Genomic DNA, 144,179 nt, shown 5'->3' on the forward strand with positions numbered 1-144,179 from the left:
AAGCTTACTTTATTTCATTATTACTTTTGTTTGGATGATGTCATACACTACTGCACTACAAAACCATTTCAAAGACTTTGATCTCATGTTTCTTCTTTGTTATTTCTTTATTGTTGTCAATCTACCCCCCCCAAAAGAGAGAGAGAGAGAGAGAGAGAGAGAGAGAGAGAGAGAGAGAGAGAGAGAGAGAGAGAGAGAGAGAGAGAGAGAGAGAGAGGAAAAACACGCACACACACACACACACACACACACACACACACACACTTACCATTGCCAAACTATTTCTATGCTCACATTGTCTAATGAACACGATATTTATAGCAACATTATATAGATCTTGATTAAAATATAGTTATTGATAAATAAATAAATTGTTAATAAATGTTTTAGGCATGAACTTATTTGAAGATTTTTTGTCACACGTCCAAGGCATGTTAGTTATGCCACTTTTCATGGGAAACGTTAGTTGCAAGCACACAGATTTTATGTTCCCATAATATTAGAAAGTAAGAGATATAAAGATTTCTATAGTATAAAAATTTGGCATAAATATTTACCTCATACAAATGATAAAGAAAATACAATGCACCATAACGCTATTAAAAATGTACCATAAATATTTACCTCATATAAATGATAAGAGAAATTACAATGCACCATAATATTGTTAAAAATTTAAAAGTAGAAGCTTTGCCAAGAATTCATTTGAAAAAATGTCTCAGATCATTGACTTGATGTTGGAGTTTCTTTCTAGGTTGGGGTTGAGCTAGTTCTTACATAGGAGCTGATGATTAATCTCGACCACGTGTGGATGATTAATTCTTAGCATCCTAGCTTGTGTTGAAAGGGTGTGCATGACTTTAACTACATGTGAAACAAACACATGCATCCTTTATAGTGTGCTTTGTCTAGAATGGGTAGGTAGCATGCATCCTTTATAGTGTGCTTCGTCTAGAATGGGTAGGTAGCCCACCTAAACACAACTTTAACATAATGTTTCCATTTTTTGGGGAGAGAACAGTATATGTAGATGCCAAGGTTCAAATTTGCATGCCACACCTTAGGCTATAGCCTAGAAGCACAATGCTTTTCCATTTGATAATATTTAATCTCCATTCCATGATTATGAGAATTGACTTCAAAATTCTAAGGCTTCTAAGTAGTTGTAATATGGATCAAAAGACTACCATAAACAAAGGTATGGAAAACGATTTACACTTTTTTATAGATGGTATTTGTTGAAGCTCCCAACCCTACCAAAGGGGTCATACTTTGCACCTCTAACTAATACAAAACATGCTAAAAGTAGAAGGAGACACGTAAAAACATTTAGTAGATTCATAGAAAATAAACTCATGCGCAAAACATCAACCTCGTCTCTCGTAGTTTACAACAACAACTAAAGCAAACAATATTAAATATAAAGTTGGAAAATCTTGACTTATCTAAGGAAACTTCAAACCGATATTGTTATCAAGTGAGTATATATAAATCAAAAGCTTACAAATAGTTTTTTTTTGGCACAAAATCAATAACAAGGTTCAGGCCATGTGAACTTGGATCAAATGTCGATAACTGAGGTTATTAATGCTTTTTGAGTCAACATACTATGGTTTATATATTTATGTGTCAATGCCTTTACAACTGTTGTTTTTTGAAGTGTAAGTTGGCACACATATTTTAAAGCACAAGTTGTGCACAAACTTCTCACCTCTCAACAATGGGTATAGGAGGGACTTGGGTCAGTTGGTTTGTTTTTCTAGATCTTATGTTAGTTTCTTTTTGTAGACAGTTCATAGAAGCCTTCCTTAAAACATCATATAGAGTTTTTGTTATACAGAGTTTTTGTAGACATTTCATAGTAGGGTTCCTTAAAATATCATATAGAGTTTTTGTTATATACATTCCACCCCACACACACACATGTGTGTGTGATTTGTAGACATTTCATAGTAGGCTTCCTTAAAACGTCATATAGAGTTTTTGTTATATACATTCCACCCCACACACACACACACATGTGTGTGTGTGATCGCATACATACACACACACATATTTATGTAGATATGTATGCTAGAGGCCACATAAGATCCCACTCTTAAAAGAGCTAGTAAAGATGAATGTAGCTCAAAGAATGGTCACATGAGCACTGAAGATGTTGCAAGATATAATGGTGTAAATTAGTTATAGAAGCATCCCACATTTATGCGTGCATGAAATACTTACCTAGTGAAAGGGTATGTTTCTTGATTTATCCATCACATATGTTGTGAGTGACATACAAAACTTGTGATGTCCACATCTAGTACAGACAAGCAAAATGCTTCCATGCATGACATATTTAAGTGTAACACGAGGACAAATGGAAAATAGAAGGTTTGGATGAGGATTTTCTGGAAGGACATGAAGCTTTACCTTTGCTCACTTTTTTTTTTGAATGGAGCAAAGAGGATTGACCCATTGAGCAAGCTTAGGCTATTCATGGCCAAGGAAACAAATGTAGCTATAAGGGTTTCATCGATATGCAACAATGCACTTTCCAATATGTGGCCCCATGAAATTCTATTTACGCTTTAATTCATTAAGGGCCAAGATTTGCATTTTAATGTGGTTTACCTTAAAAAGATCAAAAGCTTGATTACTTTATTTATTTTTTGATCCAAAAAGTAAATGCATTTTTTTTTGGTGAGATGACAATTTTTTCTCTCTCTCTCTCTCTCTCTCTCTCTCTCTCTCTCTCACACACACACACACACACACACACACACACACACACACACATCTCCCTCTTTCTATCTCTCTCTCACACATAGTCTCAAAGGGGAATAATAATGTAGCAAAATATCTTCATAACATCCCATGATTGTATCTCTTTACAAGGAATCTCTCTTTGTCTCTTTCACACCAATGTAAGAGGCTATTCCTCTCTTTGTTGCTGGAGGCTTTATTGCAATGTTGCACGAATCAAGCTGTGTGTGTGTCTCTCTCTCTCTCTCTCTCTCTCTCTCTCTCTTCTGCGTCTCTTACTCAAGGTATGCAGACCATGAGGAAGCGGGAGGTTTCATGTGCAACTGGAGGGCATCTAGCATTGTGCAAGACAACAAGCATGCATATTTAGGGCAAGATTGGCTTAAGGTTTTGGGGACGATGTGGAGTTTAAGGTTTTGGTGGTTCTCTGAGAGGTCGTTCGAAGCCAAATTGATGGGAGAGGGAAAAGTTATAATTATTATTTAGATCAAAGTGTTCAAGGGTGAAAACAACTAATGTAAATACCCCCTCAAAAAACAGACTAGACTTAACGTGAGACTACCGTTCAAAAACCACCCGACGTGGCAAGTTCCTGTCCCGATAGCTGGTCGAAATGTTGGCTGACGGCGCGTTAGTAGCTAGGTTGTTGACAGGGACGTTGAAGGAAGATTAAATAATCGATTAAGCACAGTTATCAGGTTTGGTTTTTTAATCAACCCGTCTCCGCAATTATCAACATCTAGGCGTCGAGCTCCCGCCTGGACAAACACAGTTCATAAGCCGCCCTACCCTCTCTCTGATGCAAACCCTAACACTATACAGAATCCTAACCCTAAAATTGCTTCCTTGCAAACCCAAACCTTCGTCTTGCACCAAACCCTAAACTTTAACTGTGAAATCCATGGGTCGCCGACGTCGTCCTTCCGAAACGGCTCTCTCCCCTTCTGAGCAGAAGACTTCAGACCAGGAGATGCCTCGCCATCGCCCCCGCCGAAGTGTCTCCTCGTCCCCCGCCATCGCGAAACAGAAGCAGCAGGGACCGCAGGCTAGCAAAAGTTCTTCGTCTCGGAGGAAGGGAAAACCGGCTGCACGAGAAGCCGATGGTCAGCAGGCAGAGAAGGACAAAGCGGAGGCTATGGAGACTGACACTATGCAGGAAGATGATACCGCAGATGTCCATGATAGCGGCAGCGACGGTGAAGGTGAAGGTGAAGGTGAAGGTGAGGGGAGTGACGGAGACGGAGGAGGAAGCGGAGAGGCGCTGGGCGAAGGGTTTTACGAAGTGGAATCTGTGCGGAAGAAGCGAGTTCGGAAGGTGAGTGGGGCTGCATATCCTTTTATCTTCATGTTTTGGAAGGGTGCTTTTGCTGCTTGAGCACACCCGAGGTCTATGCATGTTACTTCAACCCTAGCGGATGGGGTTATGTGATGATTACGATCTCAAATAAAGAGGGTGGTTGGAATAATTAGGGGGCTCATTTGACTCCGTGAGCTAAACTATACTCCATCTATTTGTGAAAAACTATACCCTCTGCAAAATTTAGCTGTGATGAATTTATCTCCAAAACATAACGGTTATCGGGGTATGCAACTCTTCTTAGAAGGTAAAAGGGGATCATGACCGTGGTGAGAGTGGCCACCTGTAGTTTTTTGTGATGAGAGAACTCAAGTCAGCTGTGAATATCCATGCCATTTCGGCATTAGGTTGGTTTGGGAATCTGGGAGCCCAGGATTTATGAAAAAACAGGCATTGACAAATTGTATGCACTCGTTGAATGTGCAGTAAGCAGAGAGGAGCGTTTATTAGTTGCTGAACCATGCTCTTTGCAAATACTCAATATTATTATGTTCTGATGAGAGGATTAGTTAGGCAAAGTGGAAGGGAAGTAGATGTGCCAGCTATATTACTTAGCACTGCTGAGATGATTTGATCAGGGAGGGAGGAGTTTCTGTAATTGTTGAACTGTTCTTTTTGGAAATGTTTCATGCCCTTGCTGATTCTTGACGAACACCCGCTCCTGATAATATGGTGCTGAGATCAAGGTATCGGGGATGGGCAGTCTCCCAGGGCTGCCCGTTTGGCCGCTCCCCCCCAGGCAGGTGGCCTTTGTGAGGCCAGCTTTTGCTACTCACCCTCGCTGAAGTGGCACCGTACGAAGGGTGAAGGAGTCTTTTTTTGGCTGTTTTACTTTGCGTTTTGGAAATAGTTATGCAAGGCCCTCTTAGTGACTGTGACACACCTATGAGTATGCAGGGCACAGTCAGACATAAGATAGCAAGACATAAGATAGCAACTGACATGCAAAGTTGGATAGCATAGAGGATAGGTGGCATTGCCAGGTGGCAATGACGATGTGGTGGCGATGACATGGCATCGGTGACGTGGTATTGATGACATGGCAATCGGGTACAGCTGGCCGAGAGCTACTACTGGCCGACTAGGAGCATTGGGGCATATATATACGTGGGTCGCCAAATCGTCATATTCATCTCTGTTCCTTTGTACTTCACAGAGTGTTTCTTTGTAGGCAAAGTGCTAGCCAAAAGTGAACATGAGGTCACAAAGGTTGCGATTTGACCTTTTCAGTCTCAGCCACATCTTGTACTTGAATTTTAGTTGTATTATTTCTTCTTGGACATAATACAAAGTAGTAGTTTAGGACTCTTGTGTGTGTTGAATGTGTGTTTCTGCCGTACTCTTCTATCTCTAGAAAACCCTAGCACATACGCGTAAGTGTTCGATAGTTGGTATCAGAGCCTAGGGAACCTGCAAATATCTTTTCTTTTTTGGCACCCGTGTGCATTTGGGTGTGGGAATAGTGAATATTTGGGTTCTCTTCATTGAACCTCGGTTATTTGGGGTATAGTGGGCTTCCTTGCCCCTCCAAATCTTTACCTCATCACGTGGGGCTGAAATCCCTCACCCTGTCCTTGATCACTAGATATTTGTCATGGTTTCACAACTCACTGATTCGCTTGTTAGCATGAAGGCATCCATGGACGTGTAGGCGGCTAAAATGGAGGCTATATCTATCTGTCCGTCTTGACAGGATGGAGTTGGCACCTCGAGCACCTAGTATTTCGGATTTGAAATCTCTTCCAAAAATGAGCGAGATAGTCGGTTATCAATTTGCCATGTTTTTGCATAAAACGCTCCCACTCTTTCTTCAATTCACGCAGGTAAAATTGACAGGAATAAACTGCTTCAAGGCCACCTCGCGGCTGTCATCCCAACAAGTCATGGAGTGGTGCCTAAGGTGGTCTTCCCACCACAAGACCATCTCCTCGTTGAACTTGGGAGCCTTCGGAAGCTTCATATATCAGTCCTTGAAGCCATAGAACTTAAGGAGCAGTTAAGACAACTGTTAGAGCAAGGATTTGTCAGACCCAATGTCTCAACTTGGGGTGTGCCTCTTCTCTTTCAAAAGAAGAAGGATAGAACGTTAAGACTCTGTATTGTCTACAGAGGATTGAATCAATTAACAATTAAAAATAAGTATCCTATCCCTAGGATTGATGAACTTTTGGATCGGTTAAGTGGGACCCAAATGTTCACAAAGATAGATCTCAAATCCGGGTACTACTAAATCAGAATCAAGGAACAGGACATCTCGAAGACAGCATTCAATACTCACTATGGGCATTATGGTTCACAGGCATGTCGTTTGGATTGACTAATGCCCTGGCAACGTTTAATCATTATATTTAACCGCACGATGATGCGTGTTTTCTGGGATTTGATTGGAAAGTGTGTGTTTATATTTCTGGATGACATACTAGTATTTTCAGCTACGGTCGAGCAGCATGACATTGATGTGGAGAAAGTCCTTAAGTTGCTGGAAAGCAACGAGCTCTACGTTAATGAAAAGAAGTCGGAATTTTATCTGTTCCAGGTGCATTACTTGGGATACATAAATAGTGCCGAAAGCATTCGATTGGATCCGGCTAAAGTGATCGAGATTGTCGATTGGGAAGTACCTTAGACAGCCTATGACATCAGATCATTTGTGGGTTTATGCCAGGCATACTCCACCCACATAGACAAGTTTTTTGATCTCTTGGCGGTCTCACCAATCTGCTAAAGGGTGTGAAAACAAGAAGGCAAAAGATTCGAATGACTCCACGAGCGTTGGAGGCATTCAAGAACCTCAAGGTGGCTTTATCAGAAGCGCCTTGTTTAGCACTTGCCTCATGGGACGAACCATTTCAGGTGAGCATCGATGCGAGTAACATCGCAATTGGAGGTGTATTGCAACAGAATGGTCATCCAGTAGCTTACATGTCTCGTAAGTTACTGCTCGCAGAGAAAAACTACTCAGTCTATGATCGTGAACTCGTAGCAGTTATACAAGCCTTGAAACATTAGAAACATTTTTTGTATGGTCGTGACTTTGAGGTTCGCACTGACCATCAGACATTATGCTGGATTCTGACAATGCCAAGTGCACAGTGGAGTGATTGACAACACCGCTGGAGTTAGATATTCTAGCAATTCGGTGGTATGATTGAAGTACCTTCCAGGAAAGGCCAATCCATTGGCCAATGCTTTCAGCAGGAAGGGACAAGTGACTACGATTCAAACCACTAGACTCGATCTTGTTGGTACAAGACTAGATGACATGAAGCACACGTACGCGGATTCCGAGGAATTCGGTACACAATGGGAACAGGCATTGGATGCCACAGGACCATGCCACTTTCTGATACGTGATGGTTGGCTTTTCTACAAAGGCTGACTGTTTGTCATGAGGTCGTTTAGGGCAGCTTTTCTCCATGATGGCCATGACGCCATTACAGGTGGTCATAGGGGCATGAATTTGACTCTGGAGAAATTGGAACGGCAATATTATTGGCCAAAGATGAGGCGAGACGTGTTTACATATGTACAACGCTGTGATATTTGTCAAAAGGTGAAAGCTCCTCGTGGAAAGAAGATAGGGTTGTTACAGCCCTTGCTAATTCCTAAGGGTCCTTTCCAAGATATTTCGATGGACTTTGTCACGAATTTGCCTCCCAATCCGAGTAAGCGTAATGCACAGTGCTTAACTATTGTTGATAGATTTAGCAAATTTGTTATGCTTATTCCTTGCAGGGCTAATGTGACTGCCGAGGATGTTGTCCAGTTGTTCATTCGGCATTGGTACCCGATTGGCGGGATTCCTAGGACCATAGTGTTAGACCGTGATGCCAAGTTTACCAGTCATTTTTGGAGGGCATCGTTTGATAACTTTGGTACTAAGTTGAATTTTTCCAGTGCATTGCACCCACAGACGGACGGCCAGACAGAGATATACAACGAGTTGGCCTTTGATGTGCTGAAGTGTTATGTCCATGATTAGCAAGGTAAGTGGGAATCATATTTGCCGTTAGTTCAAGCTGTTTTGAATGATTCTTTTTCTTCAGCTATTGGCAGGACTCCATATGAGGCAGCGTTTGGAAGACCTTTCCAGTCGTCGTTGACCAGGACTCCGTCTTCAGTACCTGAGGCGAACAGAGTGACGGAGTCTTACCAGGAGGTTTTAGAGTCGGTACAAGACAGATTGGCTAAAGTGCAAGAGGCCTACACTCGACAGGCCAATAAAGACCGAAGGGATATGAAGTTTTCGGAAGGGGATTGGGTTTATCTTCGGATTATGAAGCAAAGGTTGAAACAGGTGGGCAAGCGATGCCCAAAGTTGTCTTTCAGGAGCCCAGCCACATACACTGTGATTGACATCTCAGCGAGCGGAGGAGATTCGAGCTAGGCGACGACCCAGACTAGCCGTCTACACCATAGAGAGATCGTGGCCATCCGGTCTCGACACCAACAGGAGGTCGAGGAGCAGCTGGCACATTTTCGCTCTGATCGGATGTATGACATATTGTACCGAGACTATGGGACTGGATGGAGCTAGGAGTAGACAACATATCATACTTGTATCACCCCTTCAGCATATAGAGATGCATTAGTAGCCCTAGTACTCCATCCACACCCTCTCGTTTTGTACACCACCATTGAGTCCCCTATGGTCGTGTTGTCATACTTGTACATTTTATTCTCACTCCACATTGTCCTCTTGATGACTGGAGGAACATCATTGTACTACTTGTTTGTCTCATAGGCCAATTTTGGCCTTTTGCAAACGTTAATATATCTTTCTTTCTTTCTTTCTTTCTCGCGTTTAACCAAAAGCAATTGTGCTTTTTTTTTTTGTTTTCTCACACGATTCGTTCATGCGACTGCACAAGCATCTTCAGCCTTCTTCTTGCAAAGCAAACAATCCTACCATCTACCTACACCCTCATCACTGGTTTCTTTGATGAAAAAGCACATACTAACTGAAAAAAACAGCAGCATGCATAGAAAAAACAGCAAGCTTCTCGAACACATACCTTTCTTTGACCTCATCTTCTCTACCTACTGACTTGCTCGTTCACGAGGCACGCTCTGATACCATTGTCAAATCCCCACCGGATCTCCTCGTAGAACGCTCCTGGTACGAGACTCGAAACCTGCAAACAAACAACAAGGGGGTGCAGGCTTGACTCACCTCCCAACCATGACAGCCGTGGGCAAGCCCACAGTCTTGGCTGTCCCCACCGAGCCACGAGCTTAGCTAACTAGGTTGACGTACCGACCAATCTCCACCTTGCGACGTCCCATATTGCCACGAAGCTACCCTCGTGGGCCTCGAGATTGCTGCCGGCCTCGGTTGCATAAAGTAGGTGCACGTTTGCACTAGATCTAGGCTCCAAACCATAGAGCTCTCACAAATCACGCGAGACTCTATATGACTAATGACTAACCTTGGCCACCCTTTTATAGGCTCTTGGCCAGTCATCGGGCGTCCACACTTGGGCGCCCACCTGTCCATACTTGGGTGCCCGCTCGTTAGTCTATTCCTAACTCAGCTCGCCAATCAGCCTGCCTAGCTCCAAGCTTCCCCAAACCTCGAAGCTAGTCTTGTGTGTGTGTAGCACACGGTAGATACACACTGTGCACATGACAGCAGGATGGAGATGGTTCCCGATGGCAGAGGGGGAAGCATTCCTCCCAGGTGTTGTATGTTCCGTCACTTGGTTTTTATCTGTTGTCAGTGCATCAGGTTTGCAAGACTGGCGTACGGGTGGAGTTTGATGAGCATTTTGTTGCTCTCCGGGACAAAGCAACATGCCAGGTGGTTTGGGAAGGCGGAGTGGAGAATGGAGTTTACAAGCTTTCAGCAGTCTCTCTCCGAGGTCCTCAGGTTTGTGATGAGTGGCAGTCTGGTAATGGCCACTTAAGTATGGATATGTTGCAGGTGCAGGCTTTACGGGACGAGCTGGTGGATAGCTTGCCAGTTGATGGCAGTAGTTGGCAGGAACTTTCCAATAGTGATGTTGGTGGTTCTTGTGTTCGTCAGTCAGAGGAAACTGAACAAGTAACTTATGCTCTGATGTCTCGTAGTATTCGGGACAAAGAAACTCTTGTAGATGAGGATGTTCTTTCCACGGGGACCTTTCGGAAAGCCATGCAGGTGGCACTTGATTACCTGCAGAGGAGGAGGTGCATTCTCTTGGCTTTGTGGTTCCGGACTCAAAGGGGGTGGTTGACAGGTTTCAGAAGGCCTTGCGTGGTCTTCAGCAGATTTCCAGGAGTAGGCTTTGCACCGTAACAGGTGTTGATCCTTGTGAGTGAGCAGTGTGATGCCTCTTTGACTCGGAAGCAGAATGGTTCATTGATTTGGTTGATGGACACTAGGTTGGATGGGAGCTTCCTGGTTAGGCAGTTGAGCTCGTGGTTACAGATGACTCTTTGGGAGGCAGGATTGCGTATCTTGTGGTTTCTCCAGCATGTGAAGGATCATGGACTCTTTTACACAGGAGATTGATGGAGTCCAACTCCACGGTTCGAGTGACTCAGTTTGGGGAGGAGATCCGGACACGAGGAGATCTACTTCAGGCCCAGTAGCAGTTTCACGGAGCAGTAAGGGGCAGTCATCTTTTGCCTTGTCGACGACAGAGGCAGAGTACCGGGCTGCTTGTGAGGTGGTGAGGATGGAGAGGTTGCATTGTAGGATTGGGCTTCCGCTGGAGGAACCCATGGTCATCCAGAGGCAGTTTTTTCGTGAACAGATGGTTGCTGATGACATCTTGCTAGAGTTCTGTTTGACAGAGGACAGTACGGTGGACCTCTTTACAAAGTCGCTATCTCAAGATTTGCTCAGGGTGCGCACCCCAGCTCCGTATGGTTGGTTTCACAGCTAGGAGCTGAGAGGGGGTGTTAGAAGTCATCTCTTGTCTTTATGTTGACACGAGGGCCTTTTGTTGTGGGTGTGCCCGTCCTTGTAGGTGTTTTCTCATTTTTCCTCACTCCCCGTATATTTTCCCATTTTTATGTGGCTTGGATGGCAGTCCTGAGCTGGCAGGAGGCTCTATCTTTTGGTCGACTGTACCTGCATGTACCCGACCTCAGATGTGTGCTGGCCGACTCAGGACAACTGGCCGACTGGTACATGTGGCTGGTCGTGGAGATTCTGAGCCTGTCGGCTGCCTTTGCTGTAGGCTGACTGCTGTATGGGGGCCATATAAAATGGCCCTAGAGCCCTTGCCACATTGTGTATCATTCCAGGATCTTCCTGAGCCCTTGCCACATTGTGTATCATTCCAGGATCTTCCTTGTGTATATAGAGTAGAGTTACACGCCTCTCTCTCTCTCTCTCTCTCTCTCTCTCTCTCTCTCTCTCTTGTGCTATTATTTTCTGCATTGCGTTTTGCTCGTGTTCCCAGATCTGGTCATCATCTCCGCTGCGCATTTTGACATTACTATCTTTGGCCTAACATTGATGGAAATTCCGTTCTCGTCATTATGTCTAGAATTGAGAAAATGGGGGGACATGCCAAAGCACATTTGAGAGAAGGTCTACCAGTTGGGATATTTTTAAAGGTAAAGAGTATGGGAGAATCCATCTCTTAGATTGGGACATGTGGCAAGAAAGTGGATCAAAGTGAGGCAAGTGGCCTCACACTTGTCAGAAAGTGGATCAAAGTGAGACAAGTGTCCTTACACTTGTCACGCTAGCTATTGTGTGGCTCTCCACTTGTCATTATAGCCTTCACTTGCCATTTTAGCACATGGGAGGCCCAAATCTATAAATTGGAACCCTTTCTCTTCATTTGGAGGAGGCTCTCTTGCTCCACACTAGCCTCTACCACCATTACATGCTGCCCTAATGATGGCTGCTCTCTTTCTCTGTCTTGAAGGCTGCCCATGGCTATTGGCGATTGTTTTGAAGGCTTCCATCACAAAGAAATACTAAAGGCAAGGGTATTTAATCATTTTCTTATGATTTCCAGCCACTGTATTGGTTGTACCAGCCCTTGTACCTGTTGTACCAGCTGTTGTACCTACTGTACCAGATTCTATATATGCAATTTTCAGATTTTGTACCTGTTGTACTGTAAGTGCAACGGAGCGTGCAGTGACAGATGCAACCACGTGTACGAGAGAGAAAGATAGAGAGAGAGAAGGGGGAGAGAAAGATGGGAATAGGGGATTCACACGGTACACCACGTTGAGCGTGGAACAGGCCCCGCCCCCTCTTCAGGAATTTATTTCAGGAACAATCCTTGGGCTTTTCCAAGCTAGGACCAATACAACAAATGAATACGATATCAAACAAAGTGTCGATGTCGAGATCGGGCTGAGGTTGATGTGGAGGCACAAGATAGCGAGCTCACCATGAGGATGACCCACAAGAGGCTTACACTGGGCTAGACCAAAATCCAATGAATCGAACTGTATTCAAGTATCCACAAAATATTTTTGTTCTCAATCCAATCCGGACAAGGTAATCCCAAGATTCTCCCACACTGAGATGGGTTTATATCTCCACAAAAAAGTCCTTTCTTTGTAAAGGTTCTAGAAAACTGGTTAGTGCCGGTTTCTGGCAGTGCCTTAAGACAGCACAAGGAGATGGCACACAAGATAGATTCAGGTTCTGCTGACTGAGGTATGTGTTGCAGGTTTTGAGGGGGCAGACGGCGGCGACAGGAGGTTCTATAGGGCAGGTCGCTGCAGCCTATGCTCAGAGCAGAGAACTGAAGAGGAGGTGCGGCTGCAAACAGGGACGATGCTGAACTTTCAGGGTGGCGCACAGCTGTAGTGTAGGCTGTAGCACAACAGGGCAAAAGCTGCGGCTGAAGACAAAGGCGGCGCTGGTTCACAGAGCAGGGGCGGTGCTCAGGGGCGGGGGGGACACACTGGGCAGCAGCTGGTGGGGGGGAACTGGAGGCGCAGGCAGCGTACTGTAGGGATAGCTGATGGAGGAGCTGGTGGTGCAGGTGGCTGACAGTAGGCAAAAGTGGCACAACACCAAAAAAGTGGTGCTACTTTCTTGGCGGAACAGAGGCAGAACAGGGGGCTGATGTCACAAATCCCTATATTCTAGGGACATGCGGATGCGTGTCAGGCCTAGAAACATGCGGATGCATGTATGTATTATACCTGGGCATGTGTATGGATCATATGAGTGGATGCATATGAGTCCAAGGACATGGCAGGACATTTGTGGACTTTCGGGCGGTGCCCGTGTGGATTCCGGCCATGCACACATGGTGTGTTATGATGGCAGGCGGAATATTTTCAAGTACAAGAATGATGATAGGTGGTTCTCCAAGTTTACATGTGCACAATGCATAAATGATGCATGCCATAACTTTATTTTACTTTGTGTGACATTGTCTTGCTGCCTGGACAATGCTTGTTATTTTGGCTTGTGAAGTCCGAGGGACCGGGGACGCCCGGGCACCTTGTGGACACGTGTGTGCACTCCTGTTTGGGCCGAAAACTGTGGGCTTATGGGTTTTGCAGGTGGTAAGTGCGTCCACACTCAATTTACAGCTTATTTCATTTACTACTAAAGTTTATTGGTTTGCAGGTCCACACTCATTAATAAGTGGCCGGACAACTTATAATGCGTTCGCATTTGGTTGGACCAAAATTAATGAAGTCCGGACAGTTTATGGCCATTTCCCATTTGGCTGGACCTAAACTTATACAAACAGGACAAATGGAGCACTATGGGCTGGACACCTACCTGGACACCTTATGGGGACACTTGTCAGCCTGTATGTGTACCCACCAAGCCCCTTAGGTGGCACTGGAGAAAGGCGCCTCCTTCAAGAGGCCTTTTGGGCTGTTTTATTCATCACTTAACACATTGGAGAGCTGGTTGGAGCTTTGGGAGTTGCTACAGGGCTGGTTGCTTGCTTCCCGGACTCACACAAGCTTGGATAATGATCCCCACACTCTTCTAAAGGGCTGGTTGGTAAATTTTAGACCTGTAATTTCTGGTTATTGCGAGTTTTGGGCTGGTTCAGGTGTCCAAAGTCAACTTGGACAGTACAGGACAGCTCTAGGGACCTCCACAGGGCTGTAGGACCCCTTACAGGTGGATTTCTCGCGATAGAAAGTTGCTGTTTTGGACTGGTTATTGCACAAAACAGGCCGGACAGCAATGGAATATGTGAGCATGGATGTGTCTCAAGGATTCCTGGTATAACAGGTGCTTAGGGCAAGCATTGGGGACACTTGCTCGCGGAAAACACAGGTTTCTGGATCAGTTTCTCGCGTCTGGAAACAGGGCCTAAAGATCCATTTACATCTTGTGCAGGGCGGAGTACCTGTGAGGATTGTGATACTCTTGTGCAGGGCGGATGTACCTGTGAAGAGGCTTGTGCAGGGCGGATGTACCTGTGTGTAGGGCGGATGTACCTACAGATTCTCTTGTTTGAAATGTATTCATTCATGATGTATTTGGAAGAATCAGGTGCAGGCTGGTGGTGAATCCCCAGGCACCCGTAATCTTGTACTTTGCAGACTCTTTTGGTAATATAACCTAAAGGGGGGGGGTCAGCCTATCATCGGCCCCTTTATGTGGTGTACTGTCATTTTCAGCTTTGTGGTTGTAATGCTCAAGTGTTAAGTGCTCAGAATCTTGTTCACATTTATACGATTCCAATACACGCGTCCGCCTCCCGTTACATTGGTATCAGAGCTCAGTTTTTCCCCTCATTGGAAAACGGTTTGAGGCTTGGAATCATAAGTGGTGACCTGATTTGAGTGTCATGGACAGCCACATTTCTGACAGTGTGGAGAACACACAGGACCGTGAATTTCATGGTACAAGGGATGCAAGAGATGCTGTAGGCAATGATGTCTATGGAGATGCAGGTACTCATGACACTATGCATTCTGATTTGGAATCTTTGAGGCGTCAAGTGCGACGCTATAGGGCTGAAACCGAAGAGCTTAGGTCATTGAAAAATGACCCGGATGTACAAAGGGTGTTGGCTGCGAAGGCAAAGGCTTCGGTCCATGAAGTCACTTTTGAAGCAATTGCATAGGAAATGGATGTTGAGAAACCCCGAGAGCTTGCACTTGCATACCTAATGGTTAAGGGTGATGTATATACCGAAGCAGATGGTAGTTTGGCTTTCAAGAAGCCACCCCTCATGGCTGCCCGTGGTGATGCACAGGATGCACAACAAGCAGAAAGAGCACAGCAAGTGCCAAATGCTGAAAGGACAAGAGTCCCTGGTGCTAGGCTTGATGCAGGTCAAGAGAAGAGTAAGGATGAGGGATCCTCTACTCATTCCCGCTTTGCTCCAAGAAGACATATACGTTCTCGTGTTGAGCTTTCCACTCATTTGGAGAGTGTGACTCAAGAGAGAACGAAGAGGGATCGTGAATCTTCATCGCGGCATCATCATCATGCAGATGAACAGGATGTACATAGGGATGCTTATAGAAGGAAGAAGCCTCGAGAGTTCAAGTCCGGTGACAAGGATGTAAAGTTTGAAAACTTTCAGGGACGGATGGACTCTACCGAAGCACTTGCTTTCATTAGACAGTTTGAGATAACTTTTTGCAATGAAGACTTTTCAGAAAAGTCTATGCTCAGGCATGTGGGAATGCATCTCAAGGATACGGCAAGTGATTGGTGGCTTGCAAAGATACTTGATGGAAGTGCTGCCCCAACTTGGTCTTCTTTCAAAATTCAGTTTTATGATCAATTCTTACCACCAAACTTTGCAAAGGATGTACGCAAGGAGTGGGATTGGCTGTCCCAAGATGAGGGAGAGTCCGTTGCTTCATACATAGCAAAGTTTTGGAAAGTCCTTCTCAAGGTTACTCCCTTCATGAAGATTGGAGAGGACGAGAAGAAGAGAAAGTTTGAATCGAGACTCCATCACATCATCCAACAAAGCTTGGGAGTGTACCCAAATAAGACCATACAAGAGCTTATACACTCAGCCATGATTACGGAGAACTTGCACATAAAAGCACCCACAAATAAGCCATTTGCAGGTCAAAACAAGAGCAAATTCAGGGCTGGTTATGACCAGAAAAAGGGTGGACAGCCACCTAAGAATGCTCCCAAAGATGGCCGAGATGCAAAGGATGACTCCGAAAAGAAGCCGGGGGGTAAACGCCACAATTTTGGGCTCTCAAAACAGCAATTGGAAGAGTACAGGAAGGTTGGAAAATGCTTTAAGTGTGGCAGTAAAGATCATATATATCCTAAATGCCCACAGAATCCTAAGAATGCTGAGCCTAATGTGGAAAAGCCTCTTGTGAATGTTGTACCCGATGTGCAGGGTAATACAGGGCATGAGCCCAAGAGTAGAGTCATATGCAAGGCTTGGGGCAAATTAAAGGATCAGCCCGCTTTGTTTCTTTTTGATGATGCTTCCACAGATAACTTTATATCCGTACAGATGGGTGTTGCCATAGGTCTCAATGTGGAAGACATGGGAATGCAAATGAATGCAGATGCCGCCTTTGAGGGCAAACAGGTTGATGTAACTCCGGTTATCGGTAAACTCCGTGTACAAATACAGGACTACCTTGATTATGAGAGCTTTCTAGTGGCTCCTCTTACAGGTTGTGATGTTTTGTTGGGGATGCCCTGGCATCACCGTTTAGAGCCTGTCAAGGCTTACAAAGAGAAGAAAATCAGCTTTGTACATAGAGGCCGTGAGCACTCTATAGATGCTGGTACTACTGGAAGTACCATACCTCTTGTAAGCCATGTACAAATTAATAAGGCAATAAAGAAATCAGCTTGTTCTTTCTTGGTTTTTGTACGTGATACCATTGAACATTCTAGTGTTGATGTTAGTGCATTAGATCAAGACAAGCTTAACTTTTTGAATGAGTTCAAAGATTGTTTTGCAAATGCTTTGCTAGCAAGGTTGCCACCAGAGAGGCCGGAAGATCATTGTATAGATCTAATTCCCGGTAGCTCTCCACCTAATAGGCCACCATATAGGGTGAGTGCTAGTCAACAAGAAGAGATTATGGCACAGGTGAATGAACTTTTGGAAAAGGGTTTGATTCGGCCTAGTTCCTCGCCATATTGCTCGCCGGTACTTCTTGTTCAAAAGAAGGATGGTACTTACAGGATGTGTGTTGATTACCGTGCCCTCAATAAGATAACCATCAAGAATCGGTTTCCGATTCCGCGCATTGATGACATCTTGGACAAGCTTGAAGGTTCGGCATGTTTCAGCCGAATAGACCTCAATAGTGGGTATCATCAAGTGAGAGTGGCACCTCAAGATGTACACAAGACTGCATTGAGGACAGCCTTTGGTCTTTATGAGTTTTTGGTGGTGCCTTTTGGTCTTACAAATGCACCCGCTACCTTCAACAGGATGATGGACTGGGTGTTCAGAAAGCATAGAAAGTTCACAGGTATATTCTTTGATGACATTATTGTATTCTCAAAGAATGAAGCCCAACATCGTGAGCACCTGGCTATTTTGTTTAAAGAGCTTACGGAAAATCAGCTCTACATAAATGCAAAAAAGAGTGAATTCTTCCTCCCAGAGATTCACTATCTTGGTCACATTGTATCAAAGGATGGTGTGCGCATGGATCCCGCAAAGATACAAGCCATGCAAGAATGGCCAGAGCTGAAATCAGTCCATGAAGTGAGGAGCTTCCTTGGTTTATGTGCTTACTATAGGAGGTTCGTCAAGCATTTTGCTTTCATTGCCGCTCCGTTACATGAGTTAACGAAGAAGAAAGCAATCTTTAAATGGACACAAGAAGAGAGAGATGCCTTTCAAAAGTTGAAGAGTGCAATCATCTCGGGACCAGTACTCATTATTTCGGATTTGCACAAACCGTTTGTGGTGGAATGTGATGCATGTGGGGACTGCATAGGGGCTGTTTTGAACCAAGAAGGACATGCCATTGCCTATGAGAGCAGACGCTTGCAACATGCAGAGCTTCACTTACAGGTTTATGAGAAGGAGTTGTTGGCGGTAATTCATGCTCTTACTATTTGGAAACACTATCTTTTAGGGGCTGATTTTATGGTCAAAACTGATCATCAAAGTTTGAGATACTTTTTGACTCAAAGTAAGCTCTCAGAGAAGCATATGAGATGGGCAAATTTCCTCTCAATGTTTCATTTTCAGATTTTACACACTCCAGGGAAAAAGAATGTGGTGGCAGATGCCTTATCTAGACGACCACAGGTTCATGCTATTACAGTTGCATACCATGAGGACTTATCGGATATGCGTAATACTTATCATCTGGATGAGGATTTTGCACATGTATGGGCTGATTTGCAAGAGGATATTGCTGTCCCATCTTATGTCATAAGAGATGGATATCTCATGATGCAAAATTGTATGTGTGTGGTAAAGAACCTTCGCCATAAGGTTATGGATGAGTGCCATGCTCCTCCATATGCAGGTCATAGAGGCATTTTGGCCACAGCACAAGCTTTGGAGAGGTATTTCTTTTGGCCAGATATTCGCAAGGATATTGAAGCATATGTACGTGAATGTATGGTATGTCAAAAGGTCAAGTTTGACCGACATAAAGCACCTAGATTGCTTCAGCCTTTGCCTATACCAAATGAACCATGGGAAAGCATTGCTATGGATTTCATTATGGATTTGCCAAGGACGCCAGAAGGAAATGATGCTATTTGGACCATCATTGACAGGTTCAGCAAGCAGGCACATTTCATTCCCGTGCGCAAGACAATAAAGCCAAATCATATGGCTAGGATGTTTTTGGCACAGATATTCAAACACCATGGCATGCCTAAATCTATTGTGGGGGATAGAGATTCTAGAACCACAAGCTTATTTTGGCGCGCATTGTTTGACAATATGGGTACAAAGCTGAACTTCTCATGAGCTTACCATCCACAGACAGATGGGCAAAGTGAAATAGCAAATTCAGCCGTCCTCGACTTGCTGAAATCTTATGTATCCGACCGCAAATCGGATTGGGAGAAGTATTTACCACTTGTGGAGTTTGCCTTCTACGGGCAAGGCGTCCTTTGAGATTATCTTTGGCAAGGTGGTACTACCACCCATCCTTCGTACAAAGGATGAGATTTTTGCAGCAGATGAGTATGTTAGAGTCTTGGATACTGCATTTGCACAGGTACGGACAGCCATAGAGAGGTCTCAAACCAAGAATAAAAAGGCAGCTGATAAGCATAGAAGGGATGTACAATTCAAACAAGGTGATTGGGTCTTGCTGAAATTTGTAAAGGCACGCCTTCGGAAGAGGCCAGGGAAAGAGGGAAAGTACCCTAAGCTTTCCAACAGGTACTATGGACCTTTTCAGATCTTGGAGAAGATCAATGATGTTGCATTTCGGCTTGTACTCCCAGATCATTGGAACATGCATAATGCTTCTCATGTGAGCCTATTGAGGCCTTATGTGGGACCGACACCGTTTGAGCCGGTTTTGGAAGACCCACCCGAGGTGGATGAGCTGGAAGAGATTCTTCAACCTGAACAGATTGTTTTTCACAAGGAACGAAAGCTTGCGGGAGGCAAACTTGTTCGTAGGTACCTTGTGAAGTTCAAGAATTATTCAGCTTTGGATGCGAAATGGATGGATGAGGCCTACTTCGAGGATTACCCAGATCTTTTGAAGGCCTATCTGGAGGCTTTTCAATTGCGGTCAACTGATTAGAAGTCGGGGGGATGTCACAAATCCCTATATTCTAGGGACATGCGGATGCGTGTCAGGCCTAGAAACATGCGGATGCATGTATGTATTATACCTGGGCATGTGTATGGATCATATGAGTGGATGCATATGAGTCCAAGGACATGGCAGGACATTTGTGGACTTTCGGGCGGTGCCCGTGTGGATTCCGGCCATGCACACATGGTGTGTTATGATGGCAGGCGGAATATTTTCAAGTACAAGAATGATGATAGGTGGTTCTCCAAGTTTACATGTGCACAATGCATAAATGATGCATGCCATAACTTTATTTTACTTTGTGTGACATTGTCTTGCTGCCTGGACAATGGTTGTTATTTTGGCTTGTGAAGTCCGAGGGACCGGGGACGCCCGGGCACCTTGTGGACACGTGTGTGCACTCCTGTTTGGGCCTAAAACTGTGGGCTTATGGGTTTTGCAGGTGGTAAGTGCGTCCACACTCAATTTACAGCTTATTTCATTTACTACTAAAGTTTATTGGTTTGCAGGTCCACACTCATTAATAAGTGGCCGGACAACTTATAATGCGTTCGCATTTGGTTGGACCAAAATTAATGAAGTCCGGACAGCTTATGGCCATTTCCCATTTGGTTGGACCTAAACTTATACAAACAGGACAAATGGAGCACTATGGGCTGGACACCTACCTGGACACCTAATGGGGACACTTGTCAGCCTGTATGTGTACCCACCAAGCCCCTTAGGTGGCACTAGAGAAAGGCGCCTCCTTCAAGAGGCCTTTTGGGCTGTTTTATTCATCACTTAACACATTGGAGAGCTGGTTGGAGCTTTGGGAGTTGCTACAGGGTTGGTTGCTTGCTTCCCGGACTCACACAAGCTTGGATAATGATCCCCACACTCTTCTAAAGGGCTGGTTGGTAAATTTCAGACCTGTAATTTCTGGTTATTGCGAGTTTTGGGCTGGTTACAGGTGTCCAAAGTCAACTTGGACAGTACAGGACAGCTCTAGGGACCTCCACAGGGCTGTAGGACCCCTTACAGGTGGATTTCTCGCGATAGAAAGTTGCTGTTTTGGACTGGTTATTGCACAAAACAGGCCGGACAGCAATGGAATATGTGAGCATGGATGTGTCTCAAGGATTCCTGGTATAACAGGTGCTTAGGGCAAGCATTGGGGACACTTGCTCGCGGAGAACACAGGTTTCTGGATCAGTTTCTCGCGTGGAAACAGGGCCTAAAGATCCATTTACATCTTGTGCAGGGCGGAGTACCTGTGAGGATTGTGATACTCTTGTGCAGGGCGGATGTACCTGTGAAGAGGCTTGTGCAGGGCGGATGTACCTGTGTGTAGGGCGGATGTACCTACAGATTCTCTTGTTTGAAATGTATTCATTCATGATGTATTTGGAAGAATCAGGTGCAGGCTGGTGGTGAATCCCCAGGCACCCGTAATCTTGTACTTTGCAGACTCTTTTGGTAATATAACCTAAAGGGGGGGGGTCAGCCTATCATCGGCCCCTTTATGTGGTGTACTGTCATTTTCAGCTTTGTGGTTGTAATGCTCAAGTGTTAAGTGCTCAGAATCTTGTTCACATTTATACGATTCCAATACACGCGTCCGCCTCCCGTTACAGCTGAAGGGTGGCGCAATCCAATGAAGCAACGGTGGTTATAGGTGCTGCAGAGGTGGCCGCCTGTAGAAAGGAGGTGTAAAGGTGTTGAAGATGATGTTCTTGCTTTTCCCAAGGGAGTTCTCTACGTACTTCTTCTATAAGCCTCCAAGAGTTCCTCTATGGTCCACCAAGAGAGTACATGGTCTTTATATACTTGAGGGGATGCTTGCTTTTATCCATGCTTTGCTTTTGCCTTTATTCCCTAACTTTTGTTTTATTCCCGTGCTTTTGCTTTACCTCCTTGCTTTTGCTTTAATAATAGTCAAAGTTTTTGATTTACGCTTTTACAACTTCAGGGCGTTGCTTTTTGGCCCTGGGGGTGCTTTTTGACTCAGTTTGACGTGCTCTTTCCAACGGTGCCCTCAGCTTTTTGGTCAACAAAGTTTGACTTTTGCTTTTTCTTACTTTCTGACTCAGACGAGTGCTTTTTCCAATTCCAGTTTTAGGAACCCTGTTTCTATGTGTCCATCATCCTGTCCATGTGTCCGGGCATGAGTTCTATCATATGAAAAGAGCATGGAGGACCAAATGGTTACATGTACGGTTGTACCAGCCATTGTACATGTTGTACTGGCTGAGTGGAGGGCTGTACCTACTGTTTCAGATTTTGTAGCTGCTGTACCAGCTCTATTGGTGCTGCCTGATCTGTTTTGGTTGCCTATGGTGCTACCCGACTTGTTCATGGTGATGTGTATGGTGTATTATTTGCTTGAGCTGAGTTTTTCTCACATATGGCATCTTGAAGACCCGTGATGATGGGGAAGATTAGTACCCTCACGGGAAGAGATGGTTTATACACACTCAAGGTATTTAGTGGTTTCTTTTGATGATAGCCGTTGGGTATGGTCCTTTGATGGTTGTATATGGATAATCCAGCATCTCCCATGGGGAGAGTCAGGCCCTCAAAGCTTGTACACGATTTTATTTTCCTTGGGTAATAAAATATTCCAATGGGGGGTTGGCCCATTCCGGCCTCTATGTGGTGACAGCCGTGCACACATCTCTTTTACAGTTTTGTGGATTAAGTGGCGTATGTTTAAGGTTGTGGCCCATGTAAGGGTTTAATTGCATTAATATTCATAAGTGTTTTGCGAAATCCCCGAGCCCCTCTGGAAGTTACATCTTTCTTGAGCGTTGTACTTCTCAGAGCGTTTCTTTGTAGGCGAAGTGCTAGCCCAGGAGTGAGCAATAGGTCACAGGGTTGCGATTTGACGTCTTTATTCTCAGCCACATCTTGTACTTGAATTTTAGCTTTATTACTTCTTGTACATGATACAAAGCAATACTTTAGGACTCTTGTGTGTGTTGTATGTGTGATTTTGCCGCACTCATCTTAATAGGTCACAAGGTTGCGATTTGACGTCTTTATTCTCAGCCACATCTTGTACTTGAATTTTAGCTTTATTACTTCTTGTACATAATACAAAGCAATACTTTAGGACTCTTGTGTGTGTTGTATGTGTGATTTGGCTGCACTCATCTTTCTTTCTCTAGAAACCCTAGCACATAGGCAGACGTGTTCTACATTGACCTTGATTCATATTTTCTTTGTTTGCCATTGCTTCATCACCATTCTGAGACAGATTCTGCATTGTCTTGAGTTTAAGGTTTAGAATGGCAATTGAATGCTGTAGTAGCTTTAGGGAACCTGAGTGCAGTTCTTTTGAGTTTGAAGTGTAACTTTGATTTGCTGCTTGATGTCCACAGGGCCAGGTGCAATACCTCATAAAGTGGTGAGGATTCAAGCTAAAGCTGATGATATCCACCTCTGTAGTCTACTCTAGTAAAATGTTTGCTTCTAGGATTCGGTTTGACTTAAGCCTTGCACCATGGGATTTCAGGCGAGGGTGGCCAGAGTCAGCAAATACTTGGGAACCATTTGACAATGTCAAGGCTTGTGCAGACATTATAGAAGAATTTGAGATAAGGTAATGAACAGTTACGCCTTAAGAGTCTTTGTTGGGCATTAAAATTTAAGTGTGTAGTGTTCTCACTGCTAGGGCCTTTTATGTAGTTCTACAGCCAAATCAGGTAAAAAGGGACGAGGCAAAAAAAAATCTGGAACTTATGTGTTGCCACAGAAGAGAAAGTGGAGTGAGGAGGGAAGTGTTGCCAACTTAGAAGAAGGTATTACTTTGAGCGAAGAAGGTGGTAACAAGTTGGCTTCCAAACCTGCAGATGTTAGAGAGAATATTGAGAGTATACAGAGAGAACCTGCTGATTCAGGAACAGAGATTAGTTTAAACAAGCTGGATGGTACTGGGGCTTTATCAGAAAGCAAGTTTCAAAGTGACGACAATGGCCTTCAAAAATGTGTGACAGTGCCAGAAGTTGGCTTGATTGCTGTGACTACCAATCAGAAGGATGAGAAGCCCTCACCTTCTGTAGGTGATGAAACATGCTCTTCCTTACCTTTTTGTGGCGGAGAAACAAGTGAGGTTGGTGATGATACAAAAGAGATAATGGCAAATGGCCATCATGAAGCCAAGAAAGAACTACTGCGAAATGAAAGTGGCTCTTCTGAACAGCAGTTGAACTTGACATCTGAAGGAACTGCTCAGGATGATCTTTTTATCAACAAGGAAGCAGCTGGTCATGTTTCCAGCAGTCACCCTAAGAAGTTGGCAACCAGTGGAGAGTTTGGCAAGGCTTCTGTTATCGACAAGTGCATTGGTGCCAAGAAAAGAAAACAAGGCTTTGTTAGGCGTGTTCGACAAAGTCTGGATTCTCAGGAACAAGATGGAAAGGCAATGGCCAATGAAGAAAGGTCGAAGGAAGTTACAGAGCAAGTAAATGCTTGGAAGGGGGTGGACTTAAGTACGGAAGAACGAAGAAATGACCAGCCAAGTGCTCTGAATATTCAAGGGTCCAAAACATCTGCATTGCTTAATACACAAACAGACACTCCTCTTACAAAGATTTTAAAGGCTGTCAATTACAGCAATTCTTTTCTGGATGGAAGACAGGATGTAACTGTGCTTTTCAAGGTCTCAAGGTATGCATTTGCTCGTGTACTGCGTCTATGTGCAGAGTGAATTGAGAGAGAGAGAGAGCGGAAGACTTGGAAGGCCTTTTATTTGAGTTTCACCATTTTACTGACACAGGGAGACTATTTTGAAAATTGATGCATCTTTTCACCCCACTTGTTTTCTTGCATGATTGTTTTGAATTAGAAAAACTGACCATGCAGAGTTTGCATGCAAGTGTGCACTAGGGGATGTGCACAAACTATGTAGAGGGGCTTATTGTGAAGGCCTTGTAGCATGGGGAAGAGTTGGAGTAGAATTGTTATCTTGATTGGAGCACAAATTGAGCACTAAGTTGACAATTTCAATGTACAAATGAAAGAGAGAGAAGCGGGAGAGAGTACACTGTATTGGGTCCCAAATAACCCTCTGAAGGGCCCCAACCGTGAAGGGGTATTTGCTTGTAATGCTGAATGATTAATGGACTAGCTGTTGGCTGCAAATCAGCACCAAGGGCTCTTTGTAGGGATCTGAGATGTGAAGACAAGGTCTTGAGCACTATTATACAGGGGATGAGTGCTGCTGAACCTGGCTTACCAGGGCTGAGATGTGAAGACACGGCCTGGGAGCACTATTATATAGGGGATGAGTGCTCCTAGCCCTGGCATACCAGGGCTAGGAGCTGTCCGACTTGCAAAACAGGACACGACTTCACATTCGTGATGCATTTTTCTCATGTTTGCTCACTACTGCTGGGCACCTATGTCTGGGTGCTGCCAAATGCCTTTGCTGGCCCCATAGCCTGGCCAGCCAGTGGGGAACGTTCACAGCCCATGGCCCCAACTAGCTGCCACAAACCCAAAGGTATATTGCTAGTAACCATGCTATGGGTTCACACATATACATGCTCCTCTACTTAAACCTTTGACTCTGGCAAATGCATGTACACCTGGCGGTTACTACGGCTACTAGCCTACTAAGTGTCTGAAACATCAATACATCAGTTTAGGGTGTTACATTGGATTGCAGGACAGCTTGTGCAAGATGTGCACACAACTATGACTCTCTTGTGGTGGCACACTGGTTGACATGTTGTCAGGGGCTTGTCGTGATCAGACCCTCTCCAAGATCTCCTAAACACAAGTTAAACACATTTTAATCCAAATTAGAATCGTCAGGCTTAGGCTCAGCACCCAACCAGAGATCCAGTAAACTGGATCTTCCCCAAGCATAGGGGTCAAGGCGGTTTATAGACCATACCGAACTCGTGCTCCTCAGCAAGGCCACAATGATTCCGAGGATGAAGCGTCAAAATTCCGTTGGAGGAGGGTTTTTCATTTCTCTGGATGCATGTAGGGATGTACCGGGAGCTTCGCTCCTAGTCTAGCAACATGTCACGGATGGCCTGTTTGTGTCTTCAGATGTGACTGTGCATACACTGGATCCGGGTCTTTCAGATGTCTGGGACTCTAGGTATTTGTACTTGATATGTGAATGGGGAATCTCCAAGCTGTACCTGCATTTGCATCATTCATGGTTGTTTGTGAGTTAGACAAACTGCTAAGTTTGTGACCTATTTGCTTGTGCTGGTGGATGTGCTACCGGGGGTGAGTCTTGCATTGCTGGGGACGCACAGGACTACCGCATGCAAGACTGTGTGCTTGTAATTGTAAGTTGACTGGTGGTTGGCATTTTGCAGGGATTAGAAAATGGGCCAGGAAGTGCGGCCAAAAAGTCTCAACTTTGGGACTTGGTAATATTTTCACTTATGATAATAAGTGTTCACACACACTTATTAATACGTGGGACACCAAATGGGCACTAGACCAGATTTTGTGCATTGAGCATGTCTGACAATTTTTTACCATGGGCACCCTCTTTTAGCAATCATGGGCTGTCCACCCTCCCAATTAAGCAATGGTGGGCTGTACATCCTTCTCCACTTGACATTTGGCTTGAAGAAAAATCAAAAGTTAAGGGTATGTGTAGATTACCGGAAGCTAAATGCTGCTACCATTTCAGATCCTTTTCCCTTGCCATTCACAGATTCTTTGCTCCACGAGATGTACTCATTCCTAGATGGGTTCAGTGTTATAGCTTACCCTAACCCTCCTTGAAACACATCCAAAAAGAGATTACCTGGTGAACCGCAACTCTCGTGTGAGGATCTTTCCCATGGTCGAGCTCGTAAGCCTTGAGGTCTATAAGCTCTACAACTCCTGAGAAGCAATTCTACTGCACCTCCTGCGAGGGTTGTCACACCATCGCGTTGCACTACATGTACTTGTCCCTCTTCTCACCTCACATCACTCACACCCTCATGCACATGACGTTTTTGAGGTTGGGGCCTGATTTTGGAGGGTGTAAGGGTGTTGAATGACCAGGAAACATGGCAAAAAACCTAATATCAGATTCTGGCCTGTACGACCAACCTTGATGATGTTCGACCAGATGCAAACAGATTCTTCATGTTGTCCTTGACCTCTCTCCACAAAGTTTCATTACCGGGAGATGAGCCAACCTCCGGGAATTAGTATTTATCAGTTGTCTATTAGGGTTTACAGGTGCTAGACAACAAGTATAGGTGAGGGGCAGCCATCTCATACTTATTTTTGGTGGGATTCATCTATGTACCAAGTTTCATCACCGGAAAATGCCTAGATCATCTGCAAATTAGGGTTTTAGGGCTGGAAATTAGGGTTTGCAGGTTTTGATCATAGTAACATGGGATGGGGAACGTAATGAGGAATGGGGACGGGGACGGGGATTCTTGGGAACCGAGATGGGGAACGGGGGATGGCATACAAAATATGCAATTTTAAGTAAGCACTCATTCAAGAAACTTAACAATACTAAAACAAAGTCACTTTACACTTCCAAAGCATCAATATTAAGTCATACTAGTAAAAAATGGGTGTTACAAAAAAGGAGATCGGGCACCCAAGATCCAGATGACAAAGGCTAAAGCAAAAGACAAGGGCAAAGGCCTAGGCCCTAACCACGTAAGTGGCATACAAAAAAGAGACTATCACTAGAGTAGTACAATGTCAAAAAGCCTCAAGGGGCATGTGAAGTGTTGCCCTCATGATCATGGGTCCCTGCAATGCCTGCAGGCTCCATAGAGATGTCCTCCACTTGCTCCTCCAACTCCTCATCATCCTGAGACATCTTCCACTTGGTAAATGCATCAGCCTTTGCAGTTGCACTCTTGCAAAGCATTCGCAAGTTTGCACTCACAAAGACTAGATCATTTACCCGTTCCACCCCAAGACCGTTCCTCTTCTTTGATGCAATGTGTCTGTATGAGCTCCAAAGTTGCTCTGGGCAAGAGGAACTCAGTGCCTGGCTGAGAGCGCAGATGGCTAGATGCTGAAGCTCAAGTCCATCCGAACCAAAATCTTCCCACCATAAAGCAGCCCCAACTTTGAAGTGATCATCCTGTGCATCCATGTCTCCATAAGAGCCCTGAAAGCTCCTATACCTGGACAATTGGTCACGGATCTTCCGCTAACATTTGGGTCAGGCACAAGTCGAGTCAAGACAAGTCTCCATAGCTTGCTCATCTCCGCGTCACTTTCTTGCCCTTTACTTTGAAACTCAGGGTCCACCACATAGGCTGCTGCATGCAAAGGAGAGGAGTAGGAGTTCCACCTATGCACACATAGGGTACGGATCTCCTCATACCTGTCCTCATCTGGCTCCAAATCCCTCAGCTTCTCTATCAGCCTCATATACCTTGCCGATGCATGGCTTTATACCATCCAAAAGCCTCATCAAGTGGACAATAGGGTGAACCATAGCATTAATGCGCTTCACTTTTTCCCAAAAATTAGGGCTCTCTGCTTTTTCCTTGCATAGAGCTCCTCTCTCAATGGAAGCCAATGGTGAAGTCTGAAGAAGTGAACTTGTCACTAATGAACAACTGTCTCAATGCACCACTACACTCTTTCAATCGGTGGAGCATCAAGAAGTTGTAGGCAAACCTCGTATCTGAGTATTTGAGGAGCTGACGGCTGGATTTTTTGGAGAATTCATGGCATAGGAACTGATGGTTTGTGACAAATGTCACTATTTGGTTGCCCACTTGGATGATAGGCCGGATCCATGGCAAGTCCCCAATATCCGTCAAGAGATTATTTAAGCAATGTGCCATGCAAAATGACACGGTGATGCTGGGGTATATGCTCTCGATGATCGCTCCGGCTGCCGTGTTTGAAGCCTCCCCATCAGCAACAAAGCCCACAACTAGGTTTGGGCCAATCATCTCTATGCCACTAGCCCACTCTGCCGCTAGCACATCAACACTCTTCTCGGTCCTAGAAGCATCATGTGAGGCGATGAAGTACATCTCACCACGGGAATATGTGACAAGGCCATGGATGGACCTCTTCCGCGTATCACTCCATCCATCGCCTATCAAGGACACTCCATTCCTTGCCCATTGTCGCTTCGTGTTTTCTGTTGCTTGCTCCACAAGCCTCTTCTCCTTCTCTAGCAATGTGGTGCGCAAAGACGCCGATGATGGGGGCGTATAGTTTGGACCATGCTCCCCTATCTTCTTCACGATGACCTTGACGTAGTCCGATCTATTCACAAAAAATGAATAATTTAATAACCGATCAACTTCAAAGTTCAAAGTTCAAGTAACTTGTAAGAGGAACATTGTAAAATGATAGATTTTAAGATAGACATCTTAATTCTTGATTACCTGGCAGCATGGAAAGCAATGTGGTCGTGAAAGAAGAAGCGGGCTATGGCCGTATCCACCTCTTCCTTCTTCTTGGGGTCCCAACTACCCTCAAGAGTTCTTTGCTAGAGTGTGTGTGGATGCGGTCGGCATGGAGAAGGATGGTGTTGGGGCCCGTTCTTGTGGGACAGGTGATGCGGCCGGGGTGCCAATGAAGTGGATGTATATGGGGATGCCGAACCTTGGGATGGCCTCACTAGTGTTGCGGGATCCACGGCCACATGCGGCACTCTTCTCCTTGAAAGCAAGGCCTCATGTGTGGCAACGCGTTCAAGAAGCCTCCTCCTCGTCTCTGGTGTGACCTGATCACAAAATCGAACCTCATGACCGGGCTCATGCAAGAGGTGAGCTCTCACTTTATCCGCCCCACCCGTTCGCCTATATGGACATAGCTTGCACGACCATGGGCGAGAGCCTCCTCCACTTCCGGGATGATCGAAGTTGACCTCTTCCCACCAAGACTAACCTTCGGTCCTCCTTCCTCTATTCATATTGTCGCCACCGGAACGAGGTGCGGGGGATGGTCGCGATGAAGGCAAGTGCCAAGGAGGCTTGAGCAATAGAGGTGAGTAAAGATCTCAAGTGGGGACCACGCTTACCATCATTGCTATTAAGCATGGCCAGCCACTTCAGAGCCTATGAAGCAAGAGCATGAGCAATAGACAGCTTGGTCTAAGGATTTATGAATTCACAAAATTTATCTTGGAAGTATGGAGTTGGCTTTATGTGCACATGTTTTGCACTCTTTTCATATGGATATTGTGGATTATATTATTAAGCTTACAAGCAAGTTATATGGAGATATATCTCAGGATATCTTAAGAATATGGTGACGAGATATTTCTTTTGGCTTCATGATGAACCTGGCAAAGAAAAGCTAAGTATACTTTGAGTTTGCAAAGTTGGTGCTTTTGCTATTTACCATGAAGTGTTTTTGATGTTCACTAACCCTTGTATAGCCATGCAAGGAGAAAGGTGGTGTTGTTTGCCTTGACATGGTTTCAGGAAAACATTGTTTATGGCTCCCTTTATTGGGATGGATTATATCGATGGAGATTTCTTTCTTGGACGAGGTTTATATAGATATTGGGCTTCACAAGCAATTTCTATGGACGAATGTGTGCGAGTTTATAGAGAAGAAATCTTTGGATATCTCATGGATATGATGCTTTTATGGATAAAGTCCACCTCTACTCCAAGGTGTGTGGTTAGCACGGAGTATGTGGTAAGAGTTATGCTATACAGGTCTATGGATTCTTGGACTTCTTTTCTAGGGATTTGGATCCATCCTCAGGTTTATGGATTATGTTTATGACTCCCTTTTACTAGGATGGATTATTCTTTATAGCTCCCTTTATGGGATGCATTGGACTTATGAAACTCATGGTTCACATACCCTGTGTAGTGTTCTCTTGTCCTACGTGCTCTCTTGAAGATTGTTTCTACCATGTGTGGGTGGAACAGTAGAGAGCAGATGGAAGGGAACATGGGCACTTCAGAGAGTAGTGTCGAGCACAATATACCGTGTGTAGTGTTCTCTTGTCCTACGTGCTCTCATGAAGATTGTTTCTACCATGTGGGTGGAACAATAGAGAGCAGATGGAAGAGAACATGGGCACTTCAGAGGGTAGTGTCGAGCACAACATACCGTGTGTAGTGTTCTCTGGTTCTACGTGCTCTCTTGAAGATTGTTTCTAGCATGTGTGGGTGGAACAATAGAGAGCAGATGGAAGGGAACATGGGCACTTAAGAGGGTAGAGTGAGTTGGTGGCCGAAATGCCTATAAACTATGTGCAGCAGAAACGCTTATGGAACACCATGCTATTTATGCCTGCGAGTGATTGTTTTATCTTGTTACTTGAGCCCACCTCTTATCCAAGGTGTGTGGTCAGAGTACCAACACAGAGTGCAAGTGGTAAAGTGGACATGATACCTGGTTGGCAAGGGACTTATATGTACGCCAAGGGTCGTGTGGATTGGCACATGTTTGTGTGCTTTGAGCTTGGATTATGTCTGGACTTATGGGACTGTTTTGTCTCGCCCATTTATTTGCGACATGGATTTATTGATTTTTAAGCTATATTAGAATCACTATCTCCCCATACAGAGGCCAAGAGGTTCATTGTTCATCTCACCATGCATGTGGATTCATGTTGGGATTGTGAGAGGGCAATTCAATGAACACTCCACCATACACATGGATTCGTGTTGCGATTGTGGAGTGAGTGTTTCATTGTTTCCACACCATGCTTGTTGATCAGAGTTGGGATTGTATGGGAGAACATGGGAACTGTTGGGATTGGGAGAAAGGATTGCCAGAACTATGGAAAACCAACTTTTCTGGCACCATGGTTTGTGCTCTTGAATGGCACCAGTTTGTGTGCATAGCACATGTTTCTGTGCGAGACACTAGTTTCTTGTGCATGGCACTTATTTAAGTGTCTTAGCACCTGGTTGGTGATTTTCATTGGCATATGATTATCTCATTGATATTGGTGATTGAGACACAATTGGCTCTTGTGCCTGTGTCTAGCATATCTTCCATGGAATTCTCGCCCATTTATTTTGGGACATGATTTTGATATTGGTATTATGGAGACTTATTTAGTCTCACCCATTTCTTTGGGACATGGATTCTTCAGTTATATTGGATTCTTGAGACTGTCTTGTCTCGCCCACTTGATGGGATATGATTATATCTTGAATATATGGCTTGAAGCTTAAAGTTGCGGACAACTTTTAAGAAGTTGGGGAGGATGTCACCAGCTTGGACATTTCCCAGTATGAAAGGAGTCTGGTGGACTCCAGGATGTCTAAATATTTGGAAAGTACAAGCTTTGGGAATGGGGGATTATCCTAGAATACAAAGGACCACACTCCTAAAATTTAGGAGAGTTGCTTTTTGTGGCCCGACTCCGATGGAAATTCTGTTCGCGTCATTACATCTGGAATTGAGCAGATACCAAGAGTTGGCAAAGTGTCTATGACAGAATGTGTACCAGTTGGGATATTTTTAGAGATAAAGTTTATGGAAAGACCCATCTCTTAGATTGGGACATGTGGCAAGAAAGTGGACCAAAGTGAGACAAGTGGCCTGATTGTCACAAACCCCTATATTCTAGGGACATGCGGATGCGTGTCAGGCCTAGAAACATGCGGATGCATGTATGTATTATACCTGGGCATGTGTATGGATCATATGAGTGGATGCATATGAGTCCAAGGACATGGCAGGACATTTGTGGACTTTCGGGCGGTGCCCGTGTGGATTCTGGCCATGCACACATGGTGTGTTATGATGGCAGGCGGAATATTTTCAAGCACAAGAATGATGATAGGTGGTTCTCCAAGTTTACATGTGCACAATGCATAAATGATGCATGCCATAACTTTATTTTACTTTGTGTGACATTGTCTTGCTGCCTGGACAATGCTTGTTATTTTGGCTTGTGAAGTCCGAGGGACCGGGGACGCCCGGGCACCTTGTGGACACGTGTGTGCACTCTTGTTTGGGCCTAAAACTGTGGGCTTATGGGTTCTGCAGGTGGTAAGTGCGTCCACACTCAATTTACAGCTTACTTCATTTACTACTAAGGTTTATTGGTTTGCAGGTCCACACTCATTAATAAGTGGCCGGACAACTTATAATGCGTTCGCATTTGGTTGGACCAAAATTAATGAAGTCCGGACAGCTTATGGCTATTTCCCATTTGGTTGGACCTAAACTTATAGAAACAGGACAAATGGAGCACTATGGGCTGGACACCTTATGGGGACACATGTCAGCCAGCATGTGTACCCACCAGGCCCTTGAGGTGGCACTTGAAAAAGGCGCCTCCCTCAAGAGGCCCTTTTGGGCTGTTTTACTCATTATTCAACATATTGGAGAGCTGGTTGGAGCTTTGGGAGTTGCTACAAGACTGGTTGCTTGCTTCCCGGACTCACACAAGCTTGGACAACGATCCCCACACTCTTCTAAAGGGCTGGTTTGTAAATTTCAGACTTGCAATTTTTGGTTATTGCGAGTTTTGGGCTGGTTACAGGATGTGTCTCAAGGATTCCTGGTATAGCAGGTGCTTAGGGCAAGCATTGGGGACACTTGCTCGCGGAGAACACAGGTTTCTGGATCAGTTTCTCGCGTGGAAACAGGGCCTAAAGATCCATTTACATCTTGTGCAGGGCGGAGTACTTGTGATGATTGTGATACTCTTGTGCAGGGCGGATGTACCTGTGAAGAGGCTTGTGCAGGGCGGATGTACCTGTGTGTAGGGCGGATGTACCTACAGATTCTCTTGTTTGAAATGTATTCATTCATAATGTATTTGGAAGAATCAGGTGCAGGCTAGTGGTGAATCCCCAGGCACCCGTAATCTTGTACTTTGCAGACTCTTTTGGTAATATAACCTAAAGGGGGGGGGTCAGCCTATCATCGATCCCTTTATGTGGTGTTCTGTCATTTTCAGCTTTGTGGTTGTAATGCTCAAGTGTTAAGTGCTCAGAATCTTGTTCACATTTATACGATTCCAATACACGCGTCCGCCTCTCGTTACATTGGTATCAGAGCTCAGTTTTTCCCCTTATTGGAAAACGGTCTGAGGCTTGGAATCATAACTGGTGACCTGATTTGAGTGTTATGGACAGCCGCATTTCTGACAGTGTGGAGAACACATAGGACCGTGAATTTCATGGTACAAGGGATGCAAGAGATGCTGCAGGCAATGATGTCTATGGAGATGTAGGTACTCATGACACTATGCATTCTGATTTGGAATCTTTGAGGCGTCAAGTGCGACGCTATAGGGCTGAAACCGAAGAGCTCAGGTCATTGAAAAATGACCCGGATGTACAAAGGGTGTTGGCTGCAAAGGCAAAGGCTTCGGTCCATGAAGTCACTTTTGAAGCAATTGCAAAGGAAATGGATGTTGAGAAACCCCGAGAGCTTGCACTTGCATACCTAATGGTTAAGGGTGATGTATACACCGAAGCAGATGGTAGATTGGCTTTCAAGAAGCCACCCCTCATGGCTGCCCGTGATGGTGCACATGATGCACAACAAGCAGGAAGAGCACAGCAAGTGCCAAATGCTGAAAGGACAAGAGTCCCTGGTGCTAGGCTTGATGCAGGTCAAGAGAAGAGTAAGGATGAGGGATCCTCTACTCATTCCCGCTTTGCTCCAAGAAGACATATCCGTTCTCGTGTTGAGCTTTCCACTCATTCGGAGAGTGTGGCTCAAGAGAGAACGAAGAGGGATCGTGAATCTTCATCGCGGCATCATCACCATGGAGATGAACAGGATGTACATAGGGATGCACATAGAAGGAAGAAGCCTGGAGTGTTCAAGTCCGGTGACAAGGATGTAAAGTTTGAAAACTTTCAGGGACGGATGGACTCTACCAAAGCACTTGCTTTCATTAGACAGTTTGAGATAGCTTTTTGCAATGAAGACTTTTCGGAAAAGTCTATGCTCAGGCATGTGGGAATGCATCTCAAGGATACGACAAGTGATTGGTGGCTTGCAAAAACACTTGATGGAAGTGCTGCCCCAACTTGGTCTTCTTTCAAAATTCAGTTTTATGATCAATTCTTCCCACCAAACTTTGCAAAGGATGTACGCAAGGAGTGGGATTGGCTGTCCCAAGATGAGGGAGAGTCCGTTGCTTCATACATAGCAAAGTTTTGGAAAGTCCTTCTCAAGGTTACTCCATTCATGAAGATTGGAGAGGACGAGAAGAAGAGAAAGTTTGAATCGGGGCTCCATCACATCATCCAACAAAGCTTGGGAGTGTACCCAAATAAGACCATACAAGAGCTTATACACTCAGCCATGATTGCGGAGAACTTGCACATGAAAGCACCCACAAATAAGCCATTTGCAGGTCAAAACAAGAGCAAATTCAAGGCTGGTTATGACCAGAAAAAGGGTGGACAGCCACCTAAGAATGCTCCCAAAGATGGCCGAGATGCAAAAGATGACTCTGAAAAGAAGCCGGGGGGTAAACGCCACAATTTTGGGCTCTCAAAACAGCAATTGGAAGAGTACAGGAAGGCTGGAAAATGCTTTAAGTGTGGCAGTAAAGATCATATATATCCTAAATGCCCACAGAATCCTAAGAATGCTGAGCCTAATGTGGAAAAGCCTCTTGTGAATGTTGTACCCGATGTGCAGGGTAATACAGGGCATGAGCCCAAGAGTAGAGTCATATGCAAGGCTTGGGGCAAATTAAAGGATCAGCCCGCTTTGTTTCTTTTTGATGATGCTTCCACAGATAACTTTATATCCGTACAGATGGCTGTTGCCATAGGTCTCAATGTGGAAGACATGGGAATGCAAATGAATGCAGATGCCGCCTTTGAGGGCAAACAGGTTGATGTAACTCCGGTTATCGGTAAACTCCGTGTACAAATACAGGACTACCTTGATTATGAGAGCTTTCTAGTGGCTCCTCTTACAGGTTGTGATGTTTTGTTGGGGATGCCCTGGCATCACCGTTTAGAGCCTGTCAAGGCTTACAAAGAGAAGAAAATCAGCTTTGTACATAGAGGCCGTGAGCACTCTATAGATGCTGGTACTACTGGAAGTACCATACCTCTTGTAAGCCATGTACAAATTAATAAGGCAATAAAGAAATCAGCTTGTTCTTACTTGGTTTTTGTACGTGATACCATTGAACATTCTAGTGTTGATGTTAGTGCATTAGATCAAGACAAGCTTAACTTTTTGAATGAGTTCAAAGATTGTTTTGCAAATGCTTTGCTAGCAAGGTTGCCACCAGAGAGGCCGGAAGATCATTGTATAGATCTAATTCCCGGTAGCTCTCCACCTAATAGGCCACCATATAGGGTGAGTGCTAGTCAACAAGAAGAGATTATGGCACAGGTGAATGAACTTTTGGAAAAGGGTTTGATTCGGCCTAGTTCCTCGCCATATTGCTCGCCGGTACTTCTTGTTCAAAAGAAGGATGGTACTTACAGGATGTGTGTTGATTACCGTGCCCTCAATAAGATAACCATCAAGAATCGGTTTCCGATTCCGCGCATTGATGACATCTTGGACAAGCTTGAAGGTTTGGCATGTTTCAGCCAAATAGACCTCAAGAGTGGGTATCATCAAGTGAGAGTGGCACCTCAAGATGTACACAAGACTGCATTGAGGACAGCCTTTGGTCTTTATGAGTTTTTGGTGGTGCCTTTTGGCCTTGCAAATGCACCCGCTACCTTCAACAGGATGATGGACAGGGTGTTCAGAAAGCATAGAAAGTTAACGGGTATATTCTTTGATGACATTATTGTATTCTCAAAGAATGAAGCCCAACATCGTGAGCACCTGGCTATTTTGTTTAAAGAGCTTAAGGAAAATCAGCTCTACATAAATGCAAAAAAGAGTGAATTCTTCCTCCCAGAGATTCACTATCTTGGTCACATTGTATCAAAGGATGGTGTGCGCATGGATCCCGCAAAGATACAAGCCATGCAAGAATGGCCAGAGCTGAAATCAGTCCATGAAGTGAGGAGCTTCCTTGGTTTATGTGCTTACTATAGGAGGTTCGTCAAGCATTTTGCTTTCATTGCCGCTCCGTTACATGAGTTAACGAAGAAGAAAGCAATCTTTAAATGGACACAAGAAGAGAGAGATGCCTTTCAAAAGTTGAAGAGTGCAATCATCTCGGGACCGGTACTTATTATTCTGGATTTGCACAAACCTTTTGTGGTGGAATGTGATGCATGTGGGGACTGCATAGGGGCTGTTTTGAACCAAGAAGGACATGCCATTGCCTATGAGAGCAGACGCTTGCAACATGCAGAGCTTCACTTACAGGTTTATGAGAAGGAGTTGTTGGCGGTAATTCATGCTCTTACTATTTGGAAACACTATCTTTTAGGGGCTGATTTTATGGTCAAAACTGATCATCAAAGTTTGAGATACTTTTTGACTCAAAGTAAGCTCTCAGAGAAGCATATGAGATGGGCAAATTTCCTCTCAATGTTTCATTTTCAGATTTTACACACTCCAGGGAAAAAGAATGTGGTGGCAGATGCCTTATCTAGACGACCACAGGTTCATGCTATTACAGTTGCATACCATGAGGACTTATCGGATATGCGTAATACTTATCATCTGGATGAGGATTTTGCACATGTATGGGCTGATTTGCAAGAGGATATTGCTGTCCCATCTTATGTCATAAGAGATGGATATCTCATGATGCAAAATTGTATGTGTGTGGTAAAGAACCTTCGCCATAAGGTTATGGATGAGTGCCATGCTCCTCCATATGCAGGTCATAGAGGCATTTTGGCCACAGCACAAGCTTTGGAGAGGTATTTCTTTTGGCCAGATATTCGCAAGGATATTGAAGCATATGTACGTGAATGTATGGTATGTCAAAAGGTCAAGTTTGACCGACATAAAGCACCTGGATTGCTTCAGCCTTTGCCTATACCAAATGAACCATGGGAAAGCATTGCTATGGATTTCATTATGGATTTGCCAAGGACGCCAGAAGGAAATGATGCTATTTGGACCATCATTGACAGGTTCAACAAGCAGGCACATTTCATTCCCGTGCGCAAGACAATAAAGCCAAATCATATGGCTAGGATGTTTTTGGCACAGATATTCAAACACCATGGCATGCCTAAATCTATTGTGGGGGATAGAGATCCTAGAACCACAAGCTTATTTTGGCGCGCATTGTTTGACAATATGGGTACAAAGCTGAACTTCTCATGAGCTTACCATCCACAGACAGATGGGCAAAGTGAAATAGCAAATTCAGCCGTCCTCGACTTGCTGAAATCTTATGTATCCGACCGCAAATCGGATTGGGAGAAGTATTTACCACTTGTGGAGTTTGCCTACAACAATACGGTACATACTTCTACGGGCAAGGCGCCCTTTGAGATTATCTTTGGCAAGGTGGTACTACCACCCATCCTTCGTACAAAGGATGAGATTTTTGCAGCAGATGAGTATGTTAGAGTCTTGGATACTGCATTTGCACAGGTACGGACAGCCATAGAGAGGTCTCAAACCAAGAATAAAAAGGCAGCTGATAAGCATAGAAGGGATGTACAATTCAAACAAGGTGATTGGGTCTTGCTGAAATTTGAAAAGGCACGCCTTCGGAAGAGGCCAGGGAAAGAGGGAAAGTACCCTAAGCTTTCCAACAGGTACTATGGACCTTTTCAGATCTTGGAGAAGATCAATGATGTTGCATTTCGGCTTGTACTCCCAGATCATTGGAACATGCATAATGCTTCTCATGTGAGCCTATTGAGGCCTTATGTGGGACCGACACCGTTTGAGCCGGTTTTGGAAGACCCACCCGAGGTGGATGAGCTGGAAGAGATTCTTCAACCTGAACGAAAGCTTGCGGGAGGGAAACTTGTTCGTAGGTACCTTGTGAAGTTCAAGAATTATTCAGCGGCCTAGAAACATGCGGATGCATGTATGTATTATACCTGGGCATGTGTATGGATCATATGAGTGGATGCATATGAGTCCAAGGACATGGCAGGACATTTGTGGACTCTCGGGCGGTGCCCGTGTGGATTCCGGCCATGCACACATGGTGTGTTATGATGGCAGGCGGAATATTTTCAAGTACAAGAATGATGATAGGTGGTTCTCCAAGTTTACATGTGCACAATGCATAAATGATGCATGCCATAACTTTATTTTACTTTGTGTGACATTGTCTTGCTGCCTGGACAATGCTTGTTATTTTGGCTTGTGAAGTCCGAGGGACCGGGGACGCCCGGGCACCTTGTGGACACGTGTGTGCACTCCTGTTTGGGCCGAAAACTGTGGGCTTATGGGGTTTGCAGGTGGTAAGTGCGTCCACACTCAATTTACAGCTTACTTCATTTACTACTAAGGTTTATTGGTTTGCATGTCCACACTCATTAATAAGTGGCCGGACAACTTATAATGCGTTCGCATTTGGTTGGACCAAAATTAATGAAGTCCGGACAGCTTATGGCCATTTCCCATTTGGTTGGACCTAAACTTATAGAAACAGGACAAATGGAGCACTATGGGCTGGACACCTACTTGGACACCTTATGGAGACACATGTCAACCAGCATGTGTACCCACCAGGCCCCTGAGGTGGCACCTGAAAAAGGCGCCTCCCTCAAAAGGCCCTTTTGGGCTGTTTTACTCATTATTCAACATATTGGAGAGCTGGTTGGAGCTTTGGGAGTTGCTACAGGGCTGGTTGCTTGCTTCCCGGACTCACACAAGCTTGGACAACGATCCCCACACTCTTCTAAAGGGCTGGTTGGTAAATTTCAGACCTGCAATTTCTGGTTATTGCGAGTTTTGGGCTGGTTACAGGTGTCCAAAGTCAACTTGGACAGTACAGGACAGCTCTAAGGACCTCCACAGGACTGTAGGACCCTTTACAGGTGGATTTCTCGCGACAGAAAGTTGCTGTTTTGGACTGGTTATTGCACAAAACAGACCGGACAGTAATGGAATATGTGAGCATGGATGTGTCTCAAGGATTCTTGGTATAGCAGGTGCTTAGGGCAAGCATTGGGGACACTTGCTCGCGGAGAACACAAGTTTCTGGATCAGTTTCTCGCGTGGAAACAGGGCCTAAAGATCCATTTACATCTTGTGCAGGGCGGAGTCCATGTGAGGATTGTGATACTCTTGTGCAGGGCGGATGTACCTGTGAAGAGGTTTGTGCAGGGCGGATGTACCTGTGTGTAGGGCGGATGTACCTACAGATTCTCTTGTTTGAAATGTATTCATTCATAATTTATTTGGAAGAATCAGGTGCAGGCTAGTGGTGAATCCCCAGGCACCCGTAATCTTGTACTTTGCAGACTCTTTTGGTAATATAACCTAAAGGGGAGGGGGGTCAGCCTATCATCGACCCCTTTATGTGGTGTACTGTCATTTTCAGCTTTGTGGTTGTAATGCTCAAGTGTTAAGTGCTCAGAATCTTGTTCACATTTATACGATTCCAATACACGTGTCCGCCTCCCGTTACACTGACACTTGTTAGAAAGTGGATCCAAGTGAGACAAGTGGCCTCACACATGTCACTCCAGCTATTGTGTGGCTCTCCACTTGTCATTGTAGCCTTCTCTTGCCATTTTAGCTCATGGGAGGCCCAAATCTATAAATTGGAGCTCTCTCTCTTCATTAATGGAGGCTCTCTTGCTGTACACTAGCCTCTACCACCATTACATGCTACCCTAATGATGGCTACTCTCTTTCTCTCTCTCTTGAAGGCTGCCCATGAAGAATACCGGCTGTTGGGGACTGTTTTGGAGGCTTCCATCGTGAAGAAATACTGAAGGCAAGGGTATTTGATAATTTATTATAATTTCTAGCCATTGTACTTGTTGTACCAGCCGTACCAGCCATTGTATTGGCTATACCAGTCCTTGTACTTGTTGTACCACCCATTGTACGAGTTGTACCAACTTCTATACTTACTGTACCAACCACTGTACCTGCTGTACTAGTCATTGTACATATTGTACCAATAGTTGTACTTGCTGTATTGGCCACCGTACAGGGTGTACCAGCCACTATACTTGTACTAGCCATTGTACCTGTTGTATTGGTTGAATGGAGAGTTGTACTTGCTGTACCAGCTCTATTGCATGAAGACCCGTGGTTTTTGGAGAAGAATCAGTACCCACACGGAGGTATATGGATTATATTGTTGGCTCAGCATTTCTACAGCCTATGTTCCGGCTTGGTTGCCTCGTGTTGGGCTGTGTTATGGCATTTGTATATAGATAATCCGGCATCTCTCGTGGGGAGAGTAAGGCCCTCAAAGCTTGTTCTCCTTGGGTAATAAAATACTCCAAGGGGGGGGGTCGGCCCATTCCGGTCTCTATGCGGTGTCACACGTGCAAGCTCCATTTTCAGCATTTGTGGATGTTTTGTCCAGCTTTTATGTTTAAATGTTTTAATATGCATTGATGGTATCAACAAGTTTGTCAAAGGCCCTAGTCCCCCGTGCACCGCCGAGAGTTACAGTCCGTCCCCCCCGTCCCTTGTGACTATGGTTTTGATAGCATTTTGACTTATTTGGGCAGTCCTAGAGTGCCCGAGACAGGGAAAACAAGGTGCTTTTGTTGTTACAAGGCTGAACTAGCATTAGGGTTTGCATTGGAAACCCTAATTAGGGTTTTGGAGCCATTTTTTACGGTTCCATTGGAGGCCCCGTCAAGGTGTTTTTTCTTGAAAGACCTTTGGATAGCCCCCGCGTACCCTTTGGGGTGATGTGCCACACCAAAAACTTTGGAGTTCTCCTTGGTGTGTGTCACCCAGGTAGTGGATTGTCTCTTGCTCATTTGATGTCATTTGAAGAAGCAGCTGTGACTTCTCTCAATCTTGCTTTGTAGTGTTACAACATCACATGCACCTTGCACTGGAGTGCTATGTGACACACTAGCTCTACATCAGTGAACCATTCATCAGGAGGAATTACCTTTTTTAGGAATATTTTGTCGTATGCCGTGGCCCCATTGTGAGCTCTTAGTCTAGGGACAGTCAGGCACGGGCTATGTAGGTCAGTCTCTGAGCCTTAGAGGTCAGTCAAGCGCGAGTCCTCTTAACCCACTTGGAGAATTTATGAGATAGTGCATGTAGTGTCAACCTTAGTATTAGGTTTGCATTAGGAGCATTTAGGTAAGCCTTGGGCCAGGCCATGGCATGGCCAGCCCATAAAGGGCATCATCCAGGCCATAGGAGGGCTTGGGCAGCCAGTCGGCTGCCCTATACTTGCCCATTGCCTGTTGGCTAGCACAACAGTCTCACCATGGGCTGTCGGCCAGCTTAACAGCCTCCTCATGAGTAGTTGGCCTGCAGCATTTCCTTTAGGCAGCAGTCGGCCAACCGAATAGGAGGAAGGGATCTGTCGTGGGAAGCATCAGGTCAGCCAGCATCAAACGTTAAAATATTAATATTTGTCCACAAGGAGTTGGCCGACAGGGTATGAACTAGCCGACTGGATGCGCATCCCTCCCATTCCTTCGGTCAGGTATTCAGCAAATTCAGGCAAGGTTACGAGTAGTTCCAAGCATTCCTAGGTCTCCACGAAGGGCATCTTCAGCATTCAGCCAGCATATGTGCATCCCTTAGTTTTGGGATTGCATAGTGGTCATTGAAGTGCCATTCCAAGGAGCTCGGACAACATTTGAATCAGCTTGCGTTGGGTCTACATCGTCCTTGCGTCTGGCAGTCCTCAGTCATTCTTCATACCCATTGTAAGCTCTCCAAAGATCAATATAAGCAAATACTCCTGCTTGCACGGGAGGGCCCCTTCACTGAGTAAATTGGGATCCAATACTACGTTGACTCTCATCTGCTTTCTCTCTCTTCTACTCTCTCTAGGTGGAATTGCACAGACACACGGGTTTAAAGAAGGCTTTGTTGTGCGTTATGACGATCAACCTCTTGCATGCTACATTGGTATCAAAGCTGCAGGTTTTAACCGAACTTGGCTACCCTAAAGTGAGAGCATTCCGTGGATGGTAAAACTGCGGTCGGGAAAAACCACTCAGGCCTCCACAATGTCAGGAGGGACATTGTCACCAAGCTACAAGGAAGATATCGAGTTCTGCAGGGAAGACACACCGCCTACTGAAACGCTTCTGCCAAGCAATGAAGATTCCATCAAAAGCAATGCTTTTGGAGCAAAACAGGTTGGTATGGCAGCAAATTGAAGCCAAAGAAGAAGAAGCGGCATAAGAAAAACAAGCTAAAGAAGAGGTTGAAAAAGCCAAAGCAGCAGCTTAAAAAGGTAGAGAAGAAGCAGAAAAGCCCAAAAAGCTCTCAGAATTGGAAAAATTATTTCTTCTCATGGAGCAACAAAGGCACACAGATTGTCTAGCCAAAGAAGCTTGCCATGAGGTTGAACGAAGGGACGAGGAAGCTAAAGGCAAGGATGAAGAAGACCGAAAGCAGGCAGACCAAGCTACCGGTGAAAGACTTCATCGTGAGGCTATGCAACTCCAAAATCAGCAGTTGATAGCCACTATGTAGGCGAATGTTTTGTCTATTCTTCCTACACCGGTGAACCAAGACGCAAGTTCCTCCACCACCCCAACCACGACTGTCATACGAGCTCAACCAAACTTCAGTAAGTATGATGGTAAGTGTGATCATGCTGCAGTTTTACAATTCATTCATCAATTTGTGGTAGATTTTCCTTTGGCTAAGCTCTCAGATCCACAAGATCAAGTCCACCTGGCAGCACGTCACCTTTTAGGCGAAGCGGTCACTTGGTGGCAACATTGGTCGAGTCTACACGTAGACCCGTGCACAGGGGCTCCATAGTATGTATGGGACACCTTTGTGTCTGACCTAAAGAAAAGGTTTCTCTCTCCACAGTACATGACCAACGTGGAGGATGAGTTTTACAAATTCTTCCAAAATGGGTCACCCGTGCTAACTTACTCTAATAAGGTAATCACGTCAGCGCAACAATTAGGTATATCCAAGGAGGATAAAATGAAACAATTCATTAGAGATCAGGATACAAACATTAGGTTTACTGTATGTAACTTTGAGCCACAGTCTTATGACAAGGCTCTCACTCTTGCTCAAAATCAAGAAATGATGCTGAACGGAGGTAAGCCCAAGCAACCCTAGACTAGCTCCAAACCCCAATAACAATCATCCACAACCCAAGAGTCATTATCTCGGGGGGTGGGGGGGAAGGGGGCTCAAAATAGTAGAGACAATAAGAAAGAATCCCAGGGCACTTCAGGAGGTAAGAAGGACAAAACCTTTGCACCTAAGAAAACACCAAGGAGGGCATCAGTGGTGGATATCTCCAACCAGAAGAGCAAACATGGTATAAGGGGGAGAACAAACGTTTCTTGTGCCACACTGTGGGGCATGGTAACAAAGATTGTACCAAGTGGCAGGCTGCGCAAGTAGCCAAAGCCTCTCACTGTGCTAGGAGACCATCCAACTTTAGTGTTAATGGGGTTGCTAATTGAAAGCAGTTTACTGGCTGCGGACATAAATCAATGATGATCTTCCTCCGCAACTCTCACCCAGTCGTCTTGAAGATCATCGCATTGAGTTGGTCCCTGGGACACAACCACCCAGTAAGTTTCCCTATCACCTTTCTAGGGCACTGGAGAGTGAATTGGAACATCAAGTTTCCTAGCTACTCCGCCTAGATTTATCCGGCCGTTATCCTTGCCCTTTGCTGCACCTATCTTGTTTGTGCAGAAGAAAGACATGTCTGCACGATTATGCGTGGACTACAGGGCTCTTAACAAGCTCACAGTAAATAGATTCCCAATGCCCAGGATTGAGTATATCCTTGAGCGACTCAACGGTGCAAAGTTTTTTTTCAAAGATAGATCTCAAGAGTGGCTATTATTAGGTTTAGATCTTTACGGTTGACATTTCAAAAACAGTCTTTAGGATTGAATGTGGGCATTACGAGTTTGTGGTGATGCCATTTGGTCTCACCAATGCACCTGCGACGTTTAACAATATGTCTGGAGTATTTGTGGAGCCCATTGTTTATCTTTTCAGATGATATACTCATTTTTTTTGCAACTACAGAGCAGCATGTGCAGGATGTCAAAAAGGTCTTGCAAATTTTGCGAGACAATGCGCTCTACATCAATGCAAAAAAGAGCGAATTTGGAGTAGAATAAATCCATTATCTGCGAATTTGGATTAGTCTAGACCCTAAAAAGGTACGAGCAATTCTCGAATGGGATGTTCCCAAGAATGCACAAGAGGTCCGCTCTTTTGTGGGTCTCTGCCAAGCATATAGTATCCACATGGACAAATTTTCCGAGCTTGCAGCTCCTCCCGAGTCCTCTCACCGATCTGCACAAGGGCGTGCCGCGTGAAGACGAGTCGTCAAAAAGTTTCCGCCACTGGCAAAGCACTAAAGGCATTTCATGGAATGAAAAAAGTGGCCTTTGAGTCTCCGGCTCTCAAATTGGCTTCATGGAGGCAAAGCGCGTTGAGGAGGGCTTCTTCATCTCCAAGTCGTTGTGATGGCGGAAGATAGCGAGGACCTTGACTTTTTGAATGAAAAAAGTGACAATATGAGTGGCTTGTGTCACCACAGTTTTCACCCAGTCTAACTTGCCTATGTTCTCCATAAGCAAGTCAAGGCAGTGAGAGGCACAAGGAGTCCATACTATGGACTTAAACTCCGCCTCAAGCAAAGGGCTCATCTTATGGTAACTGGACGCTTTGTTCGTAACCACTTGAACCACATTTTCGGGGCCAACCTACAAGGATGATGTATGCATGAAATTTGAATGAGAATATGCCATATGGAAAATAAACGAGACTTGAAAGTTGAGTAAAAGGCAAAGGCTAAACTTTAAAGCTTCAAACTCAAAAATTGAAATTGTATCTCATCTCGATTATGGCTTGTTGAATGTGGCGATAGATGAAATTGCCTGAGGTTTTATTCCCCGCCTTTTCGGCATCCAGGGCCCGCAAGAATTAAGTGCCAAGAGGGCAAGATACTTGAATGTTGAGGATGCCCCTCTTGTTTCTATCGGTCCATCCGTCTGAGAGAATGGAATGTTCACCCATCCTGCTCGGATGGGCTCGAGGGTCTTGTTGATTCTCTGCTCGGATGGGCTCGAGGGTCTTGTTGATTCTCTCCTTTTCTTCATCAAGTGCCTTCGTACGCATGTCGTTGTAGGTGGTATCATGCGAAGGGCCATGGCATGGTCCTACTTTGGCAATTGCTCTCACCATCCTTTGCCATTGAGTAGTTTTAAGGACACGAAATACGACATTGCACTCAATGCAATCTCCACATTTGCCTCTTGTTGCTTTGCATGGACCCAAGAGAGAGAGGTCACATTCGCTCCAATGGTGCCTCCAAGAGTGACTTGCCTCTTGTGTGTGTAAAGCTTTTATAGCTTTATTAACATGATTAAGACTTCATTAATGGACATAAGACAAATACTGTAGGAAAAGATTGAGTGATTGCATTGAGACAAGGGTCTTTCTTAAATAGAGGCCGAAAGGGTACAACTGAAGAGGCACATCCTTGGGAAGGGGTGTGGCTCTTGAATCAATGGTTATGTCCTTTGGACTTAGGGATGTGTCTTTTAATTAATAGACATGTCCTTTGATAATGACCCATGTGTAAGGGTGTGATCCTTCACAGGTGTCTTTACAGTTAATGAGAGATTAAGGAGTAATTAGAGAGAGATTAAGAGAGTTAGTCACAATCGTGACATTCTTTCCCACTTAAAATAAGACCCCGGCTAAGAAGAGATGGTTGTCTTTGAAAGAATTTCCAAAGAAGTTCTGGATATTCTTGTAAGTCTTCCATCAGTTTGCCAAGTAGAGTCGGAATCATCAAGATCTCTCTATTTAACCAAAAATTGTGTAGTGAGCTTATGTCGTGTTCCTTTGTGTCTGACATCAAGAATTGTCTCTGGAATTAAGAGTATGTGTTCATCTTTGATTTTTGGAACATAATCCAAAATATCTAAAACTGGGAAATCACTGTCCACAAACTTCTTGAGCCAAGAAATATGGAAAGTTGGATGAATTCTACCCCAAGAAGGCGGTAACTCCAACTTATAACTGAGAGATGAGTTCTTCTTAATAATACGAAAGGGTCCATAATATCTTGGGCGAAGCTTTGGAAAGACTGATTTCACTGTCTTGTATCGATGAGGGGCAACATATAATAATACCAAGTCTCCTTCTTGAAACTCAATGTGACGATGATGCTTATTAGTTGTGTGTTGATATTGCTCTTGGACAAATTGACCATCTTATCCTTAATCTGTAACAGAATATCTTGCATTTCTTGAATGAGTTGGTCTGCTAAAGCCACTTTATGTTGAAGAACAAAGTTGGCAAGAACCAGGGGAGTATGGCCATAAGCTACTTGAAAAGGTGTCATTCCAATAGTTGAATGATAAGAATTATTATAAGCAAATTTCACCAAAGGTAAATATTCTTCCCATGAAGCTAATCGAGACTGAACATAATGACACAGCATTTCTTCCAGAATTTGATTAACTCGTTCCGTTTGTCCATGTGTCTGTGGATGATAAGCAGAGCTAAAGAGTAAATTTGTACCAAGAGACTTGAATCTTGAAGTCCAAAAATGTCTTGTAAACTTTGGATCTCGATCAAAAACTATAGATTTTGGCAATCCATGAAGTTTGAAGATATACTGTATGAATAGTATTGCAATATCCAAAGCTTGGGTTGCTTTCTTGCATGGAATGAAATGTGCCATTTTAGAAAATCTGTAAACCACCAGAAGAATTTATGTATTGCCTTTAGAAGAACGTGGCAATGAAGTGATAAAATCCAGACTAATACTTTTCCAATGTTCATTGGGAACTGGAAGTGGTTGAAGAAGACTAGCTGGAACTTGTCTGTCAGCTTTCATACATTGGCACGAAAGACATGCTGTGATAAATTTAATAACATCTTGCTTCATTTGAGGCCAATAGTATGTAGCTGTCAAAAGACGATATGTCTTGTTGATGCCTGGGTGTGCAGCATAAGTGACCTCGTGATGTTCTTTCACTAATACTCTTCGAACATGAGTATCATGAGGTACACAAATACGATCCTGCTAATATAATAAACCATCCACTATTGTATATGCTCCATAAATCTCCAATTTGGAAGGAGTTGCATTTTGAGAATTGAGAATTTGAAATGCATTTCCAAAATCACGATTCTATGAATAACGGTCCTTGAAACTTTGAGGTATATCCATTTCAATTCTAGAAATAGCCAAGACCGAAGTTGGCGGCATACGACTGAGGGCATCCGCAACCACATTGGAAAGACCATGAACATATTCAATTGTCATATGAAAATTGACTGAGAATTCAATCCAACGCGCTTGCGTAGCATTCATAACTAGCTGCTTGAAGATGTATTTCAAAGAATGAAGATCTGTTTTCATCACTGAAATGGCACCAAGGAGATAATGTTTCCATGCACGATAGGCATCGGCCAAAAATTCCTTGTCATATACTGGGTATCTTACTTGAATTGCAGAGTGCTTATGACTGTTAAATGCAATAGCACGTCCTTGTTGCATCAAACGGCACTAGTGGCAATATCAGAAGCATCTGCATAAACATCAAAGGGGAGAGGCAAGAGCGGACTTTAAAAGTTCTGTGAGAGGAGCAGCTATTTTTGAAAATCGATGAACCTTGGTGTGATAGAAATTGGTAAGTCCCAAGAAAGAACGAACATCATGGATGTTTGTGGGAGTTGGCCAATTGACAATAACCTATATTTTCTTCGGATCCACAGAAACACCGTCTGCTAAAACAACATGTCCAAGGTACTCCAAGGATGTTTTGAAGAATTTACTTTTGCCTGGATTAATGTAAAGAGCATTGTCACGAAGCACTTGGAAAACGATCTTAAGATGTGCCTTGTGTTCTTCTATATTACGATTGAACACTAGGATGTCATCAAGATAGATAATAACGAACTTGTCCAGAAAAGGATGAAAAAGATCATTCATTAGACTCGTAAATGTTGCAGGGGCATTGGTTAACCCGAATGGCATGACCAGGTACTCGTAATGACCATATTTTGTGTGAAAAGCTGTCTTATATTCATCACCTTCGTGAATGCGAATTTGATGATATTCAGACTTAAGATCAATTTTGGAGAAGACCTTTGCATGGAGCAATTGATCAAACAATTCATCAATGCACGGAAGAGGATACTTTTTCTTGATAGTTAACTTGTTAAGGGCACGACAGTCGATGCAAAGGCTCATAGACTTATCCTTCTTTTTCACTAAAAGTACTGGAGCTCCAAAAGGGCTTTTGCTTGGTCGAATATGTCCTTTCTCCAAAAGTTCAGTAAGTTGTCGCTGTATCTCCTGAGATTCCGTAAAAGAAAGTTGATATGGAGCACGAGTAGGTGAAGCACTTCCAGGAAGGAGATCAATAGCATGGTCGACTGGTTGCCGAGGTGGGAGAACCACAGGAAGCTCCTGAGGAAAAAGATCCGAGTATGGAGCAAAGATTGGTTGCTTGATGTACATCACCTTCGTATCTATGTCCTCGGGAGGATCTTTGGCTTAATAGAGCATTAAAAGTGCTGAGGAACAACCACTCTTGTGGACCCACCGTTTTGCTTGAAGAGCTGAAAGGGTTGGTGTAGAAGGTTGGTCTTTGATGCCTTCGAGTGCCACAAGCATATCATTTTGAGCAAATTGTATGGAATTGTTCCGGAAACTGATCAGGGGATCATATTGATACAACCATTCTTGACCAAGGATCATATCATAATGTGTCAAAGTCATGACTTGGAAATCCAATTTGTCACGATAGTGCTGAATTCGAAAGGAGAGGTGTTTGTCAATGGTGTTACACAAGATTGTGGAACCATCAGCAAGCTCTACCTCATAAATAACAGCACTTTGAGAATTTCGAATCTTCAATCTCTGGATCAAGGTGGTTCCCACAAAGTTATGAGAACACCCATTGTCAATGAGCACATGAATAGGGTGACTGGAAATAGAACCTTGAAGAACCAAAACCTGAGTAGACCACTGGGGTAACAGTGAAGAGGCAGCTTGAGCTGTGGTAGTAGCAGTGATCATTGAAGCATGTGCAATAGCATGGTGATTAACTGCACGCTTTCCTTTGTCAGCAAACTGGGGGTTTCTTCTCGGAAGTGAAGGGTTCAGCATTAGAATTCTGTCGATGGGTTGGTCTTTTGGGACACTCAAACCAACGATGAGGTCCATTGCAAATTGTGCACAATCTTGTCTTTTGTTGATCCCGTCTAGAAGGAACACTGGAAGGACGAGGATTGCGAGATTGGTCACGTCCACGATCCAAACTGCGTGGTTGGAAGGACTGAGGACGTCGGGATTGAAAAGAGGACGATCCTTCTGATCGGCGAGGGTGTTGAGAATTATTCCATTGGGGATTAGGCCGGGAGGTAGAAGTACCAAAAGATTCTCTGCGACTATCTCGGTTCATACGAGATCCATTGGCTTTCTGAAAGGCATTAGCTCGACCGGAAGAGGCTGAATTTCGAGAATTAATGTCTGCTGTTGGGGTAAAGGCATTATGCCCACCCTTATAGTGTGTACAAGCCCATAAGTTTTATAGTACATAGTACACTTAGTACTTTTAATGTACTAAGTGCACTGTGTACTAGAGCAAATATACATGTGTGATAGGCGAGTCACACACTCATACTTTGTGAGTTGACTTATCCCCACATGTCTCTCTCTCTCTCTCTCTCTCTCTCTCTCTCTCCCTTCTTCTCTGTGTGTGTCTCCCACATGAAACCCTAACTGTTTCAGCTGAGCTTCTTTAGCTCCCTTCAACTGGGATCAGAGCCTCAGTGCATGATGAAGCGGCATCTGTAATTACTGGCTATGGCGGAACTGCTTCCAATATTGAGGACACCTGCATGCCAAGCTAGCACGAAGGCAAGTGTCTATGGACCGGCAGTTTGAGGAGTTTCACGCGCAGTTGGAGGAGTCGGGCGCCGTGCGGGAGAGGCTCCGTTCCATCGTCGCCAACCTCGATAGCGCAACTTGCCTCATGTAGGCTCTGCTCCTCCTCAACCACCACTCCACTCCGCCGTCTGTGACTTCCCAACATCAGCCCTTGCCCGTCTGCTGCACAGTCGCCGCCGCTGTCGGCTCCAAGGTATAGTCGCCCTACTCGTCTGCACGTTGCCGGTTCTCCCACGCCGCCTGCGTTTGCAGCCTGCCGTCTACGACTCAGTCCGGCAACCACCTCTTCGTCATTAGCTCCCGCATGCGTAGCTCAAAGTTCGCTCATTGCAGCCTGTGAACTCGGCTACACGAGTCAGCAAATACGACCGCCCCCCCCCCCCCCCCCCCCCCTTTCCTGCAACGAAAATAAAAAATTTTCAGAGGTATTTGCTTCAATTTTGGGATTTGCATGTCCATTATCATCAATTGAGCAGGTACAGGTCCTAATGGCTCAGATTTGAGCACAATTGGCAACATTGGGTGACATTGGTCACATTCCGGGTCAATTGGCAGGAAATTGGGTGTTAACATTTGGGGTTTTTGATGTAATTGTGCCATTGGGCATTCATACATGCTGTATGATGTGAGCAATCTCACATTCGGGGCTAAATTGCAGGAAATTGGAGTGTAAATCAAAGGGCTTTTGTGCCAATTGGGTTGATTTGCATGCAGGCACTGGCATTTGATGTTTTGGGCAATGTGTTGATGCCTGTCAAGCACTCAATGTGCCAGTAAATCAAGGGGCTTTTCAAGATTCTGTGCTTGTTAAAACTCAGTGCTATGGACAGTCCACAGTCGGATAGTGACAGGGCTGATATGGCCAAGATTCCGTATGCTTCAGCTTGTGGCAGTCTCATGTATGCCATGGTTGCTACCAGGCCGGACATTGCATTTGCAGTGGGAGTGGTTACTAGATACATGGCCAACCCTGGCAAGAAGCATTGGGAAGCAGTGAAAGGTGTCATGAGATACCTGAAGGGCACACAGGATATGTGCATCTGCTTTGGCAAACAGGATGCATTAGTGCATGGTTACACGGATTCGGATTATGCCGGTCATCCAGATAACCGGAAGTCTACTACCGGTTATGTGTTTACATTCACAGGAGGTGCTGTGTCATGGATATCCAGGATGCAGAAGTGCACTGCCTTATCTACTACAGAGGCCGAGTATATTGCAGCCACAGAGGCTTGCAAGGAGGCATTATGGCTATCTCGGTTTTTGGTTGATTTGGGTTATACAGGGGATATTCCATTGTTGCATTGTGACAGTCAGAGTGCCATCCAGTTGGCAAAGAACCCTGTCTTTCATGCAAAGACGAAGCATGTGGATGTGAAGTATCACTTCGTCAGAGAGGTGATAGAGAACAAGCTGATTCAGCTTGTCAAGATTCATACGGATGACAACCCGGCTGATCTATTGACAAAGAGTTTGCCTCCAGAGCGGTTTGCTCATTGCAGACACTTGATGGGCATTGGATGAGGCCAGTTTCAGCCTTGATATGGCCTTGTATATTATCATGTACATGCTGATTTTTTCTTTTCCTTCATTTAAGGGCACTTTGCCTTTAAGTGGGAGGTTGTTGGGGTAAAGGCATTATGCCCACCCTTATAGTGTGTACAAGCCCATAAGTTTTATAGTATATAGTACACTTAGTACTTTTAATGTACTAAGTGCACTATGTGTACTAGAGCAAATATACATGTGTGATAGGGGAGTCACACACTCATACTTTGTGAGTTGACTTATCCCCACATCTCTCTCTCTCTCTCTCTCTCTCTCTCTCTCTCTCTCTCTCCCTTCTTCTGTGTGTGTGTCTCCCACATGAAACCCTAATTGTTTCAGCTGAGCTTCTTTAGCTCCCTTCATCTGCAACGCGCTCGACATAACGTATGGCATCGGCAAGATCGACAGGATTATATTTCTGAACATCGGCACGCAGTGTGGGGTTAAGACCCTTCAACGAAGGCATGAAGTTTGTCCCCTGGGGACAAGGAGTCAATCTCTAGTATCAAGTGGGAGATATAAGAGGCCAAGGAACCAAGTTGGTCCAAATGGCGTAAGTGAGTATGGGCTTGGAAATCTGCATTGGCAGGTATGAACTGCTTACGGAGCACCCGCCCGAATTTTTCCCACGTTGTAACTAATTTTCCGGCGTGCTGTCGTCGTTGCCACCACAATAAAGCAGTGTCTTTGAGGAGGGATACTGCAAAAATCACCTTTTTGGAATGAGAAAGGGTCGTGGTTTAAAAGTATAACCGCAGTTTGTAGAGGCATTGGTCTAAGATGCGCTTATTGTGCTGACCACCATAAGATTTAGGGGTTTAATTTGTAATTTCTTTGTTTTACTGGCTTGTAAAAGACGATAGAGAGTTTTAAGGTCGTCGCCTTCTACCTCGGAAGGAATGATGTGCGTGTCCGTTGGTACTGTTGCTGAAACATCTGTTGCTGGTACAGAACTTGTGTAGGAGTGGCGATCCGTGTGGAGCTGCTAGATCTGTGAAGCCAAGGATACCATAGACTCCTGGAGTTGCTGTTGGAATTGTTGCAAAGCTGGTTGCCATTTTGGAGGAGCCGGTATGTCAACAGGTTTTGCCATGAGAGAAGATGCTGATGTAGAGGCTTCATGGTGACGAGGCTCTGGGGGTTTTTGCTGTTGATGACGCTGTTGGGCTTTAGTAAGAACCATCGGCTGGAGGGTGTGGCATCTAGAAATCCCATGAGGACAGGCTACGTACTGGTGAAGCGGCTATGGACCATCCAGTATAGTAAGGGCGATCCTCTTGGGCGGGGCTCGCACGAGAGTCTGCTACTGGAGAAGAAGCTACAGGGGTAGGGGTAGCTACTGGTGTCAAAGGTGTATACTCAGGTGTCGAGGGGCGTATCGTGAACGAAGCTGGATAAACGTTCTCAGAATAGCTGCAATATTCATGAAAAATGATGTTGCACTCGGGGAGGATGGCGCCCAAATAAGGATGATGCTCGAGTATAAAACAATAATGATGTTGCACTCGGGGAGGATGGCGCCCAGATAAGGATGATGCCTGAGTATAAAACAATAATGATCCAAATCCTATGCAGAAGCACAAACACGGCTCACCCAGATGTCGAACTCTCGGAGGTGAGAAGTCGGTGTGGCGATCTGAACACGGTAATGAGTGGGCTGTAAAGAGGGGGGCACACTCACTGGAACAGGGGCCGAGACCGATGGAGAAACATGGGTAGGAGAGGGCACTATGGACTGGGAGGGTGTATCATGTAAATAATTGAAATCATAGGTTTCCTCTACCATAAGTCGTCGGAGAAGAGGGTAATGTGTGTCCACGTGATCTGGGAGGTGCTCTTGAACCCGTAAAAAGTGAGCCCGCAAAAGAATGAAGTGGCAGGTTTCTGATATTCTAATACTCCCACATTATGTGAGATTTTTATGCCCAAGAAAATGAAAAAATCACACTTGAAGGAGGTTGCCATTACGAATGTTGTTGCTGTAGAAGAAGCACCAAAGAGATGGTGGCCGGCAATCCAATAGAAAGCTGCAACTGCTAGTGGCTGGTCCAAGCACGGGAGTAGCTAGCAGGAAGCCAACGATGAAGGGGGGTACTGTTTTGCTGAATCCGTGGAGAAGAGGAACGGCTGTAGGCTGGCGTGCGTAGAACCGTGTGCAGGGTGGCGGCGGGGGTGGGCTGTAACTGCTCACACAGGTGGCGCCGATCTGGAGGGGCCCGTAAGGTTAGTTTTTTTTTTTCTGAATGTGTTGTACACGTGCGAATTAAGGCCTAAGAGGCATAACCTTTGGGTGTGTTAATGATGTGGGTTTGTCCCGTTTTTAATTAAAAAAAATCAGCAAGTCGTCATGCGCTTATCAATGGGCAGCCGACTGGAGGGATATCCACGAAGGGATGCGACTGCTCATGGGAGGGGTGCCTGTCCATGAAAGGACACCGGCTGAAAGGTAAGCCTCCTGATTGAAGGCTTTTTTTTGTTTTGTCTTGCCTTTATTCAAGAGTGTCCTACATATGGCTGGCCCAAACTTAATCAAGAAAAATTGGGAGTTGGGGGCTGAATTTGATGGGGCATTCTCTCTTGCTCTTCTATTCAAAACTGGATGGGCGGATTGATTTTAGGGTTAGGGTTAGGGTTTGGGCATGTCACAGGGCGGAAAAAGTTTGCTCTGATACCATTGTAAAGCTTTATAGCTTTATTAACATGATTAAGACTTAATTAATGAACATAAGCAAATACTGGAGGAAAAGACTGAGTGATTGCATTGAGAGTCGAGACAAGGGTCTTTCTTAAATAGAGGCCGAAAGGGTACAACTGAAGAGGCACATCCCTGGGAAGGGGTGTGGCTCTTGAATCAATGGTTATGTCCTTTGGACTTAGGGGTGTGTCTTTTAATGAATAGACATGTCCTTTGATAGTGACCCATGTGTAAGGGTGTGACCCTTCACAGGTGTCTTTACAGTTACTGAGGGATTAAGGAGTAATTAGGGAGAGATTAAGAGAGTTAGTCACAATCGTGACAGTGTGGAACCTCAAACTCACTTGGTCTCTTTAATGAGGGGTTGGAGTTAGTTGGTTAAGGGAGAGAAGGATGCAGAGAAAGATGAGGAGGATGTATCCTTCACGGGGGGGATGATTTCGTCTCGAGCGGCGGCAACGGTGGGGAAGACTCTTCCACTATCAATTTCTTTGCCAAGCAAGGAGTTCTTCTTCACAATGCCGTCGGAAATGTCTTGAGGGATTATCTTGCAAGGTGCAATTTGCCCCCCCATCTTGGAGAGATGTGCAAGAAGCCTAGTGGCACTACTAGTGTAGGCCTTGCTACAATACTTGCAAGTCCACTTCCATGTCCCCGACTTCCCCTCGTTCTTCTCATGGGTAATGGCATGCAAAGTAAAGGCTTCAAGGTTTTCTCTCATGGTGAAAGAGGAGAGAGGGAGAAGAAAAGGGAGAGGCTTGAGGAAGAGGGAGAAAGAGGGAGAGGGAGGGAGAGGCTTGAGCCTTGAGGGAGAGGCTTGAGCCTTGAGGAAGAGGGAGATGCTTGAGAGAGCCTAGAGGGGAGAGAGGCTTGAGCCTTGAAGGAGAGCTCAAGGGAGAGGATAGACTTGAGCAATGAGCACTTGTGAGGGGAGGGTTGAGCAATGAGCACTTGTGACGATGGGGTTGGGGGAGGGGCTATTATATAGATATTATGGAGAGGCTCAAGCAAAGGCAACCAAAGGCAAGGCTCAAGCAAAAGCTAAAGCCCCAAAAACGCTCAAGAAACGGCTCTCGAAACGGTGGAAAAACGGGCAAAAAAACCGTATGAAAACAACGGTTAAAAAAAAAAACAGTTGAGTGAGATTTGACCATACCGCATACCGCCAGCGTACGGAACCATACTGACCGTACCGTACTGTACCTCCAAGGCGGTGCGCGAACTGGGTGCCACTATGCCTACAAACATGCATGAAGTAAGGAGCTTCTTGGGCCTATGCTCATATTATCGATGCTTTATATGACACGTTGCTCATGTTGCTCTTCTGTTACATGCTTTGACCAAGAAGGCTGTGTATAAAGGGGGCAAAGCTGAAAATGATGCTTTTGATAGTTTGAAGAGTGCTAACATTTTTGGGCCCGTACTTTTAGTGCCCGACTTGGAGAGGCCTTTCTCCATGGAAATGTGATGCAAGGGGAGACTGCAGAGGGGCTGACCTAAATCAAGGGGGACATGTGGTTGCATTTGAAAGCCGCAAGTGACATGATGTAGAGAGGCACTTGGGCATCTATGAGAAAGGGCTTCTAGCCGTGATTCATGCCCTTACAGTGTGGAAACACTATCTTTTAGGGGCTGAATTTATTGTTAGAACTGATCATCCAAGTTTGAGATATTTTCTCTCTCACCGAGCAGAACATGCGCATGGAATGAAACCTGGTTTACTTAAAAATGACTTGAATTCACTTAAACATTACACCATGAAAATGATTGAAAAGACGATTCCATGAAATGGAGCTGGGTGGAGGGAGAGATCTAAGCTCCACAGAGTGTGGGTAGTGCAAAAAGTGAAAAATGGCTTATAAGGCTATTAGCACCTAATTAGTAATTAAGAAGGTGATTAGGCTTAAAACAATAGCGAAATACTAAGCCAGGTTATGACACCAAGTTTAATTTTCAGCAATGTGATGGGCTATGGTGGATCAAATGCAAGAATCAACATGATTAGCAAGCAATTAGAAAGTGATTAAAGCAAGATTAGTGCACAATTAATATAATAGCATAATGTAGGCATGGATACTCAAAAACCAACAAATTCTCATGAGGCCAATGCCTTAATTTATAGATTTTACATCCACAAGGTTACAAGCACCCACTCCCCACCACTGATTTCTCCTTCATTTGTGCCACCTCCCCTCAAGCACTCATTCAAAATGCACAAGAGACCAAACTAGAGCCGGAATGGGCTGACCCCCCTAGGAATGTTATACTGCAATAGAGTGACGAACAAATATGGGGCGCCAAGCACAAATCTCCAATTGCAAAATGAATACAAAGTAACACAAGAATGGCCTTGACCACCCATGCAGCTATGCAAGGTAGTTGGTCAAGGCCCTCTGTCTCAGCGGCAACATCATAACAAGGACAACCTCTTCCCAGATGACATCAAATGGGAAGAAAACCCCTCTCTAATGCTACACAACGAGATAGAGAGGAGTCATAGCTTCTTATTCAAATGAGATCAAATGAACAAGAGACAATCCATTGCCTAGGTGGCACCACAGAGAACTCCAAAGTTTTAGGTGTTGCAACTTGCACATCACCCCAAAGGGTACGCGAGGGCTATCCAAAGGTCTGCCCCTTGACGGGGTGCCCAATGGAACCCTGTAATGGCTCCAAACGCTTATCAGGGTTTCCAATGCAAATCCTAATGCTGGTTCAGCCTTGTAACAGAAAAAACACGTTGTTTTCCTGGTCTCAGGCACTCTAGGGCTTCTTCAAATAAGTGAATGCTGTCAAAACTTGCAAACCCTAACATCCAGCCCTAAAATCCTAATTTGCAAATTTTCTCGCAATGAAACTTGGTACTAGATGAATCCTACGAAGAAGAAGCATTAGATGGCTGCCCCTCACCTATACTTGCTGTCCAACACTTGTAAACCCAGCTTTGGCTCAGCTCCCGATGACGAAACTTTGCGGAGAGATCAAGGACAACATGAAAACCTGTTTGCAGCTGGAAGTACATTATCAGGCTTGGTAGTACCATGAATGATGCAAATGCATGTACAACTTTGAGATTTCCCATTCACATATCAAGTACAAATACCTGGAGTCCCATACATCTGAAAGACCCAAGTCCCGTGTATATCTAGTCGCATTTGAAGACACACACAGGCCATCTGTGACATGTCCAAGACAGCCATTGGCCAACGATGGTAATGCACACTAGCCCATCCAGCCATCACCACAACCAGCAGTAGCCTTTAGCAGGTCCTAGGCCTAGGCTCCAGCCAATCCTGCCCCACAAGGTTGGCTTAAAACACTGGACAAACACGTGATAAGGAGTGGCCTGGCCTTGCCATCCTTACCATGTGATAAAAAACATAGCTTTTGGCTGCCCCACGAGTCCAAATCCCTCCAAACATAATTAGCAACTGCCCACATGATTAGGAAGCGCATGTGTGACATCGATTGCCTTACTCTCTGTGATGAGGATTTTCGGCTTCTAGCTGTGATTTTGTATTGATTCTTTCATACTTAATAGAAGTCTCTTTCTTGCCAAATTTTTTGAAGGATCCCTGCCCCCTGTCAATGGGGTTTACTCTCCCCAGCAGGATAATGCTTGTCATGCTTGTAGGTGTCTTCTGCTTGTCATGCTGGTGGGTGTCCATGTCTGTCCATTGACCTGAATGCAATTTTACGATGCAAATGTTACCATGGACCCATGCACAACTTGCAAGCAAGATGGGAAACTTCTTAAAACAGGAGAACTTCTAGTAGCTAATCACTGTTTGATACATCTAGCAATACCAGGGAGTCTAGTAGAAGTGAGAAAACTTCTAGTACCTAATCGCTGTTTGATACGTCTAGCAATTCCAGGGAGTCTAATAGAAGTGATTCATTAAACACTCCTGATTAACGAAAATGGACACCCTGCCTTCCGGGCCCCCTGCATGTGTGCGCAGCAGGTCCCCTTCCCTAAATTGTCCCCAGAGCATTAGCTTTACGTGATGAAAACAAAAGGTACAAGGCTGAATTCTACATTAATCTGTTCCCTCTTTGTGCTCTTGTATGTTCTAACCAAACCAGAACCTGCACGCTAACTGTTGCTCGCCATTGGCAGCACCATTGCTGGATATTGTTGTGGTGAAAATGTGTCAGATTTAGGGCAGTGGTCTGCATTTTTGCTTGCTAAAGGAATTGCTGCGATGAACAGGCTGACTGCTGGTTGGGCCCTAGAAGGGGGTTGTTGGACTCCTTTCACACCATATTGAAGGGCGCTTTGGCCCACAGCTTCCGGCCATCCATTTGGGCTGTCTGAGCTGTTTTGGAACCCCAGGCCCCCCCCCCCCCCCCCCCCCCCCCCCCCCCCGGGCCAGTCTGGACGCTCCCAATTATGGGCTGGCTGCAAAAGCTTCAAAACCATTACAGCACCGAAATGCCAGCATCTTTTTGCAGTTTAGTTTCTGATCTGTTCATTCTCATAGTCCAGGGCCTAAGGGCGGCTGGAACCCTTCATAGGCATGCACCTACATCTACCTTGTGTGCAAACCCTAGCTAGCCTACACTCAAGTTCATTGGTCAACTGTGCCCTTTCACAGAGGTTTACTAAAACTCTTCATTACCTTGCACCTTTCCTCTAAGTCGTCCTGATACATGCATCTAAGGGTGGGTGCATATGACATCCCCTCTTGCTTATCTTTCAATTGCCTTGGTTTTACCTGCACAGCCTAGATGAGCTGGCTTGTAGGTTCGTATTTGATGTGCCTGTCAGAGAAGCAGCCTCCTTGAATGTTCTCATTTGCGGAGACTGCTTGTATGTAAAGAAGCTTGAATTTCATCAACCAGAATGAGCATTTGATTTGTTTCTTGGGCCTTGGCTGGGGTAGCTACCACAGGTGTCTGGTCAAACTAGTCTAGAAAAGAGAGATTTTGAAAATCAAGTCCTGCTACAGTTGTGAAGGACTTATTTCCTACACACGGGAAGGACTTTTAAATCTTCTGCAGCTTCTTCTGACTTCTCACATGTCAATGTTGCTCCAGTGATGATACCTTGAATCATAGATTAAGTATGGCTTTCGTAGTTTCTGTCCTCCTGTGATCATAGGCTGATGATTTATAATAAAAATTCTTTTTTGGTCTTGATTTTTTTCCCCTCTTACAGGGAAGTTGACCAAAGAAAGGGCTGAGCATACATTCTGGATTGCTAGTTAACATAGCATTTGTTTAGTGTTTGAATACTTCTTGATGTCTGGACAGGGCTGATGGGCGCGAAATTCTGGTAGACAACAAGTTCATGAAGGCAAATTATCCAGTACTGGTAAAGTATTTTGCCCACCTGATGATGATTGGCTTGGAAACACTTGGATATGATCAATGTGTATGATCTCAACAGCAGCGTTGCCCACTTCCCCTTCTCTGTCTCTCTCTCTCCCCCCACCACCCCCCACACACACACCAACACATGCATATGCACACATGCAAGTGAAGCAAGGATTGACATGGTTTTCAATATCTTTCAACTATGTTTTTTCAGTTATTTTATTGTTGGATGCTGACAAATTTTACCGTGCTTTCAGCTGATTGAATTTTATGAAAAGCATTTGCGATACAGCTCGACAACCATGTAAATATTGACACGCTACAAGGCAGATCAAGACAGTCAGATTTATGCTATTAAACAATCTTGTCACCTCTCCCCTATATGAAGAACTACCTGGTTTAGGGAAAACCTAGATACATTAGAAGACGTGTAAGTTTTTGGGGGGAGCTGTTGTATTTATATTGCAGTCAAGTGGACTTTTTCTTTTGGGGGTTTGACTACCCAGCGTGTTTGATCTTGCCAGCTTAGTTTATTTCATTGGGTAGGTAATTCAAAATGCTCATGTGAAATTTTCAGTGATAACTTTTTCATTTGGTAGCTAAATCAAAATGAGGTCTTGCATCAAAGGTGGTCACAGTCAGGGCCATGAAAAAAGAAAAAGGGTTCTTTTTCATTTGGGTGGCACAGTTAAGATTGTATGATGTTGCTCAGTGATCATTGCATGCAATTAGTGCTCTTGATGTACAAAAAGTGGACTTGGTTGCCTTCTGGGCTATAGCCCAGTGAGGAATAGGTTGTGGGTTCGAATCTACCCATATGGCATCTTATTTCAGTACCCCCTCACGTTAAAAAATAAGATTGGACTTGTCATGCTACCATGCTGTTCTGTCAAAGTCAGTCTTGGTAACTTATGGACTGTTAATCTGACCCAGGGAAGATTTGGATGGGTTTGAACAGTTCCAATTGCCATTAAATGTGCTTCCTTTTTGCTCTGGAGTTGCTCGCAAAATGTTTCATTGTTGAGATCCACAGCTTGCTCATTTGCCGCTTGGTTATGGGATTTTGATAAAGAGAGGTGTTGCATATGAAAATTAAGATTAGTGTGGCATTTTTGTCCTTATTACTATGATAGGCATTAGGCTTTCTCTACTCCACTCACTATAGTTGTGCTAGGGAAGCGATTCTAATTCTATAACTGGCGTCGTGGTTTTTGCTCGACCTAATGCTCTAAGAAACCTTTTGTAGAAGGTAAACATTAATGCTATTTTGACTGACTCTCTCTCTCTCTCTCTCTCTCTCTCTCTCTCTCTCTCTCTATGCAGAGGAGAGCCCGACCCAGGCTCTGTATTGCCTTCCCTCTGTGGCGCCTTTCAGATGTACCGCCTTCCAAAATCTGCCCACCTTCATTGTTGAGAGAGAGCTTTGTCTGACAACCATGGAGAGAGAGAGAGAGAGAGAGAGAGAGAGAGAGAGAGAGAGAGAAATGTCTCCAAATGACCCATAGGGTGTATGACAGTAGTGCAATCCTTCATAATTACGTAACTATACAAAGCTCGGTACATAAGCTAAAGTTTCCAAATGATGCTACATGATGACAATGTGATCATATTTTGACATCAACCTCCAGGAATAGAACACAGCAGCCGTAGCAATTCCTCCAGGGGTAGAATACAAAGCAGCCATAGCATCTCCTTCTGTGAGCCAAAGTAATCTGTGATGGAGGTATGGAATGCACCTCACTACTTCAGTCTCTCGGAGTGTTGCCTTAGTAAATAGTCTGTCGTGATGAAGCCCCAAGACATCTTTGTTCCTCCTATTGCATGACCTGTGAGAGGAGGGTGAGTCCGTATCATGAGAATGTAATCTCTGATCCTCCTACTGCATGACCTGTGAGAAGCTGTTGCGTCCGTCATGGAAGAGAGAATGCAATGTCTCTTTGATCTCATAGTAGTGCTCCCCATCCTTCACCTCACCAATGGTGCATACTCTACATATACATGGGGCTTGTGGGATGTCCTCGGCTCTGGCAAACTCAACCGTAGGATGATGAGAATATACCCTTGGTTGACCCATTGCTGTCTGCATGGCATGCGGCAAGTGCATGTGTAAATATGTTGGCCCCTCATTGAACCTTTGATGCTCAAAAAATACTCCGTCAGATTGGGGTTTCATGGTAAGCGTTGGCGGGGACACCCATGTGTGGCTCATATGAAGTCCATGCAAATGATACGATTGATCTTTTGTTATGAGAGGTCCAAAAGATCCAAAATGGAGAAATCAAGATGTATGCTCTAATTCAATGATAAGATGAGGTGCAATGATTGGGGTAAAGTTAGTTAAATTTTTGGAGAGAAAAAGTAATGGATGGAAACAATGGTGTTTGTGGTCCACGGAAGGGGGAAGCCTTCACAAAAGGATCTATTATAGATTTTTGTGAGAATAAGGTTTAAAATATTATGTCCATGTGCAAAATGCTCGACATGTAGATCTTCATGATCTTTTGCACTTTTGACATTGATAGTGTTGAAGAGGATAGATGATGTAGGAGATGGTGAAAAGCGAGAGAAGTATGGGTGGCTCCTATAGGTGGGGGTGCTATAATGAAATCTTGGATATATGACATAAGAGTAGGAAACACCATCAAATAATCATGTAAGGCTATTAGATGTAGTCCAACAAGATATATGATCAACTCATACATGGGTAAGGCTATTAGATGTAGTCCAACAAGATATATGATCAACTCATACATGGCTTCTATGTCAAGAAATTTCTTCCCATACATAGAAATTTCTTCGAATCCATCTTTGATAGCTTAACAACGGAGTCTATATTAAAAATCATAGATTGAATGTGAATCACATTTGACCGTGCATTAAAGTCACCCAAGAAGAGGATATATCTCCTTGTTACGAGATTTTTGCAATGTTCAAAAACAAAGAGGCATATGGGGACTATCCATCCTGAATCAAATGTTGTGCATACGTTGATATCTTGGGTGAAAAGTAACACACAACATGTACACATTCTTGAAGGCAGGCTTGGCTTCCACATGAAATGGGCCTCCGTATTCTATCTAACCATTGTTAGTACCCTGCGCAAGTGAAGTTGAAATAAGCATGCCACTCCTCGGTGTAATCCTTGGCGAAGCCACCTTGGAATGACCTCAAAGACCCATTGGAATTCCATGTGGCTAGGTGAAATGTATCCATGGGAGAGAGAGAGAGAGAGAGAGAGAGAGAGAGAGAGAGAGTTGTATTAACGTCTACTAGAGGCTGAACTCGACCTATGAGACAAATCAATGTACAACTGTCAATGTCTTCTAGATGTCTAGAAAAAAAAAGGGACAAAATGAACATGAAATAAACTATGAAAGTACTGAGCTAGTGGGGGGGTGCGATGGATGGAGCACTACTGCTAGAGGCTCAGTATACAACCTATATGGGTAGGGTATACAAGAATGCAATGCAGATCTGTCTAGCTCCAACCTTTACCATAATGGGGGTGTAATATGCGATACATAGGCGATGGCGAGGCAAAAATACCTCGGAGCATGATCTCCGGGTGTGAGTGTAAGTGAGCTAGCCGCTCCGGGATATGGTGCTGATGTTGAGCCCGTATCTCTGTGATCTCCCTCTGATGTAGTATGGGAGTCTGGTAGCCTTGTGCTCTCGGTCTCCGTTTGGCTCGGAGGTCCGCAGCGCGCTGAAGTGTAACCCCCTCGTGTGTCACGATAGGCACTGGGATAGATCTCTGGAAGAAATCAATGAGCTGAAGGCTGTCGCCCACACCTCCTTGTGGTATGTCCGTAGCAGTGTCTCTCTGTGTGGCGCTGTCTCTAGCAAGAACTGGCCAAATCTGCACTGGTCTGCGGACTCCATGATCTGGCGGAGTGAGGGATGTCCACTGAAGATAGTGGTGTGTCTCTCTAATGACACTTTATGCTCTGCATCTGCATACATAATGTTCCTCACTCTCAACCTTCTCCTGGCATAGTTTGCATACCCTCTCTGCTCTCTGGGGGCCCGTGCTGCCCTACCTGCCTCAATCTCAAGTTGGTGCGATGACACTCTGAGCTGGCCAATCACCACTCGGGCACTGTGAGGCATGTACACATCCATGTATCCAGGTCTCTGTATGAATCCATCTGCTGCCTGAGATACGCATAAACTGATCTCTGTAGTATAGCATCTTCGACGGTAGAGGCTGTCTGGGTGTAATCCAAGTCTCTTAAGTGTATCGTTGCCATAAATCCTACCTAAGGACTCTGTTCCTCTCACTTTGAGAGAGCTGGATGTGTGGTGCATGTATATCATACTGGAAAGGTGGCATGTGATCTATGTCAAGACCATGCTGAGTGAGCAACTGTATCATCTGTGAATACCATGATCTCCTATCTCCACTCTCTGCGAGCAGCCTGAACGCCTCAAAAGCCCTATGTGAGTCAATCTGATGGCATATCTCTGATCCTCTGTATGAAGCAGATCGTCTACAAGCATAGGAGGTGCAGCAAACTCCGTTCGGACAATGTCATGTGGAACGGAGGGTTTGCTACGGATCATCCGTGAGAGCATGAGAATCTGAGGCCTCTCTATCTGAGACCATGTGGAGGTGGCAAGCCCAGGTGCCCATACTGCTGCAGCATACATCAAAGCAGGGGTGACTTGTGTGTCAAACAACCACCCCTTCGTGCGGGGTTCTTGGAACGGTGCCTTGTGACACTGTCTCTCTAGCATGGCTAGAGCTACATACCCTCGTGTGAGTCTCTCTGTGCCATAGTAAATCTTCATGGCGGAGTCGTAAATCTAATCCCCAGGTACACATGAGTCTGTCACCTCTACTTGTCCTCCTAGTAGTGTGAAGATGGCTTGTTGTCGAACCGACCCTGAGGTATGGAAAATAATGGCCTTGGTTTTGCCAAGGTTCACTGTAAGCCCCCTCTGTGTGCAGAAGTCATCGAGTGCATGGAGATGGTGTTGTAGTCCCATCTGCAACTCAGAGACGAGAATAATATCATCTCCATATAGCATAATGTGGACTGTGGTACATGAGATGTCTACCCCGTCCCCACCACCGTGACCAATGAAGTCAGCCACCTCATCGATGTATAGCCCAAATAGTGTAGGAGAGAGTGGGCATCCTTGCTTCACACCTATGGTGCTAGCAATAACATCAGAGATAGCCCCTTGGGGCATCGTATGCACCCGAAGACCTGCTCATATAAAGCATATATATCCCAAACCATCTCTGATGGGATCCTTAATGACTGTAGGCGCTGGAAGAGTCTCTCTCGTGTGGCACTGTGTCAAATGCTTTGCGGAAATCCACAAAGCAGCAATATAATCTCCTCCCGCGCCCTAGCCTGGTCAATCAGACATCTGAGTGAATATATGGTCAATAGTGGGGAGAAAGCTCTTCGAAATCCAGCGTGCTCTGGTGCTCGCAGTCCCTCCCTCTCTGCATATGAGCTGAACTCTGCCTCGAGCACTATGCCATAAAGTTTGGCCAATGTATGACCAATCATGATAGTCCTGTAGTTGTTGGGGTCTAGCATGCCGCTTTGTGGAGAGGCACGATGGTCATGTAGGCCCTCCACTAGTGCCCTATTAAGAGGTGAGCAACAAAGGGTCCTAGTGTGGCAGCTGCATAAATAAGATGCTCACTCTGTATACCTGTGTGGTCAGTCGATCTCCCATGCTATAATCGACGGATAGCTCTCTCTACCATCGAGGTGGTAAAGAAAGTAGAGGTGGTAGGGCGGGATTCCTGTGGCTATGGTATGGGCGGCTGCTGAGGGATATGGTAGAGGCTCTTTGCGTATGTGTGCCATGTTTGTGGATCCTCAATCGGGGTGTACGAGGGCGAGGCTCTCTCATCCTGCGCCATGCAGTGGTTGCATCTCTGCTGATGAGTAGGTGGTATATATCCCAGTATTGTGCCTCCTCATATGCACGCCTCTTACGGCGTGTGAGGATCCTCATTTGTCGGCTCGCCTGTCTTTGTGTAGTCCCTAGTGCTCTCAGGGCGGCACGGAGGTGTCTATATAGCTCTCTGCACTCATCATCATACCACCGATTCTGGGGCATGCTCCTAGATCTATATGTGTGTGCAATGTGTGTATGATGGGGGGAAGCTGCGGCGGGTGTGGCGGCTGTATGTAGTAGAGATGACAGCTATGGGTGTGGTGATTGTGTCTAGAGATGACAGCTGTGGGTGTGGTGATTGTGTCTAGAGGTGACAGGGGATCCATCTGGAATAGCCCGTCATATACATGATGCTCATATATGTCTGCCAAGTCATGGGTGAAGTAGAAAGTTGTATGCGATGCCTGTGTGGGCTGTGTGGGTGCTGGTGTGGAGCTCGCCAGTGTGACAGTAAGAGGTACGTGTGATCCACACCAATAGGACAGGGGGGATGGTGAAAGATGTCACTGCCTGTGTGGTCTCCATGGACCCCATGATGTAGTCCACTGTGCTACCCCCCTTGATCGTGGAAAGCATGTCAGTGCTCCTGAATCCTGCCCCTACTGTCTCATCCCATTATAAATAATGAGATGGTGTCGCGCTCCCAGCTCAAGTAAGTGATGACCATATCTGGTGTTATCTAGCCCCATGTCCTCTGACACCCTGCAAGCCCCCGTGTCCTCGAGCTGTAGTGTGTGCATCACCTTAGGGTGCTCGAAATCATAAATGTCGCACTGTCGGCTCTATGACCGTGCATTGAAGTCCCCCATAAGGAGGACTTTCCCCAGGTTGGAGTAGTGTATGATCTCATCTGAAAGGGCTGCATATGGTGACTCTTCTAATGGCCCTGTGTCCTCCTCCCTGCCTCTACTCTCTTCCTCTGCTGTCATGTCATATCTCGATCCTCTAGGAGAGAAGTAGCATAGAGCAATGTATAACACCATGTCTACTGAGAGGTGCAGTCTATAATCCACATGTATCTAGCCTCCTAGTCACGTGCTACCACCTGTAGGCGCTCTTGTAGCTCTGGCTTGAAGAGTACCGCTATACCTCCAGATCCTCTCGTCGATGTGCTCTACCGTGTGGTCCCCCTGTATGTAAACTCCCACTGATAGCCCTCTACTTTGGGTAGCCCCCTCTCTGGGCTGCTCTGGTGCGTCTCTGTAAGTAGTATGATGTCCTGTCCCCTCCATGACCTCCTCCATCCTCCCAGGAGGTGTCCAAAGTGCTCCATTGCAGTTCCAAACTGCTATGTGTATCTGTGAATTTGGATCCTCCATACCCGATGTCCCATAGGCCGCCTGGCGCTAATGGGTTGGCCTTGCCATCGATGATGACATGGCCATCGCGATAGAATGCTCTCTTGCTTTCTTTTCGGGCATGTAGGACTCTCGGCATGCATGTCTTCCTGTGTTCTATCTGCATCCTTGTAAGGTCGTCATCCAAATAGATGGGATCTCCCTTTAATCCTCGTAGAATCACCCAATTCCTCATGAAGGTGACCCTCTCCGTCTCTTCTGCAAACTGTAGGATGAGGGCTCGCTTGCGTGTTGAGTCTTTCCCGGCTCTCCTTGCTTTGGTGAAGGGGAGAGGGTCCTCTTCCCTGTAGCCAAGCTTCATGCATAGAAGCTGTCCATCTTTCTCTCGGGAGTGGAGTTGGGTGTCTCGGCTATACTTGTGACTCGAATGTTGAGGCGGCGGGCATGCCTCATCTTCTCCTCCTCAATGGTGGTGTGAATGATTTGGTGTTCTTCCCTTTGAGTCTCCTCCCTCAGTTCTTTACGGATGTTCTTCTTCACCACCTCAACCCATCCTAACTGCTTGGCTTCGAGTTTTCCCTCCATGTCCTTTGTGATCTCCTTAGAGATCTCTTCTTTGACGGCCGTGAGAGCGTTGTCATTGATCTCCCCTTCTTCCTTCTCGGTGTTCTTGACGGCTACTAGTTTCACTTTCAATGCACTCACCTTCTCCTTGAGTGCTGTGTTCTCTTGTTCAAGGTCCGCGACCCGTGCTTCAACAAGGGCCATGATGTGCCGGTGTAGTTTGTTCTCCACCTCATTGAGGTTGGAATCGGATGTCTTCTTGTTCTCCTTGATTAGTGCCTTCATTGCCGTCTCGAGGGCCTCGAGTTTCTCTTAGAGACTCGGGGCCATTCCTCGAGATTACTCTGCAGCCCTTCCCACAGGCAGGGGGAGGAGAGAGAGAGAGAGAGAGAGAGGAGAGAGAGAGAGAGAGAGAGGAGAGAGAGAGAGAGAGAGAGAGAGAGGAGAGTTATGTTGGTGCCTTGGGGGCTTGAGGAACGGTGGGTGGGAAAAGAGAGGCACAGGGGCTACCGTACGGGCAGACGGGCCAGCAGGGCAGCGAGGCGGAGGGGCTAGCGGGCGGAAGGGAGGTACAGGGGCTACTGTACGGGCAGACGGGCCAGCATAGCGCCAGCAGGGCAGCGAAGCGGAGGGGCTAGCGGGTGAAAGGGAGGCACAAGGGCTAGAGAAATGAGAGAGGGAAAGAGAGAGATGGCGGGGTGTGCTGGGCGGACAACAGGCGAGGCGAAATAGGGATTGATGGGTAGCGGGCGCACAGTGCGAGAGCAAGCGGGGGCGATGGGCGTCGCCCAGAGTTGAGGGTGACGGGGAAACATGGGGTGATGGTGGGCGACGGGCGCACAGAGTGAGAGGAGCAAGACGGGGGCGATGGGCGACGGCGAGAGAGAGAGAGAGAGAGAGAGAGAGAGAGAGAGAGAGAGAGAGAGAGAGAGAGAGAGAGAAGAGAGAGAGAGAGAGAGAGAGAGGGCAATTAATCTCATGCTCACAGTGATTTATTTAGAGAGGCCACCTCTAAGCATGAAAGACGTGATTTATTTAGAGAGGCCACCTCTAAGATGAGAGAGAGAGAGAGAAAGAAAGAAAGAAAGAAAGAAAGATTTTATTAACGTCTTCCAAAAGACCGAACTCGGCCTATGAGACAAATCGGAGTACCTGTATGGGGTATCCTCTGTCATCCCAACAAAATGAAAAAGTACTGAATAAAAAAGCTGAATCTGGGTGTGCAGGGGATGGAGCTCTAATACTAGGAGAATGCAAAGCTATATGCATGGAGTATACAATCATGATATGCAACCTAGCTAGCTCCATCCTGTACCATACTGGGGGTATAAAATGGTATACATCAGTGAAGGGGGTGTCCACAGCTCCCTGAAGAACATGCCTGGGTGTGCTCTGAAGCGAGCCAGTCGCTCCGCACCCTCTCTGTGAAACTGAGCTCTGATCTCTGTCATCTCTCTCTGGTATAGGCGTGGTGTCCGAAAGCCAGGTGTCCTCTGTCTCCTGCGGGCTCTAAGTGTCTCTGCTCTCTGGAGAGTAATCCATGATGGGAGCTAGTGCATAGAAGACATTCTTATACCTATTGTTAACCACTCCGGTTAACATTATTTTTCAAGCGTGGCTATGCTTCTTGTAACGTATCTTTTTATAATCGTGCAAAGATCTTAATGATAAAAGAGAGATGGGATAAGCAAGCTTAAGGCTTGTGTAATGCCAGTCGTAGGAAAGAGATGTACATAGACTCGCTAGGAAGCTAGTTTTGGGCCGCCAATTGTAAATGGGCCGCTGACCATTGTAAAATGAGAGCTCTTGTATATAAGACATTTTATGGAATATGAAAAGGGACAATCCCATTAGTCTCATTTGAGTTTTGCCTCTCTCTCTCTCTCTCTCTCTCTTCTCTCTCTCTCTCTCTCTTATAGATGCATGCTTGTATTGTTGATGCTTGGATGCTTGATTGTTGTTGTGTATGCTTTTTTGGATGGTGATGATCTAGCTTCTCCTCTCCTCTCCCCTCTACCAAGGTCTCTCTTTCATACATGTGGCATGGATTGAAGGTTGAGCTTTCTATAGCTCCCTTATTATCGCTCTTCACCTAGCTCTTGAATCTCCACTTGGGTGACACCAGTGATGGTGGAGTGAGCCCTTAGCGGCCTTACAAAAGGGGAGTTAACCCTCATTAGGGTTGGCTAATTGCACATCTCCGACTCGACCCTTGCATGGTTGTTTGTCTCCTTCTTTTTCTCTCTTTTGTGTAAGGTTGTATGTTAGGATTAACATCTTTGGCACCACTGCCGAGGATAGCACTTAGCTTAGGGTCTTCCATTTGTTTCATTTGCTACAGTCCTCATTTGGTCTAGTTGGAGTGCAAATCCACCAGTTGCTTGCTTGTGTTTGAGTTTGTTTGTTTGTTTGATGGTGTTCCATGGAGCCATAGAGGTCAACCAGAGCATTAGAGCATTGAGGTCTTCACCAAGTGTGGGAGATAAATAAGTATTCAATCTTTTCTCTTGATACTCATACAAATTTTGGTTTTTTGTTCATCTTTCATTATGTTTGCACCATAGTTTAATTATCAAATTAATCTTAATTTGTTAGGTTTCTTTAAGCATTCTAGGCATCAATAGATAGCTAGAGATTAGCTCTAGCTCCCTATCAAAAAAAAAAATCCAAGAAAACATTGAGAAGATACTTGAATGTGTAAAAATCACAGGAGGGAACAAGGCAAAAATCCCATTTTGGATGAAATCTTGAGAAGCGAACGCTCGTTCCATTCATAGGACACTATTGTGGCAAACTTGCCACGCCCGTTCCATTCCTCCTAGTGGGCAAATCTTGAAAAATCTTGAGCCATTAATTTGGCAGGTAGCATTAAAAAGAGAATATTTCATTAAGTAGGCATAAATTGCATTTAACTAAGGGGTGCAACTGCATTGTCAGAGAATATTATAGGTGGCAGTCAAACGTGCAGCATTGAATTCTCTAAAATCTGGAAGTGCCACGGCCGTTCCATTTGTGCCACTACCGTTCCTTCCCCAAAAGCGTACGCTCGTTTCAACATGTTCCTTTCACTTGCCAACGCTCGTGTCAGTTTTGCCACGCTCGTGTCATTCTGTTTTACCGCCCCATCTCTAGTAAGTGTATGTCTGTGCCATTTGTGCCATGTCTGTATACCATTTCTTTGACAGCACTAGTGAGAGCGAAGACCATCCCGGTGCACGGGACGAGAAACTCCTGACCTCGAAACAAGAGAAACCGAAGCTCAGTGTATTGACAGATCACTTGTCCAAGAGCAAGACCCTACCACTCTCACACAAACGTCAACCAGTTTCATATGATTGCATCCTTTAGCGACCATTCATGAGGGAAACCAAAATGATCCATGATTGGGATACCGACCATATCTACATTCAAAGGAAAGATTAGATAGTGAAGATCAACCTACACACGTGGAAGGTACTTTCCATGAGTGGTTGGCCCTTCATAGAGGACTCAGTAAAAACAACAACTAGATCCACTACAGCCCATCTGTGTCAAACATGCCTTAAGACACTGGATGATGAAAAGGATAGTGAGGAATGTGCACCTCTTCCAGAGCCAAAAGACTCTGAGAATTGGGTGCATATCCTGGACATACTTCCTAGACGCACAGGAACTAGGTTTGCTATGGTAGACGGCAAGAGATCACATCTCTATACATGCTTAGCACTGCATTCATGCCTAACGTCTCCAATAAACTAGAAGCATAAAGGGAAACACACTCACACAGAACTCGCAAGCCTGATGGTTTCCCTGGGCTGCCAGAATGCTATCCCTCACGACTCAGACACCCAGTGGCTAAAATATGTTGGGGCAGTTGAAGCACATGACCACTTCAACCAAATATGGCAAAAGAAGTTCATAAATAGCTTCCTTGTGGTCCACACAACCACCCAAAAGCCAATAGAGCCTGTTGATCCCAAACTTGAATCAGAAAAGCCTTTTCGCTCTGTGTGCAAAGCACGCAATAAGAAGTTAGCGCTGGTAGAATTAGAAGCCAAAAATTGATAGAAGAAGAAAGCACTAGGGCAGAAGAGACCAAACACTTCAAGAAGTTTTAGATGGCCAATAGATTTGTGCAATATGACTCGGCCTGAAGGTCCTACAATGGACAACCAGGGACCTCATATGATGGTTCGACCAAGGTAAAAGAAATTAACATGGCTAGCCTGGGGCCAATATACATTGGTGATGACCTCTCTAGAGAGGAAGAGATCGAGCTCATCGCTCTACTCACATAATTCTAGGATTGCTTTGCCTCCTCGAAGTACACGGATATGAAAGGTGTACCTCTCGAAGTAGTCAAGCACACCATTCTGATGGTCGATTGAGAAAGACCGATAAAAAAAAGGGATTATTCTATGAAACCGAAGTATTCCAATATGGTATGGGAAGAAATCGATAGACTCATTGACGCCCGATTCATCTAAGAAATAGAGCACGCAGAATGGGTATCATGCATAGTGATAGTGCCAAAAAAGAATGGAAGGTCAGAGTGTGCGTGGACCTCAAAAGGTCAATGCCGCCACAAAATGAGATCATTATCCCTTACCCTTCACCAAACATGTGCTTGAATGAGTCATAGGAAAGAAAGCCTATAACTTCCTTGATGGATTCTCTAGCTACAACCAAGTGTTGAGATCGGCCCCCTAAGGATCAGCACAACAAAACAACCTTTGCCACAAAATGGAGAACTTACGCATACCCTGTCATGCCCTTCGGGCGGCTGACCAATGCCCCTGGCACCTTCCAGTGACTAATGTGAACGGCCTATAAAGAATATGTTCGAAATTCCTTGAGGTCTTTATGGATGACCTCTCTGTCAACTCCTCATGGAAGGGATACCTTGAATGCTTATGTAAGGTGTTGGAAAGATCTACGCTGTATCTCATTTCATTGAGCCCACTCAAATGCCAATTTTGGGCTAGACATGGAGTTATCCTGGGATACATTGTCTCCCGACAGGGAATCTCCACGAGAACGATAGCATGGTGCAGCTCATCCTTAAGCTGCCCCCCCCCGGTCCACCAATTTTAAGGGAGTCCATCGTTTCATGGGACGTTGACTATTATCGGCGTTTCATTTTTCAGACTCTTAATCCTTTTCGAGTGGCCGGAGGAATGCCAAGATGCCTATACGACCCTCAAGAAAGCCTTGGCTAGTGCTCCTATTCTCAGGTCCCCCAATTGGGACATTATCTTTCGTGTCCACATCGATGCCTTCGCTTTTGCTGTTGGATGTGTGCTGGCCCAACCCGCCGGTGAACACAAGATGGATTTTCCAACCAGCTTTGCTAGCTGTGAAAACGAGGCCGAGAGAAATTACACCTGATTGAAAGGGAAGGGTTGGCCGTGGTTTACATTGTTAAGAAGTTTCGCCATTATCTTCTAGTGACGAAAGTCATCTTCTTTGTAGACCATCAATCTCTTCTATACCTAGTAAACAAGCCATGTACAATAGGAAGAATCACTAGGTGTGGCGACTGATCTTGCTTGAGTTCGACTTCACTGTCATAGTGACGAAAGTCTCACAGCATGTCTTGGTAGACCACAAGCCAAGAATCCCCACAGTGACCCGCCAGTGGGATTTGATGAGATTTATCAGATGCCGCTCTATTCTAATTATGTCTAATTTTTGAGTACGATGAGGAGGTAACACACTTTTGTAGCCAAACTAGGATATATAAAATTTCCTTGAGACATTTAAAGCCAAGTCAAGGTAATCAATCCGTTCCCAACTAAGTCTTGGTGCACTACACCTCCACCCCATGTCATGGCCCACCCTACAAGCAAACCACAGGAAGAACAATGAAATAATTCACATATGTCCTTACATCCGATACCTCATCCTAATGGAGCTTCCACACAGAAATATACCGTGTGATCTGTCCCAATCCTGAAATTTCCCGACTACTCTCAAGCAATCTCGTCCTCCCCCAACTTGGCCCGTCCTATAAAATGCAATACTCCCAGACTGAGACCGTGGAATCCAATGAATCCTATGATCAACCAACATTCCAGCTACAAGACCATAAACTAACTTGATAGAGCAAACATCTGTGAAACTCCGCACTGACGCTTCCAGTTCTCTCAAACATCTAACTTAATCATTATTAAACATAATTAAACATCACATAAAAGGATACAAAACACATTGAAACACTTCACAACAAATATACATCATACCAGAGCGAACCCCCTCTTAAATAAGGCGCCCCCTACCAACTCTATAGGGAGGGAAAAGATAAGATTCTCAAACGTTGTGTCCATGAATACGAATATGCCTTCCTTCTAGAACATGCTCACTCTACGTGTGTTGGGGGGGAACTTTGCAGTAGATATCACTGCATGTAAAGTCCTCAAAAACAGCTGGGTTGTGGTGACCCACCTTAATGGTTGATGTTGCAAAATACGTCAAGCCGGCGATGAATGCCAACAAGCGGCAATCCCCCGCTTAAAGGATAGTATGTCTCTAGACCCTGTCGTGTCCTTGCAACGAATCAAAAAGTGGGGCATTGATTTCATTGGGCCCACTGGTCCCACAGCCAGATACACTCAAGCCGGATATATAATCGCTCCCATGGTCTATTGCACCAAATGGGTCGACGAAGCTTGGGCTACCCATAAAGATGATGCGTGATCAACTACAAAATTCCTATATGAGTTAGTCATCACATGCTTCAGTTGCCCCCTTGAGCTTGTGAGAGACAATGGAACACACTTCATTAATGAGGTAATCCTTGTCACTCATAGAAAATCTTCCCCATATTACTCTCAAGCTAATGGCCAAGCCGAAAGCACTGACAAAGTTTTGTGTGCCATTCTCAGCAAACCTGTTGATGCTAGCCACAAAACGATTGGGAACAAAAGTGTTGAAATATACAAGTGAATAGGGTGTGTGCGGGAACAAGCCCTTAGCAAGAGGCTGTAAAAGAGAATCTATAAATATGAGAGAAGCTGTGAAAAGGTGAGAAGTATCTACTGGGAGAGAATAAAGGGTAGCATTAGGAGATTTAGGAGGTGTGGAGATATTCTGGGAAGAGGTGGAGAGAATCAAGCAAAGAGGTGGAGTGAATCAAGGAGAAATCAATGGGATTAGATGCTTGGATGTAAACCCTATAAATTGGGGCATTGGCCTAATGAGAATTTGTTGGTTTTTGATTACCCATACCTACATTAAGCTATCATTTAATTTCTCACTAATCACATCTTAATTATCGCTAATCTCTTTGTTAATGATGTTGATTCTAGCATTTGATCCACCATAGCTCATCACATTGCTGCAAATTTAACATGGTATCAGAGCCTAGCCTAGAATCCATCAATTTGTGAGCCCATTATCTTGCTAATCACTTGGCTAATTAAGATTAGTAGATAATTAAGATTTTTACCTCTTTTCAACTAGCTCTCTCTGCACCCCCAGCTAGTGGAGGGGCTTGATCTCCCTCTAGGAGAAACATTAGGGCAAAAGCTTCTAGGCAAGCATAGCTACCTTGCCCACCTTTCAGCCTATTCAATTAAAACATCAAACCGCCTTCTACAGCTCTCGAAAATCACGAATCTGCAGGCGTCGTTTTTCTGAGGGAAAAATGAAATGTCTCCTTCTCGACATCAAATTGCTCTAACTCCTCTTGGCCCTAGGGGTTTTCAAGGGTGCTCTACAAGCTGGTGAAGACAGATTTGGATTTGATCAAGTCTACAGTGAGATCCAAGCTCTTTATCAAATCTATAGGTGACTTTGGTAAAATAGAGATTAAGCATTCAATGCTTGGTCCAATCTTGTATTTCTTGGCTTAATCCTCTACTAGACTAATTGCTATTGATGGGCTTGAAAGGATTTGAGCTCATTTGAACTCTAAGGCCTCAGATCTGGACTCCCCATATACTCTATTTTTTGCACACAGAATAGAGAATTAATTTGCTAAATCAGTGATTAATCAGCACTAATCACTATTTTTTGGTGCAATTGAGGGTTCAATATAAAAATCAGAGAGAGAGAGAGAGAGAGAGAGAGAGAGAGAGAGAGAGAGAGAGAGAGAGAGAACCCACAACCCAATGTAACCTGCCCCAACAGAGTAAAACCACCTCTGAGCCACCAATGATGTAGGCCATGTGGTAGATGTATGTGTGAGCACTTTAGTCAAGATCACGGGCACTTGTAGTAGCCTTGGACACATAGAGAGAGAGAGTGTGTCAAGGACTATGAGTTTAGGGACTTGAGGCACTGGTCGTGGACTATCAAGTAAGAGGGAAACTTGGTATAGGGTCAAGTGTGCTAGGAGTAGTCACTTGAGGGGAGGTGTTGAAATATACAAGTGAATAGGGTGTGTGCGGGACCAAGCCCTTAACAAAGAAGCTATAAAAGAGAATCTGTAAATGTGAGAGAAGCTATGAAAAGGTGAGAAGATTCTATTGGGAGAGAATAAAGGGTAGCATGAGGAGATTTAAGAGGTGTGGAGATATTCTGGGAAGAGATGGAGAGAATCAAGCAAAGAGGTGGAGTGAATCAAGGAGAAATCTGTGGGATTAGATGCTTGGATGTAAACCCTATAAATTGGGGCATCGGCCTAATGAGAATTTGATGGTTTTTTATTACCCGTGCCTACATTAAGCTATCAGTTAATTACTCACTAATCACGTCTTAATTATCATCTAATCTCTTTGTTAATGATGTTGATTCTAGCATTTGATCCACCATAGCTCATCACATTGTTGCAAATTTAACAAAAAGTTACCGGCAGCTTTTTGGGTCTATAGAATCTCCTACAAGGCAGCTACTAATGCCACACCCTTCAGTTTGACCTATGCTATTGAAGCAATTATGCCAATGGAGTTCTTGGTCCCAAGTTTATGCATTGCTATATAAGAGAAACTCACGGGGAATGTCTTAGGCTGTCGCCTTTTCGGGCTTGAAAAGCTTGATGAAACACACCTTCTAGCTGTATATAGCATGATTGTAGAAAAGCTGTATATAACATGATTGTAGAAAAGCTAAAGCGTAAACAATGGTTTGAGGACCAACTAAAAGACAAGAAAATGAATGAGGGTGACATGGTCCTCCTATTCAGCACAAAAAGCACAAAAAGAAACTCAAGCTCTTAGAGCTTAGGACCTTTCCTAGTCTCTGCCCTCTGCAGGGCACTGTGCGTATAGAGACACTTGACGGTGTCAAAATGGCGGGATATTTCAATGGTGGCAAGTTAAAACGCTTTTATGGCCCGCTAATCGAACAATTTTTTTTTAAAATTGGAAATGCAAAAATTTTGTATGGACAGAACGGGAGGTAAAATCGTAAATATTCATCCCTTGTTGTTGGATAAGTTTTTTTTTAAATTCTAATTTTCCTATGTTATTTAATTCTTGCATATGCACTTTATGACCACTTTACTCATCGATATTCTATCGTTCTTGCGAAGAGAATGCCAAAGAGAACCTTGGAGACATCCTCTTCACACTGTGGGTCATCTTTCTTTGGTATTATTCTTTTTGGAGAATGAGACACCGCCTTCAACAATAGAGAGAGATTAAAAATATATAACATTTGTTTAAATGGAGGTTTACATTTTTTCTTCACACACAATGTTGTCCAAGGATGTTGAACAGTTAATTGAAGAAGAAAGTGGAGAAGTTATTCAGTTTCCTTTACAAAGTTGTCACAGACCCAAAATGTACAGCTATTAGAGAAGTATTCAATTCCAAGATTAATTTGGCCGACCTAATAAAAAGGACTTTTGCTTCCTATGATAACCTATTTTTAGAGTTTCAAAGGCTAACATATGGTCATTCGATGGTTATTGACTCTAAGGATTATGTGCATGTGATCTTGCGTCGACTACCAATGAGAAGTCAAGGCTCACAAAAAGATATCTTTCCTTGCCCTAGAGGATGTAAAGTGCACACAAACATGTATGTCTCATGGAGGTAGGAAGTGCATGCTTCTATTAGAGGATGTGGCTCTAATGTGCTTCATATACTTGAAAGTTGATGGAGATAAAAACAGTGGCAGTAAAAAAAACTTCACTATGCTGCTGCAAACTAATGTATGCATTGGAGATGTAGTAGAAGATGAGGAGATAGAGAAGCCTCTAGAGCTTGAAGCTGAGGCAGATTCCTTGTATAACCTAAGAGACCTGCATGACCATCACATACATATTTGATAAAGGAGGTGAATCCTAAAAATAGAGGGTGCTATTTTGTTAGCCTTGGAAGCTCTGGTGTGAACAACCCTACATACGGGCCCTTTCTACCTGGTGCTGGCAGAGGTTTTTTCCCGTGTGAACACACTCTTGTGTGTAGCCATATTAGCCCTAGGGCTAGTAGCCCTAGCCCTAGGTCCTCCTTTGTGCATCTCCACACGGCTGATGGGAAGAGTCCACGGTGACGAAGGAGTGTGTTGAGAGGCCCCCACCTTGTCAACTCGGTGGCCCTCCCCACAACATCTCCTCACCAGCTGCATGGCCTTCTTCAGTTAGGCCCTCCGTCTCGTCAACTTGGTGAGCCCCTCTGACTTCTTCTTCTCCCCATGGTGTCTCCTCACCACCCTCGCCTTGGTGACCATCTCCCCCGTCTCCTGCTCTCTTCACAATAATGGAGGGCCACACGTGCATCAACAGAGGGCCACCACTTTGAGGCCCTCTCCTCTCTATCACCTCCTCTTGGCATCCTTACCCTCTTCTCTCTCTCTCTCTCTCTCTCTCTCTCTCTCTCTCTCTCTCTCTCTCTCTCTCTCTCTCTCTCTCTCTCTCTGCAATCACCCTCAGCGGAATTCACAACCACCCACACACACACATGCACATGCCCATTCACACCCACTCCCTCCCTTATCTACCGTTCTTACCATGCGCTCTTTTACACTCAAAATTTCTCCCATGGCCGTTGTAAAATAAGCACCACCATGAAATATAAATATAAATAAATAAATATAAACACACACACACACAAGTACATCTATATTCATGTAAATATATTAAGTCATCTTCTATTTCATTAAAAAAAAATATGTATTGAGGGATGCTGACAAAAGCGAGCATCCATGTATGCATGCCCATCAATTTTATAGCACATGATGATGAGAGTTAACTATGCCAAGAATAACCTTGCTGCCATGCAATCCAAAGATGTATATGTATGAGCTATGATGCATGCTACTCCTATGCATTTGAGGCATCCATCCACCCATGCATGAAAGGATGATGTGCTCCAGAGTGCATGGTAGGGTCATGGTGAATGAACACTCTCCAATAGCAAAAAGCAAGTGAAGCAACAACACAAAGACAAACTAAAATTCTCTTCCATGATGGGGGAGCTCTATAGCCCTAGTTCTCCTTACCGAGATCACTACCAGGTGGTCTCAAAACAGCCATGGTTCTTCTTAAGGAGTAACCACTAATAGAATGCCAAGCTCCTCATCAAGGCTTTTCTTAGAGCCACTAGAATCACCATCCACATATGGGTGACCTGCTGATATGTCAGGCGCAAAAGGTTGAGCTACTTTTTCCTTTATTTTATGTAATACATGTGTATCTACATCTATCCTCAACTTTCTTGACCATGAAATAACACTAGATGCACTATTAAATGACTCTCTAGGTCCACTAAGCACTTGTGATTTTGGGGAAAGGCAATGTGGGAATCATTGAACTAGAGGATGGCGATGATGGCAATGACCTCCAATTGGTGGTACATGCGGGTGTAGAGGAACAGGAAGCCACAGGGGGAGTAGGGGGGAGGGTATGGCAACGGAGGGCCTTGTAAGTGAAGTAGACTATTGTCTAGCCATTCCAAGCTAAGTAGGTGAGGGAAATGGATTTGGAAGAGGCATAGGGGTACGCACAAAGGCCATTGGGCACTATAAGTTGGATGGAGGGGTCGGTATCTATTACTTGTCTATACTCTAGGAGGGTGGCCTAGTTAATGAGGTTGGCGACGATGAGAGGGTGAATGGGAAGGGTGAGGAGGATGGTGGGATTATCGAAAGAAATTTGGTTTTAGAAGAAGAGGGTGATGAGGAGGTTAATGGAGAGGGGAGGGATTTTGGTGGAAAATGTTGTGTTGAAAGGAGGTTTAGCTTGAGGGCGCAGAAGAGGAGTTCCAAGAGTTGAGGGTTAGGGTGAGCCATAATAGAGGGCATTCAAAGGCACTGTGTGGATGAAACCATCCCATATACTCAGCAAGGTAATGCTGGTACTAGGTTTAACTTTATGTTCCTTCCCCATTTCACCCATTCTTAATGGAAAATCCTTGTACATATGGTCTATCCCACAACTTGTGCATAAGGGAGTTAAGGTAGGAGAACTCATAGGAGTACTAGCCATTCCTTTCTTGACTGGACATTCTGCTATTTGATGAGGTCCAACATAGTGAAAGCATTACATAGGAGGTCATTTAGATATGTTGTTCAAGTCTCATCCCCGTGGTGTTGCAGCTGCGTTAGTAGATATACTAGGTACATGTGATCACCCTCCGTCACGTAGTGACTTAGGATTTGTAGGGGACTTCTTGAATATGCAAAATTACCCATCGTGCTATATATCATTGGATAGGTCTCAAAGAGTAGATTCCAAATGTCCAAACTCTGCTCACTTCTGAGTTGATTTGCAAAAAATTCACTATGAGACCATTTTTGTAGAGAGAGAATGTGTACAAATCCTTAAAGGGCCTAATTTGAGTCCAAATTTCCCCTAATGCTGGGTCTCAAATGTGGACATTCCGTACTAGTGTGGTTTGCTTAACAAATCAGATAGCACACTAGTTCTCTCTTGGGGTAAAGATGAGGTTGCCCAACCTGGTCACAACTTTGGCCTACTCTCCATTGTTGGGTCATTTGCTGCATTAATGCAATTGCTAGCTACTCCACCTATGTTGTTGTCCTGAAGATGATTCTTTTCCCTTTCCTTTTGATTTCGTACTTGTGGTTTTGAAGGAAGCTTTAGAAGTGCCCTCATGCAATTCTTGGGAGCGAGTTCCCTTGAAATTTTCTTTGAAATCCATGGTGCTTCTACAACATTGCTTAAAGGAGGTATGCCCTAGGGCATATAGGGAGTTAAGCAAGGATACATATTTAAGTCCCTCTAGGAATTGACTGATCATTCTTTCATCAGAGAACTTGTCCCTATTGTTTACAATGGGAGTGAAAATATCTCACCCAATTGATAGAGTCCCAAGGAAGTGGAGTCAGATCATCTTTTCTGAGAGAGAGAGAGAGAGAGAGAGAGAGAGAGAGAGAGAAACCCCACAACCCAATGTAACTTGCCCCAACAATGGAGTAAAACCACCTTTGAGCCACCGATGATGTAGGCCATGTGGTAGATGTATGTGTGAGCACTTTAGTCAAGGTCACGGGCACTTGTAGTAGCCTTGGACACATAGAGAGAGAGAGTGTCAAGGACTATGAGTTTAGGGACTTGAGGCACTGGTCATCGCGGACTACCAAGTAAGAGGGAAACTTGGTATAGGGTCCATGTGTGCTAGGATTATTCACTTGAGGGGAGGTCTTGAAATATATAAGTGAATAGGGTGTGTGCGGGAACAAGCCCTTAGCAAGAGGCTATAAAAGAGAATCTGTAAATGAGAGAGAAGCTATGGAGAGGTGAGAGGTATCTACTGGGAGAGGAATAAAGAGTAGCATGAGAAGATTTAGGATGTGTGGAGATATTCTGGGAAGAGGTGGAGAGAATCAAGCAAAAGAGGTGGAGTGAATCAAGGAGAGATCAATGGGATTAGATGCTTGGATGTAAACTCTATAAATTGAGGCATTGGCCTAATGAGAATTTGCTATTTTTTAATTATCCATGCCTACATTAAGCTATTAGTTAATTTCTCACTAATCACATCTTAATCATCATCTAATCTCTTTGTTAATCATGTTGATTCTTGCATTTGATCCACCATAGCTCATCACATTGCTGCAAACTTAACAAGAGGATACCTCAATCAAAGACAATGACTTCCTTGTCTGCCTATAGCTCTCATAGAGCTACTGAAGGTGTTGCTCCAAAATCAAAGAGGGAAATACCCTTACCCCATGTACTACTTCCTTGCTTGCCTTGGTCTTGCCTCTTGCTTGCCTCCTTAGCTCTCACACGAATCCGAGCTCTAATACTATAAAGAGAACGCGAGGGAGAGGGAAAGCTTAAGTTCTGTGCAAGCAACACACATATAAGAGAGAGAAAGACACAAGAGAGGAAAGATGGCTGGATTTTCTTCTATCTTCTTCTCTTCTCTACAACCATTAACATAAAGAGCTTAAGTTCCTTCAAAGCAACACACACACACAAGAGAGAGATGGTCGGATTTTCTTCTATCTTCTTCTCTTCTCTATAACCATTAATATAAAAAGGAGGTACGAGTACATATTATAAGGGAAAGTACTCTCTTACTATAACATACAATGGTTGGTCTATAGTGTGAACCCGACTACATGAGTTGGTGCTATAACTATGCCATGACACTAGTGCTGACACATAGCTTGTTGTCCCCACTGGTAGCACTATATCAACCATTATCTTACCAATCATGCTAGTGGCATAAGTGCAAAAAATATCACCCAGGTTGTCATGTAGTAGCATGTAGTGTGTGTGGGTTCGAGCTTCAAGTATGCACATTGGAGTGCCAACGACAAGTAAGTTCAAGGTTTGGGGTGAGTCATCTGGGTCAGAGTACTACGGGTGATGAGGCTAGTGTGGGCAAGCAGGCCACTACGTATAGCCCGGCGGAATGGGTACATGCTCATTCTACTTTATGGGTTAAGAGAGGTGAACATGAGCCTTGCCTTCTCCAACTCTGCGTAGTCAGAGTGTGTTCAGTGCATGTCCGTAGTGGCAAGGACATCACATTGGCATCAGAGAAGAGGTTACACACTCCCTCACTGTGCAACTGGGGGATGGTCCTGTAAAGGATAAGGAGCCTTATCCTTAATCTTTGGGTAGTGGAGAGAAAACAGAGTTGTGAGCTCTCTGAAAGTTCCATGGAAGCTCAAATCTCTTTTTTGGGGCCTACGACTTCTCATGCAAAGGAGAAAGGAAGGGGCTATAATCGCCATATACATAAAGCTTGAAAGAACCATCTCTCTTTTCTGGTGTGTGTGGAGCAGCCCAAGGGGGTAAGAGGGAGCCATATCGACATAGCCAAGGGGGAAGAAGAAGGGAAACCATGCATCTCTCTCTCTCTCTCTCTCTCTCTCTCTCTCTCTCTCTCTCTCTCTCTCTCTCTTTGTGCAGCCACCCTCTCTCTTCAATTTCAGCCACCAGTAATGAGGGGTAGCGCCACATGCTCATCTCTTTCTCTCCCTCTTGTGTCAAGTTCATGGTAGCCCAGGAGGGGGAGGGTAGCGCACCATTTCTCTCTCTCTCTCTCCCTCTTTGATTGATTACATAATAGACAGTGGGCTGTCTCAATTGCTTGGGAAATAGCAGCCATAGTAGCCCATAAGGGAGGAGGTCGACATGGCAAGAGGGGGCAACCATGCAATTCTTCTCTCTCTGTCTCTCTTGTTGTGTGCAGCTAAGCAAAAAAAATAGCCATCAAGAGATAGCCATCACCATAGCCATGACTTGAACAAAGAAGCTCTCTCTCTCTCTCTCTCTTGGGAGTTTAAGAGTAGTCATTTAAAGGAAGGGGGGAAAGGCTATCTCTCTCTTTCTGTGTTAGTTAGAAACAAGAAGAGCTTTGATTTCCTACAAACATGGGGGAGTTGTTGAGATATCGAGCTCATCTAGTGAGAGGCGGTGGACACTGATGACCCGCCTGGGAGAGTTGTTGAGATATTGAGCTCATCTAGTGAGGCGGTGGACACTGACCCGCCTGGGGGATAGGCCCTACACTTACACCATTGGCATGGTTGGTGAGATCATGGGTGATATGCGGCCAGTGGGATGACAGGCTGTGTGACAGCCATTCTGGAGACTGGCATAGTTATAGCGCCAGCTCATTTAGTTAGGTTCACACTATAGAGAACCCTAGTATGTATTTGGTTGAGTACCTTTTCATATGTGTGTACTCTTATCTTTGTATATGGTGTGTTGAGTGTTGAGTGAAGAAGAAGAAGATTTTCAGCCTCTCACCTTGTGTGCTCTCTATTAGGGTTTTGTGAGTGTGTGTGTGCTTGCAAGAGCTCAAGCTCTCTTCTCCCCTGCATCTTTTCAGGAGTGATGTTGACTCTCTCTCTCTCTCTCTCTCTCTCTCTCTTTCTCTCTATTGAGCCATCAGATTCAGGCACTATCGCCCATCAGATTCGGGCTGCCATCTCACCTCATTCGCTGGATTTGGGTGCCACCATCGCGGATTGTTGTGGAGGTAGTCCACCCATAGGGACTTTGGGTGGGTTTTCTAGGCTCCTGTCTCCTATTTCTGACCTCTTGTAGGTTGAGCTTGGGTGTAGACACCAAGCCATAGTAGCCTGCTAGACTGACATGGTTTACCCGAGTCGGTTTCACATGAGCCAGTGGATGCCCTTCCACAGAGCTTGTCTATTGTTGACGACCATGTCGGTCCGTCTGTAGCTATGAGACCAGTCGCACATGTTGGCAAGCCTACCCAGGAAAATCTCCTTGATGAGGAGAAGTATGGAGATGATGCTCTCTATTCAAACATGGATGATTCCGAGAGATGGAAATCTTACATGAGTCCCTTGCCAATCTATTTGCTAGGACCAGGGTCTTAGAGAAAAATCATCATAAAATCTTAGCCATGCTTAGGAGCATTCATGCTTGCTTAGATGCCACCCTGGCCATGCCATGGGTAGAATTGTTATGTAGAAATTTGCACAAAGGAGGGTTCAATTTTTCTTGCAAAAACCTTAGGCAATTGCCAAATGAGGTGAGGCATGTAGAGTCCAGCCTATCATTGATAGCAAGTAAGGCATACAAGTGGTGGGCGGATGAGCTTGGTTGATAGTGCCACACATCCTCGTTCTTGGGAAGAAGTTGAAACATTGTTTTAAAAGGATGACTAGTTCCCCCTCCATTATTATGAAAGTACTAATAAGGAGCCACCTGCCGAAATGAAGAAAAACTTAAGATCAATTTCTTACATTGTATCGAATCATTACCAACAAAAAGCATGTAGTGTTTATTCTATACCTTGCAGTCTCAAGGGGTCGCTCAACTGCACCCAGTGGGTGGATGATTATCTGTCCCTCTATAATATGAGTGGCACGCCTTCCTTTTAGGTGGAGTAACTCACTCAAAAGGTCAGTGTAGTGTGTAAACCCACAGGTTGTAGAGCAGATGCATCCTTACCGTTCACTCTCATATATGTTGGAGGTTGGGCGCTTGGTGGGTGTCGAACAAACACCCCAACAATCAACATTATTATTTGCACACTCATGACATACACCTCATTTGTTTGAATAATGATTTAGAGATTTCTTTTAATTTCCCAATACTAGAAGAAAAGAAAGTGGTGGTTCATACTTCTTCAAAATCTATCTGGTCAAAGCGATGGTAACTCTCTTGCAACTCAATATATAAAGTGTGTTATAGAGCAAGATCATGTGCTCTTGCTGTCTCCACTATGTCACCAAAATGATCACTGATGCAAGTACATTGATACCAAATGACATAAATATTGATTGTGAGTTGGAAGAATAGTGAGTTATAGGTAGTGTGAATATTTACTAATTAAGTGGTCTTCACAACACAAAATTGGGAACTCAAATGGATCCATAACTCAAAAATAGGTGCCAAAAACTAGGTCATATTAGGAATTTTTTGGACCCAAAGAGGGCCTCTTGGATTAACTTTTGATTGTTAGGAATGGACCAATAGAAAGAGGGCTGGGTGCACATTTTTGACATCTTTATCCCTAGGGGGCCTAGGCTTTGGTTTGCTAATGGGGCCTAATTACTACTCTTGTCCCCCTACCTCTTGGGCCCAAACTTAGAGGTCCCCTCACCTAGAATCGCACAGATAAAAAACCCGAAAAACTAAAAAATTTCAATTTTTTCCCAAAAGTGTGCTTTCCCTCTCAAACTTCCCCCCAATATACTCTAGGTTTGGAAAGCTCATTTTGAACCTCTTTCTTCCTCTTCTAAGCTCTCCATTACTGCCGAAACTCCATACCTCTCACGCTCTCCCTCCTTGTCAAGCTCCCTCAGTCTCAAGCTCCCTCTCCCTCTTTCTTCCTTTTCTAAGCTCTCCATTGCTGCAGAAACTCTATCCCTCTCAAGCTCTCCCTCCTTCTCAAGCTCCCTCCCTCTCAATCTCCCTCTCTCTCTCTCCCTCCCTCTCAATCTCCCTCTCTCTCTCTCTCTCTCTCTCTCTCTCTCTCTCTCTCAAGCTCCCTCCCTCTCCATTGCTGCAGAAACTCTATCCCTCTTTAGTCTACTCTAGGTTCAGGAAGCCTATTCTCAAACTCTAACCCTCTTTTAAGCTTTCCATTGCTGCACTGAAAACCCTGAACTTTCTCTCCTTTCCACTCCTCTGTTGTAAAACAAGCTTTTCTTTTTCCTTCTTCTCTTTTCTTACCACCATGGCCTCTTCCAATAATGTGAGAAGACCTAGGGAGAAGGTGGAAGAGCTTGTGTTGCATAACACAAGAGATGAGAATGGAGTTTGGGCTCCAACAAGATTTAGGGTTGGGGCTTGGGTCTACATGCAGCCAAGCTCTAAGGGACCACATCGAGTGCATCAAAACTGGGGAATATGCGACATCATTGGAAGGGGCGGCTACAAGGCTTCAAGCATACTAAGAAGGAAGGAGTGGTTGCCATAGTGCAACATGTGTATACCCTTGGAGACCTGTACATTCAAGGCCAACGACCAAGGTTTCCTTCAAATTGTCAGTGTAACATAAACACAGCTTTAATAACATGCTAATATTGGATTTTTTGTTTCAAATTTTCTTATGATTCTCCATTTTCTTATGTCTCTCTACAGATATTTTCCCCTCTAATTATGTTGAGGAACAACCACTCCAAAGGCCTCACTGGAGTTTTCTATGCTATGCATGCATCCATTGGAGAGGCAATGTTTGTATCCCAAAGCCCAAGTGATCTTGTACAGAACAATATCTTTTTCTTTTCTCACTCATATTTTGTAGATAAAAAACCAAGTTTATTTGGCAAGCTAGAAGAGATCCCCAACCCCCCTCTTAACAATCCCGAATGACCCAAACCTAATGCTTGGACCATCTTATGCTTAAAGTTTAAGATGGTAAGTGATATCAAGACATCACTCAAGTTTTCAAAGGCATCTAGGTCAGTAGGGCTAAATTGGTTTTGTCCTTTACATGTTTTTGTGCACATGTTCAATTTCGTGCCAATGCACCAAACAAAAACAATGTATATTTGTAAGGAGGTATGGTCTGACCTCATTCAAGGATTACTAGGAGAGGGTTGGGAGGTTAATGAGGGGTCACATCAAGGTGATGTGTACAAGTGCAATGTAGTAGATTCTACAGTGTCTTTTAGGTTCTTGAAGGCACGCTCTATTTTGTACATGCGTTTGCACTACCAAAGATGGATGCAAAAGCATGGGACATGGATCCCACTTCAAGCCTCAGAAGAAGAAATTATGCCATTGAGGTAGCTGTGATGATGCAAAATGGATGGATTGAGTGAGTGGCAGCAGCAAGCAAGCATTGGAGCCTAGCAGACTTGCGTCAACACTTTAGCATCATGGGCTTTGACAATGTGGAAGAGTCAAGTTTCAAGTTGATGAGAAGAAAGGTATATCTGATTCCACTACATGTCTAGAATTAACCCTTACACTTTCTAGTTATTGTGCCACTTTCTATAATTTTACAGATTGGGAAGCGTAAGGAGGGGACAACCATGGTCTCAGAACCATGGCAAATGGGGGACCTTGAATTTTCAGCGGTGCATAGCCCTACCAACACATAGTAGGCATGTGGAAGAGCTTGAGGATGAACCGAGTATATGGGAAAATAGCCTCTGTTGTTTTGATGCACGTGAGGGGCAAGAGTTTCAGGATCGAGGTGAAGGCAATGACAAGCTTTCAAGTCAACAAGGAGATGCATACATCCACATCCACATCTACGTTCATACATGATCCACACATCTATATCCACATCCATACATCCATTTTCACATCCACATTCATACATCCACATCCACATTCACATTCACATTCATACATCCACATCCACATCTACGTTCATACATCCACACATCCATTTCCACATCCACATTCATACATCCACATCCACATCTACATCCATACATCCACATTCATACATCCATATCCACATCCACATCCACATCAACATCTGCATCTATACATCCATTTCCTTCAACCCACATCGTTCACACATCAAACCACATCATCCATACATCCATCTACATCAACCCACATCATTCACACATCTAATCACATCATCCATACATCCATCTACATCAACCCACATCATTCACACATCTAATCACATCATCCATACATCCATCTACATCAACCCACATCATTCACACATCAAACCACATCATCCATACATCCAGCTACATTGATCTACATCATTCACATCCTAATTCACAGGACATCACATCCATTAATCCATTTACATTTATCTGATTCATATCACTTCCATCCATCCATTCATAGAATGAAAGAGAATTCTAAATTTTTTGATATAAAGATTATTTACGCATCTAATTAGGCATAAAGATAACTTTAGTAGGAATAACACTTTTATAAAAATCCCTTTTATGCATCTATTTAGGCATAAGTTCAATTTTAAGAAAAATAACACTTTCGAATTAAAAATACACCTTTTATGCATTTTACTATGCATAAATTCCATTTTAATGAGAATACCACTTTCAAAATAAAAATAAATCTTTTATGCATCGAAATAAAAATAAATCTTTTATGCATCTTTCTATGCATAAAATCAATATTGATAAGAATAACTCTTTTGAATTAAAAATAAAATTCTTTATGCATCTTTCTATGCATAAAATCAAAATTGATAAGAATAACTCTTTTGGAATAAAAATAAAATTCTTTATGCATCTATTTATGCATAAAATCAAAATTGATGAGAATAACACTTTTGGATTAAAATAAATCCTTTATGCATCTTTCCATGCATAAATCCAATTTAGTAGGAATTACACTTTTAGAATAAAAGAATTTCTCTTATGCATCTAATTTATGCATAAAATCCATTTGTGATAAAATCACACTTTTAATATAAAAAAATATCTTTTATGTATACAAATCATTTATGATGAAAATCACTCTTTTAATATAAAAGAATTTCTTTTATGCATCTATTTATGCAGATAAATCATTTATGATGAAAATTACTCTTTTAATATAAAAGAATTTCTTTTATGCATCTAATTTATGCATAAATTCTATTTATGATGAAAATCACGCTTTTAATATAAAAAAAATCTTTTATAAAACTTGATTTTGTCCATTAATCATTCATCTAGGATAAAGAATGGTTGGATTTACTAAAGAAGAGAGGGGAATGCCTTTTTTCAATGAGGCATAACATCATATTCATTTTAGAGATGACAAAAATCATAAAAACCATAAAAATTAAGCATACATGAAAATTTATGTATTTCCTTACTTCCATTCATCAATTAACTTCAATAGCATTAAAAAGCCATTCCAATTAAGCATATCAAGCTTGAGAGGGATTGAGAAGAGAGAAACATTGAGAAATTATGGAAAAAGATCAAAATTCACACTTTACCTTACAAATTGCTTTGATTCTTTGATCACGGTAGAGGCCCCCAACCAATCAATTGGTTTGGTATGCTGATGGAGCCACCAATGGAGATTGAAGAAGGAGGGAAGCTCCAATTTCTTCAATTTGGAGAGAATTTTAGAGAATAGTAAAAATTATCATTATTTCAGCATAATTCTGGCATAGTATAATTCTCCTATTTTTTTTTACAAAGAGCTCACATTCTATTTATAGGAGAGGGAGGGTCTAACCAAGACCAACTGATTTCTAGAATTTTCCAGGTTCAGTTTGGTTGAATTTGGACCAGATTTGGATGAATCTTATTTCTTCATTTTTCTCCTCCACACATTTGGATGAATCTTATTGGCCCATAGGAACCTTAATTTAAAATTTTGAAAAAATCTTGACCCTCAGGATAAGGCCTCTTGAACAGATTATACTTGATTTCTAATGCACCTTCTGAAAATCTTTTTGAACTTCTATTTCGGGGGAACTTATTTTAATAAGAAGAGATAGTTTTCCATCCAAAAATATTTAAAAATTGAATTACCACTCTCTAGAAGATTTTCTCTCTCTAGGCCAAAACTGGTAGAAACAAGATCTTTTATATTTCTGAAGAGGGATTTGACTACAGGGGAAGATACAAGACATCCTGAGAGGCTGGGGAGGAATCTTACAGAGTTCCTCTCCACCACCCCGTGGGCGGGGATAAGAGTGAGCTCTTTGTCTCATGTTCTCTCGTGAAGTCGACTTTGAAAAGTCGCTCGCCCTTGCGTCCCAACATTATGAGATGCAAATTGCATACATGGAGCAATACTTGGCTCCCCACTCCATCTCCTTTCCCCATTGCTCCAATGATCGATGGGTGCCTGTTGAGCTGCTTAAGTACATTCAACAATATGTCCGCCCCTACATAAAGAATGTACCTGAATTGAAGCCGCATAAGATAGAAGGAGCTCTACTAGAGCAAGAGACCAAGGTCCTATCCTACCATATAATTGAAAGAAATCATGTGGTCCAAATGATGACTACCACATAGATTGTGTCACGCAGCAAGCATGGGCACTATCCGTAGTATGACAAACCGTGACCTCTCTGAACTCTGTGGAACTAAGAGATAATCATTGGATAGTATGAACCTGCCTTAAGGACTTTCCATCCTTTTTGGGATCATTGGAACTCCCCCCCCAATGCCCAGCTTAGGACATGCTCCCTTGCTATGTCTCGTCTCTTTCCTTCATGGATTTTTCATAATGTTGTTGCTTTTGGATCTTTGTTAGGTTTTTCTCTCTAGTATGGCACGGTTTTTTCAACCAACGCCCACCATGTCCCCTATTCTCACCTTGGTTCCCTTGCCCCTTTGTCATTTCAAAATGACTTTCTTTTAAAACTACCACCCTTCTCGTCAACTATCTTACTAAGACCGGTTTTGGATCGACGTAAAATGTTATCATAAATTTGGGTATATTTAATTAATTCATTGAAATCTTTGGGATGCTTAGGCTCAAGATAAGCCTCGTACTTGGGAGCAAGCCCCTTGTGAACCCACATAGAGTTTGGAATTCATCGATTCCCTTTAACTTCAAGGCAATCTCATAGTTGTGTTATAATTAAGAGTTGGCTCATTTGCAAGATGTGCCCATAGACCTGGGTTCCACGTGATTTCAAGGTAAAGATCCAAGAAAATTATTCAAGCAAGCACCCAACCTCAAATTTCGTTGGAGGAACCTTGGCATGGACAACCCCAATGGTTGTTGCCAGGGCATGCTGCATATGTACCACGTGGTGCTACTTCTACAGATCGACAACTTTCTTACCATCCACCACCACCTGGAGCTACCAATACAGCCCAACGACTTGCTTATTATCCACCACCACCAGGAGTAGAAATGACACCGGCAATGATGCCATGCCCTTATGGTATACCACAGCCTAACATGACCAACCCATATCACTATCCGAATTGGGGGGACCTCCATGACCCAACACAAACAAGCAAGATCATGCAACTTCAAGTAGTGCTAGTGCCTCCTCATATGGAATATGAATCATGGAGATGGCCATTTCATTGGTTGCCAAAAACACTTATTGATGTTTTCCATGGATTTTGTATTCACGGTTTCATGTATGGAAGCGACTTTTATCAATATCTTGCAAAAGTGTGAAATTTGTTGGTGTGTACATGTGTCAATATCCTGGAGAGAGAGAGAGAGAGAGAGAGAGAGAGAGAGAGAGAGAGAGAGAGAGAGAGAGAGAGAGAGAGAGAGAGAGAGAGAGAAATTTCCTATATGTTACAATTTCAACCAAGAATAGGTATTAGTGTTTTCCATGGATTTTGTATTCAATGTCTCATGTATGGAAGCGACTTTTATCAATACGTTGCAAAAGTGTGAAATGTGTTGGTGTGTACATGTGTCAATATCCCGAGAGAGAGAGAGAGAGAGAGAGAGAGAGAGAGAGAGAGAGAGAGAGAGAGAGAGAGAGAGAGAGAGAGAGAGAGAGAGAGAGAGAGTATGAAATAGAGTAATGTTAAAGGTACCTATTTGTTCTGATTTCAATCGCTCGCCAGTTTCACAAAATTGCTCGCCAAAAAAAAAAGGCACCCCAAGAGCACAAAGGAAAAAATAGGGTATATTTTCTCATTGACCATGATGACTCCACTCGCTTTGTCATTCTTGTTTTATTGAAGGACTTTGAGATGGATGAAATAAATCCTCTGAGCACAAAAAACTTGATGATCAATGCAATGCAAACTCGAAGCTTGGTAAGAGCTAAACTTTTCTCATTCTCTTTTGAACTTTTCTCCTTTTTTTTTTTACATATCATTGATTTCATTTTTTTTGGTTGTAGACATTTGGGAGAGCCTACAGTGAGGTGCTCAAATAAAAACATTTGGGAGAGCCTTCAGTGAGGTAGACATTTGGGAGAGCCTTAGACAGTGAGGTTGTAGACATTTGGGAGAGCCTACAGTGAGGTGCTAGAGGGTTTTTTGGGCTCAAATAAAAACTCTTCACGTGAGTACACCGAAGAGGAAGGAGAGGAAGAATAAGATTTAAGTTCTTCAAGAAAGTGATGAGGAGGTTGAGGAAGAACGCACCCCTCTCCATTGATGCAAACCCCTATCACAGCATGAAACGAATCAAAAATCCAGGTAAATCAAAGGACTCTAAGTTTCTTCGTGAATCAGAGATTGTTCGATCCGGTCCTAGTGCCCCCTTACCCCGACACAAGAGATTTAAGCTCTTTCAAGATAGGGTCAAGCAAAATAACATATTGGATCCTTTACCTATATTTTTGCCCATAAGTGTGATTGATCGTCCACCAGTGGATCCCCAAACAAGATGAAGACCCTTAGAGATTCGCAGTGTTGTTGAACATCATGTTCATAATCTAAAGTGCAAAATGAAAAAGAAGCCGAATGCCATTGTGTTACCCTTACTTGTTTTAGTGGATAGACAACAGTGTCCTAATAAGGAATCTTGCTAAGGCCAATGCTGAGTCTTATAGATATTGGGTTCTTGGGGGCACTCACTCATTCTTTGCTTGCCAAGCAAGAGCTTGCTCTGCCGAACATGATCATGTTGACACTTACAAAACGACAATGTGTTGGGTGTATGCTAGTTTAACAAATGAGGAGGCAAAGGTACTTGCCCTTGACCATAATATCAACTCAAACTTTTAAATGGAAATGACTTTCATTCAAAAGATAAAGTTCTTTCATAATGAGTGGATTGATTCCTTTAGGCGTGGTGAGAAAATTGATGACAAGTTTTGAGCTGCACTTTGTGAAAAGTGTGGTCTTGAATTAAAAAAGAAAGGTGGTCGTGGAGCAAGTCAAAAGCCCAATGTGAAACAATATGATAACTATTTTCAACTTGCCTTTCGTGATGGAGAAATTTGGGATCTAAAAGATGATATTTTTAAGCTACATGAGCAAGGAAATTTAAAAGGTCAAAAGTTCAGCAAGTTGCCTACAGCTTCTAAAGGCAAAGGTGCCTTAAGTGATGAAGTACCAAACCCCATTCCCAAATAAATGAAGATAACAGTGTGGAGACATTTGCAAGGAATTTGTGAGAAATCATTGATCATTGTAGTTCTCTCATGTGTGAAGGGTGGAATCATCTCTTTAGAGCAAATGGGATAAGAATTTGAAAGGTTTGTTTATTAAATTGACTCTTTTGTTTTTTGAAGTTTTACTTGTTTCATCAAATCTAATTTCTTTGGTTGTCTATTAGGCAAAAAACCATGCTTCACATGCAGAGAATAATGATTGAAAAGTTGAATTTCTCTAATTGGGATGAGGTAAAGCTCTACCATCCACACTCAAGCAAACCCCAAGTGTTGAATGTTGTTATTTGGTAACATGGTGAGTAGTTCATCTTGCTTTCAGCTTTGCTTAACAAACCTTTTTTTCCACATCTCACATCTTTCTTGTTGGTTTTTTCAGACCAAAGATCCATGGGTTGCCATCAAGAAAATCCCTCTTGACTTTGAGCAATTTCTTTCTCGTTGTCATCTAGAGAGGAGGAGGAGACAACAACCCCAAAGCATTGAGATCACTCTTGGTCTCACACTTTTCATTCTTGATGATGTAGAGGAGTCTCCAACTCATTGGTGTGTTCATGAAGGAAGAGTTGAAGACATGGACACTTTTGTCACAGCACGTCCTTACACTTTGGCCATTGTAGATGCTCCTTATGGTTTTTGTGCTCCAAACTCAATCAATGATGATGTGAAGTACGGAGTATCTACCTATAAAAAAGTCACAGAGGCTTTTAGCAAGGTCACTACTTGTGACTCTTGGGCACTAGTATTTTTTCTTGCCCACCATAAACAAATTATTGTAGCGCAAAAAGCCTTCACCAACTCAAACATGACATGTCAAATGATGACATGGTAAGTAAAACTTTTGAATATTTTGATACTAGCATTAAGGCATTAATATATGTTGCTCTTTTCTTAGATGTTAACTTTTGTTTTGTAGGACAAAGCCAAACATCCATGGCTATAAAATTGATCGTCTTTCTTGGGCTAGTGAGTTTGCTACAATTGGTTTTTATTCATCTTTGGGTGTGCAAAGTAAAGGATCATATAAGTTCGCTACTATGAAACCAAATCGCACAAATGTTTTTGAACACCCAAGAGTTTGTAAAAAGTTCAAGCACACCAGTGCAAGTCTACAAGGAGTCATAAATCCATATCAAAAGCCTCAGCTTTTGATGATGGATTTAATTGATTTACTTTCTATGAAAGGAGAGTGGATGATGGATCTCTTTGTCGGGACTGGTACCACAACTGTCAATGCATTAAAAAGAGGTAGAAATGTGGTTGCAGTGGAATGTGATCCACTCCAAGTAAAATTTATCGAGCAAAGAGTGACAGCTCGCAAGGAGTTACCAAATGAGTTCTAAGAGGTGGGAATGAAGAGCATGGAATCTAATCCTCGTTTTTTTGATGCATCTGAGGAGCCACAGCCTCCTATTGGTAGTGAGTAGGTTGGGGAGATAGTTGCCCCTGTGGATTATGAGCCAGATGGCCCCCAGAGGCTGAGGAACAAGTTACTCACACTACTCTTGCAATCACTCCAATGGGAGAGGAGGGCGAGGAATGAGGAGGAAGACGAGCATCCCATTCAAGCATAGTTGTCATGACTTTATAGATCACGTTAACACATACTTTTAGTTTCCAAAAACTTGTCATTTTTGTTTGAGAAGATACTTGTTTTGATTTGTAGTTCAAATTGTTTGCAGCAATTATTTGCTGAAGTTTGCCATGTTTTCAATTTTAATGCACATGTGATGAAGTTTTATTTGTGGATAATAAATTCATCAAGCTTCTTTGAAAATTGCATGAATGTAGACCTAGTATCCTGATATCTCTTAAAGTTTTTTTGTGCATTCATTGAATGCCAGACTTTACAAGCATCAAAACCATGAAAGTTGTTTTTCTCGAGTCTCAAATTTGATTGAGACTAAGTTTTGCTAAGTTTTGGAAACATAGCTTTGTAGAAATAACTTGTCTATCGAGACAGAGAAACCATCGAGTAATGCTATAATATTTTTATTTTAAAAAAATAACCTTTTTTAAAACAAAATTACAACTCTTTGTTACAAGTGGGTTTACATGTTTGCAAAAGTGGCCATTTTCCAAGTTGTGAAATTTTGGATGAGCCTTAAGAACACCTAGTAGTGACCTAGGTGTACGTAGGTCTACGAGGATTGTTGATAGAGATATGATGGATATATAGCTACTCATTATGCTTACATGGTTACAGCAATAAAGGAGTTGGAGCCCACTTATTTTAAGCATATACTTGGAAATTAAAAATTGACAGAACACCATGAATTAGGAGATGGAAGCATTAGATGTAAATTCAACATGGAATTTAGTGCCTTTACCTAAGGAAAAGAAGGTAATTGGATGTAAGTGGGTGTATAAGGCCATGCATAACGTAGATGGATCAGTGAGCAAGTATATAAGGTAAGATTGGTTGCCAAGGATTATGTGCAAACATACGACATTGACTATGAGGAGACATCCAACCCGGTTATTACGAGAATGGAAACCATGAGAGCTGCCATTGCTATAGCTACAATGAAGTGTTTGACTTTACATCAAATAGATGTAAAGAATGCTTTCTTGCATGTTAATTTTCAAGAAGAAGTATACATGATGTATACAGCCACCAGGTTATGAGAGTGATGCACGCATAGATTTTGTGTGTAGGTTACGCAAAGCCTTGTATGGCTTGAAACACCTAAAGCATGGTTAAACAAGATCGAGGAGTATTTTATCACCAATGGATTTTGGATATCCAATATAAATTTTTCACTTTATGTGAAAAAGATAGATAGAGGAATTATGCTATTAGTCATTTATGTGGATGACTTGATTATCACTAGTTATACTGATGCTGACGTACATGATGTCATGAGACTTTTGAAGAAGAAGTTTAAGATGAAGGATTTGGGTGAGCTATGAGATCACTTTATGGAGTTCTGTTATTTTACAAAGTCAGTATGTCTTGGACATGTTGTCCATGTATAGTATGATAGGTTGTAAGTCTATTTTAATGCCATTAGAGTAGAACACAAAGCTTTCTATAGATACATGTGAGCAAACGTCGACTGAGATTATAGAGGTCAGCGTGGATCTCGATTGCTGTGTTACCGATGATGACGGAGCGTTAGGTAGGACTTGCGTTGTGGGTGCCAACAGCCGGCCCATGTCCCGTCTTGTTCACTTTATTTAGGGCCCTAGGAAGCCACGCTTAGATGTAGCTAGATAGATTCTCAAGTACATAAAGTCCACAATTGATTATGGACTTTTCTATGGTGTTGGCATGGGTACAAAAATGTTGATTGGGTAGGAGATCTACCAACGGCTTTATGTTTTCTTTTGGGAGTGCTGTTGATACCAAGAGTGCAATACAAAACTTGAAATTTGATGCAAACCATCAGTCAGAAGAAAAAAGTTGAGAAAACTCCTTCAAATGTGTAAAGCCTTAAAGTAGTAAGAAACAGCCAGCCGATAGTTGCCTTGTTGAGAGCTTGTTGAGTATAGAGATAGGCTACAAGGTTGTTGCTATTCTAGTTTATGAGGTAGCTTGGTTTCAAAAGCTACTTAGTAATATTGTAATAAAATGAGTAGCATATAGTTGTGACTAGTAACCCAGTGTATCATGCTAGGAGGAAGCACATTGAGGTATATTATCACTTTGTGAGGGAGAAGGTTCTAGTAGATGATGTAGATCTGGTATATGTCACCACAAAGGTTCAGGTGGCTGACATCTTCACAAAGACATTGGGCACAGATAAGCTCCATAGGTTTAGGAGCTTGGAGTTGAGTGTGAGTGTGGGAGTGTTGAGATATCAAGCTTAACTAGTGTTGTAGACATTGATGCCCCGCATGGGTGATAGCTTCCGCACTTATGCCATTGGCATGGTTGGTGAGATTATGGTTGATATGCTACGAGTTGACAGGTTGTGTAACAGCCACTTTGGAGTACTAGAGTTATGACATAGTTATAATGCTAGCTCATGTAGTTGGGTTCACAATATGTGGCTATGTGACAGCCACTTTGGAAGTACTAGAATTATGACATAGTTATAATGCTAGCTCATGTAGTTGGGTTCACACTATGTGGTTGTGTGACAGCCACTTTAGAAGTACTAGAGTTATGACATAGTTATAATGCTAGCTCATGTAGTTGGGTTCACACTATGGACCAACCATTATATATGTTATAGTGTACGAGAGTACTTCCCCTTATAGTATGTTCTCTTATCTCTTTATGTTAATGGTTATAAAGAGAGAAAAAAAGATAGAAAAAAATTTAGCCATCCACCTCTCTCTTATGTCTTGCTCTCTTATGTGTGTGTGTGTGTGTGTGTGTGTGTGTGTGTGTGTGTGTGTTTACTTGCAAGAAACTATCTCTTGTGTGTGTGTGTGTGTGTGTGTGTGTGTGTGTGTGTGTGTTTACTTGCAAGAAACTCTCTCTCTCTCTCTCTCTCTCTCTCTCTCTCTCTCTCTCTCTCTCTCTCGTGTGTGTGTGTGTGTGTGTGCACGCGTGCGCGCGTGCACGTGCTTGCAAGGAACTCAAGCTCTCCCTCTCCCTTACATTCTCTTTAAACTTCACTCCCTACTACTGAGAAAAATAAAATAAGGGGATAATTAAACAATAGAAACTTGTACTAAATGGTAGGATTTTAAACTTGCCAATGGAAAGATACATTGGCCACCTATTGTTAACACACCATCCAGTAGAGGACCAATGGAGATTAGAGAACCTCACACAGTACATGTCAATAATCTTAAGAAGAAAATCAAGGTAAATCCCCATGCTACAAAATAAATTATAATATTTCAACAATTTAAACAAATAAAAAAAGTATAACCTAAAAAAAGTGTCTACTTGAGAATTATGCACTAGCTCATCAGAGCATTCACAGTATAAATGTAAGCCATAGAGGATTAAATGTGCCCTTGATGAAACTGAATATAGAAATTAAAATCTACCAATCCTTGAGATCCATTCCTTAAGTACAACTCCCAATCATATCTAGCCCCATCATATGTCTAAGTGGGGTCCAGGGTTCACAGCCTTGGTGGTGACTCCTATTCCCCCAACCATAACTACGAGTCCCAATCTCCTATATAGTCTTAGACTCAATAGTCAACAACCCTCATAGCCCCTAGATTCCCAAATGTTAGCAATACTAAACAATCTAGGAAGGGGAGGAATAAATGGTGATATAAACTCAAGAGGAGTTGTACATGGCCCAAGCAAGTTATCTAGAACTATGGCTATATAGATCTCTAAGCTCATGGAAAAATATGATGGATGTGAATCTATTCTTTAATAGGAAAGGCTAGTTGATGGTTCATCACTTTGATACCTACAATTAAGAAAAAAATTAAAACTATGAATACAACCTGCATCTATAAATTCTCTTAGCAAGGCCTTAGGTGGGATATGCACCGAATCTACATGATAAAGAAAAAACCCTAGTGAACTATAAAAGGGATTACATCTTTTTGGAAAACTTTGAGCTCATGATGTGAGGATATGGAGAAATTGTAAAAGGGATTACATCTTACACATGAAAATCCTAGACTGGAGAAACTCAATAACGCATAAATGAAACGATGTTTCCTCATGGGATTGAAGAATTGAAGAGAAATAATTTGCACAACTTGATGATAGTCTCAAATCTAGATTCTCTTGATCAATGATGCAAATAAGCAATCTGTTTAGATGATAACATGATGGAGGATAGTCTATGAATAAAAGGTGTTACTACATCTCATTGCAGATATCCACATTGGGAAAACCACTCTTATCTTATGAACATAATGATGTAGCTTCCATCTTTGCACATATATGATATGATCCTATCGTATTATAACTAGACCTGAAAGACTATATAGAAGGGCATTTTAATACCCAAGACTGAGCAATTTACATGCCTCTAAATAAGTCTTAGTAAGGATGGTTCGTGTACAGTACCATTGTACACATTGGGATGATAATGTTGAGAGTCATAATGAATAACTTAACACAATGGACCAATCACCTAACAATGCATGTGAAACTCCAAGCTCAGTACTTCCTCTTGAAACATCTCTTAGTAGACATTCCAACAAGTAAGAATGTTGAACAAAAAAGTGTGTTAGTTTTCCTTGACATTAGTCTCACAATATCATGTCCTAGGAATATCATGTCATGGGAAACTTGGATATCTTTGGGCTATCCAACAATCATTCCTAAAGACTGTATTATGTTATCCAGAGGGGAACCTACTGAAATCTTGGGCCATCTTACACAAACCATGCTCAGAGTGAGGGGAACCATGATATGCAAGTCCACATGAAATCATCCTTTTTGTCTGGATGGTTGATGTGTGGTACCAATCCATGCAAGTGGTCACCCTTAACACTCCTTCACATTTTTTTGATCCATGCAAATGGTCACCCTTAACAGCCTTCACAATTTTTCACAATGCTTTTGTAGGAGGGGAAGGAGGAGACTTCACAAGAGTTAAAACACCCACTGCACATAAACCCAACCTAAAGCTTCCAAGGTTTAACATTGGCTTTGAAATTCTTGGAAAAATTACAACAATCCAAGCTAAACTTTAACCATGATATGAACACAATCTCATGGTCTTTTGATATGTGGGATTTGTTAGGCCAATGTACACTACATACCATTCCCTTCATAAAGGACATGAATATGCCATGTTTGGGGTAATTTGAACAAGTAATCTATAGGCAACCAAACCCCCTGAATTGCAAGTTCTTTGTGCTTAAGTATGTGTTAGAAGTAGTTTTTCACAATGTATTATCAAAAGTCTAGAGAGAGGGGTACCACTTCCACAACAGCCACCTCTTCCAAGTCAAACATTGTGGGTTCCAAAGAACTTGTTGAAATTTCACGAATACTATGAAGGAAATGCTAAAATGTGGATTCTAAAGAAATTCACAGGCCCCCTAACACCACAAAATAAGAAATCCCAGGAATACTCAAAGCTCAGGAATACTATGAAGGTAATGCTGAAGTGTGGATTCCAAAGAAATCCACAAGACCCGCCCCCCCTAACACTGCATAAAAGAAGAAACCTTAATAGCTAATCAACTCCTATTCCGAAATATGGGTGCCCATGTGCCTACTCCATGCTCAAGGGTATCATGAAGGCAATTCCTTCATATGGGTGCCTAAATAAATTAGCAAAAAATAAGGCCTCACCAATGTTAGTATCAAATGCAGCAAAGTCTCACCACATGGTGTTGTGGAGGCAAAAGAAGTACCATATCATGAAGGCAATTCCTTCATGATATGGGTGCCCATGTGCCTACTCCATTCTCAAGGGTATCATGAAGACAATTCCTTCATATGGGTGCCTAAAGAAATTAGCAAAAACAAGGCCCCACCAACGTTAGTATCAAATGCACCAACAAAGTCTCACCACATGGTGTGAAGGCCAACAAGCATCCCAAAAGAACTTTTTCCCAAAAATAGAGGAGGAGCCACAAGAACTTTCTTGCACTCAACTCATCAATGAGGTCAACCAATAGGCAAACTTTCCTACAGCCTCACCACCTAATGAGAGCAACAACTTCAAGCTTTAATATCCTTGGCTATTCCATCATAATGGAGTTAACGAAGTGTATAATGTACATCAACCCACTTTTTGAGCCTATACTATATGTTGCAGAAGCTCTACAAAAGATATAAAAACCTCGTCTCTCACAAAAAGGAGTGTAAGCATGAGAACGTGTTGCTCATAAAGTGTGTAAAAATAAAGATAGGGAGCCACAAGAACACACCTCAAGTGTGCACATAAGAACCTATCAAAGTGTCTATGGTACTTTGATACATTAGATAGAAGAGAACTTGAAATGTACAAAGGTTTAATTGGAGAAACTACACCACCATCTTCTCAAAAGGGCATTCAACTATCATTGGGGCATATTTATCAAAGTAGATCCAACTCAATGTTCCAAATTCATGCAAGAAATAACCTTTGAAATGGTTAACATTTTCACCACTATACGATCGTGAAAATTATCATGAGGAGGAAGATAAAGTTGATGGTCACCTGCAAATCATATTAACCTCTCCCCACCGTCTCAACAACTAAAAACCACCGAAAGTGAACTTTCATAATATTTTCATGCCATGAAAATCGCATGTGTTTTCATGCCATGAAAAACTAAACTGGTTTTTCACACTCCTAAGAAAAACATATGCAGTCCGATGGATTACTTATGGTGATTCCCACTCCTAAGCCAGGACGAATCCTCTCTGAATGTACTTCATGTATGTATTATGAAAATAGCATTGTATAAGAAATAGGCCACTTTTGAGCCTTGGGTTTTTTGGCCTCGTGTATAAGTAAGTTTATCTCATAATGCAACACACTTAAACTGTGCTCAGTCGGCTAGGCTAGAGCATGGCAAAGCAGGTCTTGGTGTCGAGGCAAGCTAGGGCACTCAGCGAGGTTGAACGATGAGGTGCAAAGGTTTGAATGCCAAAAGGATCGCGGTGGTTTCACTTGGTGTTAGGCGGGGCCAAAGGCACTTTTGTTAAGAGGATCAATGCACCTATGTACAAAGTAGCTTGATTCAGGGTAAGAAGGTCCAAGGCAACGAGGTGCAAGGTTGAAATTGGTACAAGATGGGGCAAACCAAGCTAGTGTCAGTGAGGTTAGTGAGGTGGGCAACTCTTGTCCATGAAGATTTTGCACAAGCTCAGGCAGCATCGCCGAGCAACAAGGCTCACAACAATGCTCCAAAGAAATGAATGTGAAGTCAAATTTGAAGAAAAGATGTTGCAACCAAGTTGGTGTCAACTCAGCAACAACAAGTCTTGACTTCCATGAAGGCTTATACATTCCGGGCAAAACTGCATTGCTTCAGGTAATCACTCTTACTTAGCTCGGACAAGAGCTTCTGCGAGACCATGCAGTCACCTCACCAACTTTTGGGGGATTGGGGGACTCTAAAGCGGGGGATTTTCTTTTCAAAATCATACTACTCTGGTCAACACTTGATTTTTTATCCAATTGTATTGGAATAAACTTAGTTGTTATTTGATATTTCCTCCACTATGTGTGAATGGAAGACTTGGTCTTTAGAGCTTTTGCAAGACTCCTATCAATAGCACAACAAATCAAATCCTTAAATTTGACTAGTATAAAAATGATAAGAAATCAAATAGAGATCTTAAGACCTAATAAAAAACTAAGAACAAAATGAGCCTTTTCTTTTAGAATCTAATGGTGATGGGTAGATTTGATTTCCCAAACAATATACAAAGGTTTAATGTAGAGGATGAAAAGTTGAGAAATGTATAAAACCAATAGCAAAGATTTGAAAAAAAAATCAAATAATGTAGTACTATCATTGAAAACAATATTACATATAAAAAATATAGCAATTACACTCTGACAAGGTAGATGGTAAGGTATCAAGATTAATCATCATTTTGTTATGGTCATTATAAGAAAAGTGAGTAAGACCTTAGAGTATAAAAGAAAATTAGTTGGTAGAATTTGTGTAGATAGTTAGTGTGAGGGAAAAGTTAAGATAACTTAAAAGATCCTAGGGATTAAACATATAATAAAAATTATGGGTGAAAGCTGCTTGGGATTAAATGTATAATAAAAAGTATGGGTGAATTAGGTGGGAAATTCATTTTACTAATGTTATATATTATAGCCTTTTCTTTATTAAAATATCGAGCATCATTATCTTAAATTTATTGTATCCTTCTAGCATATTTCACTCTATTATTTATGCGCTTGTTTAACACTTTTAAATATTATTTTTTGGCCCTCATAACTTCACCCCCCATGAGGGTTGAGTTTTAAAAAAATAGGTGAATTAAGTGGAAGATGCCTTTTAATGATGCATATCTTGTAACCTTCTTTTCTTTAAAATTAAGAAAGCATATTGTGTCAATTTTCTTGTATTTTTCTAGCACCATTCACTTCACTATTTGTGACTTGTTGAATGGGTTACTTTTTCCTCACACCTTTACTCACTTTGAGGTTTAAATCAATGTTAAATCTTATAGGTAGCTTAGGTTTTAGGAAATTGATCTCTTTCTTTTTCTATGCAAAGTATAGTTTCAAACTAGATAGGAGAATTAAAAGTTTTGGCTACCTTTTTTATATTCATTGAAGAGGTTGTTAGGGCTCTGTGCTAAAATATCCCCCCCAAAAAAATCATAGTAATAAAGATAATGCATTTTAGAATTAAAGCATACACACAAACAAAATCAAAGATCTACCTTAGCAAACAATGTAAGTGTTTTTTGCAAGTACACATACTCTAGCCTTGGCCAAAGTAGGTAGAATGATGAACATAAACGATGTATACCAATAAAACTATGAAACATGTAATAGTTCACAGAACACAATGTGTTGATATTTATCTTCTAGCTAAACTCATTTGTTTATTTTGATATTGTGAAGGTGCGTAATGATGGCACATGCTCCCCACCAACCCTCCCCCAACCCTCTCTCTCTCTCTCTCTCTCTCTCTCTCTCTCTCTCTCTCTCTCTCTCTCTCTCTCTCTATCTATCTATCTATCTCTCTCTCTCTCCATATTGAAATGGGATTTCTACTATTCAAAAACATGTTCTACATTTTTAGGGAGAAGTAACATTATTTCATGTGTTTCGCGCAAGATGCCCCTTAAAGGGCTATCAAAATATGCAAAGTCCAATGCTGCACAAGCTTGTGAAGATATTTCAAGTAAATAAATATCAACTTTTTTATAATACTTTTAATTTTTAGACATTTTTAATGATTAGACAAGCGAGAATTTCAATAGTGGATATGTTATTTTACTTCCATAAGTACTTTTCTTTATCCAAGGGAAAAGTAGTGCCTTGCAACTCACTCAAAAATGTTTGTTAAAAAAATGAATCTATTGGACTCAGTGAAGGGTTGAACTTTTTAACAAATAACAATTTTGTTCATCACATATGCATTGTATTGGCCCACGAATTCTCCTAGAAATCTTTGATTCTTATAAATCCATAGAAAAGACTTTAAAACTCCCAAGTTTTTATTTGTGATGGAAGACAATAGCAACAAAAAAAAAAAGCTAGATCACTCAAGATCTTAAAGTAAAATATGACCAAAGTTACATTGAATACAAGTGCATGCCAAAGGACACATTTATGATATATAACTTCCTTATGCTTGAATATATCATGTGATTATAATGTAGTGTGAAATCGATTAAGGGGCACTAGGTATAAAGACGGTGTCTATATCAATCTTATCCTCCTAATATTGAAGTTCAAATCATTTCAAGGGGGAAGCTTTAAGTTGCAAGAAACAAAAATTAAAGAAAGCTATAAAAAATAATGCTTAGAGAGAGAGATTTGGATTGACCTTTTGATGTGTGGCCATGCTTAGTTTTTTAACATTTTGAGACAAATATTTATAGTATACTCTATCATGCAATGAGTCCGCATCAATGAACTATTCTATTTTGAACCAATTCACTTTGCATATAGAACATAGTTTGTGATTAAATCCATTTCAAATAATTGAGCTATAAAAGAAAGGTTCACTTAACTTAGACCTTGTTCTCTTTCCATTTCATGTATCACAAATTTGTGGGGCCAAAAGTTTAAAAGAAATATTTATGCTTGGATGTGATTAGGGTGAGTGGTTCTATTCTTTAAATGCAAAGAGAAGGATTCATGCATTTTGTAGGCGAGTTTGTTTTCCAAAGGAACTAGATGGGGATATGGGGAAAAACAAAGGTTGTGGTACCTTCTAAGGAGGTTCACTCATCAAAAAAAAGGGGTGAATAAAAAAGGGGGTTCACCCCCCTTAGAAAGTTGTGGTACCTTCTAAGGAGGTTCACCCATTTTTAAAAAAGGGGTGAATAAAAAACCACCACTTAAAGGAAGTGTGTAATTTAGCAAAATTCATTGATATTATTACAGTGAAAAATAGTAGCTTTGAAGCATGGAACTCTTTAGAATGACAATCCATGTGATTCTTCAATTTTTCCTTATAAGATTTGAGGGGCAAGGGAACAAAAAGCATAGACAAAAAGATTTCTATTAGAAGATGTAATATACAAGCACTAAAGGTTTCCATAAATTCTTAAAGAGTGATACTTTTTAAAAGATTCTTGTCATTAAGTATGTCCTTAATTTCACAAATAAAACTTGGATCTCTGACAATTGGTTCACTTTCTTGACCTATTATTTGGGCATTAAAATGTTAACAATTAGCATGTTTGAATCCTAACAAATGACACCTTGCAACACGCAAAGAAAATTAAAAAGAATAAATGCCAAGACCTTTAACTTCTTTAAAATGAATTTTTTTAGAGAGAGAGAGAGATTAGTTTCTTTCATTGCACGCCTTGGAAGGGGTGCAGGGGGTTGAAATGTTTCAATATATGATGTGAAAGTTTTGAGTCTCACTAAGTTCTAACAAAGGGCTAAATGATGAGGAAGTAGCGAAACTGTTTCTATGGCTGGGGACGACGAAGCTAATGACAAAAGCGTTTCTCTGTTCAAGTCTCAGAGCAAGTCCACTTGTCTTTGACCCGGCTCGAAAAACCAAAAACATGAGAGCATGACGCTTGACCATGGTTTCAAAGCCAATTCCCAATAATGTAATTGTGTGTGGCCAAAGCGTTCACACGTGCAGTCCTCCAGTGCCTTGGGCGGGCTGTGGGCGCCCCATGGATTTTTGAAAGCAAGGAAGAGGTGGTGGAAGTATTTAATGCGAAGCGACATCTGGTGCGCCCCCACTCGTGCAAGCGTGAAGCCGTGAACTGCACGCGTGTGTGACAGTCTGACTCCAGTGGCAACTCACACGGGTGACAGCCTACAGGAGCTTGTACATTCAAAAATAGTGCACACTGCACAGTGCATGCTGCAGCAGGTAGGCACGCTACCTCATATGGGGCTGTTCCCACGCGAGTGGCTTGGGTACAGGTGCCACTACGGTAGATTCGAAACATGTATCTCCGTTTAGAGGATTGCGCTATATAGCCCAAGAGACCTCCTCACACCACCAGTGTTAAGGCGAGGAAAACCACCTTGGGAAAGGAAAATCCGTCCTCGTTTTCATGCCCCCCCTCTCTCTCTCTCTCTCTCTCTCTCTCTCCTACTAGCTTGAGGATTGTAATTTGTGCAAATTTATAGGAGTGGTTATGATAACATCAATATCAAGGAGAAGATAATCTTTGTTGAAATTTTGCACAGGAACCCATTTGAAGGGAGTGCCCAACCCACCTCTCATGTCATAGAACATTGGAAACTCATGGCCCATGAATGGACGGGCAAGCAAGACACTTGTAGAGCAGTTGTTGGCAACAAGCCTTATGTTTCTGCTATAAATCAAATAGGGTCCTTGTTGAACAAACCTTATGTTCCTCCATAAATCATATAGGGTCCTTCTTGTTGGTTGTGGGTAAAGAAGTACATAATATAGCAACCCTAGACATTAGGAAATGTCTTCTTCTTATGACATAGCCATGAGAAAATATAGCTATATGTGTGTGTGTGTGTGTGTGTGTGTGTGTGTGTGTGAGAGAGAGAGAGAGAGAGAGAGAGGAACCATATTTTCTAATGGCTAGGTTATAAGAAGACATTTGGTTCTTCCTCTCTCCACAGAGAGAGAGAGAGAGAGAGAGAGAGGGCCAAATATGAGATGGGCAAGCAAGCTCATGCAAATCAATTAATGCCGCTATGCACTTTGGTCACGTAGATGCCAAATTCTCACAGGCACTAAAATGAGTGTGTGAAGGGAGTGCCCAACCCACCCCACATGTCACAGAAGACATTCGGTTCTTCTCTTCTCTCTCTCTCTCTCTCTCTCTCTCTCTCTCTCTCTACCCCTCTTCTCTCTCTCTCTCTCTACCCCTCTTCTCTCTCCACTCTCCCTCATTCTCTCTCTTCTCTCTCCCCCCCTCCCCTCTCAAACCTCTTTTCTCTCTGAGAGGGAGAGAGAGAGAGAGAGAGAGAATCTCCTCTCTGAGAGAGAGAGAGAGAGAGAGAGAGAGAGAGAATCTCCTCTCTGAGAGAGAATGAGGGAGAGATTCTCTCTCCTCTCTGGGAGAGAGAGAGGGAGAGAGAAAAGAGAAGAACCAAATGTCTTCTATGACGTGGGGTGGGTTGGGCAGATTCTCTCTCCCCTCTAAGAATATATTCTCTCTCCTCCCCTCTTCTCTCTCTCCCCCTCCTCTCTCTCCCTCTGAGAGAAGAACCAAATGTCTTCTATGACGTGGGGTGGGTTGGGTAGATTCTCTCTCTCCCCTCTGAGAATATCTTCTCTCTCCTCCCCTCTTCTCTCTCTCTCCCCCCTTCTCCCTCTGAGCCAAATGTCTTCTATGACGTGGGGTGGGCTGGGCAGATTCTCTCTCTCCCCTTTGAGAATATCTTCTCTCTCCTCCCCTCCTCTCTCTCCCCCCTCTGAGAGGGAGAGAGGGGAGGGGGGAGAGAGAAAAGAGGGGAGGAGAGAGACGTGGGGTGGGTTGGGCAGATTCTCTCTCTCCCCTCTGGAATATCTTCTCTCTCCTCCCCTCTCAGAGGGAGAGGGGAGGGGGAGAGAAGAGGGGAGGAGAGAGAAGATATTCTCAGAGGGGAGGGGAGGGGAGAGAAGATATTCTCAGAGGGGAGAGAGAGAATCTGCCCAACCCACCCCACGTGAGAGGGAGAGAGATATTCTCAGAGGGGAGAGAGAGAATCTGCCCGTCATACCCTCTGAGAGTATGACGTGGGGTATGACGAGCAGATTCTCTCTCTCCCCTCTGAGAATATCTCTCTCCCTCTCACGTGGGGTGGGTTGGGCAGATTCTCTCTCTCCCCTCTGAGAATATCTTCTCTCCCCTCCCCTCCCCTCCCCTCCCCTCCCTCCCTCTGCCCAACCCACCCCACGTCATAGAAGACATTTGGTTCTTCTCTTTTCTCTCTCCCTCTCTCTCCTAAGAGAGACGGAGAATCTCTCCCTCATTCTCTCTCAGAGAGGAAAGAGGTTTTCTCTCTCTTCCTCTTTGAGGGAGAGAGAGAGAGAGATTCTCTCTCTAGCTCTCCCTCTCTCCCCCTCTAGAGAGAGAGGGGGGAGAGAATCGTTCTCTCCTCTCTCTAGAGGGAGAGATTCTCTCTCCCTCCCTCTCTCAAGATTCTTAGAGAGGAACCATATTTTCTCATGGCTAGGTTGTAAGATGGAAGACATTTCTTAGTGATTAAGAGAGAAAGAGATGGACCACATATGATCTGTATGATGGCACCACAAAGCAAGAAATAGGACTTGAGCCCACAATTTCTTGTTAGGAGGTTGATGTATTAACCACAATGCCAACACTCAGCTAACAAAAAGAGAGAGAGAGGGAGGGGGGAGGGAATATAGGGTGGGGGCAAGCAAAGCACTTTCCATCTAATAGCTTTTTAGACAAGGGAGCAAAAGGGTGGTGATGACTAGCGTTTTAGACAAGAGAGCAAAAGGGTGGTGATGACTTTCAGATGAGAGAGATGTCTTATTGCAACTCTATGATTGGTTTCTCGTGTCCACTTCCATTTTGCATTCTTTCCCTAAATTTTTTGTTTTTGAGAGAGAGGGGGGGACAAACATAGGTAAATAAAAGCAAAAAATAAAAAACAAACAAACCAGGAAGAACATGGAAAAGAAACTGTTGACGTCAGTGCTTCTAAAGTCATGTGTCTAATTGTAAGACCAGGCCCCAAAAGTATACAACTTTCTCTACAAAAAATGGTTGTGGATGTTCGTCAGAAGTCCAAAGTGTGCAAGGGCTCTTGCCTTGGCACGTCAAGTAGAAGCAGGCGAGCTAGAGCTATGAGAGCAATATGTCGCTGAACCTTCTGTAGTGCCGTTGAATAATAACAGTACTTTGACAAAATCGCCTCCTATTGGCTACGAGGGCGGCTAGCCAATCACGTTTAAGCACCTATACATCACTAAGTGATGCGATGCAAAATCGGCACTTTTTTTTTCAACCGTCGATGAGCAACTTGACTCGTCAAGCAACCATTGAACAAAGCACATATCTATCCCCCTGGCTCACAAATGCTTTTGGAAAACAACATCTTTACAAATGCAAAGCGCTTTTTCTTTTTCCTTGCTAGGAAGGAATACATCCTCTTGTCCCCTCTTATGAAGTGAGGGGAGGAGAGAATCAAACCTTGTTCGATGTAAACCTAGCCCCTTACAAAGTTAAATTTCAAGCCACCAAATACATTCTGGAATGTAAAAAGGAGAAAGAGCTTTTTGATAAATAAACTTACAACAAAAAGAACGTTTTGGCCAATAAACTCGAATTGCAAGAGAAACAAAGGGGGGGGCGGGGGGCATGTTTATGGACAACATCACAATGGGCGATTGTTGGCGTATCATGTTTATCCTAATGTCATGACCCATTCCTTGATGGGTTACATTGAAACAAGTGTCATGACTCACTCCTTATGGGATATAATGTGAAAGGAGGTCCTCTTTCTATTGAATTTGCATGCCTCATTACTCTGAAACATGAAACACCATTAGGGCACTCCTTAGTATTGGGCTTGTGCTCCCAAGTAGATTGATGTGGTTCGTTTTTCTCATGTCAGCGACCCATCGCAAGCTCCAAAGATGATTGGTTCATGAAACATGGCTCATCCAGAAGAGATTGTGGCTCCCGAGATGATTGATTGATTGATGTGGCTCATGGATCATGGCTCATGGCTCATACAGAAGAGAATGTGAGTAGATAAAGAGGAGGTAGCTAGCAAGAGTTATGGTGGGAATGGACTAGCCAGTCATAAGTGGAAAAAAGTAGTAATGTGGGTTAAGTTGCAAGAAATATAAGTAGTGAAAATAGGGAGAAGGCACGAGCAAAGGGGAAAGAAGAGATTTGAAATCAATTGAAAAGAGGGGGGCTTACAATTTGAGTTCTAGGTCTTCCGGGGTGATGTCCGGGCATTCTTCATGAATTTGCTCGCCCGCCCAAGCCTTGACAGGTGGAGACGGATCACTAACCACTTCCTTCTGGCCTCCATCTTGGTAAAGCTCTCCTGCCCCTCCTCCTGTGCAAACACTAGCTGCAGGAGAAACATAAGAGTAGCCTGGCCTCCACATAGAGATGTGGGGTTTGTCGAGGGACGAAAAGCTAGCAGAAGAAGCTGCCCATGGGGCAACCCACACCCCCATAGGAGTTGGGGATGCAGTAGCCCCCTTGTATAATGCCTTCTCTCCTTCCACTGCATCTAGATTTGCAGATCTGTTGTTATCATTAGGGATTGATCGCAGCAAAGGTGACGGTGGGCATGAAGCTACAGTAGAAGGGTAAAATGGAGGGTTGCTGCTTGACCAAGCATTTAGAAGAGCAGTTGCTGCACAATCTGCAGGTACACTATCTTTAGCAAAGTCACTAGATTTGGCTGTGTGTGTTTCCCAATCGCTAGATTTGCCGGCATGGTCTCTAGCCCTAGGGCTTCTGCAAGTGGGGGAGCTCAAAGGGGGGGTAACAGGGGCACTGTATGAGCCTCCATAGCTCAAAAGCTTAGCTGAAGAGAGGCCTTTAAGCCATGGAATAAGAGACGGGTTTTCACCTGCAGCAGCTCCATAGCTAGAACGCACTGGACTAGGACAAGCTGATGAAGCTGGGCTTGGATATGAAGAAGAAGCTGGACTCATAAATGGAGATGGTGCAAACCCAGTTTCCGGGGTCCTCTCTGGCGGCTTTGTTCCCTACAAAAACAAAACCAAAAACACACAAAAATCAAAAGACCTTCATCGCCACCATGGCCATATCTTCTATGCAAAAAAAATTAAGCTCAAACACCTTGGGATAGAGCCATACACCCAAGGTCCGTAGCTATGGTGTTCCTTGTGTGCTTTCCATAGCTGTGGCTGTGGCTGTGGCTGTGAAAATCAAAGAATTCCATGGCGATAGCCATAGGCATATCTACATCTGTGTGTGTGCATTAATTGATCATCATTGCCATAGGATATAGACATAACCTAAGGTCCACATCTCTTTGTTGTGTCCCTACCTTCTTGTAGGTCAGGCCGTCTTCTTCTACCACCCAGCCAGCTTCATTGCAGAGGGCTTTGAGGACCTCATTGTTGTCGCAGTGCTTGGGAAGCTTGTAGTTGCCATACATGCGGAGACCTGTGTAGATCTTTGCAGCTATGGCACGCCGTCGTCTCTCTCTACGTCTGTTGTTTTCTCTCTCCTTCCAAGTGGGCAAGCGAGTGCCAGAAGTCATTGTAATGTATATAGCCTGTACAAAAAAACACACACACAGAGGGGGGACGGGATACAAAGGGTACTAGTAGATCAGGAAGAGAATCTGAGAGAGAAGCAGACCGGCGTTCTTCTTTTTCTGATGATGCAATGCCACACAGTAAAGTTTAGTTCTATAATGTTAAAATGTGGAAGACGGCAGAGAGAGAGAGAGAGGAAAAAAAAATCCCTCGGCCTCGGCAAAATAGCCCCCCCGTGCACCACCCACCGTGCGTCGTGTGGGCCTCCCCACACGTGCTAGATTCCGGCACCTTTTGAACTTTCCTTCCTTCAAAAAACCAAAAAAAAAAGGAAAGTACCTCGCAAATTTTTTTTTTTAGAACCTCTCTCAATTAACATAAATAAAATATATAAAGTACCTTCCCCCTAATCCCTACTCTTGAGAATTCAATTTTCAAATATACATATACAATTTCCATCCAAGATATAAACCATAAAGATCCCAGCCTATGTAAGGGCCAGAGATGGAGAGAAGGAAATCTTTTACCGGTAAGGGATGGGAAGAGGTGATCTTGGTGGGGGTCCTCGGGACTATTTGACACCCCTTTTTTCAAAGGGGATCAATAGCGGACATTGTCGCTCAAAAATCGAGGATCGGGTAGGCTGTCGGATTTTTGTGATCCATGTGTAATCCCTGTGAAATCCAAGCGTGAACCCTGTGTGATCCCATCTTGTGATCCCTGTGTAAAGGGAGCCAAATGCCAAGATGGGATCACACAGGGTTCACGCTTGGATTTCACAGGGATTACACATGGATCACAAAAAATCCGACGGCCCACCCGATCTTGGATTTTTGAGCGACAATGTCCGCCATTGATCCCCTTTGAAAAAAGGGTTGTCAAATAGTCCCGAGGGTGGGGGGTCCCCTTTTCATGGGCCAAGGGTGGAGAGAGGGAAATCCTTTGCCATGAGGGACGGGCATGTGTGACCCCCCCCATTACATGGGTACATTCAAAGAGAGCACACAAATGAGAATTGTTTGCATAAGACCATGTTCAAAGAGCATGTTCAAGCATCAGTCATCTGCCACTTTTAAAAGTTGAACTTGCTAGCGTGAAAATGAGCCTCCCCTAGGCCGGAGGTGGAGAGAGGGAAATCCTTTGCACACGAGGGACGGGCACACATGCTCTCCCCTTTTCATGGGCCGGGGGGGTGGAGAGAGGGAAATCCTTTGCCATGAGGGACGGGCATGTATGACCCCCCCCATTACATGGGTACATACAACGAGATCACACAAATGAGAATTGCGTTCAAAGAGCATGTTCAAGCATCAGTCATCTACCACTTTTAAAAGTTGAACTTTATACTGAGGCTCATGCTAGCGTGACAATGAGCCTCCCTTGGGCATAATAGACCCAAAATCACTCTAGCCATGTTCATATCATCCCATCGAACTCTATAGCCACATACATGACCTTCAAGACTAGCTCCAAAGCTTTTCAACGCTCCAATGATAAATTCCCAACTTACACCTGAGCGTGCTCAAGGATAGGCTAGAAAAGGCAAAGTAGCCTACAATATTGCACATAACCCTATGTGCTAACTAGAAAGAGCCATGCGGCCCCAAGGAGCTGTTATGGAATTTTCTAGCAAGAAGAGGCAAAGGGGCCAGTATTATAGGTAAAGGAGTTACAAACACATTTGCATCTATCAAGAGGCACAAACTCTAATCATGGTGACTAGTGAATGCCCTCTCCCTTGATTGTGTTTGTTCGTACCGTTTCAAGACGTGTGCATAAGTTTGGAGATAGTTTTTGTTGACAACCCTCGTATGAGCAACCTGTAAGTTTGATTTTTTTTCTTTCACGAGGATATAAAGGTGGCAATATGTTTTATAATTAGATACATTTATTAATATAATAATATTTCTCTTAGCAAAAGTAATTATTTCTCCCTACCCATCTTAATGTCCAATCAAAGTTGTGCTTAAAAGTAAACTTGGGCATGAGTCAAATGCTAACTAAGCTCATCAATGTGCAAGAGAAATTTAGGGGTTGCTCCATTAAGCAAAGGAAAATAAAAAAGGTGTCCAAATGGGATAAATCAAATTTTGATGGGCAATTTACTTGTTTCTAACTAGTGTACCACCTTCTGGTTTTAGAAAACCTCAAGAATGACACAAAAAGGGAAAATTACACAATCTACTTGTTTCTAAACTAGTGTTACACTTTCTAGTCTAGAAAACCTCAAGAACGACGTGAAAAGGGAAAATTAGACAATCAACATTGCTCCACCATGTTGCTATTTGATTGCTTATTGAAGAGTTGTGTAAAGTTGCTAAAAAATAGTTCCTACTAATAATACATCAATGTGTAAGCATAAGAGCGAGAGATAGTTTGTACACAACTTAGCAAGGTAAAAAGGCTAGGTTCCTAAGTTTGTAGACAACTTAGGAAGGTAAAAAAGCTAGGTTCTTGTTTTGTCTCACTAATAAAGATTTCGTGCTTCAGTTATCATTTATGAACTAATAATCACACCCACTTCCCCTTGCTGAGGCTCTCAAGGTATGTAAGCATAGACTTAGCATAACATTTGATGAACTTTATGATACATTCATGGTGAGATGAATTTCCTTCTCTTCACAACATTTAATGGACTTTATGCTACATTCATGGTGAGATGAATTTCCTTCTCTTCATATGTTAATATAGGAGTATTATACACAATAGATGAAAAAGGCCCACACTTATGTGCTCCTAGGGAGTAAACTCACAACGATGACTGGTGAACTGTGTGGAGAAGGGCATCGGTCAAGTATCTATATAGGCCTATATAAGTTGGGTGTCCATGACATGATGCATAGGTCCACGGTCATAGTCGATATCGTCAATGCCACCATCCGCGATGTAGACTTAGCCCTTAAAGATGTAAACTACTACACATGCTACACAAAAACCCCCATCGTCCCACAGTGTAGACTCGGCCATTAAAGATAAACTAGAAAAACTCCTACGCATACTTCACATAATCCCCACATCCCACAGCCATCCAACCATCTGGGGTGTAGAGTCGGCCCTTAAAGACGAACTAGAAAAACTACTATGCATACTACACGAAGTCCCCAACTCCCATAGCCATCCGGCCATCTAGGCTCATCTTGGGTCCCATTCAAGCCCCATAATGTCAGGACATGGTGTCTAAGTGTCAAGTATACCTACTCCATGTGTGGACCGTTATGAGATAATTGTCGAGTGTAGTTATTTGCACACTACCAACAAATAAGATAATGGTCTAGTAGTGTACTTATTTGGCAGTATGCCAAATCTAATCTAAACCATCTTTAAACTATCTGACCTCCTAGGCCACCTTCCCATGTGAATATGGAGATACCAGATGTTTGAGTTGCTCAATGGCTACTCCTGATAATGGGGGTCATATAAACATGAGCTAGCCGTGGTGCCACACACAAAAGGCACTTTTATGCCTTTAATGCCCAATATTGGTAAATTAATTGCAAGAGTGAAATCGAATCCTCTTCATTTTATGTGAAATCGAATCCTCTTCCTTTTATGTGCTAACATTGTGAATGTTTCAATTGGCAGCATATTGAAGATGATTAGAATTTTAGTTTCATTGATTCTTAAATAACTTTTTTAATTATATTGGTCAAGGACTAAGTAATGACAAACTTTAACACTACTCTTAACAACCAAAAAATTGACTCATGCCTAATTTACAAATTTATAAATTTTAAAGAAGTGGAAACATGAGGATGCATATGTGATAAAGCTTTTGAAAAAAAAAAGTATCTAGCAAATTTATGATTCTCACTTTTGAGGAGAAGTATGTAAACAAGTATGTCTTTGGTTGACAAAAGGTATATTCCAATGGATGAAATACATAAATATAAATTTATATAGTATTTATAGCATGCTTCACAAACTATTAAAGATGTTAGCAAAATTTAAAAATTGCAACCTGTCTACAAAAGTGTGCAAATGATCACCATGAAAATTTATATTTTGTAAGATTTTTTTATGGTTGATTTTGTTTTCAAATTATGTTGAAATTAATTCCCTAGACAAATTTTTTTTTTTGAGACATTATAGTTTGAGAGAAATGGATTTTACAAAAGTGTGAGACCCTTATCCCTCTATCTAAGGCAGCAAAATCACAGTAAGGGTAGTACAACTCACTTGCGGTGTCCTATCACAATGTCCTAATGCTTAGCTATTTTGTGAACTCTAAGTCTAAGGAGAATAATCCTCACGCAAGAAAGGTGAATGAGTGTATTCCCTTCATAATTCTCACAAGTGGGTCACATCGAGAGCGGCTCCTCCAGGCTCAATAAGATGTCTTGACTCCTTGATTATGAAGGCAATGCGTATATCCTCGTTCATGATTTGCCAACTAAACTATTCATCTCCCAGTCTTTCTCACTCTAAAAGACATATTTTGTTTCATTTCCCACTTCTCGGATCCACCGACCACCCACTTTCTAGTGTTTAATCCTTTTTCTACTTTGACCAAGTCCATAGGCTCAATCGAGCCCCGTCCAATCCCATGGGTCTAGTATTCTGCCCACCACCACTAGACCTATAGAGCCGGTGTGAACTCACACACCCATGATTGCAACTGCCACGTTACTCACACACAAAACAAGAGTTCACACTCCTTTATAAGAACATTCCTTTTTTAAGCAAGAGTTCGCACACACACACACACACACACATTTTTTATGAAAACAACCCTTTTCAAAAGAAAACATATAGACACATCATGGTTGCCAAAGTGTTGTTGGGGGTGATCGCTACCCCGTTCAACCTACTGAGTGTCTCTGGTTATGCGAACAGCACATAACAAATATCTAAGCAACACATCAATGTTACCTCATCAAATTAATCTCCTTGCATCTATCTCCTCGCATCTATCTCCTCGCATCTATCTCCTCGCATCTATCTTTTTCAAAACCATGCATATATTATATGTCCATGTCACATAACAAATATCCAAGTAGCACATCAAGGTTACCTCATTACATAAATCTCTTTACATCACCATGACCATGATCATTAGACTACGATGGTACACACCATTGAGTCCAAATACTCCTGGGGACCATCGTGATGATCGAAGGAGCCCTATAATGTCTCGCATCTATCTCAGCATAAATGTTAAAAAATCTTAGGAGTCACTTATATTGTTTGTCACATATCCCAAAATCAAAAACACTCTAGTAGGTACACACTAGGAGCCCTACGATGTCAGGAACTAGCATGCATACTCCATCATGAGCACTACCCTGCCCGTTAACACTTCGAAGTCACTTCATGTCCTCATACCAATCCTACCAGAAGCACACCCACGCATCCTCAATCACCAAGCACTGTCCTTCACATATCACTATGAATCTGCCTCATGTTCTCACACCAATCGTGCCAAGAGCACATCCACGTTTGGTTGACAAGGGTCAAGGTCTTGGACAGCCGCCTTTGTGCTAGAAGAACACCCATGTTTAGTCAAGAGTGGTCAAGGTCTCGTACAATCGCCTTTGTGCTAGAAGAACACCCATGTGCTAGAAGAACACCCATGTTTAGTCGAGAGTGGTCAAGGTCTCGTACAATCGCCTTCATGTGATGGACCTCTCAGATAACACCCACACGGCAATCCCATAAACCTATGTGGTACTTTCATAGGCTACACACAAACAAACATATGCAACACATGAATAAAATATTACAAACAATTAAGCAATATTATAATCAAGCACATCATAATCTCATTTCAAAGTAAAGCAAACCATCTTAAGCTCGACGAGACATCACAGCTCTCCATTCAAAAAAAGTAAAGCAAACCATCTTAAGCTCGACGAGACATCACAGCTCTTCATTCAAAACTTTGCACAAGTCAAATTCCTCTAGTCGTAATATATTCTAGCGAGGTCTTCTCAATAATTTTTCCTTCTCATTGGTGAATTTTTCCAATTCTTAACCAATCTTTAGTCTTCCATGTACGATCATTTCTAACTCTAAGAATTTAAACCTTATCATACATCAAAAGTTAATTCATCATTCTTAAAGCTACCTCTCCTCCTTGAGAGTTCTCTATCATACTTCTTTAAGAACGGGTCTTCTTGAATCTGGCATAACAATCTTTACTCATCTAGGTCCTTATTTTTCAACAAAAATCTCTCAATCAAACCCTTAGCATTTGGGATATGCCTTTTCGTAAATTAGAGGGCTCTAATTAGAGGGCTCTAATTAGAGGGCTCTAAATCTTTTTCGTAAATTAGAGGGCTCTAAATCTTTTTCGTAAATTAGAGGGCTCTAAATCTTTTTCGTAAATTAGAGGGCTCTTAATCTTTTTCGTAAATTAGAGGGCTCTAAATCTTTTTCGTAAATTAGAGGGCTCTAAATCTTTTTCGTAAAATCTTTTTCGTAAATTAGAGGGCTCTAAATCTTTTTCGTAAATTAGAGGGCTCTAAATCTTTTTCGTAAATTAGAGGGCTCTAAATCTTTTTCGTAAATTAGAGGGCTCTAAATCTTTTTCGTAAATTAGAGGGCTCTAAATTAGAGGGCTCTAAATCTTTTTCGTAAATTAGAGGGCTCTAATTAGAGGGCTCTAAATCTTTTGGGCTCTAATTAGAGGGCTCTAAATCTTTTGGGCTCTAAATCTTTTTCGTAAATTAGAGGGCTCTAAATCTTTTTCGTAAATTAGAGGGCTCTAAATCTTTTTCGTAAATTAGGGCTCTAAATCTTTTTCATAAATTAGAGGGCTCTAAATCTTTTTCGTAAATTTAGAGGGCTCTAAATCTTTTTCGTAAATTAGAGGGCTCTAAATCTTTTTCGTAAATTAGAGGGCTCTAAATCTTTTTCGTAAATTAGAGGGCTCTAAATATTTTTCGTAAATTAGAGGGCTCTAAATCTTTTTCGTAAATTATTCATAAATTAGAGGGCTCTAAATCTTTTTCGTAAATTAGAGGGCTCTAAATCTTTTTCGTAAATTAGAGGGCTCTAAATCTTTTTCGTAAATTAGAGGGCTCTAAATCTTTTTCGTAAATTAGAGGGCTCTAAATTAGAGGGCTCTAAATCTTTTTCGTAAATTTGAGGGCTCTAAATCTTTTTCGTAAATTAGAGGGCTCTAATTTAGAGGGCTCTAAATTAGAGGGCTCTAAATCTTTTTCGTAAATTAGAGGGCTCTAAATCTTTTTCGTAAATTAGAGGGCTCTAAATCTTTTTCGTAAATTAGAGGGCTCTAAATCTTTCTCGTAAATTAGAGGGCTCTTTTTCGTAAATTAGAGGGCTCTAAATCTTTTTCGTAAATTAGAGGGCTCTAAATCTTTTTCGTAAATTAGAGGGCTCTAAATCTTTTTCATAAATTAGAGGGCTCTAAATTAGAGGGCTCTAAATCTTTTTCGTAAATTAGAGGGCTCTAAATCTTTTTCGTAAATTAGAGGGCTCTAAATCTTTTTCGTAAATTAGAGGGCTCTAAATCTTTTTCGTAAATTTAGAGGGCTCTAAATCTTTTTCGTAAATTTAGAGGGCTCTAAATCTTTTTCGTAAATTAGAGGGCTCTAAATCTTTTTCGTAAATTAGAGGGCTCTAAATCTTTTTCGTAAATTAGAGGGCTCTAAATCTTTTTCGTAAATTAGAGGGCTCTAAATCTTTTTCGTAAATTAGAGGGCTCTAAATCTTTTTCGTAAATTAGAGGGCTCTAAATCTTTTTCGTAAATTAGAGGGCTCTAAATCTTTTTCGTAAATTAGAGGGCTCTAAATCTTTTTCGTAAATTAGAGGGCTCTAAATCTTTTTCGTAAATTAGAGGGCTCTAAATCTTTTTCGTAAATTAGAGGGCTCTAATTCATCATTCTTAAAGCTACCTCTCCTCCTTGAGAGTTCTCTATCATACTTCTTTAAGAACGGGTCTTCTTGAATCTGACATAACAATCTTTACTCATCTAGGTCCTTATTTTTCAACAAAAATCTCTCAATCAAACCCTTAGCATTTGGGATATGCCTTTTCGTAAATTAGAGGGCTCTAAATCTTTGAGCAAGGGTTTATGGGGACTTTCCCTCTCTAGAAATCTCCTTTCTTTTGAGACATTGAGACTCAACCTAATCATTTTGAGGCCAACTAGATTATCTTGGGATGATTCTAGAATAAAAATTTATTCCTATGCTTAATTTTTCTTTCAAGGAGTCATTTCACTTTCTCTTTATGAATTTCCTTTTTCTCTCTCTAAAATTCTACTTGAGGGATTCTTCTCTCTCTAGAGTTATTTACATTACTATTCAGAGCCCCTAAAGCATCTCACTAGACAACTTAATTTGATATAAAGCTCTCTCTATCCACCTAAAAAATATTTTCTCTCTCTAAAACTTTATTTCCTATTTTTCTCTCTCTAAAGTTAGGGCTTTTTCTTTTAAAAAATTGAGTCTTATTCTTCAATTGATTAATATCCCTTTTGGCCAAGTTTCCTTTGCAAAAGGGGAGTATTTGTACACTTTTATGTGCACCACATGCACATTTGTGTGCATCCATAGGATATATAATAATTTAATGAATTCTACCCATCCTACCCAAGTTTCATCATAGAGCATCAACTTCACTAATTATTAAGCTTTTATCCAAAGACTAGGGTTTATTAACCTAGTCTACATATAAAAGTTTACCCTAAGGTCAATCTAAATAGTTTACCCTAATGTTTAACCTAAGGTCAATGTAAATAGTTTATCCATAGACTAGGGTTTAGCCTAAGGTCAAGTAATATTCTGTTTTTGAGAGAAAAAACTAAAGAATATTCTCATCTCAAAGGATTAAATTTATCATTTATTCAAAGTCTATTCTAAGCTTTAGAATCTACATAATGCTTATTTAAATAAATTAACTGGGCACACGACCATATGAAAAAACTTTGATAAATTCCTAAGGTTCTTGCATATTTATTAATGTAGAAAGCATTTCATTTATAATAATTCAAATTGGACCAAGAAAAGGCTTTAAAAAGGTGAATTTTGAATAATAAATATCTTTAGGGTTGAATTTGATTTGCTGTAGATGCAAATTTTTTGTGCAGTACCATGGAATTATTATTTTTGCTCAAATTGACAATGTTTTGGTAGTTTTGAAGAGGTTTAATGACTAGAAAGGGGGCTTTGCTAGTCTAGGAGATGTACTTGGCACAAAAAGCAATAAAATGGACTCACAAGGATTAAGGAAAAAAATGTGTGGATTTCACTTGAGCGAAGGGGGGTATTTATACTAAAATTTTATGGTTGGGAGCCTCTACATACCTCTAGAGTTAATGTCATGCCATACCTACTATGCAACTCATGCACACCATAGAAATTGGGTGCTAAACTAAACCTAAGACTAAGAGACATGCAATGAACTAATAGAAGGTGCATAACTCTAGTTTTGCATAAACAATTTATCACATAAACCACCAACAATAACCATGGGTAGATAAACCACCACCTACCAACCCAATCTACCTTGGCTTTTTCTAAATTGTGGTTTTCTAGACCTTAGAAAATTTATCCTAAGTGTAATTGTACACACAATCTTATAATTAAATATTTTAATATTGTAATAAATCTATAACACTTGAGTCACTTATTTATTTTCTTTTTTTGAATTATTTTTTTTATCATTTTACCCTATTGATCTAATTTAATTTGCAAGGTGTATGCACTAATGTGCACATGTGTACCTAGGGGACTTCTCTTTATTTTATTTAACTTTTACACATTTATCCTTAAAATTTTATGTGAAAAAGACTTTAATTTATTAATTTATACACTTTTCTCAAAATAATGAACACAAATATTTTATTAAAATTTTATGTTAGTAAGAGGGATCTTACATTCTCTCTCACTTGAAAACCCGAGATGTCTCTATGTCATAAATTGGGGATAATCTCTTTCTATATCTTCTTCCTTTTTCCCAAGTGGCATCTTCAACCAAGAAGAACTTCTATTTTCCTTTAAGATTGTATTTCTAAGGGGTCTTTCTTTGACATGCAAAACTACTTTATGATCTTAAAATCATGGATGTTTTGAGCAAACTATGATTCAATAAAAAAATCAAACATTGAATTAGAGTGCAATCCACTTCATCTTTAGCATAATATCTAGGGAATGCAACTTTTCTAGTATCTTTATCCTTTTGGCTTTTATCTTCTTGCATACTAAGCATTGATGAACATGATACAATATATCTCTTCTAAGTCCGAGCTAAAAGAGACTCTTCTTCACATCCATGAATGTCTTCACATAAAGATGGGGTGTCCTGTCCTGCTATAAGACTATGAGGCTATCATGAGCTTCATTAAAAAATTTCTCTTAAAATATCTATCTTAAGGAACAAATAATCCATTACTTCAAGAAAAAATAATTAGTTATTGAAGTACAAGCATCCATCTTCAATTATGAATCCTTGAAGTACAAGCATCTATCTTCAATTATCTTCAGGAATAAATAATCGATTACTTTAGGAACAAATAATCGATTATTTAACTACAAGCATCGATCTTCAATCTTCAATTATGAATCCTTGAATCTTCTTAATTTCTTGAGCAGTCTTACTTTCTTGCTTAAGCAATGTGATAATAGGGATGAAAAATTTATCTTATTTGATCTTCTCCTTGATCTCAGTGGGGTAAAGGATTAAAAATTATTGTAATTGTTTAAGGAGGCCTTCCTACTAGGTGCATCTCCTCCTATATTCTCCTTACATGATTTGTACTTAATCTTAAAATCAAACACTCATGTTGAGATCCTTCTTGGTGAAACTCCACTTTAAACTCCTATGATATGTAATCAAAGTAAAATTATATCCAAGAAACTCTTGCTGCTATATTCTCCTTACATGATTTGTACTTAATCTTAAAATCAAACACTCATGTTGAGATCCTTCTTGGTGAAACTCCACTTTAAACTCTTATGATACGCAACCAAAGTAAAATTATATCCAAGAAATTACTATAATCACGATTAAGAAAGCCTTCCTACTAAGTGCATCCATCACTATAATCTCCTTGCATGATCTGTACTTAATCTCAAAATCAAACTCTTGAAGCATCCACCTTCTCTATCCCATGTTAGAATCATTCTTACTAAAAGTATACTTTAAACTCTTATAATTTATATAACCAAAGTAAAGAACTATGCTATCCCTAATCTTGAGAGTTTCTTGTAGTAGTGCACGCCCTAAAGATTTGGTGACACTATCTTCTTGGACAATTCATGAGGTCTTAATTTTTTAGATTCATAGGCTATGGGATGTCCTTCTTGTATTAGGATAGATAGCAAATCTATTAACATTGGCAATAACTTCAAAGGGGGGGGGTTTTGGCGAGCATTTTCGAGAGCGCTTTTTGGGAATCAGGCGAGTGGATTCCCAAAAGATGCTCCCCTCCCCCAAGACAGAGAGGGTCAAAGTAAGTTGGAGAGAGCAACATGACATAATTATTTGACACATCCTACAATTGAGGTTATTGGTTTGAACTAAGAATAAAATGAAGTTTTGTCACGTACATCTTCCAATTACAAAAATTTGAAGCCCCCCTCCATGAAGAGAGAGGGGCGAAGCAAGTTGATGAGAGAAACATAACATAATTACTTCGGTGGGAGTGAACACACAAACACATGTCAACATCACATCCTCTACATTGGGGTTATTGGTTCAAGCTAAAAATAAAACCAAGTTCATTCACGTACACCTTCCAAATATAGAAATGCAAAAACCATCATCTTTACTACTATGGGCCTCGCTTGTTCTCCGAGGTGTAGGCACAAAGTAAGCAAACGGTTTTTGTACCCTTCCGTACTTCCTCTCACAAGACATGCTCAGACATGTCATCAATAAAACCACGGACTCACCAAAATGCAATTAATACCACCACTTTTTCCTTAACTTGAGAAATAGCATCATCATTTCCAAGAAGTGGAAAGGACTTGTGCACCATCTATGGTCTTCTTCTTGATCTCCACATTGGTGGCCTCCCTCTGGATACGCGCAGCAGCAACAACTTCAATGCTAAGATTTGATGAGGCCATCACAAACAAAAAGAAGGAGGGTTTAGGTTGTTTTACTCTACTAACAAGGCTTGGTGGCAATGGTGTATAAAAAATTTCTTTGGAGCTTGCCTCTATATTTATAGCAATGGGAGAGGTTCAACACTCAAAATAAAAAACTATATTTGTCTTTTTTAATGTTATTAATAAAGGTATCTTTCCTCGAATTTCGGCACCACAATAAAAAATGCATCTTTTGAACTTGTTTGGGAAAGAGCGAGTATGTATTTGAAGGAGATAGACATTGCACAATAGAACCCTCTACAACAATGAGGTGATATCCACAAAGGTTATCCCAAAATATCGAAGGTCAGCTGATTATCCTTGCATTCAAATGTCTAAATTAGGGTATGTTAGATAAGGCATTATAAAGCTCAAGGTCAGATAGGATAGGTTAGTGGATGAACACATTCTCGCTCTGGCTTAAGCCTAGCACACGTAAATAAATGAAGTACAAGTGTTTGCATGCAAGGTACGACTTCTTCTTGGTGTCTCTATCTGTAAAATCTAAACATGTACAAGATGGTTCATCTTTCACATGCACACCATATTTTTCCACGTGTGCATCATCATTGTGCAATTCGATCTTGAAAACTTCATACTTGTGCTCCACTCTTTGCACTTCTTCTACCACCATAGCTTTCATTTTCAAAGCGGCCTTTATTTTCTTGGCTGCTTCTTCTGATATTGACGTGTGGTACTTGACTCTTACGCCATTTCGCATGCCTAACCCATAGCCTCTATGTTAGTAGTGGACCCATATGGCAGATCTTTTGAAGTTGTAATTGTAAAGAACCTTGAGCCCCACTGCTACACGATGGGGTGGGCACAACACCTTCTGCATTCTTGCTCTCCACTTGGTATCCACCTTCCCACAATGAATATACCTCCTCGTTTGTGAGGTTTGTTCCTATAGCAACTGGCCATATCTTGGGTGGTGGACTAGGCTTTGGGTCTATGTTGTTGTCCACGATATAGCAATGAAGCACGTGGTTAGTGCAGAACCACATCCATTGTCTAATGAGACCATTAGGGTGCTTGCAATAGCCTTCAAAGGAAGGTGCAGGCACACCCTTAGCAGATCCGACTATGTGTTGCCCACACCTCTTACCCCCACGAGGCGTTCCGTGCCCACATTGCTTCATTCACCTTGTGCTTAATGACAGTGGCCTCTTTGAATTCTGTAGTTCTTTCTAGAGTTCTGCTTATATCATGTTCTTTGAAATTGATCTTCCATGACCTCCCAGAATACTTGCGGTCTCTTACATGTGTGTTGTACTGTGGTCGATGCATGGCCTCATCATCAATATCAATTACCACCCTTGACGGTCTCTTGTGACGTGCACTTTCTTTTTCATTAGTGAGAGGGGTAGGCGCGCTATACATGGATGTTCCTTTAGTTGCCTGATTAACTGTTCGAACCACTTGGGCAGGGCTTATAGAGCACCATTCTTTTAGTTTCTCCAAACTTGGGCCTCTCCCTATGTGCTTGCCTTGAGTGTAAGAGACTGCCTTTGTGCTTTGCAAAATTACATTGGCCATATCGGTAGTACATGCATCGTAAAGAGAAATCTTACTTCTATATCCTTCCCCTGCCAGCCAACTTCCATGCTTGCTTTTTGCTAGGTTTATTCTTGGGGTATTTGGACCATCATTACTTCTCTCTATTATTGTCATTATTGAACCCCAATATTCTATGTGCACTTCCCACCAGCTCAACCAAGAGTCCATTGCTAACAAATTCATGTACATCACATGATCATTACACCACCATTGACGTATCAATCGAGCCTCCATTGATGTAGCTTCACTAGTAGGAGCCATGCACCACTTCTCACACATTTCTTTGTGCTCTCCTTGAGATGTAACACACACATACTTTGTTGTGTGGGCAACCATGCTTTTCTCCCAATGAAATAGGCAAGACCTCTCCCTATCTATCAAGACGTTGTTTTTTCCACCATTGAACACATGTCGTGAACACATGTCGAACTGCATTCCAGTTTGCCTGAGCCTCATCTCCCACATGAAACCATAGAAATTTGCCCTCTCACAACCATGGCTAACCACATCACTTCATTAATGCATTCCCAGAACAGACATTGGCCTCCATATCCTCGTCTTTCATTTCACATGTCGCAATAGTGAGAAGATCCTGCATGCTACGTGAAAACGATAGTCATTTAAGAGGTTGTACAATTAGCTTGCTCTAACCACCTAAATACTCTACATTGGTAATTTGCTACCTTGGATCATATACATGACAAGCCATGGTCACCTAATTTTATGTTCATCGAGTGTGGTTGAATTGTATCCACGCATGTCGCAGGTCACCAGAGCTGGTCCGTGCATTTGATTCACCAAGTTCAACCCTGAAAGCAGGTCCAATGGTGGACATCTTGAAAACATAGCACTTCTCACGTGAGGACCCTTCACCTGCTGGGAACCTGCTTCCATGGAATAAGTCATTAAGTGCACTCTCGCTTCAGCTTCACAAGTGCATCCAAGCTAAAACTCTCCTTTGAATTCCCTTTCTAGGCTGTAGTAAATTGACCTCTAAAACCTAAAAAATAAATTGTTCAAATATTACAATTTATTTATCTAGATTTTAATAACTATTTTACACAAACCTAACTTTCCAACTAGATTAGCCTACCAGTTGTCTTCCACTAATGGTCCCATCTCCTCTGCAATGTTGATGAACTCTTGTTCCCCAATGAAATGTGAGGAACCACCTTCTTGCACTAGTGCTGCCCCATGACAATTTCTTTTGCCACACACATTTGAACCTTCCTTGCCCCAACATTGCGATCCACCCCTAGCACCCTGGTCCAATAATGGACAGGTTGTGGTGACTGTAAAGTTTTTACATGAGCAAGTAGCTCCCCACTTATTTTGTGGATTGCAATTCATAGAAGTAAGCATTGGTTCTTTCTTAGAAGATGGGAACATGATTGTACAACTCATTGTAAAGAGGAGCGAAAATGAAGTACACAAGAACAAAAAAGAATGGTATAATAGGTAGGGAGTACACAAGTACAATAGGTAGGTAGGTTGCCCATTTTTAATTTGACCGTTATAATTTAATTATATTTTTAAATAAATTCTTAAAAAAGTAAAAAATAAATATATATTAAATATTTTTATTTTTTAAATTAGCATCCGTACATCTCTCTCCCTAATCTCTGTCCTATTTCTCTCCTCTCTCTCCTTGATCATGGTTTACAAGATGAATATCAAAAAACATAACCATCTAAAAAACTAGACAAATACATTAAAGAAGTTGGCACTATGAAGTAGTGTCAACATTATTACTACATCAAAGAAGTTGGCATTATGAAGTAGTGCCAACATTATTTCTACATCAAAGAAGTTGCATTAAGTAATGCCAACATTATTACAAACCTCAATACTTAGGAAACACACTCATAAGGTTCTACGATGCACAACCATTGATTGGGCCATATTCCTAATTAATTACTCGTTCTCATCGTTAATGACTCTGTATGTCCTCCAATAAGCAATTGAACTTGATATTCCGAGCTCAAATATATCTATTGTTGCCAGGTCGTTCTCCTTTCCTTTGATTATTTGCTTCAATTCTAATAATAAACTCCCCGAAATCTCTCTAACTTGGTACAAGTCTGGATTGATTGAGTCATTCTTGTACATCTCATCAAGTGCCATGTATCCTTGCAAGATGATACACTCCATGGTAAGCTCCTCTAATGATGGCGTCACCATAACGTGTTAAAAAACACAGAAGTGGGCATCTACATGATGCTAATGGAGAATAAAGAGAAATTTCACCTTAATTACTTGCAGTGATAGGAGAGGGGGAACTTTGATGGAGAAAAAAACAAAATTTGACCTAAATATTTATAGTGATAGGAGAGGGAGCGCTTTGAGAGGACGATAGGAGGAGGGTGCGTCTGTACACTTGGGAGAGAGAGGGCACCTGGGAGGAGGTGGAGGGGGCCCTTGGGATGGGGCGCTTTGGGAGGAGCTAAGGAGGTGTTTGAGGAAGGTGTGAGAGGAGGAGGCGCTTGAGGAGGAGCTTGAGGAGGAGGTGCATGAGGAGGAGGTGCTTGAGGAGGGCACTTGAGGAGGAGCTGAGGAGGCACTTGATAGACATTCAGGGTGGAGGAGGAGGTGCTTGAGGAGGGCTCTTGAGGAGGAGCTGAGGAGGCACTTGATAGACATTCAGGGTGGAGGGGGCACTTGAGGAGGCGGGAGGAGGTGGAGTGGGCCGGTGGCATGCACGCAGGCATAGCCATGCGTGGCACACGGCCAGACCACGCATGGCTGCCACGTGTGATGCCCATGATGGGCATCACACGTGGCTACGACGTGTAATGCCAGAGTGCAGGCATTGCATGTGCATTGTGCACTATATGTGGCACCATCTATTTGGCGTCATGTGTTTTACAAGCCACGTGGCACACCATAGCATGCCACGTGGTTTGTCTAGTCCACATAGCGAGCCAGCAGGCTGGCCATGTGGGCTAGCATTTCCATGTAGGCACGCCATGTCTAATGTGCACTGCGCACTACATGTGGCACCATCTATTTGGCGTCACGTGTTTTACAAGCCACATGGCACACCATAGCATGCCACGTGGTCTGTCTAGTCCACATGGCGAGCCAGTAGTAGGCTAGCCATGTGGACTAGCATTTCATTATGGGCACGCCATGTCTAATGCCCAGGTTGGGCATTACACGTGGCAGTGCCACATGGACTAAACAATCCACATGGATTGTTTAGTCCACATGGCATCGCCACGTAGACTGTGTAGTCTACGTGTGGCGAACCACATGGACTAAAGAGTCCACGTGGCGTGTTTAGTCCACGTGGCATAACCACGTGTAATGCTCGAGTATGGGCATTACACATGGTCATGCCACGTGGACTAAACAATCCACGTGGACTCTTTAGTCCACGTGGCCTTGCCACGTGTAATGTCCATGTTCTGGCATTACACGTGGTAAGTCCACTTTTGTCACAAATGAACTCTTCTTATAGAGCAGCACCTACTTGAGTTCAATTCTGTATCACATCACTTACATCCTGCACTTATTGAAATGACTTGCAAAAATCTTGCAGAGTGGGTAAATCACACCACTTGTACCATAAGAACTGTACTTGCAGGTTAGGGAACCCTATGGTGTATAGTGCACACTGGCTCACTCTAGTGGACTAGGTCTGATTCCCGATAGGGCCATAGTGTTAGCAAACTAACTTTCTAAAATTCTATACTTGAAATGCTTGCACAAATTTGCATCAATTATTCATCAACAGCATAACATTGATGCCTAGATCTATAATAAAATATCATGATATACATTTCTTGATGAAAATGTACTAAAATGTTGTAATCCAGAATGTGTGCTTGTTTTCTCAACACTTATCTTGCTGTCTTAACTTGCAGTACATTAAGATCACACTAATCTATGTAGATTTGTACTACTCCAATAGATTTGTACTACTCCAATAGATTTGTAATCTTTGTCTAACTTCTTTTCAAGAAAGTGAAAAGATTAGATCAAGAATCACTTATTGTTGTTGTTTGCATCAAGATTTGATTTTAGCATAATAAACTTTAAATAATTTGTAAACTTTTCTACTATGCATTGTAGATCTAAATAGAACAGTACTCTGCACTATACTCTTTAATTTTGCACTAATCTTAAAACATATATTCGCTATTCTTCAGCTCTGCACTTGAAATTGCATAGAAATCTATTCTCTGCACAACTGTGTTCTTTAAACTTTCTTGAAATTGCATCAAGATTCTCCACACTTTCTTAAAACTGCACCAAATTTCTACACAACAACCTTCTTCTTGTAATATTCCTTCAACAAGAACTCAAAGATTTGGCAATCTAGGGTTTAGTCTTAAAGAAATAAGGTCTCTAAGGATTAATCATTAAAAAACTATGCTCTGTAAGCAAGATAATGCAAGAAATCACTCAATACTGGTTATTGCAATTTTTGTAAACCCTAATTTCAAAAATCAAGAAAATTTCAACAAATCAGGATCAAGAAGATCAAGAAATTCAAGAAAACAAGTAGTAAAGTGGATTAGGGTTCTGACAACAATGATTAGGACAAATTAGAATCTTCTCAAATTAAGAAATTAGCAAATTTAAAAACTATGTAAAGATCAATTCCAAAAATGATTTAACACTAACCATGATCAAGAAAATGCATTTTAAAAAATTGGATTCACAGTAATCTAAATATGATTATCACTAATCAAAGCATCAAGATCTAAGCTAAGAACTCTGATACCACTACAATGAAGAGGACCTAGAGGTTGCCCTCATTAGCATAAAGTACTGCACCCATTAGCATGGAGTACACACATGTCCCACTCATCATAGGGAGTTGCACCTAAACATGGAAGGACTACTATGAATCAGCCATGGAAGCTTGGGCATAAGATCCAAGAAGACAAGATGTCATATCATCATAAAAGGGTAAAAGGTATCAAAAGTTACAATGTCCATGAGCCCTATGCCTAATATAGCCGAAGTCCCTCCCCAAAAGTACACATGTAAACGACCCTAAGCCCAAGTACCTAGGCCCCATCCCCCATGTGCATGTGCATACCAAATCTACTTCATTACATTACTCTTCTCATGCTATGATCATTCAAGGTGAAAATCCACTTTAAACTCTTATAATTTGTAACCAAAGCAAACTTTAGTCCAAAAAGATAGTGTTGCACTACTACAAGAAACTCAAGATCCTGGACAGCGTAGTTCCTTTCACGAGGTCATAATTTTTTTAGCATCATAAGCTATGTGACGTCCTTCTTGCATTGGTATTCCTCTAATAGCAAATCCACTAGCATCGGTAATAACTTCAAAGGGCTCCCAAATTCTTATAATTTCAGCATCGGATTAGTCTCACCAAGGTAACTTTTAACTTATTAAAAGCAATTTGGCACATTACAGACCAACAAAAAGAATTATTGCTCTTCAAAAGCATTATCAATAGAGAAGGTATCTTGGCATATCAAAGAATAAAAATATGATATCACCTTGTTAATGCCAGGAATCCTCTAACTTACTTTATCGTCTTTGGATCTAGCCAATTAATGATAGCTTGCACCTTCGCAAGATCAGCAGATCAGCTAATATAATATCTTTTGACACTATGAACCCTAAATATTCATTCTCGTCAGTAAAGAAGGTATAGTTACTCTGCTTTTTAAGAGTTTCTAGACTTTACACACGTGTCTCATAATCAGTAGCATTCTTGGAGTAACCCATAATATCATCAAAGAAGACTAAAATATCATCATCTAGATGCTCTCTGAAGATTTCCTACATCAATTGATTAAAGGTAGCAAGAGTGTTTGTCAATCCGAATGGCATTACTGTGAACTCATAATGTTCATAGTGGGTATTAAAAGCCATCTTAGGAATATCCTACTCCTTAATCCTGATCTGATAATATCCAAACTTCAAGTCAATCTTTTTGAATATGTGGGCTCCATGCAAATGGTCGATGAATAGCTCATAATATTGATATTAAGCTAGAAAAGAATCGATGCATCCTAAGGGGATACATTAGGCTGAACGAATCCTTGCTCTAAAAGGCTCATAATAACCCATAATATCATCAAAGAAGACTAAAATATCATCATCTAGATGCTCTCTGAAGATTTCCTACATCAATTGATTAAAGGTAGCAAGAGTGTTTGTCAATCCGAATGGCATTACTGTGAACTCATAATGTTCATAGTGGGTATTAAAAGCCATCTTAGGAATATCCTGCTCCTTAATCCTGATCTGATAATATCCAAACTTCAAGTCAATCTTTTTGAATATGTGGGCTCCATGCAAATGGTCGATGAATAGCTCATAATATTGATATTAAGCTAGAAAAGAATCGGTGCATCCTAAGGGGATACATTAGGCTCAACGAATCAATATTATGAATAGCTCATAATATTGATATTAAGCTAGAAAAGAATCGGTGCATCCTAAGGGGATACATTAGGCTGAACGAATCCTTGCTCTAAAAGGCCTCAATTACTCTCTAAAAGGTCTCAATCTCTAAGCTCAATTACTCTCTGAACGAATCCTTGCTCTAAAAGGCCTCAATCTCTAAGCTCAATTACTTTCTAAAAGGTCTCAATTACTCTCTAAGCTCAATCTCTCTCTAAAAGGCCTCAATTACTCTCTAAGCTCAATTACTCTCTAAAAGGCCTCAATTACTCTCTAAGCTCAAACGTTTCTGGAATGACCATCTTGTGAGCACTCTTCTTAGTTAGTTGTGTCAGGATCTTTATGACATTTGGAAGAATTCTATTTCTCAAGCACAAAATTTAGAGTAAGCCATAGACTAGGAACAAATTAAAAGCATTAACCTTATATAAGTAAAATAAAATTAAAAGCATTAATCTTATATAAGTAAAATAAAATTAAAAGCATAGACCTTGCATAAACAAAACCATAGACCATGAAAAAATTAAAAGTATTAACCTTATATAAACAAAATAAAATAAACAAAAGAGTTGTAAAATAAGGAACAGATCTTGTCGACACAAGATTAGGTTAAATCTCCCATGGATTAGTGTGGCCCCTTGTACCACTCACCCATATTTATGTATTAAAGTTTTCTTTTTAAAAAGATAACTCCAAAAACAAAGCACAAGTGCTTTTGAGTTTTTGAGCATAAAAGCTCTTACAAAAATATACTAAGCTATAAATATAAAGACTTGGGCCTACCCAAAAGTATAAATATTAATTGGTATGTACAAAGATTTGAGGCCTTAGCCTTACAAAAATATTAATTCCAAAATATAAATCCATAATATGTGTTCACATGTCTTCTAAAATATCTCATTGTGGTCCAATAAATGCTCTATGTGCGCTTAACAAATAATCCACCACTCAATTATTGCCTATATCGAAAATAATATTAATTAGCACATAAAGTTGATTAAACACATTAATCATGACTATATCATACAGCGTACACATATGATTAAACACATTAATCCTAGGAAAACAATATAAATAAAAGGCTTATCCAAAATAAAATATCCTTAAAATATTCTCAATAAAATAATGGGCGTCCCCATAGAGGTTGTGCTTTGGTGGCTCTATCTTTGATGAAGTCTTTAAAAATTTAAGCCCTTCTTTGTCATGTTCCCTCTTGGCTCTCCAAGCAAGGAATTCTTTATCCTTGAGCAAATTCTTGAATTGCTGAAAATCATGGTGCTCTTCTGTGTGACGACATGGCCGCGGTCTCACAAGTAATGGATCAACAACCTTGGTTCCCATCCTAAAGTCCTAAATGACCTACTAAAAGTATAAATACTAATTGGTACATATGAAGGTTTGAGGCCTTAGCCTTACAAAAATATTAATGCCAAAATATGAAACCATATGTACCTGGGTGTTCGCATGTCTTTCTAAATATCTCATTGTGGTCCAACAAATTTTCTACATGTGATTAATAAATAATCCACCACACAATCATCTCCTGCATGCAAAATAATATTAGTCATAGTGCACAAAGCCGATTAAACACATTAATCCTGAATATATCATACAAGCGCACACAGTTGATTAAACACATTAATTGTAGAAAATGATATAAATAAAAGGCATATCCAAAATAAAATATTCTCAATAAAATAATGGATATTCCCATAGAGGTTATGGCTAACATTATAATATATCTCATTATGGTCTAACAAATGTTCCACATGCAATTAACAGATAATCCACCACTTAATCACCTACATCCAAAATAATATTAATCACCACATAAAGCCAATTAAACATATTAATCTAACTATATCATACTAGCGTACACAACTAATTTAACACACACGTTAATCCTAAAAAATGATATAAGTAAAAGGCACATTCAAAATAAAATATTTACAAAATATTCTCAATAAAATAATGGGCATTCCAGTAAAGGTTATGAATGAGTGATAGTAGTTTAGCTTCAAGAATCATTTCTATCTCATGATCAACCCAATGAGTTAGGGGAATTTTCAGGGAGTATGTTAGCATACTCACTTAACCATTATGGTTCCTTTGTATGTGACTCTTTGTCTACAAGATTATGCTTCACAACATAAATTATTTGCTTCTTCTTGAGTCCCTTCAATAATTTTGATGCTTTAACAAGTTGCACAGTAAGAGTTCCATTTACTCCAATCCCTTACACCTTGTTCCATGGAGATTTGAGAAGAAGATGGTCCCTTTGTGTGACAATGACTATCGTCTTGCTTCTGTGTGAGTCAATCCATACCAATAATTATATCATAGGGCAAGACTCTAAACTTATATTTGGTCGAGTTCCTATCCAAAGAACACTAAATTTGTCTCATGGTGGTAAGTGAAAATATTTTTTTCACTTGCATTAGTTTTTACATTTCTTTTGGTCGATTATTATCTTATGCAAGTAACCTAGAAAAATAAGAGAAACTTACGCAAGTATCTTGAAAAATAAGAGTATGAGTGCTGCCTAAATTAACCAAAAGCTTAAAGCCTTTACCTTGAAAATTGACAAGAGCCTAAATCACTAAGAAATGTTGGTTTTGATCGTGGTGCTCAATTGCGGCATGGACTCTACCTCTCTATTCTCCTTCTATGCTAGAAACTATCATGGCATCAGAAGTGCAAACTGGCCTCCTTTCATTTCTCCAATTTTGAGGGAGAGGTACCTGATTACTTTAGGTTGAGACTGCAAGCCTTTGGAAATGAGATCTTGGAAGAGGAAGCTAGATAGGTGATAATAGCTAGAAAATTCATGAAATGTCTTGGTTGCTAGCATTTAAATCACTTGCACTCTTTTCTAAGTTGGAATTACAAATTTGACTATTCTTTGGGAAGAAAGTCCTGACCTCTAGGTCCACTAGATTCAGATACTTGGCTCTGATCCTAACTTTTTTCCTCTTAGACTTAGGCATACTCTCTTGGAGGGGACTCTCTTCTCGAGGGAGGGGGTAAAAAATGCTTCTACAGGGCTGTCTCCTTGGGTAAAATCCTTTGCCATCCTCACTGTTCAGCTATAGAGGAGGGTTTTTCATTCTTCACCAATCTATCCAAAGAAGGTCCAATGGTCCCCTCTTGCATAAGTACGGCCCCAATGGCCTCATTACTAGCGTCTGTTTCCAAGACAAACGGCTCATTTGGATTGACAATAGTCACCTTGAGCTTATCAAAGCTCTTCTATTGGGCTTCCCCCCAACTAATGTTTTTAGTTTTTGACCGTAACTGGTCAGTCTCAACGGGACTGCGATCTTTGCGTAGTCCTTCACATACTGTCGGTAGAACCCCGACATGCCAAGAAAAATTTGCAGTTCCTCGAGATTCTTCGGCGCTGGCCATTTAAGAATAGCCTCTACTTTTTCTGGCTCCATCCGCGTACCATCGGCGGATGTAATATGGCCAAAGTAGTGAATTTCTGTTTCAAAAAATTCACATTTGCTCTTCTTTGCAAATAGTTTGTGCTCTCGCAACAACTCGAACACTAGACGCATATGCTCTATGTGTTCTTTCCGTGTTAGTAGTACACAAGAATATCATCTAGGAAAACTACTACAAATTTTCCCAGATATGGACGTAAAATACTGTACATCAGCGTCATAAACGTCGCTGGAGCATTGGTTAGCCCAAATGGCATAACCAAAAACTCAAAATGCTCGAAACGGGTCCTAAATGCTGTCTTCGCAACATCTTCTGCTTTAATTTTAACCTGATGATACCCTGATCTCAAGGCTACTTTTGTAAAGTATCTCGATCCATAGAGTTGATCAAACAACTCATCCATGCGTGGCATTGGATACTTGTTCTTAATCGTTATCTGATTAAGAGCCCTATAATCTATGTACATCCGCATAGATCCGACTTTCTTCTTTACCAGAAGAATAGGCGATGCCCACGGACTTGAACTAGGCCGAATGAAGCCTTTGTTCAAATATTCCGTCAATTGTTTTTCCACCTCCTGTGCGTCAAAGTGGCTTAATCTATAAGCAGGTTTGCTTATAGGTTTTGATCCTGGCATAACTTCGATGCCATGGTCTACTTCTCTAGATGGTGGTAAACCAGCTGGTAAATCATCAGGAAAGACATCCTGAAATTCCTCTAATAAATTCATTAAAGTATCTACGTACTTTTTCTTTAATCTCTTTCACCTTGGATTTTTTCTTGTTTGAATCGCATGCATGCCAAACAGGGTTTTCAAACAGTGGGTCTCGTCCAAGGCTATTTTGTTTTCCTTGTTTGTCTTCGCAAATATTATTTACAGTTTCATCTATGGAAACAGAATTTAAGGGCCCAAGCCATACAGCCACTCCTTGCCTAGATAAACGTCTGCTCTGGCTAAGTGCATGACCTGAAAGTCAAGCAGAGCCTCGTAGTCCTGCATAGATAATGGGATCCCCAATACTACGGTATTCCATACCGTTTTGTCATACCCGTTGGCTAGGCCAGCAATATACTCATGATCGCTCTGGGTCTCAGTCAACCCCAACTTCTTAGTAGTTCAAGAAGTTGCTAGGTCAACCCCAACTTCTTGACTAACGAGTAGTTCAAGAAGTTGCTAGCACCATCATTGATAAAAATTGTGACTCTACGGCCACCTATGGTGCCATACATGCGCACCATGTCATGCGGACCTACAGTAGGCTGCCACATCGCTGGTGTCACTGAACAAGCGTGATGCTCATCACAATGACATTGTCACCTTTCTGAACTCTGCGGAACTGAGAGGGAGTCTCTGCACTGTATGTAACTGCCTAGAGGATTTACTATCTTTTTTGGGCTCGTTGCCACTCGTGCTGGCTTTAGGCTTTGGACACTCAACCTTCGTGTGCCCTACATCATTGCAATTAAAGCAGCGATTTTCCTTTCGCGCTTTAATATACTGCTCTTCCTTTTGGATTTCGATGTCTCTTTTCTTCTTGGATGGTCGCGATTTTTTAGACCAATGACCACCCTGTCCTTCCTGGTCCATCCTATCCCCTTGCTTATCACTGCGGAACCCTTTTCTTTTAAGGCCTGACCTCCTCTTTTCACTACCCTCGGCCCTACTAGAACCACCACGCGCACTACTACGCTTGATATCATCAAATATCTGCGCATACTTAATTGCCTCTGCTAAGTCTTTAGGCTATGTACTCAAGGTAATCATCTTTGAGGCCTCTTTTAAAGCCTCGCAATGTCTAGAATGCATCGATCCCCTTTAGCTTGAGTACTATCTCCCTATAGTCTGAGATGTATTGAGTTAGCGATTTGTTCTCCATCGAGCACTTGTCCCATATCTCCCAGCTTCTCTCCGCCTCATTAACAGGCAAAAACTCTTTTCGAAACATCGTTTCAAACTCCGTCCAAGTGGCAGGACGAGTTGTCAAACTCATCCACCACTTGTATACTTTGCCAGTTAATGAGAGGCTAGCCTCTACGGGCTGTATCTGGCTAGGTTGCTGTCGCAGCAGCGCATGCAAGTCTGACCACTTCACGTAACGATGAAGCTGTCTCTACGGACGGCCCCGCAGGCGCATCGGCCTGTACTCCTGTAACCACAGGCGAGGCTACGCTCACCCATGTTGCAGGAGCTTGTCACGAGGAGTCGGAGTACTAGTCGAGGCGGCTGTCAGTGCATCTAACCATGTGGAGATGCTCTGTAGCATCGTGTGACTAAGTCAACCTGGACTTTACCCATATTGTTCAGTTTTGCATTAAGATATTTAAAAAGTCCACTAGAGAGCTCCGTCTCTGTCAGGATGTCGGCAGGGTCCAATAGGTCGTAATCATCGTCGTCATATTCCAGCAGGTCCTCCTCGGTCCCCTAAGCGACGTCGGTGTTCATGTCATCTGGTTCATCAGCCAGAAAGGGGTCATCTGCTATATGCGGCCGCTGCGGGCTCGCTGGGTCCTAAGGCGGGGTCAACAGATGAGGAGGGCGCTGGCAGATCACGCGTGATCGACGAGCGCACTCCGGACCGACGGACGTATACGGCCTGACAATTCGAGGACAAGAGACCTGAAAACCCTAGAGAAGTAGAAGGCGGTGGGGACACACTATGCCTAGCAGACATCTTTAATTCTTGCACAAAAGACAATGCAAGAACTCAGAAATTACAAAAATGCTAATAAAATGAGCAGTGATGGAGAGAGAATAGTCACCCCCCTTACGGTCGCCTGCGATGACGACTGTCATCGGCTGTCGATTTGTGTTGCGCTGCGAGCCTCTACAAGCATTGCTACTCTGGGATGCTCCGATCCGAGAGAAAGGTGCCTGCAACTCATAAAAAAAAATAATCTCCTCGGAAAGCTGTGCCTGAAACACCCTAGATTATCCCTCGGCACCATCAGGATTATCCCTCCATTGCCGAGAGAGAGGTGTCGTTTGATTTTTAAAATAATAAAATAATAATATAATAAAATAAAAATGAAAAATAAAGGCTGGCACCGCCGCCTGTGGGCCAGGCAGGCCGCCCGCTGGGCAGCCGCCCACTGTGGCCAGGTCAACCACCCGTCTCTCAGGGCTGGCCCCGCTGGCTATGGCTGTGTGGCTTGGCTGGCCGCCGCTGCGTGGCTGTGCCGGTCGTGGTTGGCCACCCGGTCTTCGCCCCCTTAAGAGGGTCCTGCACAGCATGACATGACGATACGACGTGCAGTGGTCTAGCCCGATCGCCTTCCTCCGATCCCTCTTGAGAGACGAGAGCGTGTAAACGCCTAGGCCTGAGCCTGTGCTACTGTCCGCTTTTCGTGGCTGCGCCGGTGGTCTTCACCCCGTTAAGAGGTCATGGGGCTGGTCTTCGCCCTGTTAAGAGGTCCTGGGGCTGGCCTTCATCCCCCCGCTTCTTTTCTTCACAGCCGACCACACCAGCTCCAATCGCGTTACAGCCGTTCTGTCTCTTCATGGTGGCCAGTCGCCTGGTCGTGTCTGGCCGCCCGTCGCCGGTTATTGCTTGGCTGGCCGCCGCCGGCGCACTTCACAGCCCCAGACAGCGACCTTCAGCCCCCACAGCTCCAGACACATCGCCGCTTTACTACTAGCGCTGAGGCCACACACTTTGACAAGCTCCAGCCGCCTCTCTCTTTACAGCCATTCTCTCTCTACACCAGACCTCTCTCTCTACACCAGACGAAAACCATTTTTTCGCAGACAAGCTTCAAAGCAAAAAAAACGAAAATGCTTACCCTGCAGATTATCGCTTTGGTGAGAGAGAGAGAGAGAGAGAGAGAGAGAGAGAGAGAGAGAGAGAGAGAGAGAGAGAGAGAGAGAGAGAGAGAGAGAGAGAATTCTTCCTTTCGTTCTGGCCGCCTCCCTCCACACACTCCATTGTGGAGATAAGGATAAGATTTTTGAATGGTGAGTGGGCTCCGGTCCCGGTCACACACGGACCTTGACCTAATCGAAACTCACGCTCTGATACTAGTGTTAGATTACCGTAACACCACTACGGGCGTTACCACAGGAGGGGACGGCCTCTGGCTCACCACTCAGCTATCACCCAACCATAGAGGAAGAATGAGGATTGCCCCTCATCCCCCAGGCTATATAGTGTGTGGCCTGCCGTCCACACTAGCGCGGCCGCCCATGACTCCGCATGGGCGTCCTCTCCCACTGAACCCCGGATGGCCACGTTCTTGGCCATTCGGTCTGCCCCATCGGTCATCACAGGCTTTACAGCCTACGTGAATTCTACATTGGCAAGAAACCCATATAGAAAATTGGATGTATCACCACAGCTAATGTTGCCAGGAACCACAGCAGAGTGATGAGGGTAGTAGATACAGAACACATTCCAGAGAAATGTTGGAATTACACATTTTTGGACTCAATCTTGGGAGGCCCACCTAGAAGTGAATATCATTTGGGATAACTAGGAACAATGATATGGGATGATACACAAATCCTGCTAGAAATAGAAGGGCTAACAAGTCTAATCTCCATGTTCCCACAGAGAACCCCTACTAGTATAATGCCCATTAGAGCCTTTCAGAGAGGAAATCTCGAGATTGAATGACACGTAGGAGTTGGTGCAATGAACCTAGCTAGGAATTGTAAACAAAGTGTCCTAGTGGTGCACATGCACATGGGGATGGGCCTAGGCACATGGGGTTAGGGTCCATTTACACATGTGGGGCACATGAGGCCCTATGGGGTATAAATAGGAGATTACTATCATGTACTAGGATCTTTTACTCACTTTATGACATTTGGTCATCTTTTCTCCTTGGAACATGTATTCCCATGGATATGGTGCAAACTCCTATGAGTGCTCTAGGTATTGCTCCCTATGATGAGCTTCCTCTAGGTATTGCTCCCTATGATGAGCTTCCTCTAGGTGAGAGGCTAACACACCACACTTCCATAGTTGCTTGCAATGGTATCAGAACCTTGTCTTTGATCCATGATTTCTAAAAATTTCTAAAAATTTTGTATTTTCTTGAATTTCTTAGAGTTTCGTGGGAATTTTCTTGATTTTGATTGAGTTCTTAATCAAAAAATGGGGCATGGGGAATGTGGGTAAAGATTTGGGGTCATGGGTTGGCTGAGGACCAATTTCTGAGGTGGCCGTCCCAAAATTTGAAAGGAGGATCAACATTGGGAAAAAATTAGTGGTAATCTTGATTAATCTTTACCTAATCCATAAAATTTGTGATTAGCCCTTCATCCCTACATGTCTGATTTTTGAGGGTAATAGAGCTCCTTGTTCTTGCCATTGATCATCATCTCTTTAGGGATTTGATGAAGCTTTCCATGATCTTTCAAATGAGCCTAGGAATGTTGCTTATGCTTGAGGGAGGGTGGAGATTTCTGATGATTGAAGCGCTCATGTTGCTACCCGTTTGCTTCCATTTTGCTGCGATTTCTTTTGCATAAGCTTACCCTAATCCTAGCTTAGTATCAACAGTACAAGAGAGCAATGTTTAAGCCTGAAATAGCGTTGCGTTTTGCTGTGAATCGCAGCCTACTTAGGCTACCGTTTGAAGTGAATCGCAGCCCGTTTTCAGCGCAGCGTTTGAGGTTGTTTGAGGTGATTTCGCCTGCATGAAGTATGGCTAAGCTTAGCTAAGGCTTAAGCTTACATAATAGCTGTCTTTTAAGCCATTTTCAGCGCATCATCCAAGCGAAGAAGGCCACGAATTTCAGTGCCTGCTGCATCGCCTTGCTACCAACATTGGAAGACGAAGCCATGGATATGATACCTTAGCTATGGAGATCAATGATGTTTTTGCATGCTGAGAAGACATGGATGAGCTGCACATGATTTTGCCTTTTGTGGTGAGCTCTATCAAGTCAATGAAGGTGGTTGGTAAGTCTCAATGGCTTCAATTTTTACATTCTCATGGCTACAAGGGTTTTACCACTAAAAATGTGAAAATGATGCCTCGAATTTATCAAGATGATGCTAATGATGCTTGATAATCATCATTAAGTTGTGAGCAACAATGTTTCAATGCCTTTTTACATTGCAATGGGGCCTTCATGGAATTAGAATGCACTAAGTAATATGGGAGGCATGAACCAATATTTGGATTGGCATATGATATGCTTATGTGAATGCATTTCGATGCATTGGTGCATCTTGGTGAGATTGGAATGTATTGCTTGGCATTGAAGGCATAAGTCAACACTTGTAATGGCACATGGTATGCTTATGTGAATGCCTAATACACATGTACATGGAGGTGTTGATTGCCCATGTGTTTGACATGCCTATGTAAGAGGCATACATGTGTTTTGATTGATACTTTTGGAGCCATTTGGTGTTGTGGAAGACATTCGACATGAGGGGATTGATATTATGATATTGAGCATGAGTTCATGCTAAAAGCATTTGTAAGCGATTTCATCCCTTCACTTTGGATTGTACACCACTCTCACACACACATTGTACTCACTTTGATTCATAGAATCTAGTATGTGTGTGAGGGTACCCTTGGCATTGGTGGAGAGGCCAAGGGGGAGCATGGCCTGAACTCTCCTTGTTGTGAGTGCTTTTGGTAAAGCGACAAGGAGGGGGATTAGGTACTTGGTGTGAAGACTTGGCCCCAACCTTTGCCTTGAGGTCCGAACTCGGTAAAGGGGTGGGAAGGCTTGGCCAGGAGATTGGCAAGCAAGAGCTCTCCATCAACATGATCATCGACACTATTGAGTATTGCATGAGGGCAATGGGGTCTTAATATGAGTCAATGTATTGAGCAAAGTGGATATATACATGCTATTGAAAAAGGCATTGTGGATTGAGGCTATTCTATTTTCAGATTTGGCTCAAAATACAAAGGAGACTCTGCTGAAATTTTTGGGAGTCTTTTGCAAAAAAAGGACATTGCAAAAAGGGTGTCATAAGGTTGCTTGCCATTTCCTATTTCTTATTAGTGCCAAGTGGTTATTCACAAGAATTGCGCATTCTTTAACCCAAAACAGGGTGTTCTGCTGAATCTAAAAATTGCAATTCAGTTTGGAGCGTTAAGGACTAAAGTGAAGTGGTTTACACCCTTGGATAGCATGTGGAAAGACCTTTCTATCAAGCCGTCAAGTGCCCGAATTGGAGTTCATTTTGTGGGTCAACCGACCGACTTTGATCGCACGGGAAAGTGTGATTCAGTCATAAATGTTAAGGATTGAATTCGAGTGATTTACATAGCCTTAGTGTACTCATTCTAAGCTACAATTTGAGCTATTAACCTCTCCATTTGGATAACCCTAGCTAGGTCTTGTTGACTTTCCAAAGAAGTCAAAACTGAGGCATATTGCCCATTGATTGAAGTCAAACGGACACTTAGGAACGACTATTTCTATGGAGATGTCTGGGTGATTCCCAATGGGAACTCTTTTGGCACTGAGGCATATTGCCACTGCACCTTGTAGGCAGTACTCCCATCCTACAGAGATACTGCCTCACCTTCTTTGGTATCCTTTTCACTCTCGGGGTTTTCTTGACGATTTGTCAGGCTCATTTTCCTGGGAGGTGTTTCAAGCGAATGCTTTGGCTTTTTGGTTGCATTTCTCCTCCACTACCAGCTTGTACAAACTTCCTTGACTGGACTAGATTTTGGGCATTGTGGATTGAAACCGATCCCGTCAAGTGGGAATAGACTTCGTTGGACACCCACACGCGTAATAGCACAACTTAATATCACAATTTGAAATGGACAACTTAATAACAACTGAAATTTGAAATGAAATGAAATAGATGGACACCAGCACTGGGGCCGGAACGGGCCGACTCCCCCCCCTTTGTGTGCAGCTACTAGAAGTAGACACCAGGGTGCAGTAGCCTGTCGAAGAGAGGGAGGAGGAGCTGCCAATGTAGAAGGTGTAGCCACTGGAAAAGTGGAGTGGAAACCTAGCTGCAGTGGAGAAGGGGCAGCCGTCTGCAAGGGAGGAGGTGGAGTAGGCGCACCCGCCAACTGGAGGTGGAACCGCCTGGCTGCTGAGCAAGTGCAGCCACCTTGTAGAAGGCACAGCCGCCTGTATGGAGAAGGGATCGCCTGTATGGGAGGAGGAGAAGCCGCCTACAGGAGAAGAGGAGCAGCCCGCTGGAGATGGACACACAGCCGCCTGCAGGAGGAGGCAGCGCAGCCTGTATGGAGGTGGAGCGTAGTCTGCTGGAGAAGGGATCGCCTATATGGGAGGAGGATCAGTCGCCTGCAGGAGAAGAGGAGCCGCCCGCTGGAGATGGACACACAACGGCCTACAGGAGGAGGCAGCGCAGCCTGTATGGAGGTGGAGCGCAGCCTGTATGGTCGCCTGGGTGCAGTGGAGAAGGGAGGGCAGCCTACTGGAGAACCAACGCACATCTGCCTGCAAAGGGGAGGCAGCGCAGCCTGAGAAGGACAACCACCGCCTGTATGCAGAGCACAACTGCCTATGGGGTGGCTCAGCCGCCTGCAGAATAGAAGAAGCAGCCTGTTGGAGAGGATACGCAGTCGTCTTGCTGGTTCTGTCCTTTTACGAGAGAGGTGGTGGCTCTCTTTTGTAGAAATTGGAGAGGAGTTCCACGACCACAGCTGGCCGCCTCCCCAAGGTTGCATGGGGGCGGCCAGCTTCAAAGTGTGGTGTGGGTAGGTGGCCATGCACCCACCCCACACACACACTTAAGAGTCTAAGTGTGGCTCCCCACCTTGGCCCATATGTGGGTGCCCACTTTTAAATGAAATGTGAACTTATAACCTTATAAAATGAAAGGTTAGAAATAAAACTCTTAAACCAACAAGTGCAATACACTTACCACCTGTTCACACGCAACAAAACTCATCAGAAGA

General features: G+C 42.8%; 2 protein-coding genes and 2 pseudogenes across 2 annotated transcripts; 2 read left to right on the forward strand and 2 right to left on the reverse strand.

The window, feature by feature from the left end:
* The first annotated feature begins 3,436 nt into the window (after nt 1–3,436).
* Nucleotides 3,437–60,707, forward strand: LOC147615662 (chromo domain protein LHP1-like). Its single transcript, XM_086778208.1, has 6 exons — nt 3,437–4,063; nt 23,104–23,129; nt 23,238–23,324; nt 23,411–24,391; nt 60,067–60,127; nt 60,387–60,707. Exons 1-6 carry the CDS (start codon nt 3,650–3,652, stop codon nt 60,435–60,437), a joined length of 1,620 nt encoding a protein of 539 aa, XP_086634334.1. The 5' UTR covers nt 3,437–3,649; the 3' UTR covers nt 60,438–60,707.
* Nucleotides 60,708–93,010: 32,303 nt separating this feature from the next.
* LOC147615663 (uncharacterized) lies at nt 93,011–93,641 on the forward strand (annotated as a pseudogene).
* Nucleotides 93,642–109,860: 16,219 nt separating this feature from the next.
* LOC147615664 (BES1/BZR1 homolog protein 4-like) lies at nt 109,861–112,069 on the reverse strand. The gene is made up of 2 exons (XM_086778209.1): nt 111,646–112,069; nt 109,861–111,340 (listed from the first exon to the last, which is right to left on the reverse strand). Exons 1-2 carry the CDS (start codon nt 111,859–111,861, stop codon nt 110,531–110,533), a joined length of 1,026 nt encoding a protein of 341 aa, XP_086634335.1. The 5' UTR covers nt 111,862–112,069; the 3' UTR covers nt 109,861–110,530.
* Nucleotides 112,070–124,654: 12,585 nt separating this feature from the next.
* Nucleotides 124,655–125,645, reverse strand: LOC147615665 (uncharacterized; annotated as a pseudogene).
* Between the last annotated feature and the right edge of the window lie 18,534 nt (nt 125,646–144,179).

This window comes from Cibotium barometz, chromosome 39 (assembly GCF_041138505.1).
Source record: "Cibotium barometz isolate CiBa-2024 chromosome 39, ASM4113850v1, whole genome shotgun sequence".
NCBI lineage: Eukaryota > Viridiplantae > Streptophyta > Polypodiopsida > Cyatheales > Cibotiaceae > Cibotium > Cibotium barometz.

Bases quoted from the DNA above. Each gene is read 5' to 3' on its own strand.
- LOC147615662 (XM_086778208.1), top strand. From the start codon at position 3,650: ATGGGTCGCCGACGTCGTCCTTCCGAAACGGCTCTCTCCCCTTCTGAG. The intron at 4,064-23,103 runs GTGAGTGGGGCT...TGATGTCCACAG, and splicing joins GGAAGAAGCGAGTTCGGAAG to GGCCAGGTGCAATACCTCAT. The intron at 23,325-23,410 runs GTAATGAACAGT...CCTTTTATGTAG, and splicing joins ATAGAAGAATTTGAGATAAG to TTCTACAGCCAAATCAGGTA.
- LOC147615664 (XM_086778209.1), bottom strand. From the start codon at position 111,861: ATGACTTCTGGCACTCGCTTGCCCACTTGGAAGGAGAGAGAAAACAAC. The intron at 111,341-111,645 runs GTAGGGACACAA...TTGTTTTTGTAG, and splicing joins ACGGCCTGACCTACAAGAAG to GGAACAAAGCCGCCAGAGAG.